The sequence below is a fragment of the Macrosteles quadrilineatus genome, unplaced genomic scaffold (assembly GCF_028750875.1).
Source record: "Macrosteles quadrilineatus isolate MER2022 unplaced genomic scaffold, UCM_ALF_1.0 Scaffold_3__2_contigs__length_128488019, whole genome shotgun sequence".
Classification (NCBI taxonomy): Eukaryota; Metazoa; Arthropoda; class Insecta; order Hemiptera; family Cicadellidae; genus Macrosteles; species Macrosteles quadrilineatus.
The window spans coordinates 36286797-36389084 of record NW_026542596.1 but is presented as its reverse complement, the minus strand read 5'-3'; the positions used below and the strand labels follow the sequence as shown (position 1 = coordinate 36389084).

Sequence of the window (102288 nt, the reverse complement as noted above, 5' to 3'; positions counted from 1 at the left end):
ATCAAAAGTGTTCAGGAGGTTACACAACTTGTTTGAAAACGAAATTTGATGGTTGAATCCAAAGTTTCCTCTTAAGAGAAAACTTAATGTCAGAAAGATTTGTTAGCGAGAAGTAAAACACTCTAGTGATTTAAAATAACATCCATACTACATATTAGTTTGATCTATTAGGATTGTAATATTATTGACAGTTCACTATCAAGTAGTTTACTAAAAGTTTTGAAGAGTCAAAGGTAATATAAATAATACTTCTATCGTTGTTGCATTATTTAATCCTAAACAAGATCTAAAGATATTCAACATTATATACAGCTAAAATAAATAAATATATCCTGTAAATTTAACATTTTTGGTACATTAATAATCACAAAATTTGTCTCCTAAACAAAGAAATTCAAGAAACTAGCTTATGTTCAATATTGTTTCTTCCTCTTGTAGTGGGGGAGTTAGCTGACTGGATTTATTAGTATTTTTAAGATTGTGGATAAGTTTATCAATACTTTCTAGCAGGACAGGTTTGTTGTCAACTTTTATTACGTGATAGTCTACTTTAATTTCCTCCTCTTCTTCTGGAAGTTTCTCTGTCGTTGTTGTTATTCTATTTGACTCTTCTTCATTGTCTTCAGGAGGAGATTCTAAATTGTGGGTCTCTTCTATTATAACAGTCTCCTAGAATAATAGAACAAAGTTAATGGACTAAGTGGAAGCATATAAAAAACATATACTCCCTTTGTAGATTTCTCATCCCTATAGAACGACTTATGCCAATCTTATTGTTGGTTCTGTCTGGTGCACTATAGAGGTCGTGTTTTGTTTACAATTAGTTTCTTGTTATTTCAGCCATTTAAAACCTCCTATAAAACAAAATAAAACGATCTAATCATAAAAAATAATTCCTCCCCTAGTTATATAACCAAACAGTAAAGCACAAATCATGAAATTAACACTATAATAGAAACAAAATGTTATCGACACTAGCAATAGCAACCAGGAGTCACCGGACATGAACTAGACACAAAAAACAAGCTTCAAAATTTATCCGATGAGAAGTCTACTTGTGTTGGTTAGTCTATGGTGGAAGTAAATTACCCAAAGACAAATGTTTACTTCAATCAAATCATCTTTATTCTTTATTCCTATATCATACTGTTTGTTATGGAGAAGTCATACAAGTTGGTCTACGTTATATTTGAATACAAAATTGGCTAAAGCTGGTCAATGTAATTATGAGATGTCTACTTCAGTACGGTATATAAAAGTAAATGATTCAAGTTAAAAATGAACTTAACAATACCTTGTTGTTTGAGGGCTCAAAGTCTTCCTCAAGTTGGGGATCCCTCCACAGCCACAAGTTGATGCGAGGTAAAGCTTTGCTGTTGCATGGCACTCTGGGATTTCTGAAAAGATACTCTGAGATAACATTTTTTTGTAAAGATGTCTTTAGGCCAGGGTTTTTGAGGATTTTGTTGTGGGTAAGGTTAATAGTTGGCTTACAAAGACACTACAAAATTGTATGTGTTTATCTGTTTATTTATGCATTTTCATCTATTTTCAAGTAAGGGTAGCTTACCTGTCAAAGTCTGGGATCTCCATGGCCTTCAGCTGGATAGTTTCTACAGTGTCGCTGTTGTCACAAACCAAACGGGACAAACGCACCTTCCTGATCTCGTCCAGTTGTTCTATAAAGACAAATAACTTTTTAGTTTGAAAGGAGTATAGTATACATTAATGAAATGATTTCAGCTGATCCTCCCCTCGTGGAAAAAATTCTCTTCAACGTTCTCTCTAAGAAGTCACATACTGTAATAGGACTACTTATCATAATGTAATATTCTAGTTTTTGTTTAGCTCTTGGAATTTTTTTACAGTACTGTAAGGTATTTTAACTCCTTTACAAAAACTTCAAAATTAGCCACTTAGCTTTCTGCAAAAATATTTAATTTCTTAGTGAGCTTAAACACATGTGCTACCATTCCTACCAACACAGCTACTCTAACCCAACTTACCCAGGGTAAAAGAGCTCGGCCATCCCCCATTCTCGTACCAAAAGCGATCACCTCGTTTGAGATCTCGGAATGTCATAGCAATCAGACAGTTGAACGTTGGTCCAACCATGCTGCCTCGCTGCGGCTTCTCTGCGACACCGGCCGACCACAGATCTACGTCATCTGGATGGCTGCAACAATAACAGAGAAATGTGTCCATACTCACAAATCATTTAGACAGTAGACAATATCTTTTACTCGCTCAGCTGTTGCTTAGTATCAATCTTGCTTGGAATAAAACCTTCAGATTTGAAGGCGTTCTTTATACAATACCGCCCCAACATTGGTTTTGGAGTCATATTTTTCCTGGTTAAGTTGAAGCTTAAAGGTACTTAAAATTTGGTAAAATAGGTTTTCGAGAGTATAATCAATTGTTTCTTATTACAATATTTTTGCAGAAGATAATAGTATCAAAATTCAAAGACATAAGCCTACCTGAACATCTCGTGGTAGTGAGTGACGGTAACGTTGGACATATGATGTATCATATCCGACCATGAGAACATGTCTGGCAGACGACAAAGACGCCGGAACCGGTTAAACCCTGGGACGCCGTGCTCTCTGGCTCGGGCCACGTTGATAGCTGCCAGGTCACGGCCCCAGCCCTGGGCTGGCTCTTGGAACAAGTGGTTTGTCACCTGTAAAGTGAAGTTGGTAGGACTAAATCTATAATCAGTGTTTAGGAGATACAGAGTTTCTCCAAAGTCAACAGTTCAAGAAAATATTCCCAAAAGTGTATAGTTTGGGACACGCTGTATTCCAACATTAGATGTTACTCGTATTTGTTCTACAAGTTAGTGCCTCAAACTACAAAGTAGGACTATCGACCTTTGTGGGCGAATGGGATGAGTCTTTGTCTTTGGGTAACAACTGTGTGGATGCAGATGACAAAGAAGTAGTTCTTGACGTTTCATAAGTTTCACAGTCTCTTCTTCCTTTAGTGCCTTAAGAATGGACTGCTCCAGAATGTCAGCAAATACTTCATTGTCATGTGCATCCATGCGGCCAACACCCAAAGACCAGGATTCATCAACTTTAGGAATTGGCCTTGAAACTTGAAAGCATATTTCAAAGAATGGTATGCCTGCATTCAAAGTCAAAGGATTATCACCTCTTCAGTGATAGAGTCGTCCATGGCCTGCGCTAGTTGATTGGTCATACCAAGGATGTATTGGTCGTACGCTCCCGGCTTGTAGAGATCCCAGGGTTGCTGCAACATGGCACTGAGGCGACGGGCTCCTGCAAGAAAACCAATACACTAAAAATTAGATTAGAATTTTTCTACACATAGCGTATTACACGGTGCAAATATTAGTAAAGGATGAGTGAGTGAATGGATATGATAAAACGCTTGATTTTCATTTTGCTTTGACCCATAAAACCACTTCCCAAAGTTTGGCTGTTTACTCATGGGACACTCTATTATAAGTTTGAAGAAAGAAACCAAAGTCTTTTTTACAGTTTTCTAATTATGTCTCGTACATGCTTTCATTTTTTCATTTTCAAACAACAGAAACAATTGCTTAAGTCAGTAAAATATACTACAATGAGATGACAAAGAACTCAAGAGATCCGTTTAGTATTTTTTCATGGGAGGGAGATTATAAGCTACCTTAACATATATTATATTTAGTCCCATATATATTTACATTTAGTTATTCTTAGTGAACATATGTTATAACATATGTTAACCTCAGTGACAGGAATGCTTATTTCTACGAGAGTTCTGAACTTAATTCCATTAATATGTCTCCCAAAGTAACTATGGTGTCCTTCAAAGGTAGCATTACTGACCGACATACTGGTGCGAGGGGCTCCACCGCTCCAGGGCACGGGGCAGCAGGGAGTGACCGAAGCGGAAGGCGGCCGTTGCAAACGCTGCAGGAACTGAGGCATCTACCTGGGGACTGTAGTCGTCCGAGTAGCCCTGAAAAGTGGTAAAGATTGTATCAATTAGCTTGGCGTGTGGTAGGGAAGACGCAAAGGCTCCAAGAACACTGAGATTGAGTAGTACCCCTAGCTTGTGAACTAATTTTTAAAATGACTGTGAGGGATGATAAAAGCGATGGTTGTGGGGGAAGGATTCTAATGCTACACATCCTGCTCGCCTCTCTAAACAAAACGATATATTACTCTAACAATGAGGAACAGGAGGATTAAGTTTATAAGAATCACAAGAATTGCAATTCTTAATTAAACTATTTAAAAGAAAAACTGTCACCCTAAATTAAATGGGGCCTTTAGTGTTAAATGTGGTTAAATCCAAATAACATGGATTTGATATAGGAAAATTAGGTTTTTTGTCTTTTAAACAAAAATTAAAAGAGATACAAAGTAAGTGTAGATTACAAAGTTGTTAAGAAATAAAAAAACCTATAAAATGATGTGCCACTTGACATATGTTGCTATTTGAAAATGTTGAACAATATTTATTTGCAAATGTTCAAAAATCATTTTTTTATTATTTTTTATTATAAAAAAAACCGTTACTTGTAGCATATCACAGTAAAGCTAATTTCATAACGAGTAAGAAAATTCAACCGGAGAAGGGCTAAGTGCATTAGTATAGGAAACACAGAGTATTAAAAACATATTGATTTTTCCAAAATAAGCTGCCGCTATTTGGAAACGGAAAAAAATAATTCATTTCTGTTTTTGCCAAAATGTTTTTATTTTAGATACCTTTAAAATTATGTATAACATGACATATATTTACTTTGAAAATTCCGAGATTCGAACTAGTGACCCTCAGTTATTGGCACACCCTGTATCGTAAACAAGTTGAAAATATTTTTTTATTTTTACGTTATTCTTTGGGGTCGATTTAGCGGGAAACAATTTTATTTCATCGCTGTACGTTAAGCCGTTCTTCCGTAATCAATTTGAGACACCTTACGTGGTACACCTGTATAAATTCCAAAGTGTACTTTTGAGAAAACTACAACTCACACCCCCATAAACCATATACTTAAAAATGATCGTCATGACAAGAATTCTGTTTTTTTTTATTATTATCTTAACTTAACCAATCAATAGTTTTATTAATACTTATGAAGCCAAACGGGGTGAAGCCCGTGGGTAACAGCTAGTACGAAATAAATCTTAGTTATTTAAAAATAATTCAACATTGATTGAAATATTCTTGATAGAATATATTTTGATAGAAATATTCTTTTAAATAAAATGGAATGCATCGGAATTTGTGGTTTGGCCCTAAAATGGTTTAGTAGTTATTTGAATAAACGAAGCCAGTTAGTTTCTATTAACAACAATTTAAGCGATATACGTGAAATAGACTATGGAGTTGTCCAGGGCAGTACGCTGGGACCATCCCTTTTTTTAATTTACATAAATAATTTAGACAAACTTCCAATCACAGGAAAGCTCTTTTTATTTGCCGACGACACTGCAGTTATATTCAAAGGTAATACTTGGGACCAAACATTCAATGTAGCGCAAACAGATATGTTCCTTATTCAAAAATGGTTCTCCCAAAATGTATTATCAATGAATGTTTTAAAAACAAAATATATGCCAATTTTCCTCAGACAAAGTAGTAAGCCTCCCACCAACCTCAGACTTGTGATGCATGTTTGTGTAGATCCAGGTGTCTCTACCTGTGGTTGTTTACATTTGGAGAGAGTAGATCATTACAAGTACTTGGGAGTGATATTGGATAGTAGGTTAAGATGGGAACCCCATATTGAATAGTTAAAGACAAAACTTAGGAAATTAATTTATGTTTTTAGAAACGTTCGCGAAATTCTTAACACCAATGAAATAAAAATGTTATACTATGCATTTGTCCAATCAGTACTTCAATATGGAATTATAGTATGGGGAGGAGCTAGTAGCAATATTTTAAAGCCTCTGTTTGTCATACAAAAACTAATTATTAAAATAGCTTTTCAATTCAACAGGCGTTTCCCTACAAATGTATTATTCAAAAACACTCAATTACTTTCGGTGCGTCAACTTTTTATCAAAACTTTACTTGTATATACCTACTCTAATCAAGATTTGATAGTGACGCCAATCACACATAACTATTCCACCAGAGGAGCTGTAAATGTAGGTATGCAGGTACCCCGAGTTTTCAAGTCTGCAAACCTTACTAATGCTTTTTATATTGCGAATTTTTTGTATAGGAATATACCATCAGAGATTAGAGATCTACAGGTATCTCTTCCAGTTTATAAACGTTCGGTAAGCAGTTGGCTGTCGGAGATTGGGCTCGATCAGTCTGAGACACTTATCGGTTCAGTATACAATACCTAACAATAATTATACACAAATACACCAAACAATATTTAGCGTACATATATCAGTAACTGCAACTCCATTCACTCGACTACCTTTTATTTAGCATTAACTGTTCCTGTAGCTGTCTCATAGCTTAGTTGTAAATAGTATTTTGATTAATTTAGTTTTAATTTTTTAAGAATATTTCTAATTTGTAATAGAGCTCGTCCCGCGCACAGGTCTTTTACGGCCTATGCGGGACTATTGTTCGTATTTTGTACATGTATATATTGTAAAAATTTTTTGGAAATAAAGCAGATTTTGATTTGATTTGATTTGTTTTTAATATCTGAAGAACTTCTAGATTCCCAAAGGATACTATCTTAAAGTATCCTTACGCATATCATACAATAAGCAATAAGCCTAGGGGAGAGTGGGGATCCTTGAGACAAGGGACACGATGAGACAAAGATAAATTTAGGGTAATTTAATGTTGCTGGTTGGAACATTTCAAACTGTTGTTTTCTTTCTCCTAAAACCCCAGTCTGCATATTGTATCTCTCTGAATGGTTGTGTCTGAGTTAGTGAGTTAAACGTATTTGTGAACATCAAAAGTAAATACTTGAGTCGTTGGTTAAGGTTAAGTTAATACTGTTAGTTTACTTATAGTTCAAATTTGTTAAGATTTGTATTGTTGAACAGGCCATGTAACAGTGTATAATTGGCTGTGTTTTTATTCGCCAATTTCTATTCGTTTTAGTAGTAATGGGCAATGGCGGCTTTGTTTACAAATGCAGAGTGGGGAAGGTTGAGACAAAAGTAGGCGGGGAAGGTTGAGACAAACAAACTTTGATGTATAGATATATGTATTTGATATTTATAGAGCAGGTTGACCTAGAAGATTTTGTGCTTGTTGAGTTTGTTCTGGACAGAAAAGATGTTTTCTATGCAGGAACAGTTCTTACAAAAACTGAAAATGGAGACTTCGTTGTTAAATTTTTAAGAAAATCTTCTAAAATGAAAAACTCATTCTTTTTCCCAAATGTTGACGACATTGGCAGTGTAGCAATCAAAGATATAGTTATGATCTTGCCGTCTCCTTCAAATGACAAAGGAAAAACCAAACCAACCATCCCCACCATCCCCAACCATCCCCACCACCTGTCTCAACATACCCCATAGGTGGGGCACATTGAGACATTACAAAAATTACAAATTATTATTTTTTTTTTTTAAGACTTAGTATAGATCTTTGAAATGCAATGGAAAAGAAAGGTATATACTTAAGCTTAATAATAATACATAATCTAGCCCTTCAAGTCATATAGGAAAAAAATAAAATTTATATAAAAAGCTTGTCTCAAGGATCCCCACTCTCCCCTACACGTTTTACTACAGTTACAGAAACGAGGACATTCAAATTGGAGATTTAATGAACCGTTACAACTTCCACCAATATGAATTACAGTCATAAAATATATCACGTCATCGCTAAGACAGCTGGTGACAACTGTGATATTGAGATATTCCACCAACGTCTGTTTATTCAGGCGCCAAGGAATCAAGGACAGCGCAAACAACGAAGTGTGCGCGCCCTGTAAAACAAACATAACCGGCCGCCATCTTGGATTTTTCATCTCTTTGAGTGCTTAGTCTAGATTAAACACAAGCTTATGAAGTTTCCTTGGATCGCTTTTCAGTCGTGCAATTGTCTTTGTTTGTGGAGAAACAATATTTGAATTGTAGAAAAGTGAGAGTCGTGTGATAAACTGTTTAGGTTGTTAAAAGTGTAATTTTTAAATTTTGGGTTAACCTGATCCAAATTAATGTCTCTTCTACATAAATGCTGGGTATTATTGAGCAACGGGTAAGGGTTTTGGTTTAAAATTCAATTAAAATCAAAATTGGTCGAATGTCATTTGAGTTAGTTTTATTGCTTTCATCTGTAACACAGATAATCCTTAGAAACTGAGTCTGAGTACCTATTCATTTTGCAGTCATATTGGTGTGCATTTTCATTATGAGCTGAATTTGTGGAGTTTTAGTTGTGTATTGCGTTTTAAACTGTTCGAATAGTACTACTAGGCATCGTCTCTTATGTTACTACATGAGGGAACGAGGATGACCCATTAAGTTCAGTCCAGAGTTTAAAATCATCAACTAAAATCTCCCAATTTTGAATATTATATGAAACTGTATCAATCACTATGTTTTTGAGATTATTTCTTAGAATAACCTCTCAGAGTTATTAAGTACTTGAGTGAACAGTTTTAAATTTAATTTCCAATGTTATTTTTTTTTACTTTCTAGATGTTCCTTTAGGATCTTCCATTATTAACCGTCATATTTGAACGAAACTTAAATGTCCTAAATTATATTTGGTTGGACCTCTTTATTTCATTCCAATTATCGCAGTTCATTTCACATGGAGACAGCAATATTTTTACATGTTGGTTAATTCTTAGTTTGATTTGATAACAGTTTGCCTCTTGGTTACGCTTTCATTATCCATCAACAAGCTGGATTTATACGTTCTACCCCTATACATAGTATTTTGAGAAAGTTTTGTTTTCGTCAACATTTTCGAGTTTGAGTTTTGAGTGGATATATGCGTTTTGGGTCCCCCCTGAACCCAAACAAGTGGTTTCGATGTGGTGTCTGTCCGTTCGTGTGTCTGTCTGTATGTATGGATGTGTACACATACAGATGAAATATTGGTATGTAGACATTAATCCATGGTATCTCCATGTGGTTTTTAATTTTTTTTTAATTTTGATTTTTTAATGGTGATTTTCTCATAAAACCCATAATCTTCTCGAAAAAGACCCGAGCCATTTTGGCAAACATTTAGTATTTTATGGACCTTTACATTCTGAGCAAAATAGTACAAATCCCATTTATGTAAAAATTACGGTTCAAAATTATTGTAACTTATCTTATTTTCCTATTAAAAACCCCATAAAATAACAAAAAGTCTGATTTTAGAAAAAAACCGGTTTTGATTAAATTAGTGTTGTCTTCATGATTCATTCTAAAAAAATAGTACAATCCCTCATTGCTGTAAAAATTACGGTTCAAAAGTTATTGCAGCTTCTCTGATTTTCCCTAAAATATTTTAGTTACTCTCATCGCTTACCCCTTGATAAAAGTTGTTGACAATCTAATGGGAGAAAGTATGTGTCAGATTTGCATTTAAATATTTTTATCAACTACAGTATATTTCTCACCTGCTGTCTAAGTGTCAGGCCGTACCTCCTAATGGTGGACTCCCCCAGCAGCAAGGGTAGGAACTCCGAGAAGGTGATGTGTTGCACCATAGCGGCAACAATATGTCTGGCCTCCTAGATATCAACATTAATAAAGTTAATACTAACCAATAATATGGTAAATATTCGTGTAATGGAATCTGCAGCGAAGACACAGGAGAAAGTGAATTGTTGGACTCAATAGTGACTGCCATGGCCTCAAGAACATCAACACCAACAATATCAATTTTACAGTAATCAACAAGGCCAACTTCAGCAGTGTCGACATGAATAATGAAACAAACTATGCTAACGCTAATACCAACGACATCAACATTTTTTAAATATACAAGTTACTAAAGATGTTGATTGATTATTAGCGTTCTTTAAATATTATTGTTTAAGTTCTACATGACCAGAGCAAAGTTACTTTAGTAAAACATGCTATTGGAACAAAATTACGATCAATCACAAACTGGACTGAAACCACTAAAACAACCAATACAAATAACAATATCCACAGTACTATCCTGATAATTAGACCAATTCGTATATACCAAGGAAAAATGTGGTTCGGATTCCACTATAAACTGTAGGTCCCTTAGTTGCCATTAGCTGTATGGGCTATTAATTAACAGTTGTGTCTAAGGAATGTCGGCCTTAGTCACTAACAAGACTACAAGACTCATCCTACACTCATCTTCATTCATACTTGGCTTAAAATACCTACTATGTATGGTCGCCATTTCATTGAACAGTATTAACCGCATTAACAGTAATACATATTATATTTATAGTAATTGTACGTAGGTAGTTTGTACCACGTTTCGTTGTGTGAGTTTTGCTAACAGTTGACCTGAAAATTATAACAATGTTTGGTTGAAAGGAAAACTGTATAAGTGCATACAAAACAAAATGAATGGCATTTGAAAAACAGAACGATGAAGAATTAGAGGTTGAATATAGCTTCCATGTAATGTGAATAAATTGACAAGACGCTACGAATCAGAAAGATTATTTTGTACTTCCAAACTTAAGACCATATTTTAAGACAGGAACTATTACGAAAACTCAATAGCGTACCGCTTTTATGCCCTTTTCGAAAATGTCATTAATTAGTTTGCGGAAAGAGCACAAGGGAAATTAAGAGGAGCAAGAGTAGCATTAACCAAGTTGGTTTTAAAGTAACCGATCATTTCTTGTCAAGCTGTTTCAAGATGGCGGACGCATTGTTAAACAGCCTTCAGGCGATCCGCAAATGAAAGACTATTAAAGTGCGACAGAGAGAGCGAACAGCAATTACCCGCCGCGGAACAGCAGTAAAAACTAATTGTGTTGGCGAAGAAAATCGGCCAAGTTTCCACTGATGAGAACAGAACATATTCTGAGAGCGCGATCGGCTGTTATTAGTAAGGAACAATAACCCTTCCCCCCCTTGGCAATTAATACGTCTCCCTGCTCTCAATAGCCGCTTCTGGGGGGGGGGGGTAATTTCTTGAATCCACATGCCTCAGGCGACGAGCCAAGGAAATATGTTCCTGATAAATGTTTGCACCTTTCCGGCTAGAGATTTAGAAAACATTCTGAGGAAATCGCAACATTTGAACATTTAAAACTAGATTTTTATTTCCAATTCCTTATTGATGAATTAAAATATCAATTTTTCATGTTTCTCCCTCACAAAGAGCCCTAGCCGATAAACAGTTGTTTTTTACAGAACCATTAGAAAAAGTAGCCTGTCGTAAGCATATTGCACTATATAATTTTATTTGGTGGTGTAAGTGAAATAGGGTGTCTCTATTGGTGGCGTAAGTAAATTATATTTAATCACCATCGAGTTTTTTAAATCCAAAACTCAAAAACCTAATTTAGGATTTTCATCATAAATCTATGTTTTTGTAGCTTAAAGTTTCTGAATTATTTAAGTTTATACATGTGACGCCCCGTATAACCAAAACCATCTAAGAGTACAAACACACTTGAAGCCCTCTGTGTGTTCCTTCGCATTACAAAGTATGTATTTGTTTTTGCACCGTGCCGCGTACTGTGTGTTTGTACCCTAAGGCCTGGCACACACGGTAGATTTTTCGATCGGCCGATAAAAAAATCGGCCAAAAATAAATCGCCCTTGATTTATGTCTTGGCACACACGTGGCGATTTTTAGTCGAGAAATGAATTTTTTCGAGTGCGTAAACTATCCTAAAATGGATTTCGTCGAATTGTGCTCTTATAATTAGATAAAAAAAAGAAGACAACTTAAATATTGGGTTCATTCGATAGTAAGTCAGAGACTTTTAAATCAACAGTTTTATAAACTAAACATTTTACGCAATGACAGTAAAAAGGTCTGTAATTACTATAGAATGTCTGTTGAAAGTTTCATTTTTTTATTATAATAGCTGGGGCCTTTTTTTAGCAAAGATAACAACACAACTCACACTAAAGTTCACAGAACAACAAGCGACTGGCCGATTTTTTTAGTCGACCGTGTGCGCGGACTGATAACAACCTGTACGTTACAGATTTCCGGGCGACAATCGCCTCGCTTACGAATCTATAAAGCAATTCTGTCCAAAATTATTTTTTAAATATTTTGTTTTATTATTATTTTTTTTATGTGTGATATAATTGAATAAAAGGGCATTTGTACGTTGATTAATAATGGTATAGACATTCAACTATAAAAATAACCGTCGTAACAATCGGCGGATATATCCGTCTTCCGTCCGCTATGCACAAAATGCTAGCGGATATATCCGCCTATAGTCCGGGGAAGGTTTTAAACCGTTTTTCGTGCTGTGACCTAAACATATTTTTCAAAGCTATGGCAGTAAAATACAGTTCGGTACTATGAGATTCGATGCTATGAGAACGTCTTACCTGGTACAAAGTCTCGTCGTCCCATTGGGGGTTGATCTTTGACAGTTGCTTGGCAATGCGGTTGTGTTCCCTCACAAACATTGTGTGTAGCACACCCAAGGCCAGCTGTTCGTTTACTCTGTTGTCACCTGAAGAGTCATAAGGGGAGGTTCCGATAAATAAATTTACTATGATTGATTTCATAGCAGTGAAAGCCAGTTGAGCGATCACGTTTCATAGTTTTTTGATAAAGCAATACATAAAAAAAATTATAGGTAGATATACCGTAATGCAAAATACATCTATTTTATCATCTTATCAGATTCGATCAGATCTATCAACATCTATAATAACAAATTGCATAAGTAAAAATGTGGACATTACATACTTATCCTTTGTATCAGTATTTTCCTGTGTTTGCTTGCTAATGTCATCTGGTGAACCCACAGTTCTTGGTGAACCCGACCTTGAACCTAAGCCAATCGACATTTTCTCAATATTGGCCAGATTTTGTGATTCTGGCAGAAATAATCCTGCATGGATCCATACGATTAGCAGATGTAATTTGTTTAAAGATTTGCCTGCTTTGAGAGAACTGCACAAGTAGTTGTCACCATACCTTATGAGGTTTGTTTTCTTAAATTTTGTACATTTAACATGATTATGAAAAGCATTGTTTTCAAGCAAGTGTTCTACATTCAACTATCTCAAAACATTGCCAAAAGTAGTTGTTCGGGCGTTTATTGTTCGTCTTCATTTTCTACAAATATCAGGGAGTTGACACTCTTATGCGAATTAGGTATTTTCTTTTAAAACGAATACGCAAAAATACTTTATCCCTCTTGGGCAATAATATACCCCAAGTCGTTGCAAACACAACAATTAATACAACAAGTGTGTTGATATCATCAAAAATATTTCAAAATAATTAATAAGAAAGCATGTTCATAATAGCCTATTTAGATCAAAATATTGATTTGATTATACCTAGTTATTTAAAACTGTAGAATAATGTAGTTATTTTAATTCCCAATAACATGAGATAAATTTTATTTGTTATAACCTTATTTAGCTACATAAATCATATCTCTGTAAAATACTGTACCCATTCAATCAGTGGTCGTTTCCAATTTGTGACAAAAATGTAAACTTAAGACTCTCTCTGTATGATCAGTGGTCATCATCCGTTTTTTCCTTTGTACTGAGTTTTGGTTGTGGCTTGATTTTAATGCTATGATTGTTTACATTTACGTCATTATTCTGTAACCATAAAGGTAACCCGTAAAATCAACGTTGAAATAAAAAAAAACTTTGAGTTACTTTTAAATTATATAGGCATTATCAAAAATTTAAATTGATTTCGTCTAAACCTTTCAAACATTTGACATAACAACCTTGGTAAGTTTGACTAAAATATGTTTAGCCGATATTGAGTTAATGTGTTAGAGAATTCGATCCCAAAGAGCTTTGCTTCGCTCCTCTCAATACATAAAAAACCCGTAAGCCACACCTATCAACTACATACTTGAATGAACTGTGTTGATTAGAAACTTCCCACATTTTTCCATAAACTCTATCCTAAGGGAACAGCTTATAATTAAAGAGATGTATTTAATAACGATTGAAGTACTGAATACAGATGATATATTTTTTAATTGTTTGTTTACTTTTTTCCTGAGTTTGGAACTTTGGATTGTTACAATAAAATTTCAATATTGCAAAATGAAAAGTGAAAATATGTTAGTCTTTTGATGTGATTGATGTGAGAGGCTATTTACTTTTATTGATCAAATATTTCAATTCTGTGTATATGGGTCTTCTAAAATTGTTATTGTTATGCAAATAATTAAAAATGTTTAGTTCCAGAATGTTGAGACCATGAATTGAACATCAGTATCCTTCAGTCAACCCTAAAAGCTTGTTAAAATGGATAATTCAAGCTTTAAAACACTACAATACGTAAAACATCTTAAACAAAGCTCACTATCTAAATTCAATTAAGTTTAATTAAATACTCAGTAATCTCTCCATTGTAACGCACACTTGAGAGGATTAAGCCATAAAGAGATTTCTTCCACCGGATAAACAGCGAGGTAAAAAGGTCCGTTTAACAAGCGATAATTTATCCTTTATTTCTGAGCCCCTTATTTCGCGAAAGTTGCTGGCCTGTTGGCTGGTATTAAGTCACGTGGTATGATAAGAGAGGGGGAGGGGAGGTTTAGCCCCGAGCTGATATCTCACTCGGTTCGGCCGTTTCTATAAACAATTATAATTTCCCCGCACCTTCTTTATCGCCTGAAACACGTTTTTATTAGGGGTTCGGACGTAATAAAATATAGATTACACGTGTGGGCTTCTGGAACCTCTAGGTCACAGAAGAGTAAAGATGTTTCTCAAATACTGTGATAAGAGTATTTTATTTGTTTACGGAGACAAAACTATTTACAGTTTTACGATATATGGCAAGCAGGATAATTTATAAATACGTGAACTACATGGCAAGGTAACAGTTACCTTAGAAGAAGTAAAAGTAGGCAGTAGGTCCACTATGTTCTATCATTTATTCTATGGCCTACCACAACTTCTTCTTTTTTTTTTTTAAAGAGGTTGACGGCCTCTTTTAACCGTGCATTTGCCCGTCCACATAGACTACAGATCTGTGCGTGGAACGTATCCAGCAAAGCAAGGGGTGAGCCGGTACAGTACAAAGGTGAACTGTACTGATAAAAGTTTGTGGCAGTGACCAGGATCCGAATCCACGACACTTCTGCCTTGGGCCCAAAGTCCGTGACGCTACCAACTGAGCCACCGACTCACCAAACCTCTAAGGTAAGCCCTTCTAAGGTAAGCTAGCTGCTATCCCTTCATTCTACAAATCAAAATCCAACCCTAGAGCGTTTCCTTGAAAAAACTAGTTAAAATAAAATATCAACTACAGGTAATCAACTAAGGAGCGCTTTTGTTAACATTCAGGAGTAAAAAAGTACTTGGAATATGACAAATTCATAAAAACCTAAAAGTTTACTCGTTACAAAATCTGTTTTATTGACAAGGTAATTTGGACTTAGGAATATACATAAACACATAAAGAATATTGGCTCTAGGAAACGCATGCTAAAGACAAATCTCTAGGCAAATGTCTTAAAGAGATTCAACAACCCACACTTACCAGCCAAGAAGCAGTAGTCGTCCGGTGTGGGGCGGATGCACCCGTCATCAGGCTGATGGGTCTTGGGAGGCAGCAGAGGCTGAAGACCAAGGTCGTCGAAGACAGGGACGGTCCTAAGGAGGCCGCCATGGAGAGACCTTAAGGAGTCGGCGACCTTGTAGCTCGAGCCGTACACGAAGTTGGCGTCTATGAAGGAGGTGAGGGAGTTGACCTGAACTCTGCTGCCTGGAAACAATTGATTTGTGAGCTAACAAAATTGTGCCTTTGGTTGAGTCGGTGACTCATTCGGTGGCAAAAAGACTTCGAAACTCGAGGCAGCGTGGGTTCGTGTGTTGGTAGTTCGAGATGCATTGCTCCAAAACATATTTTCGGAGAAGTGCCTTTCGAATCAGTGCCTAACCCTTTAATTTTTTCGGAGCGTGATTTCGCAGTGTTTTGTTATGAATCAATTCATTTCACAGTATTTTATTTTGGACCAGTACCTTTCACAGCATTTAATTTTGGAACAGTGCTTTTCACAGTATTGTATTTTAAATCAGTGTCGTTTGCAGTGTTTATATTTCGGAGCAGTATCTTTCACCGTATTCTGGAGTGGTACCATCCGGAGTATTGCGTTTTGGAGCATTGATTCACCGGTCACTTCTTTATCAAGATACCAGTATATGGAACACTACTGCAGAACTTATTTTAACCTATTCAAAAACTTGGCACGTTATGGTTGGGAATTAAAAAATGAACTCACGTTTAATTTGTACAAACATTTTTAAGGGGTTGTATTAAAAAAACAAAACAATATTTACCCAATTCTCAATAATAATACCCGAAGGCGTCACATATAATCTTGAGAAGTTCTACTCGGTCAGAGGCTCAGTCCGTCTCTGGTCAAGATGGATCATGTTTTACAGGACTCGTTAGAGTGTATTTTTATCACTAACTTACAAACTTGAAAAAGCCCCAGAAGGTTGTATTGTATCGCAATATCAGCTCCATCAAAGCGAACTAGATGTTGTAGATGTTTTTATAGCCTACAGAAATAAACAGAAACAAAATTGTCAACAAAATTATGTTTTGTTTACATTTATTTGTTATTTGTGTTTTCCTCCGTCGATGGCATTTTCATAACAGTTCAGAAACGGTCTAAATAAACGTTTGTCTGGTCAACATCTTAAGTTGGTTTTTTACAATTACAAATAGCTCTAGGTCCAAACCAACCTCGCATCAAACCATCAACCTTCAGATTTGAAGGCGAGGACTTCAACTTCTCGTCTACCAAGACTATTCAGACTTTTTTCCAATTATATTTATTATTACATTTGTAAATATTGATAGTAAACGTTACGAAACGCACAACATATAAATGAAGTAAGACCACATTATCGGTAAATACGCGTGTATAAAAACAAAGTTTAGTATTTGTATTCGGGCAAGCGATGGTCTTGACCGTTAAATTGGAGAAGCTCGCCGGACTGGAGGGGGGGGATTGTTTGTTGTGTACACTCGGAGCAAACAACAACCCTTAACCCCCCCCCCCCCCCCCGCCATCCTGTAGGGTAAACAACTCCGCTCACAACAAGACTGTTTTGTTTACTTGATGTTGTAAACAACTAAACTTCTGCCCGAGGGATCCGACAATCCCGAGGATTTGCGAAGCCCGTTTGGAATCGCAAAGTTTTTATGTTTATTCTTTCGTGTTCTCGATCAAAAATAGTGTTTTGCATACAAACATGTATCGATAAATTTATCGTCCTTCTTGTTTTATCAATTTGTTTGATTTAATAGATGTTTTTAGATGGATGGTTTATTTTGAAATCTTATATATTAAAAAAATTTGGTTTTTCTGTTCCGAGTTCGTTTGGTTCTTCTACACGACCGATTTTCATGATTAAGGTCTCAAATTTAAGGTATGCACCCTCAGATTTGCCATCAAGCATTGGCATATATGTATCTATAAACCCACACGGGTTATACGTAAACTTAATTTTCTCCCCATGTATTTCTTATGGAAGTTAAATTTTGTTTATCTTTTCCGAGTTCGTTTGGCTGTTCCACCCAACCAATTTTCATGATTGAGGTCTCTAATTGAAGGTATTAACCTACAAATTTGCCATCAAGCATTGGCATATATGTATCTATAATCCCACATGGCTTATACGTAAACGAAATTTGCTCCCCATGTATTTATTATAGGAGTTAAATATGGTTTCACTTTACTGAGTTCGTTTGGCTTATCTACCTGACCGGTTTGCATGATTTAGGTCTCAAATTTAAGTCATGCACGCAAAGATTTCACATCAAGCATCGGCATATACTTACTTACCTACTGTACTACTCGACTAAAAAAAATAATTTGATTAATTTTCGAATTCTTACATCAATTTAAGATGTATTTCACCAGTCATAATTATATAATCCTATATATTTTGGTCTAAGAGCTTTCAGTAAAATATCGGCAAATATTTGCAAGTGACTAAGTATGTATCTGTCTATTCCCTGTAAGCAACTATCAGTGAAATGACATTGTTCATCTTTTAACCTATGTGTCTTGACAGGTTTACCTTATAAATGTCATATTTTGATGCATTATTATTTATTTTATAAAAAGTAAAAATCTTTAACAGAGTTTTTACTGCATGTCTTTACGTGCGTAGCTTATCCAACGTGTCACCAAGTTCGTGTTTTATCATGTAAGTACATTTGAATTCTTTGTTTTTGTCGTGCATATAAATTTGGAATAAGTAGAAGAGTAAATGTAACTTACTTCAACTAAACATTTTGAACTTCTTCTGTTTTACAACTTGGCCTAACTTGTTAACCTTTGTGGAAAATTTGCCGCTTGAATCGAAGTACAGGTAGTAAACGTATTTCTGTTTGAAAAAGCTTTTACAAACCTAAATAACGTAATACACTACTAGTTTTAGTAGTAATTAATTAATTGGACTGGAAATACTTTTTTCGTAGTAGAGCCATAGATCTCTGAATATAGAGATCTATGGGTAGACCGCGCCTGCAACTAGGCAATACCCGCATCACAGGCGAGTAGCCAAATCACGGCAGAACGCCTTGCCTTTTTTGGTTTGCAGTAAATATACTGTCTAAATTCTATCTCACCTTTGAAATTGTGAATTTAAATTGTGTTCACTTATTTGAAAATTATTATTTGAATTATTTCACTGACAATGATCTTTGGATATTTTATTTGAGAAAATTATTACAGCTTGTGTAACAATTTATGTATACTCATTATTGGTAGAAGTAAGACGTTGGTATAGAAATTACAATACATCTAGGCGTTATATTTGTTGTATTACTTGACCTAATATTTTTTTCTCTAGGTAGTAGGTAATTAGGTCTGAATTCTGTTCACGTTTCTGGTCATGAACTAGCTCATAATAGTATTTATGATTTCTGTTGGATTTTATATACGTTTACATCCTTTAAACATCTACAAACACTGCGGGGTTTTTTTAACAACCATTGACAGATTTGAGTCAATCCATCTAAACTGGTCCAATGAAATGTGAATTTGTTGTTGGACTTTTATCAGTTATCGTTTTAATTTTTAATAAATGCAAAGTTCATAACGGTGTTTAAGAAAATTAATTCTTCCTTGCGCCGTTACCAAATGGTGACCATTTTTAAAGTACCTTCTAAAATAAGGCCATTTTTAAAGTGCCTTTTTAAATAAGGCCATTTTTAAAGTACCTTTTTAAAAAGGCCATTTTTTATTTACGGACGTTTTCGTTAATTTGAATATCTTTTGTGTAAAATAAGTTACAACAATAAAATTTAAATAATTTTAATCATGAACGTCTTCTTCACAATATTGGTAATTAGCAATGAGAACCTAAATACCGAATTAACCAATCAAACCTACTTCCAAAGTTTGGGTAAAAATATTTTGAATTGCCTCTTTTCACTTTGGAGAGTAATAAGAAATGAGTGGTATATCAAAGTTTATTCTCTTTAAATGGTTAGACGCCATGAAATACTACCATAATATGAAACAATAACATGGACAAAGGGTTCCTCCATTTATATTTAGATAATCTTTCAATTGATTCTTTTCAATTTTCAAAAAAGTTTGATTTTAATATATCTGGTGTAACTTAACTTTAAAATCAGCTTTTTTAAGACTTATCACATCTTTAAAGCACCAAAATACGGAAAAACTTCAACTTTGATATTTTACTCTGAAAATACTTATGAAACAAAACATATGTTTAGTCCGTATTATAGTGATTAAGACTTTATTGAAGCGAAAGTAAGTAAGAAACAGTTAGGTTATGTTTGCATCCCAGCCACCCCCTAACACGATTGCCACAACAAAACCAACACTCCCTAACCCCTCTGCCCCCCTGGTACGGCGTAAACAACACAGCTCCCAACCACTGCCTGTTGTATTTACCTACAACAAACAACAAAACTCCTGCTCTCCACTGCCTTCCGGATATCCGTCGCTGAAATGCTGCCGCCCCTTGCAACCATTGCCTGCTTCATTTAAACTTCTTTTGTTCATATTCACCTGGCGTAATTCTTTTGTTGGTCAAGAATAAACAAATAGCTTGCTGTGTGTGAGTGTTGATATATATAAAACATTTAATTTAAATGTTTTAAGAAGGTGAAAATTAAAAATAAAACCAAAGGCTTCAAGATAGTATTAAATAATGTTTAAGTACATAACTTTATAGTTGCACATTATTATATTTATATGCTAGGAGTCATGCAAGAGTTCAACGTAGTTCATTTTTAAAATTTGTATCATTTCTAATTTTTAGGCTTACTATTGCTTTTGTCGGATGTTTCGTCTGGTTAATACAATAGTAATCGTAACTGTTGTTGATTATACTATAATTTCCCTTTCTTTCTTCTGAAATGTGTGGACATGTATCATACAACTTGAAAGCATTTGTTTAACGTGAAATCATACTACACTACTACATGATTTTACAGTATTTAAAAGATGATTATATTTATAAATATGTATGTATATCATTATTATACATTATTATACATCAGCAGAATGGCGTTAAACAGTGATTAGTGACTGCAATGAGTGGCGTCCTCGAAACACAATTCCCAATATGCAATTAGGTTAATTAAAATTTCAGACAAAATCATACATACAGTATCATAGTTTTTAAAACATTTTAATGTTATATTTACATTAAAATAAGTTTCAGATTTCACAATCTCAATACAAGACCGTCGAAAACATATGTGAAATGAAATGAACAGTTAGTAATTCAATCGTTCATGTTATGAAGTTGAATGTAAGTTACTATTAACTACATACTACTGCCACAACAAAACATTCATTTACTATATAGAAAATTAGGTTTTATAATAATTATATATATAACAGTGTTTATGCAAAGAAAATTTATTCATCTATCTCTAAATTCAGCCTGATAATATTTTTGGAGCCAGAAATCAGAGGAGTAACTTTTGTACCATTAGTAACCATTAGTAAGAAAGACCACACAAAGGTTTAGTCATTATCATCATGTTTAGAGTTTTTGAAAAGGAAATCCAAGCAGTCTTAAATGTCAGAACCGATAAGGGTAACTTTTGGTGACCAAATTGGCGGGTAAATTTTGGCGGGTATCCTGACGCACTGGTCCCGCTGCATCAGCAATAGGGGCGGCGTTGGGGGTGGTGCGGGTGACAAATTCCTACGTCAGCTTCGACTGGCAGCTCAGATATCAGGAGGTCAGAAGAAGTCAGCGACAAACCACCCACTTACCACCCACTTTCCCTCCATTTTCCCCCTTTTCCCCACCCCCCATGGTACTGACCTCCCCCACATCCCCTCCATGGTCGATACAGCCCTAAACAAATGTTTACCGTACACAACAAACAACATAAGCCAATTAAACCCTCCGGCGCTCCTGCATTAGCATTTGTTTGTTTATCGAGTTTACTTGTTTTCTTAAACAATCCGCTGAAGGCTGTTTCCTTAGTTCAGAGGCTGTGTCAATTTAGAAAGTATTGTGTGAAACTATAGTGAAAACTTGAATTCAATTTGGTTTTTGTGATTTAAAATGCTCTTAAATTTGCTGGCTTTAGGGAATCTTTTTTATCTTGAAAATTCGAGGAAATTGCAAAACGCACTTTATATATAGTAAGAAGTTGTGGTCAATGCTGTATAGGATATATCACCGAAGATATTACTTTATTCTTAATTCATCATGATAAAGGGTCTGAAGTTAAATGAAATCCTGGCTTTGTTAGGTATACAGTGTGTAAATTAAATATTGAAACAAATCTGTATTTTTGTAAACCGAAATAGATAGTATTATTCTGTTTGTGGCAATAATTGTTAACAAAGGCACATCTAGAGGATAAGAGCTTAAAATTGATACCCAATATGCCTATACAAATAAATATTTAGGGGTTGATGTGCTGCACACGAAAATACAACAAATTTTTGTAATAATATAGATTATCACCATTGACTATTCACAAAATAGTCAATGTTATAACGTATGTGTTGAGCAGAGTAGATCAGAAGCAAAACAGTGAAACAGAAAACTCGTTGGCTGCATATGATAATATATGGATATTATTTAAAACGTCCGTCTAACCTGGTCTAACCCTTACATCAGCTGCAGTTTTCTTCCAATAAATTATGCGTGATCATGGACGAGCTATCTTAGCATAGAATAATTAGGAATATGTGATGATAAATCGAGAAAATGTCTACTATGAACGTAGCTGATCCATACTGGTAACTGGTAACGACGAAATAACGTGATTATAATGATAAGTTTTACCAGTATTAAATTGCCAGTTTAACAATTTTAGATTGGCTTTACAAGTTTTGGACTAACTGCTTCCCATAATATGTTATGTCCTTTTTTTAGCCTTTTCATATTAAGTGAATACACAGACCAAAAATAAAAAGAAACACCTTTTGACCATTTTGACCAAGGTAAATAAAACTATGAAATCTAAAAGATGGAAATGTGACGTGGAGCGTAAAACTACTAGTTTTATTTGAATTATTTTACTTTCTGTGTATGTGAAAAGAGATCATTTACTTTCATCATGTTGTAAATAAAACATGTGATTGGAATTTCTTCCGTTTGTTTTTATTTACTGTTCATATTTCGTTGTTATTTCGTCACCAGCGGGGCAACCCATAAGACACATGCAAATTTTCTTAATTTTTAAATTCATTTTTTGAGCTTATTTTTGAGCCTATTTTAATTTATAAAGGGATTCTGCACATCTACATGAAAATATCTTTCTAACAGGATATGTGGATTTTCCCCGTGATGCACACGAGCTGAGAAATGGAGTTTAAACAAACAGGCTTGCATATTAATATATAGAGACTAGTGGTCGTCCAGTGGTCGAAAACTCGACCAAAAATATGTAATGTACACGCATTGACTATTGGATACTGAAGTGGACATCCCATCTATATGGACCAGCTGTCACATTTTTTTATTTTTATTAAAAACCTGTAGTTGTGTGAGCTAGTCACAGAATGTCTGTCTAAAACTCTATTTTCTAACCTTATTTTTTGTTGCTGACAAAGAAGATGGGACATAACAGATGCTATAGCTCATAATAAGTCATTCCAAAAGTTTTACTTGGAACGAATACACGCATCGTGTATTCGACAGAAACTATTAATTTAAATCAGAGCAATCTGTTGGTGGCTCACCTCACATCAACCACAACGAATTTAATAAAAAAAAAACTGGTGACAACTTTAACATGAGGATGGAATGTCTAGTTGTAATGTACAGGCTTCTATATTTTCACCCCACGCTGTAAATAAAATATATGATAGTAATTTCTTACATTTGTTTAGATTTTCTGTTAATATTTAGTTGTTATTTAGTCACCAGCATGACAACCTACAAAGCCCATGTTAACAAAAAAAATCTAATTCATTTTTTGTACTTATTTTTTAGTCTACTGTATTTTAATTGTTAAAGGGATTCTGCACATCTACAGGAAAATATCTTTCTAAAAGTATGCGTAGATTTTCCCTGCGATGCACACGAGCTGAGAAAAAAGTTTTAAAGAAACATGCTTGCCTATTAATATACAGACTAGAGGTCGTCCAGTGGTCGAAACTCGACCAAAAATATGCAATGTACAGACTTCTCTATTTTTTACCCCACACTGTAAATAAAACATGTGATTGGAATTTCTTACTTGTTTTGATTTTCTGTTTATATTTCGTTGTTATTTCGTCACCAGCATAGCAACCCATAAAGCCAATGTTAATCTATTTAAGATTTAAAATTAATATTGTGTGCTTATTTTTGAGCCTATTCTAATTTTTAAAGGGACGTCACCGGCCTGGATGACTATACTATCTTCAACAGTTGGTTCAGTTCAGACGTTTTTTTTACAGTTTTATTTAAATATTAGTAAAAAGCATATTTATTTCGGGTTAGTTACGTACTTTATTTATGTTTTTGAGCCATTCTTTATTATTATACGCTATTTTCCCATGTAATCGACCTACGACGGCGCAAACTACATCCCAATGTGCCAGGGGAGTAGGTGGTGGGCGGAATGCAACCGAGACAACAAATTGTTTACCGCATGGCATCCCAGCTGTTTACGAGGTATCAGGGTGCCAGAGGGCGGTAGTGGCGAGCGGGCGAACACCGGGGGGTGGCGCCTGCAACTGTATCGCATTTGTTAAAACTCGCAACAAACTGAGTTAATAAACGATTAAAACCTGTTTAGGTAAACAAGTTGTTTACGTGGCGGTGGTCTGGATGTTTATGTTTTATCAGGACGCCAGAACAGCTCAGCAACCCTGGCAGTTGTTGTGTATTCTCCGGATAAACAGATCAATACAGCACACAACCATGATGATGACGATGATGGAAGAGTTGAGACAAATGTGTTTATTTACTATTTTAGGGTAGCAGTCGTGTGAGATATTGTTGTTGCGAAACAGCAACCCGTAAACAAGTTGTTTACGGAATACCGAAATATCTGTTTATTGTTTATCCGGCTGCCAGCAGGCTTTAGGCGCCGCTTGTTGTGTTTTGTTGTGGCTTTACCACCCCCCGCCACCCGACGGCGCTGGCGGGACTTTGAAAATATAAACAATGTACGACCACTAGAAATATTCAAATACAATACAAATAAAATGCAATAAGATTTTTAGAAAATAATCACCAGCGAAAGGTTTACCGAAAACATGTATTTACGTAGAATTCGCAAATAAACTAAAAACGGATTTTCGCTGAAACGTACAAAGAAAATTTACATATTACAGTTTACCAAGAAGAACGGAGACGCCATTGGGGTGTCCAACAAAGATGATGAATGGGAATAAACACAATGGAAGGTAAACAAATGTTGCGGCGGCGATCATCAGACAAACAAACAACATTGTTTACCGACCGACGCCTCTTGTTTACCCTCTTGTTCCGTCCTAAGTAAACAAGCCTGAATAAACAACACTCCAAATAAGCTTCCTTCCCGTTAATTCCTCCTCGGGACTGTGGCGATTTTCTGATTGGAATCCTCCGCTGAAAACAAACATGTTTACTTTAGTTAATGAAATAGTCTTGTTTGTTGCTAATTTTAATTGTTTTTGTTTTTGAAACGCATTAATTGAGTTATGATAAGAGTGTTTTTATCACAATGCTTAATAACTGGTTTGTTTGAGGTGGGAAGAAGCTATAAGTAGCTATAGGAACGGTGTTAGGTTTTCATTTCATAAACCTTTATTGGTCCAGGCTTTAACTATTAGTAGTTGTCTTTATTAATATAATTATATTAGCTATTAATTAAGTGTTTCAACATTGAATCAGCTTTAATTACGTATATTATTTTCTGTGCAACCGACGAAGAGTGAAAAAGAAATAATACATGTTATAGAACCATTCTATTACAACTAGGTAAATACTTTATTGACATTAAAACCAAGTCAACTCTTAAAAATTAAAACAATCTAACAACCCGTGAGTGAACATAGATCTCATGATACTGTGATTTTTAGATCACTTCTAAATTGTCAAAATTAAACTCTATAAAAAAACATTTTTACTGTAAACAAATCTTCAAGGAATCAAGGGGAAACTAATGCTTATATTGTTTAAAAATAAGGTGGTCTGAGAAACCTAGTACTTTATTGGCCATTAGGATTTCTTCAACCTTAGTTCTAAGTTCTAAAAGAAGTTGTTCCTTGGTTATGTAATTAATTGTTTATGTATGTTGTAGGAATGTAAAATTGTGCAAAGCTCCTTACACTGCTCAGCATCAAATAACAAATTGCGAACATATTAATAAAAACAAAAATGTCTTTAGTATATTTTGTAAAGGTTTCTCGACAGCTTTGTCTAAATAACTAAGACGCTTCATTATAAAGTAAAGTATAAAAAATATTTTAAAAATGAATCACCAACCTATCTAGATTGTAAAACCAAAAACTGAAATTGAATATTAAAAAATAGAAGTGTGTAGTGGAAGCCAAATTATGAAATTAAATATATTAATTGGTTGTTAGCATTACTGTATATGTATTATTACAACGCTTGACACAATATATACACAGTTATGAGAGCATATTATGTAAAGTACAGTATCCGCCAAAACTAACAGTACTTTAACTAAATCAGTTAAATGTTTTTCAGTGCTGTCAATTTTGGCGGTACTGTAATGCAACTGAGATGATTTCCTGGCTGTGTTTGCCCGTAATAGGGGTTTAAGCGTATGCCAATAGTTGTAAAATTGTTTCTATAAATATAAATGATACAGAACTAGGAGTAATGGTTGAGAAAATGGTATAGCGGTTAAGCAGTTTGTCGCCCTAATCTATTTAACTCTACTTTACGTTAGTCATTCAAATTTATTGCTTTATAATAACTTTAAGATTAAATATTGATAATCGACACTTTTGAAATGAAAACGTCAATCATTGATAAAGTTAATACGGATCGGATCTCGGCCCCGCGTTTAACTTGGAAATGTTTTTCTTAATACAACATTCAATATTTCTATGGCGTTTTAGGTACAAACGTAAACAAATAACTACATGAATACCTGTACTCCAATAACGGGTTTTTTAATGGGTTATTTATACTCCTATACCTTAACGAAGGTATAGGACATTTAATGACAATCTGTAGTAGAAGTATTCTAGATACGTTAATAATATCGTTTCGCAAACCTATATTAATGTTATTTTGCTTATCAACATATATTTTGAATAAATAAACACATTTTATTTATTAAAATCTTTGGTGCATACCATGCAAAAAATTTACGATGATTATTCCTAGCCTTAACATTTCAAAGTAAAAATAAACCGTGTAGGCTACGCTCAAACAATGAAAAATCCTAAAAATCCCCCGGGTAGAAAACTTAATCCAAACAATCTTTGAACTTTGTAAATAATGACACTCGAGAAACAATGGAACTTTGAAAATGAGGGACAAAGGCGCATAAAGTTGCGGCTTCACTTTGTACGTCTCTGGAGGACTTAATGTCTTAATTACTAAATCAGCCATCTTGTCCCGCTGGACTCGACATGTTTATTTGATAAGCTGTGGGGGTGGTGGGAGACACAACAACTTGTTTTGTTCAGACGGCCTCGAGTTGTTTATCTTATCCACGGCCACCATAAGCGAGGAGGAGGTTTTGCAGTGGGTGGAGTGGTGGATGTTTGTGTCCACAACAACCCTGTTTACTACCAGCTTCAGTAGCTGTTTACGGGCGACTAGGAGCGCAGAAGGCGTCAACAACCATGGAGTCCCCCAACCTGTTTTTTGTTTGTTGTGTTCGCCACGGCCTTGTCGGTGGCCCTGGCTGTTTACAGGCGATCAGGCGCGCAGAACTTGTCAGAACACGTTGTTTGCTCCTCTTGTTTACAATTATCCCCAGCACCGCCCAGCGTGTTTACCCGGTCCTAGGCAAACATGAGCGCACAGCGGATTTTGTTTGTTCTATGCTCATTACTAGAATCCATCTAGATGAAAAATCCGACGGTCTTGTTTACTGGGTATTGGGAGCTCATGATGCTCCAGGCGACACAACGAGTGGTAGATCGATCAGGGGATCCGGACTGCGCAAGTCCGAGTACACAACAACAACACAATACAACAGTGAGCGTCTGGTGCGCGTAGAGGGTAAACAACTTTGTTTGGACAAGACTCGCGACTTTGCCTGTGACAATATTTACACACGTACAGATGGTCATTCACACACACACACACACACAAATATACATACACAAGCTCGCGGAGCCTAGGGGCTACAAGCCCTTTGTGATACTGGTCGATATTCCTTTACAAAGTGCTTCAAGAGATGTGAATGTGGAAGTGAGGTTAAAGTATTTGATTATGCCTTTCGTTTGTGTGTTCATTTCACCCTTCAACTTCATGAGTGTGTCATAAGCAGATGCTGTCATAATATTAGTCTTAGCTTTTATGTTAATGTTCTTTTCTGAATCATGATTTTCTCGTTGAACTTTCAGGTTTGATTTTTGGGGTTAAGGCTAAATGTATTTAATATGTTTTCAAGACTTTAATATATTCTAATACATATGCTTAGTAGATATTTTTTATTGAGATTAAACACGTTTCGGATACAGAGTTATTCTGTGTTTTATTTGGTCATGTCTATGCAATAATATGTAATAAGCCAAACGAAACAGTTTCTGTAGTAAGTCTAAACATAGTACGATACTTGATAAATGCATGGCAATTTTTTTTATATTTAAAACCTATAGTATATTAGCTCAAGGATTTTATTATTATTATTAGGTACTCTTTGTACATTATTGTAAAATGGCATAATACTGATGAGATCAAATACAATTAAAAAGTTTGATAAATTTAATGTTGTAGAAATGAAATATTTAAGCACAAATAACTTTCTAATACCATTTGTTTATAGTTTGAATAAAAATTGAATCCTAAACAGATTTTTGCAAGTTTGGTAGTACAGTTTAAATATTAAATGGTTCAAATTTGTTAATATAGCATGGTAAATAACAATTTAATTAAATAAACAACTGTAAATACATATTTTATACCCACTAAAATTCAACCGAAAATTATGTGGATTTTTGTCAAATATCCCGGCGAAGACTTGAATTTTCTAATTTGACAAAGCTCTTCTCTTCACAAAATTGAAATAAAAATAACTCAACGTTTCTCACAGAAAAACAATATTAATTTGATATTAAGTATAAACAATTTCATTAGGACAAATCTTTAAGCTTAAAAATGGTAAAAGGCTGTTAACGGCGGTCTGAATGGTGGATACTGATACTATAATAATTACTACTTATTTATATATATATATAACAGGATGATTTATAAATACAGTAGTTCTCTACCTTAATCGATATTTTTAGATTATAATGGATCTTCATTAAACCTGTAATTAAAATAAACCAGTAATAAAATAAAACAACCGTTTTCACTTATCAGTAACTATTTACGGTTTTAATACGATGGCAAGAAATAAACTTACAGCACCATTAATCTGTAAAAAGCCATGATTAATGTTATTCATAAATTGTTTTATAATATAATTTTTGTACCTGGAATCTATTAGTTGATCTAATAAACAAAATTTATTGTCTTAATTATAGAAACACATAATACGATATTAAACTTAACTATGCCAATAATAACATAATATAATAATAATTACTGCAGTTCGTAACCTAAAAAATAGGCGGACAGTTTATACATAATAATAAAATGGAAAAACATCTTTAAACAGTTTATTCGTAAACCTCAAACTTATCTGCGTGTGAAGAAATACTATAACACGTGAAAAGAAATTATAGATAATTGCAAAATACCCACTATGGATAACTGCATGAATCCAAATCTACCAACACAAGAATAAAAAATGGTCCTTGATAACATTGAATTTCCACAATGCTTTTCAAAAGTCGTATTGTTTAGACACTTGTTATATTAGAAGAATCTATTATTTTTTATAGCCATTAATTTACTTTCACATTCATCTTAAACCAACCAATCAAAGCTTTGATCAATCAAAACATCTTAAATACTTTAAGTATTGTGTACAATCGAATCAATGTATAAACAGCATTTTAGTATTAGAGTTTTACCTAATTGTATTTCACTCATAATTTTATTAGTATTGAGACTAAAACAAGTACTGAATATTGTTAAGGTATTATGACAAAGTTAAAGCATAATGTATGAGCTATAAAAGCAATTATTTGAGGCTTAAAAAATTACACATTTAAATTATATTCAAAATGGTTATTATATTCACCAATAATTAGTTGATAAACTCTAAGTAGAGTTTTAGGAATTGGTGTTATGAACCAATTAATTTATTGGAATATTTTGCAAGGAATAAACGCGTATCTGTTAAACAGTTCCAGCTCCCAAATAATTATTTCACATACATATTGTTTGTACTTAATATTAAAAGGAATATTATGAACTAACTTAAACCAATTAATAATAAAAAATAATACTGTTACTAAAATTTTCAAAATATTTATTTTGTTAATACGAGTTTTAAAACAGTGAAAACGTTTATTTCAATAAATGTGTCAGCTACAAATGATTTGAAAAGTGTACCACAAGAATTGTTATAACTTATTAATAAAAATATCAAAGCACGTAAAAAAATATTTTTTTTATTAAAAACTTTTCTAAAACATTGTATAAACCAATTTCACTCAATATTTTAAAAATTATTTTTATTGCATTTAGACCTGTAATTGTACTTATATTTAATTTTAATCGACCAACTCATACCTAATTTCCAGCCAGGTGATAGTCCGCATATCGAGAGCTGATGACGTCATCGGCGTGCAGCAGCGACGGATGCTGACGAAGAACTGAGCGGCAGAGCGACGTATCAGCATAGCGCCGCCCCCAATGTGCCGCCTTCAACCTGCCCCACCCCCGGGGGCGGCGACCAGGTGACCATCGGGGGCGGGCATCAGCGTTGAGACTGGAGAAAGATGTTGGAGAATTTCCATAATTTACCATTGATTCTGTCTGATACTTTGTCATTTGATAAAAAATAATTCAGAGATTCTCATTATTCAGATTGTTATGTGATAAAGATTTTATATAAAGCGGTTATACATATAACATTATTACTGTACATAGAAATGTTTCGTAAGTCCCATAAAATTTCCTTGAAAATTGATCTTGTCTTTAGAGGTTGTATTTCTAGCATTCAACTTCTCATACCTTTAGATATGACTCATAACATTTTATTTTAAGACGGACGATGTCAGGAATATGTGTGAATTGGGTTCAAGACTCTTCTTTTGTATATAAAATAAACTGATATTTTCTCTAGTGCAAGCCTAATACAATTTTATATTACTCTTCCGGTTTGAGTATTATATGTATTCCTTTTCTTATCTGACTTGTTTTGCATGGTGGAACTGAGATAAGACACATCAATCGCAAGCCTTCAGGGCTGTAAACATGTTTACAATAATGAGTGATATATGCTAGACTTGTTTGATCTAACATAACATCATAAACTATGCTAATAGATGGATAAGCTGTCAAATATGCATTACCGTGAACACGTTAAAAGTTCGAGCATGTATTAACTTACTATCTTAGTCGAATTCACATTATATCTGACTAGCAACAGAGTCCGTTGTGGTTAAATACAACGGTCTCTAGAAAAATGACAGTTTTGAAATCGATATACCACTTTACTTATTAATATTAATGGTACAGATTAAGCATATAACTTTAGAAACACACACATAACATAAGAATTACACTTTAACCACAAATGAAAATTGTTAACAACATGCAAGCAACGAAAAATTTATGAAATAACAATACAACAATACAATATCAGCTGTTAAATTATCAACACATGTTTCATATGATTAGATTATGCAAACCGGCAAACCCATTACAGCCATAAATCTTTAAAAAAAAGTCACCTGTTCATAATTATTTGCAAAACGACATGAAATAAACTTTCCAACCACCCAATAATGAATAAAATAGGTCCAGTAAACTGCAGATTTAGTTGCACAAAGTTTAACAACAATATCTCTAATTCAGTATTTCCTCACTACTATAAATTTGGAGGTTTTATTTGCAAATAACTTTTAAATGGTGAGGAAATGGACCAAAGTGGAAGGTGATATTCTGAAAGGCAATAACATTTCCTACAAATTACTATCATGCATTTCTTGAAAATAATTAATAAAGGCAGCCTTAAGTTGGCTACAAATAGAAACTTGGAAATAGCAACTTAAAAAACAATATTTATTGTTTTCTCGGCCTTTTTGTATATTCTACCTCAAATATAAAATAAAATAAAACTTTCATAACTATTTGCAAATCTACACAAATTGGGCTTTCCAAAGACCCATTGATCAACAAATCGGTTGAGCATAAGTCTAGATCTAGTTGTACAAGTTTGACAAAAATATCTGTAATTCAATATTTTCTAACAGCTATAAATTTGGAATTGCTTGGCTTATTTGCCAATAACCTTTAAATTGTTGGAAAATCGACCAAAGTGCATGTAACATTTTGAAAGAGAATAAAATTTGCTACAAATTAATACTATGTATTTTTTGGAAATACTTAATAAAGGCAGACCAAAGTTTGCTACAAATTGAAACTTGAAAACAAAAACCTGGAACATTAAATGTATTTATGTTATTTTTACTTTTTAACCACAAATATTAGTGACTAAACTAATAAAAAACCAATTCTATGGCAAAAATAAAGCTTTCTCCCAAAAATAAAATCACACATTTATAATTATTTTCAAATCTACATAAGTTAAGAATTTCCAATGACCCATTAATGAACAAAATCGGTCCAGTAGATGTCTACATTTAGTTGTACAAAGTTTAACAAAAATATTACTAACTCAGTATTTTCTCACTACTATAAATTCGGATGTTGCTTAGCTTTTATGCAAATAACTTTTTAATAGTGAGGAAATTGAACAAAGTGGAAGGTGATATTCTGAAAGAGAGTCAAAGGTTGTATCCAAATGAAACGTTTAAAAACCCCGTTTTCAATGTATTTCCTATGGAAATCATGTTTTCTTTTAATTTTTACCATAAACCATAAAAAAACTTTCATAACTATTTGCAAATCTGTATGAATTAAGCTTCCCAACGACCCATTAATTAATTAAATCGGTCCAGTAGAACTATAGATTTAATTGCACAAAGATTAAAAAAAACTAAATTATGTATATAAGTAGTAGATGTTAGCGTAGAGATTATATTACTCCCTAATAGACAGTGCCATTAACACTTTCAAAGTAATGTATGTAGTTCTTATATTATCTAACTTCACATTACATTTGATCTAGGCAAAGACATAAGACCACTCTCAAGTAGTGTCATGAACACGCGTAAAATACAAGTAATTCATGTAGTTCTTATATTTTACGACCTCACATTGCATATGATGTTGACAACGAGATAAGATCACTCTCAAGTAGTGTCATGAACCCGCGTAAAATACAAGAAATTCATATAGTTATTATCTTTTGCGGCTTCACATTACATAATGATGTTGACAAAGAGATAGTTTTTATCTTTTACGACTTCACATTACATATGATGTTGACAAAGAGATAAGATTACACTCATGTAGTGTCATGAACACGCGTAAAATACAAGAAATTCATGTAGTTCTTATCTTTTACGACTTCACATTACATATGATGTTGACAAAGAGATAAGATCATTCTCAAGTAGTCACATGAACACACATAAAATACAATAAATTCATGTAGTTCTTATCTTTTACGACTTCACATTACATATTATGTTGACAAAGAGATAAGATCACTCTCAAGTAGTGTCATGAACACGCGTAACATACAAGAAATTCATGTAGTTCTTATCTTTTACGACTTCACATTACATATTATGTTGACAAAGAGATAAGATCACTCTCAAGTAGTGTCATGAACACGCGTAACATACAAGTAATTCATGTAGTTCTTATCTTTTACGACTTCACATTACATATGATGTTGACAAAGAGATAAGATCACTCTCAAGCAGTCATGAACACGTTCCAAGTGCGGGTCGGAATTAAGCGAAGGTTCAGCTGACTCAAGGAGATATCGGAGGGCCACCTATTGTCTGTGGCTTATAGATTCAAATTAGGGGCCGGGGCGGAATGGCTTATTGGATTGTCTCAGTGTCTTATTGAATAGCTCCATGATATTAAACAGCTTTCACAGCTTAAGTGTATGAAGGTGGAATAGAATTTATCGTTTGAGCTTGTGAGTTCTCAATTTATTTTCATGGCGTTGGTAGAGTTTGTGTGTTCTGAATGTATTTGTCCATAGTTACCTGGATAGTTGTCCGATGAAAAGTGACGTTTAGTAAATTAGTTGCATAGTTGCTAAAGTTAAATTATCAAAAGAATTTCTATGTGGCCTGATAAGAAATGCATGATTGGAAGCGAGGGAATTCCTATTAATAACCCTATTGAAGTCCTAGAAACACTGGACAATTTTCAGGCAAAGCAAACTATTTGCTAAGTTCGTGTAAAAATATTTGTTTCAAATAACAGCGAACCACAAATAAACCAATCAACAAATGAGGGGCCAGAATTGTCCACTCAACTACGCGTACATCAATCATCTTACTAGAGATAATAATTTAAATTCAAAACAACTACGGTTACCAAAAACAGTCTTTATCTTAGACTAAGTCAAAATATATGTTGTTATAAATCCATTGACACTTTTAGGATAATATAGTCTTCACAGTTAACACACTTTCACAATGGACATTGGATTAAGTGAGCTAAGGTGGATGACTACTTATGGTATTGCATGAGAAAACCAGGATTTAAAGTACCGGCACAGCGGCATTTTGATTACTATTCTAGAGTTTAAATACCTTGTTGCCAACGTAATCATTGTCAGGCCTAAGACGTGGCATTTCTCCTAGGAGGTCTTCTGAAAGTCTACAGAACACGAAACAAGACACGAACACAAACAACAATGTTTACGAAGAAATAGTTCTGTAAGGCCTAACTAATGACCACGGCGCGGCTGCGGGTTCAGAGTGTAGTTCTAAAATGAAGGCAATTTAATGTTCAGAAAACAATGAAGACTATATAATAACAATATAATACACTATATTTAATAACAAGAATACTAATAATATAAAGAATATTAATAGAAGGATGTTTGAGCCCTTACCCTTAAAACCCTAAATATTATAATTAAATTAGAGGGATTTTCTCCAAGGAAACCACTAGTCTTCCACTATAACAGCGAGATTTTCTAAAACCTCCACATCTTGTTTGACGCCTGTGCTTCGCATTCTAAAAAGCCCGCTACCACAGTGAGTTTTCAGACCGACAAAACAAAGTCGAAGAAGGGAGAAATAAAAGCGGGCGTTGATACTTGGGCGAATACAATCGATGATTTGCGACGGATAAATTAAGTTTGCCAGAGGTGTTTACATTTGGGACTTTTAAAAGAGGGTTGTTCTTTAATTTGGACGCGGAGTTGCTCTTTTTAATATTCTGCCGATTGTTACTCTGGAATGCCAAAAGTTTTCTGTCTATTTTTTATTGTTGAGTAACAGATTTTCATCACACAGTTAATCCTATATAAAGTATGGATAATTTGTTTTAGTAGTATAACTTACTGTTTACGTTTTTTTTTTTATTCTTTGTCATACAAACGTGAAACTAAACTAGATCAAATGATAAAATAATTAATCATTGTTGGATTTGTATTCAATGGTTTACTAGTATATCATACCTGTGCAATTGTCTTCATGTTATAACAACAAATTTGTGAACGTAAAAAAATAGTAGAGATCATTCACATTTTACCTTTTCTTTAACAATTTGCATGTTTGGGTGATTCAGGTAAGGAACTGTAGCATGTATATTTTTATTTTTAACGAAAACAATTCAAAATCCCAATTTTCTAGTACAAAAGCTTTTTTTCTGGCCAAATATGGTATATATTCATCGGTACAGACGAACGCAAACATAATGTGTAGAAGATAAAACTTATAGAAACAAAACTATTTGAACGGACAATAATGTTATCTTCTGGAAAACATAAAACGAATAAGTACAGTGGTACTGAACCTTGGTATTGCCTTGAAGACAAACTTAATACTCACTTCCTGCAGCGCATTTACCAAATGAAACTATTAAAAATACTATGGACTATATGAAATACTAAAATACTGATTTAAATAAATGTAGACTGTTTTTCAACATGTTGAACCTAAATCCACTTCAATGAAATTACAGCCAAAATCAATTACTTACTAAAAACCTTGCGATTCAGAAAGAATATTTAAACAACGCCCGCATCCTTGCCTTTGCCAGGGTCGCAATCAAGGGATGGACCCTGAGTGTAAGGGATGATAACAAACATGAAGGGTTGTTTACGAAGGACGGCGTTGGCTGATCCTCAAAAACCCTCATCATTAAAACTAATTTTGGAGCGGGACTAATCTTTACTTATTACGATTAGACAAAGTGAATCCAAAAAGGAGAAATCGCCCTTGCCTGTTTGTTTCTTACCTGTAGTTTCATCATGGGTTTTTAAATTTAGGATTTAACTTAAGGGCATTTTAAAATGTATTAGTCATAAGTCATAAGTCATTTATTTAGCCAAATTAACCAAATACAATCAGCGTTAGCCATGTCAAAGTGAGTGACACATGAATTTTGGTTTACCAGGAGAATGGTCAGTGTTCTAGTACAAAGCCAATCAATATACGAATCCCGTCTCTAGTATTTGTTTCATATGCACTTATTTAAATATTTGTTTTAATACAATGTATGGCTTTAATATTTTTTCCTGAAGTCCGTAGAATACACTCAGAATACGATTGTTATGTTATTTTAGCATAATGCCAGAAGATAACAGTTTGAAGTTAAAAATCGTTCAAAGCACCTGTAATAAGAAGAATCTCGAAATCACACAGAGTAGATCATAAGGTAATTTTAAATCAATATAGACTACATATAAGTAAAATGGTCTGTTATGAAGTAAGCTTAGATAGATTTAGATAAATTGATTTAGATAGATTTTGATAGATTATATAGATATATTTAGTGTACAGAAATGCGTTGAAGAAAATACTCCCGATAAAGCAATCATGCCGTCTAAAAGACTTTTTAGAAGATTTTTTCACTATGTGGTATTGAAGATTAATATTTGGACCAAAGGTTAAAACAAAAGACATTTTTATCAAAGAATGTTCATTTTTACTCACACGAGGAATACAAAAATATATCTTACTTGAATTAGTTTATGTCTACAGTGAAATAAAATATTTTCCAAGAACTGTGTATTAAATAAAAGTATATCAACGAACAAGCCTTTCATTAATAATGTCTTTAATCAGTTTATTCTCCGCGAGAATAGCATAGGAATAACGTACTGTGATTGGCAACTTGAATACCTCAGGAACCAATAAGCGAAGAAGAATATAACTACAACGTTCAACGTACAAAATGTTAAGTCTGTGAAAGCTAAATTGATCATTGAGAGGAAACTCCTTTATTTCCGCTATCGAATGAGCATGGTGGCCGAACTCCTTCCTACGGACTCAAACCTGTATACATTTTATTTATACTTTATATAAAAATATGCCTATATGTACATTTCTATAGTTTTTGTTCAGAATAGTTGATTTGTTACTGCCATAAGTCAAGACTGTTTCCCCACATAATTATTTATGGTTTTGAAACAGCTTTACCACTGTTTGCCTCCATTCATCCGAATATTGTAAGAATTGGAAAAAAGGTTTACCAACCAACAAACTGTTTGCACAGTGGCTCAAGTAATTGGTCTCTGTAGCCGCTAAGGAAACAATGGAGAAACCGAAAACTGGAGATATTAATTTGGGACTTGTTTGCTTTGGAAAATTAACCAGCCTTCCCCATAAAGTCTTTCTTGTAGTCCCTGGAAATAATAATAACCTAAACCCTTCAGTTGTATTTGTGTTGTTCAGCGTCGGCTCAGGAGTTGCAGTGTACCACTAAGGTTATAAAATGTTTGATTAGAATTTAAAGTCACTTGTTCGGCGTCCTTGCTTCAAAGATATTAAAATTTACAGAATTGATTAAAAACAGTTGAATTATAAACTGTACTTTTTTGTAAAAGCACCTTTTTGCAAGCCTGCTGTAAAAAGATGCTAGTTCATGCACATTGTGATTTTCATATAAATGAAAGGTTTCATCTGAGTTTTATAGTTTTAAAACTTGACGCTAAGGCCGACAGAGTAAATATAATAGTATATTTCGTACCTAGGGCCGAAAATGAGGTTTTGCCGGCTCGAGATTGTTTTTAAGTTCGAGACGAAGTCGAGATTGTATTTAAAATGCATTCATGTTTTAAGTAAGTAAGCGGACATTACATTACATTACATTACATTACATTACATTATTTGTCATGAGAGCCGAAGCCCCCTGACTGCATACCCGGTACCTATCCTTTAGGACATACCCGGGCCCCATGATGTAGGCCGAAGCTTACGCATCAACCTTTAGCACATCATGGGCGGATGACTTAAGGTCATCAGGCTCACCGGCTGCCGAAGCAGACCCTTCGGAAGGAGGGTTGCCCCTCAATCCTAACCAGGGATTCCGGCTGCTTGTTTAAGCGTCACTCCACCTGGGTTCCACTAGGTCAGGACCTAGAGGTCCATGGTAGAGCGCCCCGACGCATTTAGTGCAAGCAACACTCGGGACCTATCTAATCCCTGACAGGCAGAACCCGCCATCAATAGCCAGGAGGAAGGGGACCGTCAGCACGCTGACGGGGGGAACCCCAACCTCCCATTTACACCACTACCCGATCGAGGCCTTACCCATTGCTGGGAAACCAGAGATAACCAGAGCGATAGATCCCCAGATACCCCTGGCGGGCTCGGACCCAGCACCCGATCTACTTCGTTTGCCCGTCAGACCCAACATCACTGCCAGGCCATCAGGGTTTCCCAAAAGGAGGCAGGTATAGAAGTGGGACCCACCCGGATGAACCTATCCACCAGAGGTGGCGACACCCTTGACTCAATTGAGGTTCCGGGAAGAACCCCCCACACTCAAGATAACCATACCATCCGTACTCAGAGACAGGGATTGGTTTGCATAAGTGCCTACAAACCGTTGCCCTCACACTGCGGAAAGTTACGTTGCCCTTGAGTGTCCCCGTGAGCTACGGGTACTTGCCCGTTTTCACCTCCAGGAAAGGTTACTTCCAAAGTCGAGGATTTGCCCACTGAATGCTGGTCGCACACAACAAGCAGGCCGAAGCCCAAAGAACCACAGACACAGGTAGGTTAGAGATTATGATGCACTTCCATCTCTCCTAGAGCTAAACACCCCTCCATCCTGGATAAAGGAATGTCACTGGGACCCAATGCCCAGTCGTCCATGTCTGTGGCCTACTTGAAAATGCCGATACCAACACGGAGCATTTACCTCCCCTCTGGGGGCTAGGTATTTCACCTCCCAGGACGAGGCTACTTCCAAAGTCGAGGATATGCCTCACAAAATGTCAGTCGTACACAACAGGTAGGACTCAGTCACAACCACAAGCTACAGGCAGGTGAAAGATCTATGAACTTAATCAACACTAGCAGAGCTGAACACAACACCACCCTGAATGGAGGGAATGTCGCTGGGTACTCTCACTTTGGGTACAACCCAAAGAGGCTGGCTTGTCCAGTCGTCCATAGCTTGTGGTCTACCTGAAGTGCCGGTTCCAACACCGGGCAATTACCTCCCCTCTGGGAGAGCTGGGGTCCGCGTGGTCGCCCAGGCCACGAACCCACGCAAGCGTGGGCCCCCTGCGGTTCAGCTGATTAAGTAAGCGGACATTTCCATTCCATTTCCATTTCGTTTTGTCATGAGAGCCGAAGCCCCCTGACTGCATACCCGGTACCTATCCTTTAGGACATACCCGGGCCCCATGATGTAGGCCGAAGCTTACGCATCAACCTTTAGCACATCATGGGCGGATGACTTAAGGTCAACAGGCTCGCCGGCTGCCGAAGCAGACCCTTCGGAAGGAGGGTTGCCCCTCAATCCTAACCAGGGATTCCGGCTGCTTGTTTAAGCGTCACTCCACCTGGGTTCCACTAGGTCAAGACCTAGAGGTCCATGGTAGAGCGCCCCGACGCATTTAGTGCAAGCAACACTCGGGACCTATCTAATCCCTGACAGGCAGAACCCGCCATCGATAGCCAGGAGGAAGGGGACCGTCAGCACGCTGACGGGGAACCTCCCATTTACACCGCTGCCCGATCGAGGCCTTACCCATTGCTGGGAAACCAGAGATAACCAGAGCGATAGATCCCCAGATACCCCTGGCGGGCTCGGACCCAGCACCCGATCTACTTCGTTTGCCCGTCAGACCCAACATCACTGCCAGGCCATCAGGGTTTCCCAAAAGGAGGCAGGTATAGAAGTGGGACCCACCCGGATGAACCTATCAACTAGAGGTGGCGACACCCTTGACTCAATTGAGGTTCCGGGAAGAACCCCCCACACTCAAGATAACCATACCGTCCGTGCTCAGAGACAGGGATTGGTTTGCATAAGTACCTACAAACCGTTGCCCTCACACTGCGGAAAGTTACGTTGCCCTTGAGTGTCCCCGTGAGCTGCGGGTACTTGCCCGTTTTCACCTCCAGGAAAGGTTACTTCCAAAGTCGAGGATTTGCCCACTGAATGCTGGTCGCACACAACAAGCAGGCCGAAGCCCAAGTAAGCGGACAGCTGATTTTGCGGCCCCGGGCTGTAAACCTGTTCGGTCCCCAAATTACGATGACAGCTGGCATGGCCAGCAAAACGTAACTTTCAGCCACCAATTAACGTATGTAATACAGCCAAAAACATCATAGTGTGGTGAAAAAACTTAAATGAGTAATTGAACCTATTGGGCTCTCAATTAAAAAATTTATTACTAATCTAATATTTATAAATTCAATACATTCTGAGATGAAAGTATTGCAAATACCATTTAATGTACTTCAGTGTCATCAAATTCCCATGAGGGTCTGCAGTGCAGTACTTAAGGTAATTTTCATTTATTTTTTAATATTTTGAGATACCCATTAAGCACTATACTATACATGCTGTTTGAAATTAGTTTTAAAATATAGCATATTGAGTAAAATGTTAGATTGCTAAAATAAAACAAATTTGATTCAGCAGCTCGTAAAAGTCATTAAAAAGAAGCCACCATTTAAGTAATCAGAGAGTTAAAACCGGTCATTTATAAGTTTTTTGCTGGTTTGATTAGTTTTTTTAACAGTAGTTTTGATTTAAAAAATATCTATCTTCAGTTTCCTGATGAGTTAGTTTCAAAGTGGAATACTCGATATCTTTGCAGTTTCTTTTGGAGGTTTCCATGGCGACTTAAAACTGAAACAAAAATCATCCAGTACCGACCAATACCGACCCTAAAGATGACTACTGTATTTGAATTATTTAATCTAAAACATAATAATAATATCATCTCATCAAAAATATCATTTGCCAACTTCGTGCAAATCCATTCTAATTTTGTATTACGATATAATTGCTTTTCAATTGCTCACATTTTAATTGTATTATACATTTTCCACGACCTACTATATTACTAATATATAAAAATCTATATAATTAATACGCTACATGAAACATTGTCGGTTGAACTCCTCTGCCATTTCTTAACCGATTTTATCCATTGACGTCTCATTGGAAAGAGCGTGTCGCGTAGATTTGCAAACTGGACTTACATTTTTGAAAATGTCCCTTGGGCTCTGCCCCAGTGGCTTTGAAAGTTCCCATGTTATCCTTATGATGAACATTATTGTTTACATTTTGATCAGCTGTATAATTTATTGCTGTTATTTATTTTTCAATTCAATGAAACGCATTGAGTACACTTAATTTACTATTTGAGTTTGTGTACACATAACCCCCAAGACGGATCGTGTTAGTATTGTTGTATCTTAAATTTGTGTACTTATCGTTGTGTGTCGCTATGACGGATCGTGTTGGGATGATTGTAAGTTACATTTGTCAATTTATCGTTGTTTTGTGTAGCTATAATTTGTTTATTTTTTGTTTTTTTTTTCTTTTAAATGCCTCCGACTCGACGACAACGAAACGTAGACAGGAGGCGTAATCGTGATAACGACCGCAGCTACAGAACAGTGGCGCGTAATAGGCTTAACTCATCACAGTCAGCACCTGACCCAGACAATCTCAACTATTAGGTTACAAATGCACCCGAACACTACTCCAAAACGACTTTTCGTTCTCAATTGGCCCTCTACCAATGAACTGTGTTGCCTGTACAGCGAGAAATTTTGAGAAGGAGAAAAACGGCCGGAATGCTTTAGGTTTATCAATAACGAAGATAAACATGGTCTGAGTTACACACCGGTAATCTTTGAGTTGACTCTTTTAAACTCATTGTAAATATGACTGTTATTCGTTTTGAAATAACTCCTGACATTAAATGTCTAATAATACATTGAAAAGTCCATAAGGAGCTTCAGTTAAAACATCACAAAAATATAACAATTATCTTCACGGATATTTACAAACCCTAATCAAATATTTTGGCCATAAAAACTATTCCATCTCAAATTTCGAATACTGTAAATTTACTCAACTCTTCATTACTTCATCATTATTTTTAATGACCAGATTTGTAATGACTTAAACAGCTGACGCTATGCTAGAAGGGTGATTCAAGGTGTAATTGTGATTGGACATCAGTAAATGTGAATGTTGAGGATCAATTCAGACCTAAGGGCCATTCACTGCGGTCTCCTCTACTTGAAGGGTCAAAGATAGTCTCAAAGAGTAATGAGGATTAAATAGGAACTTCTCATTTACGTAGGGCTACGTTTCAATAAGTAAAACAATAATCTACTATTTGACTGTACAAAAACTGTTAAAATTTGGATTCTGCAGTTCTGCTGTTTAATTTAGAAAACAGTTGGCCTAAGTAAAATTAGTTATGCATTTTTGTAGATTTAAATGAAAGCTTGGAGAAAAGATTTATACAGGAGTGATTGGTAAATCAACATGTTATGATTATATTGTATTTTGAGTCGGGATTTACCCAGTTAAAAGCCAGGAAAATTAGGTTATGCTAGGTTAATTAGGAAACCTTTTAGAGTAAAAGCGACTCTAAAGTTTATTTTTGTTACCGATTCGTTTTAAGTTTACAAAATATTATTGCCACTTGTTGACTTTATTTATTTATGGATAATAAAGGCAATTGGGGTGTAAAAAGGTGTGCTTAAATTTTCAGAACTAGCATGAATGTGTGTAAGTGTACTTCAATTGGCATCAATGTACTCCAAAACACTTTTATAGGACAGTTTCCACTATACGAAATATTTTAAGCCAGAAAGTGCTGATACTAATCCTGATCTTGTATTCGAAAAAATAACACTATTAATATTTTGATTAAATTTTTTGAATTATTACTTAAGTTTATTACTAAATGTGGTCACCTAATAACACCATGATGGTTATGTAAACAAGCTCATCGAGGGTTGAACATTTATTTTCTTGAAAGTATGAGTACTTTTTAATTTGCAGTCGTCTATTGACAGAACTTCAGTATACAATAGTCAATGGTTGTAGACAAATACAAATAGTTCATTGTCTTCAAGTGCAGCTAGAACACAAAACTATTTTAACTCATTTTGAACTCCCTACGCCAAAAAATATCCAACAATTTTACAGACTGATGGCTTATAAACATTTCACTTCACCAGTTCAATCCGAGAACATTTCAATATCGACTCGCAAATGTGGAAACCTCACAAAAGTAAGTAAGACCCGCGTATATTTCAGATTCTCATACGTTTACCCAAGGAGAAAATACACAGTCTTATGAAAACAGCAGACGCTGAGTTTTGGGAGCGGTTCCTTGCGCAAACATTCGGCTTCAATAGTCGCGCCTTTCAACTTTTGATTTATTCTTCGGTCTTTGTCTTCCGTCGCGATTGAAGAATAAGACTTTCTAATGACTTAGTGAATAAACTCTGCAATCGGGATATTATTGTTCCATAAAAATGGTTTCAAATTTATCTCCAAATGTAAATGTACGTGTCATCCCTTGTTTTACGGTCTGAAAGTTTAACTTTGGTATTTCTTTTAACCGTTATCCATACAAATGTATTTATTCTAAAGCTATGTCGTTGATTATGGAAATGAATAAAAAGGATTCTATAATCATTGCTGTATCAAGGCTCTGCTTTAAGATTTTTTATGTGTCTAAGTTATGAAAATAATGTTATTTGTAGATTTTCCTGGAATTTCATGTTAAATGTTTATTTTTCTTCATTATATAATCTAAGATTGAATTAAATGTAATCATTGAAAGGATGACATTTTATGATATAGTATTAATTCATATTAAAGGGGGGGGTCATATTAAGGGGACAACCGTTCATCGTAACTGTATTTTCATCCCGTTGCGAAGCACGGGTACAGCAGCTAGTTTCTTATAAAATTATCAGTTTTTTAGTGTTCAAATCCCGTATAAAGGATAGTAAAATTACTGTAGTTCGGCGTGAGTGTGCGCCTGCGGATAGGCAAACTACGCAGTACACTACTGTAGCTAAATCACGTGTGACGCCGTTGTATTGTTAATTAATAAGCTTGGAGTAGAAGAACTCGTTTTTCTTATTTCAACAACATATTTTAGGCTGATGTATATTTTTTAATTGTAACTCAATACCATAATGCACTATTATAATGCAAAAATTGTGAAATCAGTTCAAACAAGTTCGGACTTGTCAACCGTGCGGACCAGCGGCCACAGTAGTAGAATATTCAATTTGTATGTTATGTCTAAATGTTTGTGTCTACTTATTTAATGTTATGATTATCTCAGTATGACTGAAATCTGATGTTCTTGACAAGGATCTGAAAAAGGCGACTTAGCCTCCGAAACGGCTGTGATCCGCCCTGAGAGTATATGAGTCACAAGACGAAGTTAAGGTAAATTAACCTCTTTTCTATATGTTAAGTGATTCAATACTACACCAAAGTGTACGGAATATAGTTTATCGTAAATTGTATCTTTGATGATACTCAATTAAAGTAGGTAATAGAAGATTTTAATATTAAGTATAAGACGAAGGTGAAGAAAATCAACTGGTTTAAAATATAATGTTTATGACAATGGATATGTGATGCAATTTTTGACAATAATATACAACAATATTACCAATTTTATTGTGCAATTTTAGTAGGCCTATTGTGCTTTTTTAGCAAGTAGGTTACAATTCAACTTTTGTCAGCTGGGGTTTTCTATCAAGTTGTGTACCTACACAATACAACTTTAAGAAAAAAAGAATAAGATTATGTATTTCAGTACGCTAGATCATTGCACCGATGTCTATAGCCTTTCGGCAGAGGAATATGAATGGAGATTACTCAACAGGACTAACAATGGTTTCCTCAATACGACAAAGACGAGGACTACAAAGGCGCAAAGCGGGGACGCGAAACAGTTAATTTTCTAAAGCAAACAAATAGCAAATTAATTTCTCCAGTTTTCTGTTTCTCTAATGTTTTCTTAGCGGCAGCCGGTCCAATTACTTGAGTCCCTGTTTAAACAGTCGGTCTTTGCATTGAACATTGTTGTAATGTTCACAGAAAGGGATACTACATTTTTACCAACAATTGCAAATTGTTAATTGTTAAAAGGGGTTCATTTTGAGCGTGGAAAATAGCCTATATTGAATACTAGAGTTGTGAGTGGAGTTTATAATGGCAACTATGCTGTAACCATGAATATAAATAAGTCGTTTAGTTATTTTCTTATAATAATTGCCGACCATCGATCATTTAGGGATTCAAGCGATTTTTCTTGCCTACGAATTTAGTGTTTCACTGACCAATGACATTCTAGTAATAGTCTTCGTGGTTAAAACTCGTGAAATCATAAAAAAAAATACATAGACTAGTTTTAATCCTGAATACTCTGGTGTTGTTGTAATTGAGTTTTGTCAATTATTAGTAAAATATGTATGAATCGAGCAATACAATGAGGTCCCTTTGGTCTGGTTAGTTTTAGCGAATTTTTAGGACCTAGTCCCAGGACCGATTTGTTTTTTAATTTTGATGTTCACAGAGTTAGCCTCTGCGGACATCGAAAAAAAAACAAATCAGTACGGTATTCACTCAAATTTTTATATGATTGTGTATTGCCATTTATTTTTATATTTTTATACGTAATTGCCATGTTATTCTTGGAGAAAAAAAAGAAACCCCTTGTGCTCTGCTTGTTTATGGATGTATGTAAATCAAATTTGGAAAGTTTATTTATTTCATATTATACAATTAATTAAGATTTGGTTAAAAAGGTGTTTGAAGTCCCCGCAGCAGTAGAACACAAGTACTTGTTAAACTAATGTTATTAAATTGGGGGGGAAATATGTCTTGTTTATGAAAATTTTATAATATTAGTAATATTTTTGTAAATTTCCAATCAGACGAATTTAAATTCGTATGCATAAACGTTTACTGCGGCGGGAGTATTTAATAAACGTTTTATGTTTTATTTTGACTCTATAATAAGGCCTTAGCAGTATTAATTTCGATTCTCGATGACGCTATACACTTATCATTACAGAACCTAACTATCCAGCTAATCTAGGAGTTTGTATTAAAACATCAAAAAGTCTTTGTCTCAGAAAATCATAAAATATTATATATATAGCATTATTTTTCTTCAGTTCACTGACATGTATGATTCCAATTCCCACAGTGATACCGGGGTGGTATGGAACTCTCTCTACAGTATCACCCCGTGGAAATAATGGTGATATAAATCAGCGAAGGTGATTCTTTGCCACGTTAGTGTTGATGCAAAGTAGACCATTCTTATTCAGTTTGGGTCCACCATAACTCCAGACTCATTTTAACGTTCTTTCAAAGCTTATTATTTATTTTGGAAGTCGTAAAGTTTTAAGCTAGAAACTATTGAAGTTGGTGGACAGTTCTGATAACAACTGTCTCAAAGATATTAAGAATCAGTATTAAAAGGTCGAGGTATTAAAAATAGTTTGAGTATTATCGGTTAGAATAACCATAGATCAAAACAACTCGAAAAGCAGCTTCACAATTTACAGTGGGAAGTCTACTTCTAGTTGTCTACTTGTACTTAGTCTATGTAATAACTCTTGAAACAGTGTGACAAATTGTTTCTTAATATCGAGACAGTTAAGAAGCAAAGTTTTCTGGTATATGAAAACATGTATTGTACATGAAATATATTCTGATGCGGCGTGTGCCTGCTTATAGGCAAACTCCGCAGTACACTGATGTAGCTAAATGACGTTCTAGCACCGTTCTATTGTTAGACAAAAAACACCTGTATTTGAAATGTCGAACAAAATGTGTTTAAGTTTTCGTATATTTTTAATTGTACCTTAATACGATAATGCACCATTATAATGCAAAGTTGTATTATAATCTTTTTAAGGCCACTAAACAAAAGGTTTGGCGCAATTTTTATCAATGTAACAAAAACAAATGGTCAAACATAATGTAAATTTCAATCCTGAAAAACAAATAATTCTCAAGAAATCTTAGCGAGTCAGTGTTATAAGTGTTACTTTACTTTGGTAAAAAAATCACCCATATCATATAAGGATTATTAATTTTACGATTTTATGAAGAAATGCGAATAAAATAAGTAAGTTCCAATGAATAAAACCAGTTAAAAACGTCAACGTAACTTAATGCTTTTCATCGAACGAAACCTCGCCCTTTTACAAAGAGGTTCCCTGTAACATAGTTTTGATACTGAGCTTTCTACAACTTAACAAAATGTTTATGAGTTGAACAATACGTTTTACAGGGTTTTTCTATCTGTATGGACTTAAATAGGAATAAAAGGGGCAAATTAATCTCAAAGTGATAATCAGCTGTCCATGTGCTGACGCTGAGGTGGCTAAAAGCTGATTGGAGCTTGTTAAATCCAACACCACATCAGAAGTAAAGACTGATTGTAGGATTAAAATATAAATAGACGAGTAGCAAAATTTAATATTGATTGTGTTGTAGGGATAAAATATTTCATCCTTATTAGCACTTTCCTTACTGGCCCTTTTCCTAAGACAAGAAGGATTAGATTTTCCTGTATATAATTGTTTTTGTTTTTTTAGACAATAAGACACCTTTTCAGGACCAAAAACAACAAAAATTACATATCAAAACACTGAACTGTTTTAAAAGTATATAGAAACTTAATAGACCTTTTTTAAATAATACTAGGGGACCATACCAGCAATTACTGTCCTACCCCTCCGTTGTAATTTGTCCTTAACCATCATTCCATATGCTGTGCACCATTCATAACTACTAGATCCTTTGTAGTCGCGGTCTTCCCCTAATACGATACATTTCAAATCTACATTAGCATCCCAACCTAAAAATAATAAGCAAGCAAATAGGCTATGTAAAACAGCTTCTAGAAACACTGTAGCAGTACTTCCATTAGAAAATGACTGGATCTTTGACGGCCTGTGGGGCAGAACAGGGGTGATTTTTGACACTTCTGATATTTTCCCACCGTCCTTGGACCTGAATCCTCAACAGCCATGCTACATCTTTCGTAGCTCGATATATTTCGTGGGGACCGATTCGCTTACGGAATTAAATATATAGACTAACAAATATTTGATTTCTGATTTTGTCTGCATGTGACATAACTTAACGACATGGCCGATTTATTAAATTTAGACTATTATCGATCAATTCGCTAGGCAATTAGATGTATTTCATATGAATGAAATGCTATAAAATACCACTTACTGAATGCTTTATTATGCCCCACCTTCACGTCCAGGGACACTAGACTCTAGCTCGGGACTGTTTTACACATTTCACTTTAGGCTAGTCCTAGAGGATCGTGGCATTAACACCTAAAATTCCATTGGTGGTTCGCGCTATTTGAACCCGGAACCTTGAGTTACGAAGTCCCGTGCTTTACCTCTAGATCGCTTCTCTGTGATTAACGGAATGCTACGTCTATATAATTCTAAAATGCTAACTTTAAAACTAACAAAACTTATGTTTATTTATTCTTAAGCCAACAATTTTGACCAACCAGGCCAGCTAGTCACAAACTCAAATCCCCTCGTTGAACGCCACACAACAATGTTAACAGAAGATTAAACATTTATAATGACATCGAAGGCGAGTACGTGAGAATAGTTTGCGACGGCGAATAAAGCGAATATTCTTTATGAAGTATTGGCTTTACGATGCAAAGCAGGTAGTTGTTATTCAGGAGTGGTGAAGCTACACGCACTTAACTGCATTTCGGGGCTGTAGAGGGAATATTGTTGATTTACTGGAGTCAAATACTCGCAAAGATAATAAAGGTGAAATGTGAATGGGGACCAGTAGATGAGCAGTCATGAAAGGTAAAATGGAAATTAGTAGTAGTTCTTAAGTGTAAAATTGGAAGTATATAAGAAGTATATGGAAGTATACCTTGGAAGTATATTAAGAAGTTGGTTGGAAGTATATACTGAATGCAATTTTGTATATTCATCCATGTTAACATGAATATGAATATTTTAAATCACATTTTCGTCCTACTGTAGTGAAAAAATGCATTTTTTACTGTTTCGCTCAAGCTGTCGAATAATTTTCATTGGAATCATTTCCAATAAGCATGTGTGTTTTATGATGCGTTTTATATATTTACGCATCATAATATAATTTACTGCACATATTCATAATATACCTATATACTAAATACTTTAATTGTTTCCTCTGTAACATTCCTTTGTCAACCATTCTACTTAGGCGACTTTTACGACGTATTTATGATTTGAAAGCTAATGATCCAGTATGTGGACAAATAGTAACTAAAATGGTAAAACCATTTAGGGATTCGCCTCCCTAGTGATCCAGTGATCCTGACCATAATTTTTATATCATCGGTTTTAAATGACAGTTGTAATTTAACTATAGCTGATCCTTCAGATAAATGTTTAACCCCAATCGAAGAGTAAACACGAGATGGAATTAACCTGCATTAGGTGGGTAAATTACATTTAATAGTATATATAGGCATAAACAATAATCAAATTTGATCTATAAGTATAAAAGAGGATGTTTGTATATATATTTGTTTGTTTGTTTGGCAAACTCAGACACCGCTGAACCGATTGCCACGAAACTTGGTACATACGTGTAGAATGTCATGGAATAGGTTTATACACAATCAATTTCGTGATCCGTCCAATCGGCTCCGCCCCAGTGGCTCTGGAGTTTCCCATGTTAACCTTAGGAGAAATGGAATTAATGAATCTTAACAGCGGTTTCAATTAAACAAGTTGGTTCTGTTCTATGATGTTCAATAGCATTAAAGTTACAAGGATTACCAACAGGGTGCAGCACTATTATTTCTTTTACATTTATGACAACAGCTAATTTGCAACCAAAAGGTGAGTGAGCGTAGCGAACGAACTTCAACCTGGAGGCGAGTTAGCGTAGCGAACGAGCTAACCTGAAGGCAAGTGAGCATAGCGAACGAGCTAACCTGAAGGCAAGTGAGCGCAGCGAACGAGCTCCAACCTAAAGGTGAGTGAGCGTAGCGAACGAGCTCCAACCTAAAGGTGAGTGAGCTTAGCGAACGAACTTCAACCGGATGTGATTGAGCCATGCGAACGAGATCATCTTGAAAATTAAGAAGTTAAACGGGGCAAAGCCCGCGGGATTATAAATAGTCAAAGGCAAGACAACGTCTGCCGGATTCAGCTAGTTTAGTATAAATTAGTATCTGTCAACTAATAACTATCTTACACAAACATTATCTTTGACATGTAAAAGTGTATTGCATTATTCGTTTTGCGCTGAAAAAAAATTTGAACTCAAATAAAATGTGCAATTAGCGCATGGGTATTCTCTTGTTATTTAGGATTGGATGATCCTCTTAACTTTATGTCATACACCAGCAAATATTTACCACAAGTATTCACAAAATAGGCTCCACACCTGTTTAACATTGTTGAACAGTTTCAACCACCACCACACCCACAATCAAGTGTACCCCTCTAACAAGACGACAGAACCATTCGCTGATCTTGTAATGTTACGACAATGGACCCGTTTAATCTCAGGGCGTGTGTCTGAATTAAACAGTAGTCTGTGTTCAAACAAGCCAGGGACCTCAGATTCCTTACCCTATTGTCTGCAGTTCAATTAACTGGACCATGAGATTATCACTTGAGATCGCACAAGTCTCTTATGTGCATTCACCTTTTAAACTGACCAAACGTTACAGGATTATGTTTCGAAGCGTATAGATCTAGTTGCTACATTTACTGCATTTTAGGATTAATCCTATATATTAATAGGCAAGCATGTTTCTTGAAAACCTTTTTTCTCATTTTTTGTGCATCGCAGGGAAAATCTACGCATACTGTTAGAAATATATTTTCCTATAGACGTGCAGAATCCCTTTATAAACTAAAAAAAAACTTTAAAATAAACACCAAAAATGAATTTAAAACTAAAAAATAATTAAAATGGGTTCCCATGCTGGTGACGAAATAACAACGACATATAAACAGAAAATCAAAACATATGAATAAAATTCCTGGTTTCCGAATAACTTGGTTACCGAAACTACCCAATATGCCAAACCGCCTAAAAACTCTAAGCCCCTCTAGTTTTATCAGATACAGATCTACAACTATACTAGGAAACCAACACTAGATTAGCAAAAATTATCACTTGTTATAAATCTAAAAATCTAATCAGAGGGACAAAGAAGGGTAAGTTTGCGCCGGGAGGGTGGCGGCACTGTCAGTCCGAGCTGATGAGGGGATAATGAGCACAATCCACCTATTGATTTGTCACTTGCAAATCTTCTGTTTTGCGTTTGACAAATTGATCAAATTACTTGTCGGCCAAATTTTTAATCCAACTTTACTCGTGCTTTTAGCTTAGATAAGTGTTGAACTGATTTAACAAGGATTATATGCTGTAGCAAAGATCCGTTTTACTTATTAATTCAAGCTAGGCTATATATGATCGGTTAATTATCATCATCTAAAAGAATTTTCGTGATAAAAATCAAACAAATGATTACATGGATTACGGGACCGTTGGGACAGAAAAGCTGCTCTGTACTGCTTGACCAACCTGCTCCCTAATTTATAGTTGTTTTTTTTTATATATATAGTATATGTAGAATAGAAATATAAAATAAATAGTAAATAAGTAGAAATCAAATTTTTTTGTGTTATAAACACCCCAATGTTAATTTGGTGATTTCTGTTAGTGGAGTACCTTTAGTATTTTGCCATAAAACTAAACCAATAAATACATGTAACAACCATTATTAGCTAAATAATCTACTTTTACCGCCTCTAAACTTGATTCTTAAGCTCTAGCTAACCAATGAAACTTTGCGTCGTTACTTATCTTAGTATTTACCTATTTTGTAATGTAATAACAGTTTTTTTAGTGTGTAAATTTTTCTTTAAACGTTATGTCCACTGACGTAATTTCATTTGAATATGGTAAATGTAGTATATTTTATAGCAATCATTATCGAAATGAAATTGTTATAGCACTTGAAGAAGCTACGCGATAGAACGCGGGGGTTCAAGGCGTGTGTAATACAATACTATACAGAGAACTATTATTATTTATTCCGTCAGAATAGAGAGATATAGAATGTGTTTCAAGGTGGCATGGAGATGTTGGATAGTTTGAAAGGGAATCTGTTTATATTTTGATTACTTGAATAATAAATTCCTTTTTTATGCTTTTTTATCTTGTCAAATGTAATTTCATTAGAAAATCAACTTTGTCATACCCTTAAGTATACGGCATTTTAGTGTAAGATATTTTGTAATGTAAATGCCATTAGAGATTTTTCTGTAATAATATTAAACATTTGAAAGCCGAAAATGTTAACTTGAGTAAGGATAATATTTTTTATCTACGACAGTTTTTTTTTTAACTAACCTTTTCAATTCAGTTCATAAAATTGAAAAGATTAATTTAACACTTTGTTTACATTCTTTACAGTATCGTTTTGTTACTTTACAGTACAAGTTTGGACCAATGAGCTTCAAGTATTGAGGGAAAGTAAGTAAAATTGTAATAATTCGAACGTCAATTAATCAGCTGTTGGGGACAATTTAATTGATTCTACAATGAGTGAGTGGTTGGGACAATGAGTCGTTGCATCACAATCAGTGGCAATGAGAGGTTATAAATTATAAACGAAAACAACCTCTCTTTGACGTTCTGAGTAGTGATTGTTATTCATTAAAAATTGTCGTAGGTAAAGAAGTGTTCGCAACTTGTACGTAGCCTACTATAAAGAAAATTGTTCCACAAACAAAAAATGTTCCCTTTAACAACAACACTAAAATAAATAAATACGCGCTATAAAAATAAATCTACATAATTTATATACTATTTTCTTCATCCGAAGTTTATTCTTTATGTTATTAATGCTATTAAAGTGCCAAGAATACTTCTATTGCGGAACATTACTCCAAACTGCCCCCTATAAATACATTTTCCAAGACATTCGTTATAGCAATGGCGCTCTACGCGAGTTTTTAACAGGGTAGAAATAACGCGGGGATAAATCACACGGTTCCCGCCATTCTAGAGGTGATGCGAAGTATAACATTATCATATAACCGAGGTGCATGGTTCATATAACTGTCTCTGTGAGGTAGTATGTCACTTTTAACAATATTAGGAGGTACGTGGTTTTATGGACCACTTTTGGTGGTAAATTTTGCACTTTTTTGATACTTAGCGCCAAAAAGGCAGGTATCTAGGTGAATTCAATATGGCTGAAATATAGAGCTATGGAGTAAATCACTGATTGTTTTGTCATAACATGCATTATTCAAGTTTATAATAAGTTATAATAATAAGTTTATAGTAAGTTAGTAGCTATACGGACTAAAATTACAAGGTAGATCCCCATGTCAAATTTATCGCCAGTTCTTTAATAAAAACTGTCGTAATTTATGTGAGCCACTGACCGATTGGGCTGATTTAAATAACTGACTTTTGTCGAATACATGAACATTTTACCAAGTCAACATGATTATTTTACCAAGTCAAACTAATGGAACAACTTAAGGTGAGCCATAACAACTGTCATCATACACTCATCTCCATTCGTACTTGGCTTAAAATACCTACTTTGTATGGTCGCCATTTCATAGAACAGTATTAACAGTAGTATGACCCGTCAACTATGTCAGCAACCATAAATAAGGTAGAGACAACAGCGTTTTCTGTGGCTGACTCACTGAATTATCTTATTTTCTGATAAAACATTTGTGACAGCTGGTCCATATATATGGATGTCTACTTTAGTATCCAGCTGTATGCATTATGTAGTTCAATATTGTAATGTACCGGCTTCATCAAGTCAGTCCCGTGTGCAAGAGCAACGTTTAAAGGAGGGGAACCTAATAGAAACGTTAAAAAATAAAAATATTTACGTTAACAATAACCTACGACCGTTTTAGTTTAGTTCTTAGAATTAAAAAGTTTCTCATAACAGCATTGTTTACTTCATAACAGCATAGTTTTTTCAAAACGACACGAGTAACGGACCAATGAGGTTCAAGGATTAAGAGAGAAGAGGTAATATTGTAATGATTCTAACTTCACCTTATCAGCTGTTCAGGCCAATTTAATTGAGTGGTGTAATTAGTGTTTGGTACAATGTTTCGTTGCATCACTGTCAGTGGCAATGAGACGTTATGAACTAAAACCTAACCTTTTTTAGAAGTTATGAGTAGTGATTTTTAGTAATTAAAACACTGTCGTAGGCAAAGTAGTGTACACAAATCACGTAAATAGTGTTCTTATGAAAACGTATTGAAAACTCTTATCAAAATTTGTTAGCTTTCATTGGTTTATAATGTTTTAAAAATTTACATAGACAATTTTACTGCACTATAGAATTATACTGTGAAATATCCTCGTATGGTCAATCATAACAAAACTTAAGTTGGTACTCTGTAAATGATCCTTACTTTGTTATTTTTTCTCTTGTAGAATGTGATTATAATTTCAATTGAATCCATCTGGCTAGTTAAATTTGTTCTTAACATTAAAGGAAGTTGTGATGGTAAATGTTTCTGATAGGCCAATCGAAGGGTTCGGGCTCTGCTCCAAAACCGCCGTTTGATTCTGTTTGTACAAGACACCCTTACAGCACTGCTCAGCTCGTACAGAATAATCAAACATTGAGGTGGAATTTGGTATTTCTAATTCAATTTCTTGATAGAATCACATTTATAAGTTGTTTTTCACAGTTGATTTCACAAGATATTTTATTCAATGACAAATCATATAGCAAGAGGGGTGGAAACTGAACATTGCATATCAAAACATGAGGAGTTGATAAACTCCTCGTACAAAAATTGTGCTATGGACTTAATTTCCATACAGTTACACAAACAAACTGTTGTAAACTGTACAAATACAACAATGGTGTATGAACTTTGTAATAAACCCCATCAAGTACATTTTTTTCTATTAAAGAATTTAACTTTATTCAAACTAGTTTCAAATGCACGAAATGTTTTACAGGAGATAAAACACAGACAAAGAAGTCAAAGAAAGAACAGCCAAGTTTAAAATTCAAGACGATCAATTCGCTAAGGATATAAAAGGCTTGGGGGTAAAACTTAACAGCTATAAATATTCGATTACCAGTATCGGCACTCAGTATGGAAATCAGGGCTTTTTATCGTAGTCTGCAATCATCTGCAGAACTGTTACTCTGGGAAATTCTTTCAGAAAGTTGTTACTCAGTTATATTTCAAACTTATCTTTATATTTGCATTTGTCTGAATTTCAGTGTGTGATTTGGGGTACAGAAATCTTACAGAACTTGCAGGATTTACTTGCCATTGTTGTTGAGCAGTTTTATTATTTATTGAGGATGTTACTTTCTGAAAATGTGTTTGCCTTACACCAACTTTAACAGGTATTACAGAGTCATAAGTCTGATTTGGTCATAAGGTCCTAGAAAAATGTTTACATATAGAATGTGCTTAACATTCTATATGTAAACATTTTTCTAGGACCTTAGAAAGGTTGTGCATTGTTTCATAATGATTGTTTTGAGGGCTTAAGCCAGCCGGATTAGGATGGTTACTGTTTCCATTAGGCTCCGTTGGTTATTCCTAATTTAATATACTCAACAAACACTTAAAACCTTTTCATACAGGGTGATTGATATAAGTGTGCCAGCCGTTTTATTCGAAAACTATAAGAGATATCAAAAAAAGTCAAGTGGTAAGTGCCTTGGATTTTTTATTTAAAAAATTGTAGTCAAGTAAAAAAAATTATTTTAGCCGCCATTTTTCAAATATGGCCGCCAACTTTGATTTTTCTTATGGAACACCCTGTATGTTATGATGTATTCTGGTAGAAAATGTAATTTTAAGACGATTTTATTCTTGTGATCTATACTTATAAAAGGCAAAGCCCTCACTGACACACTCACTCACTCATCACTAATTCTCCCACTTCTCATTTACCTAAGAGGCTGATATTTGGTTCACCGATTCTTTGGGCATTAAATAGGAAAACTAAGTAGTTTTTATTCTGGTCGGGCTTTTGGGCTCCGCCCCAGTGGCTCTGTAGTTCCCCATGTTAACCTTATGATTTTTCATATTTAAAAGGAATTAATGAATCTTAACAGCTGTTTCAATTAAACAAGTTGGTTCTGTTCTATGATGTTCAATAGCATTAAAATTACAAGGATTACCAACAGGGTGCAGCAATATTATTTTTTTTAATTTATGACAACAGCTAATTTGCAACCAAAAGGTGAGTGAGCGTAGCGAACGAACTTAAACCTGGAGGCGAGTTAGCGTAGCGAACGAGCTGACCTGAAGGCAAGTGAGCGCAGCGAACGAGCTCCAACCTAAAGGTGAGTGAGCGTAGCGAACGAACTTCAACCAGCACGTGATTGAACCATGCGAACGAGCTCACTTATGAAGTTAAACGGGGCAAAGCCCGCGGGTACAGCTAGTTTTTTTCATAAACCTAACCGTTTCAAAGATAATAATGGTTAAAGTTTTGAAATTTCTGCATGAGAAAGAGTTTCGATAAAGGCCTAAGCAAGCATACCAGCTGTTTTATTCGAAAACCATTCAAAATTTCACAACTTAAACCATTATTATCTTTGAAACGGTTAGGTTTATGAAAAAAATTACAAGAATAAAATCGTCTTAAAATTACATTTTCTACCAGAATAAGAAAAATCAAAGTTGGCGACCATATTGGAAAAATGGCGGCTAAAATATTTTTTTCGACTTTACAACGATTTTTTAAATAAAAAGTCCAACGCACTTACCATTTAACTTTGTTTGATATCTCTTATGGTTTTCGAATAAAACGGCTGGCACACTTATATCAATCACCCTGTATTTATCTAATATAGCTGTATAATCCATGACTGCTGGATTTAAAACTAAAATTTGGTTGCTAATATAGAGTTAATAGAAACTATTCATACCATTCAAATCGGGATCTAAGGATAAATTAGTGAACTTTACCTTCCCCCCTGATAAAGCTTGGCACACGGAGAGTTATAATTTCACTTAGTATAAATTTACTACTCAAAGTATCACGATTGGTTGACTAAGGTTTAAATATTCTGTTAAGTCTGTAATTTTATTGGTAAGTATTTATTTCAATGACATTTTATTATTATTGTCCAACTAACTTGATCATGTTCAACCCATGTTTAATCGTCGTTGTTATTTATTTTGTATCTATTGGTGGAACGTAACTCAAGTTGACACAACCATCAAATGTATTAAATTTTGTACTATAATTTGTAAGACAGTTTTTGAGCGAACCAAAATGCAAAAACGGTTATTTGCCACTATGTACGATTTAAAACATAGAACTAATATATCACATGACATAATGGGTCAAATATTAAATTCAAATAATGTTTCTCTTTGTGTTTAGATATTTTTATTCAACTTTAAAGCAATATGTCGAGTGAGGTGCAGTATGTGGATTTGAACTTTATATTGGTATTCAAGGATCCCGAGCGGAGTCTAAGGAGAGATCCCAGATATCACACCTAAGCCGTGTTTATTGAGACTGTGAGCGTTCGACTGCAAACTTGACTTGGGAGTCGTTTATCCATTTATTGGGAGTTGTATGGGGATATTAATAAACACATTTATCAAGTATCTTAAGTTGAATTTCACTCCTAACGTACCTGTATTTCAACCTAAAACTGTTTAAGTTTTTTTCAGTAAGTATACTAACGCCAGGTTTAGTATACTAAATTGTCAGGTTTTGAAGTTTTTGTCTCTTATATGTTGTTCCTTAATTGTTGTCGTATTTTAAACCTTTTAAAAAGTTCAGAATCTGCAAAGTTACCAATGCATTGTAAAGATTTTATTGAAAGCAATACTGAACAACAGAATTTGATACCAATGTACATATGTAGATTTTTGAATCTCAATATTGTAATGTAAATTTTGTCGTGTTTGCACATACTGTATTTAAACAAAAGTTATGACGCCGTAAAATTACTAATGCTTTATTGAAAATAAAAACCATAAAACCTAAACCAATGTAAGTTTTCTTTCTCATTCTTTGCATGTGTACAGACTACATTTGTGGTCTGATTTTGATGGCATTTGTTATGTGGGTACTAAACCATGCTATCATCTTGGAATATTTAATATTTTTGCAAAACTTTGATTTTTAATAGCGATTTTTCATAAAACCAATAAAGATTTTAAAATTGGGATTTTTATAAAAACTGAACAAAGGAATAGGATTAAAATTTAGTATTTTATGGCCCTTTTAACTCTAAACAAAACCGGACAACATCCAATGCTGTAAAAATTACGGTTCAAAAGTTAGTGAAATCTTTTTGGTTTTACCAATATAATTACATAGTCAATCCCACTGTTTACCCATGAGAATGTTGTTGACAAGCTAATGGAAGAAAGCAAGAGTCAGTTTACTGATAAGCCTACCGTTTATTTTTCGCAATCTTTCAGCAATATTATAATAGAGTTGTATTATTCTTACACTTCAATCATAAGATAAATCATAAACAATACTAATAATTTCTAGCTAGAGATAATTATTAAAGTTTAAAATATTCAATATCAATATAATATATAAAAAAAATCACCTTGCAATTGTTAATAAGAATTTCGAGCTACCCGATCAACATCATGCATAACAATTGTAAGTATTTTAAAACTAACAGAAGCAAGTGAGAGGCCAAATATACAGACACGTCAAATGGTCTTCATCGTCGTGTTAAACGTGGATTTTTATTCCACAGGCACAAAACTGCCATCTAGTGTCTACAACCGCCTTGAATAATAATAGTCCACTTATACCTGGGCGAGTATGCAGTTATCTTTGTTATATTGTCTTTGAGACATGAATTGCAAGCAAAATGACCAACTCAAGAAATGATATGAAGGTGTACAAATAACTCTGTGAATTTTTTACAGGGGTTATTAAGCAAATATATATTGCCAATTGATTGAAATGGGGACCATCTAAGTGCGTATTTTAACACAAATATTAGTGAAGGGTGAGGGTAAAATAATTGACTATTGGATACTGAAGTAAGCATCACATCTATTATGGACCAGCTGTCATCAATTTGTTTTATTAAAAAAGAACATACAGTAATTGAGTGGATCAGTCTTAAATTAGTGGATGAAATTAGGTTAATTATAAAAATTGCCATATTCAACACTTTTTCCCGTCAAATGTTACTTCAAAAGGCTTTAAAACAAAAGTTTTTTTTGCAGTTTTTACTTTCCCCCAAGATGAGGCTCAAGATGAGGCTGGTGAGAATAATAACAGCAATGTTAACAGACAAGCTCAATACAAGCACCATTGATGAGCTAAGGCTCTTCATTAATAAAACAAACACTCAGTTTGAAGCGAATTTGTGTGTGTCATGGTCTGAGAAGTATTATATTGTAAGGTTATCTTGTTCTTCTACCATACGATCATTTTCTTAATCGTTAGTTCACTAAATATTTATAAATACGTAGTTTAGCGACTGGTAAGTGATGTTTCTGATACATATAGTATGCGTGTGAAACTTATTATTGCTTATCCTCCCTTCATATAACTAAGATTTTAATGACTTCACTCTATCCAACGCAGTTAGCTGAATTTACATAAAACCTCAAGATTAACCGTCGATTTCGACGGGGTTCCTCTAGATCTATTTAAGTAAAAAATCACGTTACTGTATACATTCCCCTTTCATTCAGCCAACAAAAAAGTTATAAGCCACTTGTAACAATTTATCATGCTGCCTATCAAACAACTTTGTGCTACTTTTATACCATAAACTAGAGCTCGCCCCGTGGTCGAAAACTCGACCAAAAGTATGTACTGTGCAAACTTCTCTATTTTCACCCCACGCTGTAAATAAAACATGTGATTGGAATTTCTTCCATTTGTTTTGATTTTCTGTTTATATGTTGTTGTTATTTCGTCACCAACATGGCAACCTATAAGGCCCATGTTTTTTTTTTTTTTTAATTAATTTGTTGTGCTTATTTTTTAACCTATTTTAATTTATAAAAGGATTCTGCATATCTACAGTCAAATATCGTTCTAACCGTATGTGTAGATTTTCCCTGCGAAGCACATCAGCTGAGAAAAAAAGGTTGCAATAAACATGCTTGTCTATTAATATATAGAGTTAGTCACATGTTAAATCTCCACAAGAAAAGTTGAATTTCCATTTTTGACCCAATTAACATAAATATTTTCAAAATAAAAATTAAACCTGCACATATACGACCGATAACCTTTGTTTTGGTACAACCTGCATGTAATTCGGGCCAGTAGTATGGTCAGGCTAGCTGTCATAAGTTTAGCAAAAGTTTTTTAATACATAAGATTGTGTTCATAGTTATATTTATGTATCTCTAATCAGGCTTGTATCTCTTGTTACTATAGAAAGAATGTTGTAATAAATTAAACATTCGTGATTTTTTTGTTTCAAATAAATGAACTGCAATGTTTATTTTATGGCTGATATAGAAATGTTTACGAATAATGGAAAGCACACCTCAAAAGACAATGCTTGAACAACTAAAAAATAAGTGTTATTCCATGTAAACATATATTTTGATGTCGATGGCTGTCTGATGAGGTACATTTGAGCTATTTTTCATTACACACTGTCCTGAGGCTATACAAATTGACTTTTAAATAGTTTTTCACCCTTATTGCACATCACATAAAAAATCTAAACAGATTGTCTGCGGTGGAATAAATCGTACATTCAAGCAGCTTCCAAGAAAATGAACATACAACATTTGCCGCCGTTTTACAAAGGGGTGTCTAGGGTATTGTTGCAAGAGTCTCATTGAAGCAGTCCAATTAACAGCTTAAGTATTCATTACGAGAGGGAAGGGTTAGTGAAGCTTCGCGATGGATGTCTTGCCGTGACTTTTGATATTCGCAAACCTGTAGGCCTATATTAGAAGCTTCGAGAGGATTTAATTTATCATTGAGAAAATTTGGTTTTTATATATCATGTTGGAGAACTTGATCCCCTTAGGTGTATAGGATGTTTACTTTAATTTTATGCCCTACCTTCACAAACTAGGATGTTAGGTTCTAACCCCGAACTGTTACCACCTTACTTCCGCGGAATCATCACAATTTGGATAAAATCCATTGGTGATCGGCAGGATTTGAACCTGGCACCTCGGGCTAGGAAGCCCCGTGCTCTACCACTATAGACACCACCACTGCCACAGCTCGCTCCCTTTAGAGTAATTAATTACCCCAGGGAAAAAAGTATTGCACTGTAAATACATTTCTGTCGCTCAGGAAAATATAGTGTTTGACTTCGAATTTAAGAAATTGTCCCTACCCAAGTTAAGTTTGAAGTATTTTTGGAGCAACGAAACAATATTAAGCAATTAATTTTACTGCTTGAGTTTTATTCGTTTATTTTTTATGTTAACTATTTCAACGCTCGTATAGAGTAAATATTTAATTATTAAGGTAGTCTAATAACTGCAGTATGAGTATTTCAACTCAAATATTATGATACTTTAGTACTTTCATAAGAAGGTATTTATGAAATGACGACCATACGAATGAAGGATAAGTAAGTTTATGATGGGATCGAGTGCCGGAAGGGGACGTTGTTACAAATATGTAGGTCAGATATTTTTAACTAGGAATATTTATTAAAAGATTACAAATCAAGGACAGCTAGGCATTGCCAAAGACATTGATATTATTCATCTAAGCAAAATAATGTGTTAAATAGTTTAAATAAATGATTTTGGTGTTTCTAGCCTTCTAGAATTGCCTTATGCTGGTTATAGACAATAATTTAGAATATCCTCATTTGTCAATGCTAACCAGTTATTGCCGAATTAAAAAGTAACCTGGCATTTTAGTAACATTCGTCAATGTTTTAATCCTAAAACTTACTAATACAAATTTACAGAATATTAAGAAACTTTCATACGCGTTTTTTATTAATTACTGTATGTTGTGCTATTTTAGGGCAAAGTTCTAACCAAACCAATCCAAACACAGTAGTCTCGAAGAAGTTCAATGCTAGCATAATAATCCAATACTCCTGATTGAATTGTTTCATGTCGCGTAGACTGCAGTCAGATAAGATTGTGCCCGCGCCTGATCCGACTTATTACCATTCTTAATTACAGGATAAAACCTTCGCGACGGCGGGGAAATGAAAAAATTCAGTCGAGTGTGGAAAAAGAAACTTAATATTCCAGTCGATAAACTTCGACTTGGAGGGCTGCTAAAGAGGGGAGGTTATAAATAAGTCATTACGGGTGAAAAGGCGAACTATGGAAATTGAAAGGACAGAAAGATAGCTTTGATTGGAGGTAGAAAAAGTAAGTAATAAGTATTTCGCAGATAACACGAATTATAGGCGTAAGTTGCTGTATATAATATTATAGCTCCAGTATTAGTATTTTATAATCCTGTGGTTTTATTAAATACTTACTATAGTGTATGGTTTAAAAGGAATTCAATTCTTTGGATGAAAGTACATTAGATAATATGAATAGTTGGCCTGGATTTCTTCAATAATTATTTTCTATCTGGACTTAAATAATACCAAACTAAGAAGTAGAATAATACTTATGATGTTAGATCACATTAAGATCGTAAATGATAATGATTTTTGGCTGTGAGATATGTCAGTATGTGACTTATACTTAAGAGTATAAGTTTCTAAAACCAAATATTAATAAACTAGCGTAAATTTGTAAAATATGAATTATGTCAATGATTTATGCCAGTGGGGTATGTCAGCATGGGACTTATGCTATATAGTATAACTTTCTTTTAAACTCATCAACAGTATGAAAATTATTCGTAAAACTAATGTATTTTACTAATGCTACCGTCGTTTTTCTATTGTTATGAAACACAGCAGACCCATCTTTCACTTCTATTCGTTTTACAAATTTGTTGCAAATTCCACTCGAAAGAAATACTTTGACGTGAGCTCGTTGACCTTGTGAAAAATATGAATAATCCTGATATAATGTTAAATTTTCCTGTCAACGTTGCACTAAAATGTGTTTCTATTCTTATGCGTACTAATTTAAATCTATTGAACAACTGACCATAAGGCATACATTGAAAATATATTTAAATATGTACGTAAACTATAAGTGAACAGTTTAACATGACAACACAAGTACTAAACGCTCTCATTTCAGTAGAATGGGCGGCGATTGAGAGTGGTTCGCGCTAAGAAAACATGAAGCGATGAGAAACAGAGGGAGAAATTAATTTGTACTCTTTGTGGCTTGGGTTGTTTTAGAAATAAAGAACCCCTTAGCTATTTAGTTTTCGAACAACGGCTTTGTAGCTTTCAAAAGTGTTCAAAAACATGTCTGTGGTAGACCATTATACTTCAGTATTTAGTACATTGATATTGATTGTTACGATTTCATTAGAGTTATTTATTACAGTTTATGAAATCACCATTACCAGGCAGATGTTACATGTGAGTACAATGACCATCATACACAATAGGGATACTAGAGTCTATCCTGTTATTTTCTTGTTGCTTAGAGTTTATCGCATTGTTATTTATTATGCTGGTTATTTATAAAAATTAATTATTTGGAGCTACTTTCTTATGTCTTTTTCTTGCTACTCTTGTTGCTTACTATAATTTTTCACTACTAATGTACCCAACTAGTTAGTTTTCATACAAACATCCTATGTTTTTTCCTGTAAAAATCGCGTATCTATTTACTAAATCTCTAAAACATTTGTATTTCCTACCTTCACATCCTAGGACGCTAGTTCTAGTGCGGAACTCTTTTACACATTACTTCAGACTATTTCTAGAGGATCGCAAAATTATCAGATGGATAAAATACACAGATGATTGGCGGGATATGAACCGGGACCTCAGGAACCGAAGCCCCGAGCTCTATCACTAGACCAGCTCGCTCCAAACCACAAAATCTCTAATATTAAAAGGTTTAATTTGTATCAAACCACAATTTGACTTACCAAGACGACAGCCAGGCCGCACCCCCGCCACGGACCTCAGCATGTTGAGACACCTCTGGTGGTAATGGCTGTAGAAGGGGTCGTGGGGAGGAACCTCCAGAGGCATACAGTTGGGGTCGACGTGGCCCCCGTGGCAGCAGTCAGGGTCCCGCCGGGTCACCGGGTCTGGAGAATGAGAGGGTCAGAAGAGGGTGGAGAAATATGCAGTAATGTTGGTAACAGTGTGTTAACAAACTCACTGAGCTAGAGATACAACTGGAGGAAGCACTGAATGAGAGAATTGCGAGACGTTGGCCACCATCCTAATATACCAAATTACACTGTAATTCTTAGTGCATTAGAACTAGGGAATTCTTTGTCCTTTGACACTAGGCTCTAGGTAGAAATAGAGTTTCCCATTACTTCAGACTAGACCTAGGGTTGCGGCATTATCACTTAGATAAAGATTATTGGTAATTTGGCGGGATTTGAACCTGCGACCTCAGGAACCAAAGTCCCACGCACTACCACTAGACCGGCTTGTTCCCCAGAACCAAGGGAATTAGGGATTGAATGATTGTGAGAATGCCATGAGCCGATGAGCTGGTTGATTCCTTTATTTGGTACCAAAATAACAAAATTTTACAGCGTCTCGATTTGCTAACAAAATTATCAATCCAGTACTACCTTCAGTTGCATTTTTTGCTCAGTGAATCTACTAGTTCTATGTAGTACAGTTTTAAAGTAACAAAGCGTGTATTCTATTAACGCAAAAAGCTACAACAACATGGCCTTCAACAACATTATGACATTCAGTTAATTATTGTTACTAGTAAAAAAATAATTGATGTTTCAACCCACATATGCATTATTAGCTTTAAGGTAGTGCAATTTAAAGTGAGATGTCTTGTGTAGCTTTGTTACAGACTAACACATCTGTTACTAAAGGTATGACCATTCATTTTATCCATATATCCAAGGATTTTAGATAGTTTTGCCTAAAACGAAAATAATTTTTTAATCTTTCCAAGTTTTCCCTTTTGGACATACGCATAAGTATTTTTTTTTATTTTTTATTTGAAAAAAGATACCGTTGCATTGGATTTCCAACTTACTTCGTAACATTAGGTTCAAAATACTCGTTCCAGTAACAAAGAATTCCTGTAAAGAGTATTTTAGTCGTGTATTACTCTATGTATATATGAGAAATACAACGTGTGAAAGATAAAATTCATTGGATTTACATTCAAGATTTTTTAAATCTAGCTTTTGAAAGACCCACATGAATTCCTATGAATAAATCACTTTAGAGCACTTTCTCCTATAACTCGTCCAGAAAGCGTAATCTAGGAAACAGTCATAAATATCCACAACAATTTAAACTAAACAGTAATTTTACAGGATTATGCAACTAAAACTAAAGAACTAAATAAGAGCCATCAGTATCACCACAACAATGTGACAAAAAGATCACCTGTTCTAAATCAGCTGATTCGGCAAGACGTATCAAATGATTACCCAGCCATTTGTTGAGATATTGCTGCGACCGGGAGGTTTCTCTAACCACACATATATTGCGGGATAAGCTCCACATTTCTCAGGTTTAATGGACCGTATCCTCCCTTCACGTTTGATACAGCGAATGTTTAATTGAATAAATTTGTCTTCGTCTTCTGCTTATGTCCTGGACATGGATGTGAGGTGATCGTTAGCCCTCGGTTAAGTCCGAGCTGTGGGTCCTGGGTTCAAATCATCCCTCTAATCACCAATGTGTCCAGACCTAGCCTGAATTGATATGCTACACTATTTCAAGGTAGAACCTAGAGGGAAAAGTCTAAGTTGCAATCTAGCAACCTAGTAATGAGGTAAACGAATAATATCGTTTGATTCGCAGAATTTGTTAACCTATCAAAAGTATATTTTGGATTTAAACACATATCTTCTTACTAATTACTTACTCATTATTTGTAATAATTAGTACCCTTTGGTCTGGATTGAACCAAAGAAAACCTTACGATTTTGATTTTGATGCTTCATAGACCAAAGCCAAATGAAAATACCCTGATAGTGATTCACCAGTGTATTTCTACCATATGACATCAAAACGTATAGTTCATATTAGATCGTCAACCGAAAAATCACACAACTTTTAGCATGAATTATAATTTTTATTCATATATAAAATTAAAATTTTCACCCATACCTAAGTCCAAGTTTACAGAGAACTGTAATTATTTTTACCCATAGTGTAAAATAAACAGATAAATCCATTATAGGCTATAACGAAATATCTTTATCAGTTCTAAATTTTAAACACAACTATAATATACTACAAATAAACATTTAGTTTTTACCACAATCGACAAATAAAAGCGTCCATAATTATCCTCACGTGTTGATAAAACCGTTTAAACCTTTAGCAAGAAACCCCAGATCCAGTCCCTAAGCCTTGTCTTTCGCAGGCAAGAATATATGGCGGTCGATTTGTAAGTGTGTATCAAGATAAGGTTAGGGCGGCAGATTGGCTGAAGGTTGGGTTTTTGGAGGGAAGGTTTTGGCGGGAAGGGTGCAGGGGCGACCACTGCCCAGTCAGCGGATCACCACTTGGCTTAATTGAGTTCTTTTACTCCCTCGAACGTCGCCATTAACTGTGAATGTGGACGTCGTCAGCTGTCTTCGCCGCTGACATTTGGCGGGAGATTTGCGTGTGATTCTTTTACATACATATATGGTGAAACTGCATATGGTCAGTGCAAAAGTAAGTGAAAAAGTTTATCTAAAAAAATAAAAGTTGGATTATGATTTAGTATATTACTTCTTTAGTAGCACTTCTCACGTGTTTGGCGCTAATAAGTCCGATTGGGTATGGACAGAGTGACTGATTGAATTTCCACTGTAGTAGATTATCGTTTTATAAATGTTTAAGTATTGTGTGTAAATATATCGATAAATGTTGGTAGGATTTAGCAATAAACTAATTTTTTCTAATCGGATACACTTTCTAAAAATCAGTTTTGACGACAAAAATATTTAATTGGATTTTGGAAATAGTTTTAACAAAATTAGAACAATCAGAGCATAAAATGCTATTAAATCTATACTAGTTTCGTGTAAAAATATTTACCGTTGGTATTTTGGGTATATCATTTTTTATTGATTTTAACAATAACTTCTCAAATTGCATAGTTTGTTTAGGAATTTACATATTTAAAAGTCATGTTTCATCTATCATTTCAGCCTCTGGATTGCTTATACATCAAATAAATAGTAAATTCTTACCTTAGCAATCCTTAGTAATAAGGATTGCTAAGGTAAGAATTTAATATTTATTTGTTATGTTTTAGATACATGGGATTAAACTTATCAAATCCCAAGGCCTCTAGTATCAAACTCGTACAACACAGTAATTATATGCAAATAACAATCAATATTACCGTTATTTAATTTACATAAGATTTACTTTACTCATGTATGAACCCCCTTCACCTGTAAAGCTGCTTATCAATATCAGCTTTCTGACTTTTTACGGAAAGGTAAAAAACTGATACGTGGGGTGAGAACATGAAAGATTACGTCATTTGGCTGGTTTAAGAGACAATAAATGTGCGCGACCGGCGGCTTAGCCCGCCCTACAGACGGGCCGAAGGTAATAATTTGAAACGTCTTCTCGACCAGCTGATTTATTTGCAGGGATGCCACCCTAATATTGAACAAAGCCATGTTGAATCGATAGTGCCAACCTGGCAGATAGAAGGTGACAGGATTCGATTAAGCGAAATGGATGCGAACCAAGCTGATCCAATGGATTTCCGGATTTGGTTTCATATCCAGAATAGCCTTTCTTATTGGAATGTCTAATTTGTTTTACGATACGTTTTGTCACCAGGTTCGCGAGGGATCTGAATGTTATTTTTGGGGAAATTGTGAACAAGCCTAGTGCTAGTTAGTGTGAAGGTGCACTACAATTAAAGGTGTAGTGTAAAGGTTATGTGGAGAAGGTATTGTTTTCGTTTGCCATTTCCGAGTTTGAGCTTTGGGTGGATGTATCCGTTTTAAATATCCGTGCTTCCTCGGCACCCCAAAAAGTGGTTTTTAAAGTGATATCTGCGTGTGGGTGTGTTCAAATTACAGACCACAACTATAGTAGATTTTTATTAAATTTCGTATGTAGTTATCGTACCTCCAGCGTAATTATTTATTATTTTTTAACTTCAGCTTAAAACCCCCTATAACAAACGAAAAAATTGAATTTTCTGAAAAATGGTCGGGACAAATTTCATTAAAATTTAGGCTATTATGTTTTCATTTTAAATCTTAACAAATTTGTACAATTCCCCATTGCTGTACATTTGAGGTTCAAAATAACATGGGGTTCTCCCATAAAATAACAGAAAAGTTAGATTTTAGGAAAAACTTCCAGACCGATTTTGATCAAAAATTCGATTTGTTATGGCCCCTATGATTATAAAAATCAAGATCGAGCGACCCCCATCGATTTAAAAATTATGATTTAAATGCTTTTGCAACTTATGTGTTCCCAAAAAATATCAACGTTATACTCCCGCCGCTTACCCATGATAAAGGGTTGACAAGTGTGGATGGGAGAGAGTGTGTTAGCTTGTTGAAACCATTTTATTTTTTTTATACGATGAACTCCTAAAACACTATTAATCAACAATCAAAAGCCGCCAGAATTCCCACTCTAGCGTCAACTTTTCGATCACGCTTCGAGCGTAAATATTTAAAACGTGTTCATTCGATAAACTCACATTAAGATGCATAAATCAGAAAGTTAAAGTTGTTCCCCTCTTGACTCCGGGCTCCGGACGAAAATGTCTAACCGAATGCCAAGGTGACATAAATTTTAAAGTTTGCAGCACAAGGTAGACTTGAATCCCCAAAACAGTCGTTTCAATTCAGCGCGTCTCTTATTTACATTTGAATCCTGATCATGTAAATCCGCGATCGTTAAGGTGATAAGGAGACTGATTTTTACAGCTTTTCTGCAACTTCAGAAACTGTTTGATCCTCCTGAAAGTTTTGTTTGGCGTGACGGGATTTTTATAATTCCCGAAATAATAAACAATTCTAGTCTAGAAATTGTTTTCTGTCGTGCAATCAGCTGTTTAGAAAGAGAAGGAGGAACACGATTAATGGAAATAGAACATATGAGTAAACGGGGAGTAGTGAGAAAAAACTCTACAATAATGAATCTTAACTTCACAATATTGTTCGTTTGTCTGTTGGTACGAGTAGACATTATATTCTCATAATACAATTGTTGTCATTTTAATAAGAAAACAACATAGGTTGAATTGAGCCATTGAGTTATTACTGATTTATGTCAAATACGAAGACCTTAATCAATCAAAACTCAAAGGAAACTTACTGCACTATAGCATATTTTTCGTCACATTAGATAGAGAGAAAAGAATTTATTTATAAAAATAAAAACTATTGCCTTAAAAAATAAGGTTGCCAATGACACAGAAAAACATACACTTAAAATATTGAATTATTATAACAGCTATAAGACTAATTAATTTTAATGTTTGCCATATAAATGATATCTCACTATAGCAAATAAACCTCTAATGTTTCATGTACAATTTTCAAAAATTACCTGTCCAAATCATATTGTTTCCAAAAGTTCACAAAACATGTTGATATCGCATTTTTATCTTATTTTTATTTTATCACAAATTTATCACAGTTACAAAATAATGGAGAAATAGAGTTGTAGACGTAGAACAGTGTAAAAGGCCTATTCAACTATGTTCTTTTTTAATGAAAAATGTATACAGCCGGTTGGTGCTTTTATACGTTATACCCCACAAGTCGGTAACTGTTTGATTGTCCAAAGCTTTATCCGGATGTTCTTGGTTATTAAGAATAAATTAACCTAGTTATAGTTAAAGGAAACATAATGATCTTATATGAGGGGTGTCAACTGAAGCATATAAGAAATGCGTAGATGAACATATGATCTTAGTCCGTAACAAACCTACACATATCACTGACTCCATTTCGCACTTGCCCTGTATTCAAATTCAGCTTGAAGTACACATTGTATACAACTGTCTTAGTAAAGTAATTATACATTTTAACTTTAAGTTTTTGAATCTTTTTGCATTGTGAATTCGTCTAACATTGCTCAGCCAAATACTTCACCTTTAGTCTCCGCGGTAAGTGTGAGATCATGGTCCACCAGCTGACCCCAGGCGACGAACATGAAGGACACTCCGTGCTCGTGACGTTGGGAGACATCCTTGTGTACTCTGGCGGACACATGGCGAGGAGGCGGCAGTGGGAAGTCGTCGGAGCCGACCCTTGGAGAACTGATGCCTGGGGGCAGACAGAGGAGGGAATAACTCTGTAGTATAAGAAAATCGCTCAATGTTAATTGGATGTAACCTTTGAATATTGATAGAATATTGAATATTGAAAATTGATAGGTTCGAAGATAGGGAATTCGAAGTGGGAATACATACATACATGTTATCAAAATGCACGACGTTAAATTACACCACTGACATACCGCGCTGAAACGAATGATTTCTGTCGAATGTGTGGACATTTTTTCCGAGGTAAACTGATGGGACGGCTTATTGTAATCTATAGCATCTTTTGTCGTGTGAACTAACGCAGTAGTAAATAAATAGTAGTGGGTCATTTCTTAACCAGCTATCACAGTGACAAACACTAAGGAAGACTAAGAGTTCTAGTTTTAACACACTGTGTGAGTGGCCAATTATTTTCTATATTCAAATATTCGTGGTTTTACCAAAAAATGCTACTATGCTAGCTCCAATGAAAACCATCAGTAAATTCACCTTAGTACAGTATTCCTTATATCCCTTACAAATTCCCCCCAAATAACAACTTGTATCAAAAACGGATTCTGGATTTTCCAAATATTATTATTAAATACATTTTATTACAAAGTAAACATATTCCTGATTTGGGTAATCTTCATCAAAGCCCGCTGTTTCAAATTTTGTCATACCTGAAAAGCCTACATACCTCATAGCTAATAAATACTTCGAAACTCAAAGAATAACTTGTGAACGAAAGGCATCATCAGACGCCAAAGGTGTTTTGGGGTCTTTATTTCACGACTTAAATGGGCCCTTTGGGGCTGTATGTCATATTATAACAACCCCACTCTGCATAATATGATTGCTTTTAAATTGGCACCGGCAATGGCCGTTTACCGCTTTCCTAGGTTTTTATGAATGAGACAATTTTCACGAAATATCGTAGGTGCTATTTTATTTAATAAGTGGTTTAACAATTATTTTGATGTTGATAATAATTAGCAAACGATTGTTTGTAATTGCCATTTATACAGTTGTGTTGGTTTTTTAAGATATTTGAAATGTTTTCTTAAGTAGTAAAATTAGTATTATTTTTTTGTTGTCAAATATACTGAATTGATCTGGATTTATTGAATTGTTTAATCTTGTTTTGTGAATAGTTCACTAGCGTGTTAGGTAAGAGTTTTACCATATGTTATTATCAAAATGTTACTATAAGAATATATCTACTAATAATTAAGTCAGCATTAAAATCGCAATCGAACATGCATAGTTGGTATGAAAATGTATATTTCCAAACTTTAAAAACTTCTTTTAGTTTTACTTGATTTCCAAATATCTTATTTTCTATAATTTGTATGTGAAGTACACTTAAATGACATGATCCCAACATTTAATGCTTGGAGTAGTAAAAAACTATATAAAAACAACATAGAAAATATATTTTTCCTAGTTACCTGACAAAGTGGGCTTTCTTGTACTGATTATAGCATGCAAAGTAGCTATAAAAAATATAATTGCTGCATTTACTTACTTTTGCCACACTCATTTTTGCTGCACTCCAGTATTCCAACCAAACTACAAAAACAGTATGCTTTTATTAGGCACTTAATACGTGGACGCTTGAAAATAAGTTGATAACACCAAAGATACTGCGACTATGATCAGCTATCGCAGTGTTTCCCATTTCGTTCAGCGCTTGGATTTAACCTGACCTAAAACGTGTTGTTTAGTGTTTGAAAGACTAATTATTTCTATGCTTTATAATAACTGTAGGAAAAATATAATATGAAAAATATACACGAGTGCAAATTACCTTTGCTGCACTCGAGAAACTTTCCACACTCACCTTTTACTCGTACGTAAACATTTCTCTCATGTGCAGCAAAGTGTCACTTCGTACACTAGTTACACGAATAACTGTTTTTTTTTTGTTTTTTTTGCCAAATGTTTACACAAAAATATGTTTTACACTAGTAACGAGAGAGGTTATGTACACATATTTTATTTAAACCTTCATTTTAATTTGAACTATCCCACAATATTTATAACAAACTACCAAAGCAAATTCATCACTTCGACTACCTATAAAGATTAATACCCAAGGATATTTGACTCCAGATTTCTCGTCCGCATTCATTCTGCAAACGTTTATCTTCAAACAAATGTGCTAATGAAAAAATCCCCTTTTATTCATTACTGCAGGAACAAAATGTTCCCCTGATTTTTCTCTCTTAATGAATTACGCTTGATTAATGCCTTCAGCAAGTTTAAAAATGTTCCGTGATTCTACCCCATCGGTCAACAGAAGGAAGGGTAGACCTTGTGTCAAAAATGTACTGGCTTTGCAAATCCTTAAAGGGGAGTCACTGAGTCTGAGGAGATTTGTTCGTATCCGGATTTTAAGCATTGTAAATTTGCAACAATGTTTTCACTAACGATGTATGTGTTGTATTGAACTTTAAATCCTAGTTCAACTTTTGTAAATTTTATTTTAAAATGTATGGATATCTTAACAATTCAAATGACTGATCAAATATTTTAGCAGTTTTTTTTTTATTTCCTATGTATGACTATGACTTTAGGGTAAAAGAGAGTTAGTTGAATAGGTTGATGTAATTGTTACAAATGTTGTCAGTGCTTGTTAAAAAAGATGTCATGACAAGTTTGAAAATCTGTGTGATTTTAGCTGAAAAGTTGAAAAATGACGGGTTACTGTTTACAAATGAACAAGATTCAATCATTAAGAATAAAATTATCCTGACGGGATTCTTAACACATATTTCTGCTTGGACTCCTATAACCAAAGTTGAAAGGAGTATGAAAAGTAGCCTTATATAATCCCATAAGATACAGTTAACAGTAGGCATGATTTTCTATATGAGACCGTATAAGACACATATGCCATAACTGTGTTTAATTACATAAATTTGAAACTAAGTCTAAAATTAATTTCCAAGCAAATTACATTTTTACCTAAGCAATTCTCTACCTTATGTATACGGAATGGTATTAACATTTTAAAACATTTGGGGGTTTAATAATTAATAATTAATCGATTTATTTGATTGGATTGAAGTAAATAAGAAGCGGTCTGCATTTGTAGTCAAATAATCGTACAAACATCTCAAGACGAGGTATAATTAGACAAGTAGAGACTTGAGGGGAGGGAATTGGCGGGAGGGTGTGGCAGATTTGGCGGCAATATTGTCAAGGGGTTAAACAGCACCCAGGGGCCCGATACCCGACGTCACGTTTTAGCACCGTTAGGTTGGCAACGGTTCCTGCTGATTATACACCTTGTTTTTAGACAATTAACTGGCATCACTGCTTCAAATTGAAGATATGCTATAAATGACTAAGCATTTAATTTACATTTTTCTTTCAATGCAATACAAAACGGATTCAAATGATGTTCAAGCGTCATCTATTATGGAAGGAGAGTTATATTTTATAAAAATACATACACAGAGTATGTTTATATTATTTACCTTTATCACATTTTAGTTGGTTTCAAATAGCTATTTTGAAAGAACCATTTATTGTACTAAGTAAAAGGTAACCACCAAATTAACTTAATCATTGAAAACAAACTTCGCTTTCGTAGAAAATACACAAATATTAACGCTGTATTGTACATATTATGTTATAGCATACACTTCAAACTTCATTCATGATATATTCTTTTAGTTCATATACATTACTTTTATATATTTTTTATATACATAGCGTACTGATATCCCTGCAAAACATATTTTCTATGTTGTTTGATAAAGTTTTTTTTTTGTTACTCCAAACAGTTAATGTTGGAAGAATTGTTCATCCCTCTTCTATGCACAGTTCAAATAGCAAAGTGTTTTTGAGTCGTGTACGAATGTAACCCAAACGCTTTTAGTCCAAACCCTTTACATTTTGTGGATCGTATGGTGGGAATTGAACACGTGCCCCAAAACTGGCTAACAAAACACACAAGACCAAGGTTTCACACAACTTCAGCCTTTCACAAACGAGGTAGTGAGCTAGCAATTTTAAACTGCAAAAAGTGGTGAAATGATCTTTGTGTCTTTGCAAATGTAGCGATTCTTATGTGAGTTTCTCCATTCTCCACCCCTCCAACCAGGAGACTGCTCGTCTAAGATGTGTTCTGTGACAGCTGTTGGTGTCGTTAAACTGAGCTCATGTCTGTCTTAAGCTAAACGACTGATTCTCTGATTAATTGCGTCAATAAAGTAACGAATTTAAATTTCATTTTGGATCCCATTATGTCAGAGGTATGCGTGTATTAAAATCATCCAACAATCTAAAAAACACCATAGTCCAGATCATAAATAAATAAGTGGGAATATTTATTGCTTGGTTATCCCAAGCCTAGTTACCTTGAAATACACTCAAAATTGTGTCTCATAAAGAAAAATGGTAGAGCATATTAATTTATCCCTTAGAAAGATTAATCATAGTGTTGAATGAAGTTTAAAAGATAAATTAATATTTTAACAGAATGTTGAGAAATAAAAAGCTATGTAGTTAACCAGTTGTATTTTCAGAATATTAAACCTGAATCGGATGATAATTTATTGTTTTTAAATAATGTTGTAAAAATAGGCTAAATGATAAAACAGAGATATTTTTAATTGATTTTCAATTTTAAATCTTATTTTCCAGATCCTCGGAATAATGTAATATGTAGCAAATTAGAGGGAGTACTAAAAAACGTTGAAGTAGTGATGTTGATGAGTATGGTAAAGATGTAAACAAAACACGTTAAAGAACGAAGTCAGTTTATGTCAACATAAGGACTCAAACGAAATTATCAGTCCCCATACTGTAAATTGTGACTTAACCCTCTTGATTAAACCAAACGTAACAGCCCTAATTTGAGGCTTGTCTTGGCACACTACAAGTTATACGACGTCGATGTCTGTGTCGATGAGGGAGAATATATTTGCTTAATTAACTTAAATATTGATTCAGTTAAGCCTACTTAACACTATTAATTGCTGTAAATTTGTTAAATAATAATGTGTGATCAAGTTAACCAATTTATTATTGTCAAATGGTGGTTTCTAAAACAATTTATTCACATTTATGTTTTTAATTCATTTACAATTGTTAATTTTAAGGGGAAATGCGTAAATAAATCCATTTGTTTCCATCCGCTCAAAGGTCCGTTCTGTTGTAAACTAAATCAAGCCGCTGAAACCACCTTAGTGAATAGTTTGATCAACCAAGAGTATGAATGTTTTTTATTATGTTGATTTTCCTTTTACAGCGTTGCTGTTATATTGTAACTCCTGTTTTTCATGTAAAAAACTAACTTCACCATAGATTAATTTTCCCAAACTAGATAAATAAGAAGACTATCTATTCAAAGTTTGTTTAGTCCTGTTGTTTTGTAAATAAATTTAACGTAAAAAAAGTTGTACCAAACCTTTCATTATTTGATACTTAACACTTTGATTGCAGGAATCTTCTTGAGATTACAAAGAAGATTTCAAAATAAATCAAGTTCGAAAAATATTGCCACGGCCCATTTGACAGGACATTAGGGCGATGATGAGCGCCCCTCTCATTTGTCTGACGTTTTGATTCTCTTCCTACTTTTATAATTTTTTCTCCGCTCTGTCACTTTGTCAGTGGGTTTATCAATGACTAATATTGTACCTGAGTGGATATAAATGCCTGGTTAAAGTATAACGATGATTCAGTTACTAAAAGAGGTACGTCACAGAAAACTCTTAGACTATCAATGTTTAGAAAAATTACTAAAGTAATCTCATTTTTAAAAGAAATTCTACCCTGTACAAAGTATGCCCAGATGCTCAAGGGCGCTAACTGCCCTTAGTTGATGTTTAATGCCCATTACACGGCTGTTCGTTGTATTATAACCGCAACCCCGCGTAATGGTATTGCCTTTAAGTGGCGGGTTTATAACTGCTAAAACTCCTTGAACTTTTGTTAATGAGAGCATTACCTCTGTTGCGAATAATAAGATATAAGATGCTCCTTTGTTGCGAAAAATTTCGGAACACGACTAGTCAGTGAGCATTTTAATGTCAGTTAATATTATGATTAAGGGTAGTTGGGCCAAGATAGTTAAACGTCGGTCCTCTATAATTTTAATTTTTTATTTTAGATTTATAATATAATGTTTCATACTATTATGGGTTTTAAGCTTACTTTCCCTATACGGCTTTCTTATGAACCATTTCAGTAAATAAAATATATTAACATCTAGATAGCCATAGACCGCTGCAATTCATGTAATTGTATCCAAAATATTCGTATACTGTACATGATCCCACAATGAAAGAATTAAATATTTCCTCCTCGCAAGTCAATTGCCAGCAGTTTGTTCACTAGTACTGATTGTTACTGATTAATATCATCAGAATTTAGTTCTGCCAATTCTAATATGAGCCGTACACTTTGTACTAATTCAAGAGATTATCAATAGATAAAACCATGGGAGAGAAATACATTAACTAATCAAAGATTAACCGTAATAAATCTGTTGGGTATACAATAAAAATCTAATAAATTTACAAGGTTTGACATGGATATTCAATATCTCTTTCTATTTTTCTCTGAGGTGATAAATCTGAAATATTATACTGAGAGACAAACGAATACTTCATTTTCTACTAAAATTCACCAAAGAACATAGTAAATAGTTTGTAAGTAGTCTGTCAAGTGTCAAAATATCAATTTGTATCAAGACATCTACCCCTCCCCTATTTTCCCATAACAGTAACAGTTCCAGTTTTTAAGGGTGTAGCGTACCCTCCAGGGGGTGCCTACAACATTCAGTTTTCAGCCAATATAGGTAATGTATGTTAACATTGGTCTAGCACGTGAGGATAATTCTTATGAATCTTACACAGTTTTTGACATTTTTACCAGAATTGAAATCAAAAATATAAACTGTCGTCTGTAAAACTGTCTTAACGACTGGTTTACAATTTATCTCAGTCCTGCTCATGATTTTGTGACTCAGGAATTTATGTAAATTGACTCTGCCAATAAAAAAATGTTTAATATACGTTTTACAAGCAAAGTGACCTAACTAATGATTGGGCTTATTATGACAGTTGCCTTTGGATACTAAAGTAAATGACGCTAAATGACGCTGAGGAATACAGTAACTGGCTTAGAGCTAAATTTACTACATTAACATTTCTAGAATGTAAGAACGAGTGGTAATTTTGGCATATATGCACCTGTTGGAGGCACCATTTAGCTAATACATAAAAAGTTCTAAATCTACTAACTTAAATGCGGTAATCGAAAGTCTACTTTAATGCTCCATATTTACAGTCGCACGCTGAAGCAAGCCAAGTTTTAGGCAGGATTAAATTTAGGTTTAATTAAATCAAAATTGTAATTCAAGATAACCCCTCGAAAGTAAATATTTATTATATCTCGTTAAGCGTACCAAATTAAAAAAATGTAAGTGTTATGACTTAACCAAAATGCACATTAATTTTTCCTGTAATGATGATCCCGGAATTTTCGAAAAGTTAGGAAATCTTCAAAAATCCCCTCTATTATGCAAAGACGAATTAAATCATTGTCAAATATCTTAATGTTCATTTACAAAACACAAATTAGAATTATTTTACTAGGCCTATAACACAGAGTGACAAAGATTTTGTAACTTTTAAATCCTAAAGTCGAGACCCGGTCTTGACGGTCTTCATAAATATTTTGTAACTTTCAACCCTCGGTTTTACAATCAGCTATTGTTCCGTGTTATTAAAACGCGTTTTCTCCCGCAAATTCTTCTTTTAAAAGTTGAACGGCGTCAGTCGGTGAGCCTGAATGTGTTATGAGCGCTGCATTGTGTTTAGAAACAACCGCTGCGCAAATTAGTTATTACAGATTTACACACTTTTGTATTTTTAAAGCATTATCTTAAAGTCAAGGAGGGTGATTTGGGGCTTTTGAACTAAAAATTGTGTTAATATCAACTACAGGGTGATAGCTGAAAATAGTACTTGTGAATGATCTAAATTAGTAAATTACTAAAACGTAAATAATTGTGAGATCGGATGCCTCCTCCCACTCGCTTCACATGATATTGTAGTACTATTTTTTTTCTGCCACATAAACAAGCTATCATGACAACATTTAATGATTTGAATTTTCCGATTAAAAGGTGTTTAAATGTTGAATGATAATCAAACATCAAAATCATACTCTAAACACTCTGTATGAAAAGGTGGTTGTATTCTAATAACCAGAGATAAACGGCTAAATAAAAGATCAGCTGTTTACATTGTTGCATTTTTGTCATTTAACACATTGTTTGGATCAGAATGTAAAATGTACATTAAAGCATTTCTAAGACTTGTACTGTAGGTAAGGTGCGTTAAACAAAAACTTGTACCACAAAATTAAGAATAACAAAGATAATATGATAAATAGGTGAAATAAACAAAAAAATGGATTATGGATTAGTATGATCCTACTGAAATGCGCCGTTGAGATTCAATCCATCATTTATACAGATTGTGTCAATTGAAGTGGTGAGTGGGATGCGCTTGCGTACAACTCTCCCCCTATACCGTCGCATTTGTTATTTCATACAGTTTTCTTAACAGTTAGGCCTATATTTATTTAGACTGATTTAATATCACAAGTGGTTTGTAAAATAGGAACTTTCAAGGTTTTTAGGAGCCTCTACATCATCCCTCCCCACACGCCATCCTAATTGAGACGATCTATACTATAGTGTCTTCTAAAGCAGGAAACCCACTGGTCCGACACCTTCCGACAAGTCTCCGACACCTTCCAACAAGTCTCCAACAACTTCCGACAAAATTATTTTGCATGACTTTAAATGGACCCACTAGTCCGACATGACACCTTCCGATCCGACACGTTCCGACAAAGTTTCTCTCTGGGGCATTGTTGTCGGATGTCGGATCTGACATTTCTCCACTCTGCGTATAACAGACCTAGATTAGTCACTGTCTAGCTTTGTGTGTGGCATGAGTATTGACGAACGTTTGATCGAAACTGTTTTGGGAACATCCCTTTCGTTATACAGTACGTTATAAAAGCTGCCTGAACATATTCTGATGCTTCCAATGATGTAAGTTCTATGGATTTGAGTGGTGATTGGTTCTTAAATGGTGGACCAACTATTATAAAAAAGATTATACGAACAAAGAAACATCGGATGGACAAATAAAGACCTCTATTACTGCTCTAGCAGCCAAAAATTTTTAGAAAAAGCTTAAAATATCTAATTTCTCGTAGGTTACTGACGGAGCCCATCACACCAATGGGTTATTGCCTTAAAAAGTACGGAAGGCATCGGAATGTGTCGGAGACTTGTTGGAAGGTGTCGTGTAGGATAGTGTCGTACTAGTGGAGAACTAGGTAATACAACAACGCGACTGGGGAAATGTGGCAACGCCGCAGTCCCGGTCTACAAAGCCGGCGCTACACATAGAGCGTATGAGTACTGCGAATGTTTACTAGTTTGTTGTTACGGTCGTTATTATATATTATAGTGGAGCGGATTGCGGCCACATTGTTTGGTGCCTTTTATTTGAGAAAGCTATGACTGTATAACCTATGGTGACTCTATTCTGTAACTCTGACACTCACCATCCCCATACTCCGGAGGTACAAGACGGCGGAACGGTGTGCGGGCGGCACCCCAGGTCGGGTTCTCTAGGTTGTTGCAGAGAGCGTCGTGACGTCTGTATCTCTGGGGGCGGCAGGCCTGGGGGCGGCGTAGGTACCGGGGGCAGTAGTCCCAGATGTCGGTGTAGCTAGTGTCTATCCTAGGCAACGCCGCTTCCACCTCGATGCCGTTAAGATTAAACCTGCAACATGGTACATGACTAGGGGTGGCACGGAGGCGGCGGGGGCGGTGCGAGAGGCGGGACTTGCAGCGTCACTTTATTATACCTCTCTTCTCGAGTGAAACAATATTCCTTGTCATAACATTGCGATAAGGACAGTTTAATTCGTGTTAAACTAGTTATGGCCATCAAACCAGCATATAAGTATTCTTGGTAATATGAGTTAAACTTTGAATATATATTTAATTTCTTAGTGATTTTTTTTAGCAAAGTAATATTATTAATAATGAGAAGTGTAATATAAAAGAATTTGACCAATTAAATTATACAACAATTGGATAAACCCTGAAAAAAACATACATTGCTGCAAACCAACGGCAACAGCTATAAATTTAGGCAAGCGTTTGTAAGAATAGACGTTTGTAAGAATAGTATGGTTTTGTAGATAATAATTATGATGTCCTATCCCCTTAAGCCTCTTTAGTCCCCGTAGGGACTTACCAGAGTATATTTTTATTTAACTAATGTGTTTTTCTTTTATATTTAACAGACCGCTTGTTAAAGAACAAACTTATATTCATCTATGAAGTTTTTGAACTCTCTTGAGTCTAATATAATAAAACGTAAACCCTTCAAAAAATATTTTTCACCAGTAAATGTCCTATTTTTAATAAATTTTCAATATACAACCGTACATCTTAATAGACACCTTTAAACTCTCAATATCTTCTGACATAAAACACCCGTTAGGTGTAAAGGTCCACTGGCACCGTATGCACCAGATCACCGCGCCATTTACCATTTGTCCGTCACATATTGAATTGGCAAATGTTTTTAATAAAACAGTTTCCCTCGCGTCAGCACCTCGTCCCCTTGAAAAACGAATGAAAAATGTGAGGTTTGGGACGTAATGGGCATCGTCAGCTACGATAACAGGGTCCGGCGACTTGCCGGCCTTTACGGCACAAATCGAGATAAAACGCCGACAGATTGTTACTTTCGTAATCTTGTTTGTGAACGAATTCTCTTATAGACATTTTATTTGGATGTAGAGGTTAGAAATAATTGCTACTGTTTACTGTAGATGTGTTTTAGTTTAGTTTGGGGATTAAATTATCGCCAGTAACGCGGTTAATATAGGCAAACAATTTTTATGAACCTAATAAAAATACAAAGATGAATGTTCACGAAAATGACATTAAGTGTTCTCTCTAATAAGCTCTTATCCAACTTATCATATTGAAATGCACTACGAAAAATTACTGTAGGCTAGTTGAGAAAAATGTGTCAGTTCTATAAAAAGGTTTTTGAAATTTACCAAACTAATTTATGACTGAGATCATAACCTTTTTGAAACAACACAAGCCAAGTTTCATTAAGATATACATCTCTCTGATATATATATTTTAACGTAAGTTAAATTTGTTTATCAATGAAATCTATTAGCTATGAAACTGTTAACTTGTATATGATTTTGCTCATTTCTTTTCTCTGACATCTCTAAGATTCTCAGATATGAACAAACTACAGGACGTGTGATTTGAGAGACTATCTGATTCCAATTATTGTTTCTTATTAAATTCTAAAATAAAATAACGACGAAGTTTTTCTGCTACCATCTTTAAATATTGATACTCTACCAAGAACTAAAGATCCCAAGCCCATTTTAAAAATATAATTGTAAAAAAAATTATTTAAAAATTTTAAATTAAACCAAATACCGCTAAGTGTAATACCTTTGGCTATTTTGACATTCCGTCCCCATGTTAAAGTTATCACCAGGTTTTTAATCAAATTTGTGAGCCACCTACAGATTGCTCTGATATAAGTTACTGATTTCTGCCGATAACACGATGGTTTTTACTAAGTCAACGTGATGGAAAGTCTTATTATGAGCTATAGCAACTGTTGACCCAGTAACTATGTCAGTAACAAAAATAAGGTACAAAATAGAGTTTTAGACACTAGAGCAATCTGTGACTGGCTCACACAACTATATTAGTTTTAGTAAAAAATTGGCGACAGCTGATCCATATAGATGGGATGTCTTATTCTGTATCCAATAGTCAATGGTAATACTCTCATTCGCCGATTTCTTTAGAATAGACCAAATTTATAACCAAACCAAAGAGAAAATAAGTTATAAAAGTATCACTTTATAATGCACACTATAATGGTATAATCGTTTTTGGTCGTACACAACGTTTGTTCGTACGTTATAATTGTACACTTGATCATTTATTACAAGTTGTGATGCCCGTGCTTCACGAAGAAGATGAGAATACAGAAGAGAATAATATGGGTCTTTGAATGGACTGTGTACAAAATATTACAAACATACCATGGATTATTATAGAGGCAAATCTGAATCATACTCATTGATTATTTCAATGAAAATCACTTATGTACTTGCAACAAACTGTGGCAGATTCAAAACTAGTAACTTAATTACGTAATCTATGATTAGAATCTAAAGTTAAAAAAAGTAGAAAAAAGTAAACAAACAACTATAAAAACAAATGTAAATGATGACCCATCTTCAATATGATTAAATACAACCCTTTAATTGATGTTTACTTGGGAAGAGGGTTGTCTAAAGTTTTTACAAACTAAATTTTTGGGGAAGTTTCTCTTTAAGACATTTTATTCAAGAATGTGGTTGAAAGGTGTGCGGCCTTATGGTTCGTGATTCTTATAGCTTTGCACATAGACAAATACAATTTTACAGTCCTACCAAGTAGACCGTCATTGGCCATTGATTTTGTGCAATTTATATATTTTATGTGTTAAGATGAAATGTCAAAATGTAAAAACCAAGCGAATCAGCTTCAATAGCCTGAACGACTGTTCATTTTGTTTTTCTGTAAACAATTATGACTAATGTAAAAACATAACAAGAACAAAAGTACTTTGTGACAAGATTCTACTTCGAGATTTTCAACAGAGAACTTCCCCCTAAGGTGCAGATGCTGATTACAGTCGATACTCAAATCTCATTAAAACCAAGAAATGCAAATCCGCGACCGGACGCACAGTTCGTGAGAAGCAGCTTAACACTGGTTTTTAAATCAAATTATTTTCGGGTCGCTATGAATGTTAATAGTCTTATTGCAGACAGTATTACATTTTAAGATTACGCCTGTATGAACATTCCGAATGCGAATGCAGACATCGTGTTTTAAAGCGGAAATGGCTACGAAATATTTTTAGTTTTCTAATTAGTTTACTTTGCTTTGTAAGTTGTAATTTGACTTTGGATGACAATTTTTAGGCGAAACTTAACAAAAATCTACACTTAAAAAACCTTTTTCCTGAAAATGCCTATATTAAATAAACTGTCATCGGAAACTATTTACAGTGCCAACAAACCGGTGTTCATAAATAGATAACGATAAATGTTATGTTTATCGTTATGTAACTGAGTTTATTGTTATGTTTAACACAACGACAACTCCGTCAAAGTTAGGTATAGGACTGGGTAAATATCTGAATTTTCCAAGATAGTTTTGCAATAAGTGAAATTGGTAAATATTATCTTTAACCAGTAAATCCTCATTTTCACAGTTTTCCTTTAACATATTTTACTTACACTTCTATTTCATTTGGTTTGTGTTTTCCCATGCCATTAGTCAAATTCTAGGTGTTTCTTTCTTGTAAGAGAACGATCCAAAACCTGGTCTGGTTTCAATCTAATGTCAAACTTTTGTCAGATCGCATAAACAACTAAATACACCAATTAAATTACTTCTAGGATCAGAACTAATACCACTCAAGATTCAAGAATCGACAAAAATGTCCAGATATGAATCACAATAACTTGTTTGGCTAATTAGAAAATGTATTATGCTATACAAATACTCTTATATTCTAGACTTGTAATTTGTTAGTTTACTTGGCCGATATGTGTTATATGCCTCTGTATACCTGGGACTAGTCTGGGTATTAAACCATTGGTCAGTCCAGAAACAGGTTCCATCATACAGACTATAGTTTACATGACCGACCTGCTAGCCAGTATGTGTTATGGTCTCTATGATGGAATCTATCTCCTGACCCTCTGTATACCTGGACTAGTCTCGGTATTAAATCATTGACCAGTCCCCAGGTAGATGAAGGGCCAGGAGACAGGTTCCACCATGCAAAGTAAAATTTACTTGAACAAAATTCTAGTCCAAAATCTGTTATAGTCTGTATGACAGAACATGTCTCCTGACCCGTTGTCTACCTGTGACTGGTCCGGACCTTAACCCATTACCCGATCCCCAGCTAGACGGTTGGGCAGGAGACAGATTCCATCTTATAGTTTACTTGACCAACCTGCTAGCCAGTATCTGTTATAGTCTGTATGGAGGAATCTTTCTCCTGATAATCTCTCTACCTGGGACTTAAACAATTTTTTATGCCCCACCACCTCATCTTTGGACGCTAGCTCTAGCCCAGCGCTAGTTTTATCACATAGATAAAATCTATTGTTGATAGAGGGATTTGAACCCGGGACCTCGGGCACCGAAGCCCCGCGCTCTACTATAAGACCAGCCCGCTATCCCCCTTAAACCATTGGCCAGTCCAGAGACAGGTTCCATCATACAGACTATAGTTTACATGACCGACCTGCTAGCCAGTATCCTGGTAGTCTCCTGCAGGGCTGTCCCAAGCTGTCCCAGGGCCGGGTCTGATATAGGTTCCCTGGCTGGGGCGGCGAGACATACCGTTGCCCGCGCCTTGGCGAAGGCGTTGTTGATGTCGGCGTATCTCAAACATAGAGCTCGGCCCCTAGACACCACAACCAGCATTAAATACAGAAGTGAAAAGGGAAAAAATATAATCCATTACCATAGTTAATGATTACAATATGTAGCGAAATCTGTGACTGGCTCACACAACTATGTTCTTCTAGTCAAATATTTGTGACAGCTGATCCGTATAGATGGGGTGTCTACTTCAATATCCAATAGTAAATTGTATTATTTATTAACACGAATAGTAGCACAGAATAGTGTAGAAACCACTCTTCAAAGTGGAGAATTATCCCATTGTATATTATAGTTTTAGTATAGATTAAATGGTTATACTGGCTTTATAATGAATATAACGTAGTTCTGCCACCCATATAGTGTGCTAAGGTCATTATGCTGTTATGACTTATGCACGGACTTTAAAACATGACTTAGGCTTACCTACAAGGACACTTTATTGTAAAAGTATAGCAACTTGTATGCCATATACATAGCTACCTATGAATGAATGAAGTATAATTCATTTAAACAGTAGGAAACTCCGAAAGTGGTTCAATCAACTATGTGCTATTTGAATTTTAAATTACCCACACTTATCTTTAAAGGGTTTTGACTTCTGTAAATACACGCAGTAGAACTATCTTGTAACAATTACAATGGGGGACATTATTTCAACCGAATTTAATCAAACATTTCCACCGTTGGCTGCCATATTTCCCGAGAAAGTGCTGAGAACATTTTTCCCTTGTATTAGTAGCTCTTTGATTTATCAGCGCCTTTGTTTTATTAATCACCGTCGGACAGTTGGAATTCATTTTGCTAATTAAACCAGTAGCAGTTTTATGAGTGCAAAGTAATTTTTCGATCGGAAGAGGGGTGGAGGTGGAAAGCATTCTTCAATTATGAAAAACGAACAAAGCCCAAAGTTATCTTTAGTTTTGGAACGGTCAGAGTGAGGCAGAGAGTCAGTCAAGTATCACTAATCGGCTTAGGTTGCCCGGGTCCGACTCCTATTGTTGGGGCGTCCGCACTGGCATCCAAGGAAACAAGTGGCACTGACTCATAATAAATATGTCCAGTATATAACAACTTTTGATGATTTTCAAAAACAAATATCACTACGTTCTTTATCATGAAATTTTGTGACATTTGATATCAAATTTCGAACAAATCGGTTTAATTTTGCCTTTACAAGTAAATACTACAAGTGTAGATTTATTTTAATAACTGAAAACCACAAATATTATTACGTTCTCTGCAATGAGATGATGTGAATTTTGATATAAAATTACAAACGAATCGGTTTACTTTTACAAGTAACAACTACTGATTGATATTGACAAATCTGAAGGGTTAATGTTTATTGTGAAATTATTGTTATAGGTTAAAAATAAAAACAAAATATGTCAGTATTAACACCAGATTTTATTTTAATAAATACGTTAGTTTTACACGTATATACTTTTTACTATAAAAACAATAAACCTATATGTACATATTGACCATAAAAATTACATGAATATTAGCACCAGATTTAAGTTAAATAAATATGTTACCTTTCACATGTATTTAAAACAATACAGTATTAACTAGTATGTATTTACAACAATATTAAGCAGCAAAGCAACCATTAACGCTATAACATTAGACGAGTTCTGGTATGTATCCCGAAATATTATCACAGTCAAACATTAAAACTACATTTAAAAATACTAAAAAACCAAATCAAGACAAATACTATACAAAAAACGAAACAATGATTGATATTTAAAAAAAAATAAAAAAAAAGCCAACCAAGACAAATACTATACAAATGGCGATACTTTGATTGCTAATAAACTATGACTATTAAAAAGCTTATATATAATAATTATTACAATTAATTACAAATAGGAGGAAAATAATTTACAGTATCGTTATATCTAACTGTTAGATAATGTAATTTTGAAGCTAAAATTTTTATAGGCCAACATATTATTTTGTATAAAAAAATATATGTACACATAAAACATTAAAATTACATAAATATAAAACCATATTTAAATTGTAACTATTTTACTCTTCCATGCATTTAAAACAATGCAGTATTAAACAGAATTTACTACAGTAGTAAGAAGTAAAGTAATTATTAACTCATTAAATTTTAACTTTTAACGAATTTTGAACTGTATCAACGCTGTTGTTACAGTGTTGAAGACTTTTTAAGAAAACAATGATCTTAAGTTTTTAGATTTCATCCATAAGAAATGTTGTTTTTATTTGTAAGAGAAATTTTGTCTACACTATTACGCAGTTTGTAACGACTGTCAAAATAAAGATGTTTGAGTTTGAGTATCACGAATCATACCACAGTCAAATATTAAAACTACATAAACAAACCTTAAAACCCCGAATCAAGAAAAATACTATATAAACAATATTGAAAAGCGAATAAAGAGAATACTTAAACAAAATATATACAATGATTGCTTAAACTGTAATAAAAAACCATTTCTACTGTCGTTATTTCTGTTTTTCTATCAACATAATTTTGGTGAGAAATTGTTATACATATTACTTTGAATTACCAAAACAATAAAACTATATACAAAATGTCAAAAGCGTCCATACCAGTTGAATTTAAGGGTGTAGAGGAAGTGCCAAATCGTCCCACGAACCGTCGAAGTCATCTTCTTCATCGGTCTCGGTGTTGTAAGACGTTTCATCTTCTGAATCAGCATCATTCCCTGCGTCTAAAACGATTATTCTATCTTGAAGCTCATCAGAGATTAAGTCCATTTTCCACATCATTTCTTCGACGTTTTCGACATGAGCGACGAACTTTTTCCAGTCTTCAGAAGAAACTCTGTCGAGGGCGTTGCTTAGGAGAGTTTCGACAGATTTCAGTGTGTAGTCTGTATTGTTCCTTGCAACTTCACTTTTTACTTTTGCCCATGCTAGTTCAATAGGGTTTAAGTCACAGTGGTACGGGGGGAGACGCAAAACGCAATGGCCACACTCTTCCGCTAATTTGTCAATTTTATACTGTTTCGCCGCCTGTCGAATGTGTCCTGGGATTCGCAAAAGAAGTTCTGCCTTTACGTCTTGGTGGTTAAAACTGACGCCATTTTCTTGTAACCAGTCCTGGATTTCTTTTTTTCTCCAACTCATATTGGGAAGTTTTTTCACTGTCTCACTGTGGTAGGAAGCATTGTCCATTACAATTACACTATCAGCGGGTAGTAGGTGTAAAATGCCCGTAAACCAACTTTCAAATGCTGCAGCATTCATTTCGTCGTGGTGCGTAGCGTTTTGCATGTTTGCTGTTTTTTTTTGCTCTGTAAACCCAGCGAGCGTCTTTGTTACTTGTGGGGTCCGTGGGGTCTTTTAAAAACCCGTTCTCATTTCCTATGTGAACCACTATATACCGTCCACCTTTTCCTGGTATGTCCTTAAGTCCTGTTGTCTCTCCATCCAAAAACGCTTGCTTTGCTGATTTAATGTAAGTTGGTGTCCAAGCTTTTTTTACAGTATGACCAGCATTACACCAAGTTTCATCCAAGTAGAATATATTTTTCTTTTGCTCTCTATACTCTTTTATTTTGATTAGATATTGTCTTCTCCATTGCACTATGTCCTCTCTTTCAATAAGGATTGATTTCCGCTGCCTTTTTACGAACTTAAAACCTAGATCGTTCATAAGTTTTCTCGTTGTACGAGCACTTACATTTGGGAGATCAGCATCGGCGTTTATCATTTCAGCTATTTTGTCTGATGTTGGTGGAATATTCTCCCTATACAACGAGTGCACTATTCTTCTTATTCCGTTCTTTTCAAAGTCGGTTAATTTTTCCATCCTCGTTCGTTTTCCTACTTGATGTGGTCTCTTCTTCCCGGGGGTTACAGGAGGTCCTTCATCAAACTCCTTTCGTAGCCGTTCTACAGTTGATCTACCACACCCTGTCAAGACTCCAACTCTTTCAGCAACATTTCTCTTTGACATATCTGGATTTTCTCTCCGCAAAACTGCATAAACATTTAATATGATTCGTCGCTCTCCACTTGTATACGCACGTTGAGTTTTCGGCGTGATGTATTTCTCGGGTGACTGCGGTCTCGGGTCTTCCTCTTCCATCGTCTACGTAAGCTAAACACTCAAACGTTTAACACTAACACACCAACTCACACGAACTATAACGTTATATTAGCCGAACTTCTCTAAGAGACGAACTAACACTGACTGAAGATCATAGCGATTTTTCGGTGACAATCTTTGAGTGGTTACTCACGAGGCAAAGGTCATCATGAGTCACTGGAAGGACGACTGACAACAAATACGTGACAGCCAGATTTGTCAGACTGAAGCAGTAAACTTCTGACACATCTTTTAAATATCCAAAGTTATGATAATAGACACGATCATGACTACACTTCCTAACATTTTCAAAGGCAGAATGCAAGGCAGTGAATGCCTGGTTCGTATAAAACCCTTCATATTAAGTTTTTGATATTGCCTAGTCTATCACAAATTAATATTGAAAGTAACTTTTGAACCTGATTTGAATCTCTGCTGTCACCGGGTTCAAAAATAAGTTGTCAAAGATGTGTTTGTAGCACAACCAACCAGTAAATATAATTTTTATTATTAACGGTTAGGTTTTCTTAATAACAATTCAATTACCGGTATTTGTTGCTTGAAAAGGCAAAATTAAACCGATTTGTTCGAAATTTGATATCAAATGTCACAAAATTTCATGATAAAGAACGTAGTGATATTTGTTTTTGTAAATCATCAAAAGTTGTCCAAGCTACATATTTATACTGGACATATTTATTATGAGTCAGTGCCACTTGTTTCCTTGGATGCCAGTGCGGACGCCCCAACAATAGGAGTCGGACCCGGGCAACCTAAGCCGATTAGTGATACTTGACTGACTCTCTGCCTCACTCTGACCGTTCCAAAACTTATAGTTATGTGTCAACTTTGAAATTAAATTGGTTTATTCCTTGCAAAATCTGGTTTTCTATAACTTAGTACCCGTTTAACAGTATTTGCATTTAGAATATTTATAAATATTTTAAAACCACAGTTAAGTAACAGGTCGGTATCATCGAGTAAATATATATTTAAATCTTAATATACAACAAAAGAATTGACTGATTTACTAAACATTGAATAATTTCTTCAAAATGTTAAAATTTGCCAAAACCAACCATTTAACCACTTTTTTAATATTATACATGTAAATTAGCAGGAATTTATTGATTTAACACCATAAACAGAAATGCTGTTTGAGTTAATAATGATGAAATTTTACAAATTTAAACCATTCAAACACTATGTTATAACGTATAATTGTTTTTATTTCCTTTAACAGTCATTAATTGGGAACTGATAAGTTAAAGTGCTTGCCTAAATGCCCGGTTTGGTCCTGAGAAAAGTCAGTAGCTTTTTGATAGTCCTTGATCGTTTTAACCTGACTAAAGAAACAGCTGATCTTAGTCAGGGCCAAAGCTACACAGGTCATCTCACTTAATTCTACACTCATCTTGAATTTTTCAGCACAAAATGCGCTAGGTAAAAATGTTGTCAGAAAAGTACTGTAATGATAATGATAATGAATGTGAAACATCGTTTAAACGCCAAATTACAACATTAAGTTGAACAAAAGTAAGAATGAAATCTTGCTAATGCAAGATAAATAAACATCCTCAAGGAACTTCCATTTTGTTCACAGGTACAACCACTTATTAAACACAGATGAAATCTCCAAACAGCAAATCTTATGTTAGACAATAACACAGTAGCCAAAATTAAAACAAATCACTCAGTTCCGACAGCGGTTCTTCCTGATAAGATCCGAGGAAGCTGGGAGGCCATATTTTGGCCCTAACAGAGGCCAAGGGGCACAAGGGTATCTCATAGGGTGTAAGCTCCAGTTGCAATGCATGCAGGGAAAGTGCCTCGCTTCCTGTGCTTATCACATTGTTGCATATCCGGTCTACAACAATGGACTGACACAATCTACGCATGCGCAACTTGAAGATCACGTAAGTATATCCTCAAGACCGTATTCAGAGTAAATCTCATCCTTATAGCATAGTATACATGAGAATTACATACATATTTTCTCTTGATTCAATTTTCTGTCCCATTCTGTCTCATATACGTAGACAAGTTCGTAACCTTATCAAGTAGTATTTTCAGTAGTATAAATCTGGGATTTTTAACAGAGGGCCATGCTTATACGTAGACCATCGCAGCTGAAACAGCTTATTGTGCACTCTCATTCACAGGTCCTCATTCTCCGTCAAATCCCCGGTTCTTAGTGAACCATGAGATCCCTTTGACTTGAATGTTTTCATTACACTTCAAAGAATAAATTCAAAACATTGAAGACTTGCAAAACATGTCAAGAAATCGAATTGAAAAAAAATCCTATAAGAGTAGTATCGTAGCTGTCTTAGTATTAAACGTATGGTAAAAATTGTTCATTGGTTTTGCGTAATAGAAATACAATTGTTTGTCCTAGGACGCTAGGCTTTAGTACGTTTTCTGTGGCTTTAGCCTGAGATAGTTATACACATTACTTTAGTAGTTTTCCCATATGTTTTACTTATGGGTTGTGATATAATAACTTAAAATCAGATGAAATCCATTGGTTATTTGGTAGTTAAACCCGATGATCTTATAGGGTCCAAAATCCTACACTAGAACAAAAATTGGAACTTCATCTTTTATATCGTTACATATATTTCAAAATTGTCCAAACCATACATCCGTGAGCCAAAATACAGCCAGATTCGTAAATCAAGAACCTACTCCGGTTTCTTCCAGTTCACCGCCTCATTGTTGACATAGCACCGAACTCACTCCTTTCAATGTTTGCAACTTTCAGATCATTAATTCATTCGCTGCGAATTGTTCCGTCGGAACTTGACTCAGAACTTGCCAAGTTGCCGTCTTGCATAGTTCAGTAAGCCCGGGGCGAGTGTCTTTCCGCCGTCGTGTTTACATCGTATTTCAATCTAATTACCAAACTTTGAGGCTTATAGCTTTGGTAATTAGATCGGTATTGAATTTAAATTTAGAATTTTAAAATCGCAAGTCAATAACTAAAAGTATGAGAAAATTGAGTTGTGATGTTTTTGGCTTTTGAAATACATTTATTATGTTACGATTTATGGTCAAGGAGGGAATATGCACGATTATGAATTTAACTAAATACTGTCACATTATTTTTTTCTATAAATGTTAGAACGGTATCTTAAAAGAAATACACCACATAAGGACGCTTTCCTACATATGTTCTATCGTTATAGTTGTAAATGTAGTAAAACTGTTTTAACTAATGTTTTCCCAAATAGTTCCATGGACGTCCATAGTATAATTATGGTGATCCTAAAGTGTATTATGCTGTGATTAAGGTGTGACTGGATACAACATTTTATAAATTAGCAATGTGATTTATTTTTAATTGAGTTGACAAGTTCACATGGCTTCAATAGAACAGAATGTCATATAAGACAAAATACTCTATGCTAAGTTGAATTCTCAGTACTTACTTTATGCGGCCCATGGCTTAGTTTCTGACGACACATTTGGAATTCTGGCTTACCATTTAGCCCCGACAGAAGAGTATTTAATAATGTAAAAGGTACACTATCCTAACTCTAACATTAGATACTACTCTATACTTACTCTTCGGGTTTCAATTTTGACCACACATTCGGAAGTCTGAGCCCCAATAAACCTAATTTAATACTGTATAAAATATTATATTCTATGCTAACTCTAACATCAGATACTTACTCTATGCGGCCCGTGGCTTCAAGCGTGACGGCACACTCAGAATTCTGGCTGACCACTCGGTCCCAACAGAACAACAGGCTCAACACACCCAAACACCACCTAAACAGTAACAACATTGATAATGTTATATAATTAGGGATATTTCAGAAATACGAGTATGCTCATTTCATCAGTTAAGTCTATGGGCGAATTAGCATGTTCCATTTCAGTCGTTGACGATGATTAATGAAACTTTTCTCTAGTAAAACATTTTTACCATAGTCAGCTGTTTACCGTAAATCAATATCCCTAATCTTATGGATGTATCTAAATACTGTATATGGAAAATTCTTGTCTTCTCTTGGACATAACACTTCTGTAATTCTATTCTCAACGGAAACAATGAGTTTTATTGACGCAAGCTAAATTACAGTACCGTAAGACACTTTTTAAGCTCAAACGTTTGTATCAATGTTATCTTTACTCCATTGCCAATCTATTCTATATATAATTCAGTTTTAAAAATCTTTGTACAACTAAATCTAGAGTTCTACTGGACCGATTTTATTAATTAATGGGTCGTTGGAAAGCTGAAGTCGTGTAGATTTGCAAATAATTATGAAAGTTTTTTTTTGTTATGATTTACGGTTAAAATTTTTAAAAAAACATGTTTTCCATAAGAAATACATTGAAAAAGGTGTTTGCACACTTTTTATTTAAGTGCGACTTTTGGCTGCCTTTTTTGGTATTTCCAAGAAGTAAATGGTATCAATTTGTAGGAAATTTTATGCTCTTTCAGAATATTACCTTTCACTTCGGTCGATTTCCTCCCCATTTAAAAGTTATTTGCAAAAAAGCTAAGCAGCCTCCGAATTTATAGTAATGAGAAAATATTGAGTTTGGGATATTTTTGTTAAACTTTGTACAACTAAATCTAGACTTCTACTGGACCGAATTTGTTAATTAATGGGTCATTCGAAAGCCATGTAGATTTGCAAACTTGTTAAACTTTGTACAATTAAATCTACAGTTCTACTGAACCGATTTTATTAATTAATAGGCCATTGGAAAGCCTAATTTGTGTGGATTTGCAAATAATTATAAAAGTTTGATTTTTTTTAGATTTACTAGGTGAAACCATATGAAACCCGTCAAGTTCAACAGTTACTGTTGAGGTTGCAAGCAAGATCGTTTGACTATAAATCGATGTTAAATAACTCTATTTTTTGAACAATTTGTGTTGTTCGTGATTTAGCTGTGTGCTTTAGGTACGTCCGATCTTAATAATCAATAAATCAAATGGAAGCTGGTATTTCACTGAAGGTTCTTAGGTCAAAACAATTAGAATAACGTAATTAGAATGAAGTACCATATCCAAGATATAATCAAATTTATATTTTCTGATTGAGCGATACAGTATCTTGAACTTATCTGTTTAAAACCATCAATATCTCAAGTGAAAGCCTTTGAATTATTTTAAGACCAAGACATATAAAATAACTTAAATAAAAATAGAATAACGTATCATTGATTGCAGATAAGTACTAAAACGATTGTAATTATTGTTGATTCGTGGTTCAGCAGTGTGCTTTGGGAAGTCCGATGTTAATAATCAATAGCTCAAATGAAAGCTGGTATTTCACTAAAGGTTTTTAGACCAAAACATATAGGTTAATGTAATTAGAACTGCTGGAATACATCTTTAATTGAAGTAAAAAAAAAATAAATTCTTTCGTCGAGTAATATATTAGATAAATTAATGATGATGCTTGATGACAAATATGTGCTTGCATAGCTTTATTTTAAAACCAAAATTATAAAAATCGGGCAGGTAGAAGAGCCAAACGAACTAAAAAAAATAAATAAAGAAATGTACAGGGAGGCAGTTTGTGTATAACTCGAAATATACGTCAAAATGAATGCCGATGCTTGATGGCAAATCTGCGGTACGTCCATAACTTTTAGTTTAAGGCCAAAATTATGAAAATCGGTCGGGTAGAAGAGCTAACCTGACTCGGAAAAGAAAAACCAATATTTTTTATAGATGGCAATAATTGGTTTACCAGTATGCATATTCTAATCATACGAAACATGTGTTAATAATTCAACAGCTCATTGTTATATTGTTATCTAATTGATTTTTCTTTGATTAATGTTGTTGTTAACAATTTGCATTTGTGTTTAAAGTGTGTTCCTTATGTTAAGTGTATGATTCTAATGTGATGTGCGTAATCTGTACCATTAATATCAGTGAGTAAAGTGGTGTATGGATTTCATAACCATTATTTTACTAGAGACCGTTGTATTTAACCACAACGGGCACTGTTGATAGTCAGCTAATAATACCAAACCTTGCAAACAATGCAACCTAAACAATGCATATAAGCTGATCGGTAAAAGTTAAGAAACCAGGAATACCAACATAAAATAAGTTAGTTTTGTCGAAAGTGTCTCATGATATACCATGTACAAGTATACTTGTAATTATTTGGGTTGCGTTTAAGAAAAACACTCTGTATTTTGTAAAAATTATAAAAAACGAACGAAAACTTAAAAAAAAAACTAACATCTCTCCATTTATGCGGTCCTACACTATACATGAAAGAAATCTTTTTTGACTCAACAAACACATACTTGAAGGCAAAGTAAGAAACAAAAAATTCACCCAAGTTATTTCAAATGTAACTAGAGTATTCAAGGATCAAAATCTCACGTCACCTCAAAATATCATATAGCAAAGTACACTGGGGTTTACAGCGTACTACATTTGTAATAAACTATTCTCTTATCAACGTACGTAATGTCCACAGTTTCTTGTGAGCGATCCTTGAGCAATACATCTTGTGGTTGCAGTGATAAGCCTATTGTTCCCAATGGCGGGACGCGGGAAGGTTCCCTGTTATTGTTAAATGGTTTAATGAACCACCGTAGTCTCTGTCAGGATCAAGGTCACTGATGTCTCGCCATGAATCAGAACCTTATAGCATTGAATGTTTACCATTGAGGGGAGCGAGCTGGTAGAGCGCGGGACTTCGGTCCCTGAGGTCCCCGGTCCAAATCTCGCCAAATCACCAAGGGATTTTATCAAAGTGATAATGCCGCAACGCATACTGTAGGTCTAGCCTGAAGTAATGTGAAAAAAATCTGGGCTCGTGCCTACATCCTAGTGAAAAAAAATGAATTTTAGGATACTGAAGTTGACATCTCATCTGTATGGGCCAGCTTTAGCAAGACTTTATTCAAGAAGATAGTTGGTTGAGTTACTTGCAGAATGCGATATTGTAATATTTCTAAGGTCGCCTTTACCTTTTGGTACGAGCATTGACTTTGTGATTCCGAAGCACGAATACTGGAACAGAACCAGTATTGACCATAAACATAAACAAATGACGTTGCTGGCCCAAAAATAAACATTATTTAACATTGCTTAAATGGAATTACTGAAATCATATAAATGGTATTAGTATAGGGTAGGAATCGGGCCAGTGACGTAATTTGTTTATGTTTATGGTCCATTATTCGTGTACCGATGTAGACATCCAATCCATCTATAAGGAACATCTGTTGTTTGTTACTGTATACTGTCTGTTCTGTACTATATTTGAACAGTTCTGTGAGTGTGCTAGTGTCTAAAATTCTATTATCTGCCTTATTTTTGTTACTGAGATAGTTATTTGTCAAAAGGCCAATGAAAACATACAGCTAGACAACAATACCTAGCATTACAAATATATATTTGGTAATAAACTTTAGGGCTAACATCGGAAAAATAAATATTTACGAGTAGACCCGTGCGAAACTGTGCATTTTATTAGGTTTCAACACTTTTTCCATGGCTAAAACGAATCCATAGTATTGTCCTGTTGTCTTTAAAAGATTATGTTTTAAGACAGTTATTAGGTGAAAAACTACTGCAATAAATTAAACTCGAATACAATAAATTAAATGTTTTGATATAATTTGTAGATCTACACCATAAATAATTGTTTACCTACCTCAATTAGGTTGTAATCATAAAAGAGTAGTCTATTTAAAATACATTTCCATAAACTGTTTTGTCACTTATTTACATTCTGACTGTAGTTAAACATTCATCTGAAGGATCAGCTGTTAGTTACAACTCACGTTTCAAACCGTCAGGAAGAAAGTTGATAGGCATCACTGAATCATACCATTGAATTAATAGTCAAAGATCATACTTAGAAATAAATCAAACTTGAGGGTCCTAAATGAAATTACCCTTTTTATTTACCATTCGTCCCTCCACTAGATCACTAGACTTAAAACGACACCTAAAATCTAAAAATAAGTATGACGGGGATCTTACAAGGAAACTCTCTTTGTATAGAGTACATAGATAGTTTGATGGATTGGCTGAAGAATTGAACCAAAGGTTTTGAAGTCAAAAAGCGTCTCACACGTAGGCATTGTATAAGAAAGTATTTCAAGAAATAAAGAATATTCTTGAAAGTCACGAAATAGTTGTTTGTGTAATTAGTGTGCGAATTGGCACTTTGCTGCACATGAGAGAGAAGTTTACGAGCCGCATTCGAGTGTGGAAAGTTTCTCGAGTGCAGCAAAGACAGTTTGCGCTCGTGTTACACATTATATTTTTTCTACAGTTACTATAAAGCATAGAAATAATTAGTCTTTCAAACAATATAAAACACGTTTTTAGGTTAGGTTAAATCAAAGCGTTGAAAGAAATTAAAAACACAATGAAAACTATTACGATTGTTTAAGTTATGTTATGTTTTTTTTTAATTTAATAAATTATTTGTGGTATTGTGCTAATAGAATGGTTTTAAGTTTTAAGTGCATAATTCATCAACTTATTGACTTTATTTTTCCAAAGTTTTTATAAAAAGTATTGTATTTGTTTTCTCTCAAAGAAATTTCTGGGAACGGATTAGCGTGTTATTAATTTTAGTGTATTGATCAAGTCAATGACTTGGATGGAAGGAACTATTAAAATATAATAGATATGTTTGGAGTATGTCTATAACGTGAAAACTACTTGTCCAATTAATTGAGCTGATCTTTTCCATTAGTAGAGCCAATATAACCACAGGCTTAAAGGACATAGTCATCTTTTATTTTAATACTCTACTAGGGCTCCACCCTGACAGCCTATTAAAACCAATGTTGTTTTTCAAAGTAACCATGAAATGCCTTTTTCTCCTTAGTCTATGTTAATACTCATGAAGTCAAACGGGACGAAGCCCACGGGTAACAGCTAGTACTAAAATAAATTTTAAAACCCGAACTGTATCTGGACGTTACACTTTCCCTGGCCCGTACCCTGACGTCCCTGACTACTTGATGATACCCTTATATCAGATGGGGGACACGTTCACTTAGATGACCCTAGGTCGGGCCCACATCACGAGGAGAAAGCTGTCAAATTATACATTTAACACTGATCACTTTCATTCTACCGTTTATTTAATTCACAAGGAAAACCTGCAGAATGTCTAAATGGTAATATTGGAAGTGTTTTTATTACACACCTTGGCCAAAAAATAATCGATAAAATCTACAGCTTAATAAACGAGTTACCAAAGATCGTAAAAGTTAACTATGACTAATTTTAAAGCTTGCATAATTAAGTTTTGTTTAGGACTCTTCAACAGTAATCAGCTGTTCCATTGTTGTTAGCGCGTTTGAATTTTCAAAACAAACAGTTGCAATTTGGAAGTGCAGTTTAAAGAACACAGTGAATTTGATGGTTTATAGAGACGAAATTTGTAGTGTTTTTTTTTTTTTTTTTTTTGTCTGGGGTTTGTGAAAGATCAAGTTTATCCATCCCACGCCAATCTTAAACAAAGATGATAAGCGGTAATTTTAAGCCTTTGGGAAAAAAGCTAATGACATTCGCCACAATGTGTGGTCAGAGCTGGAACACCGACTTGAATTTCTTCGATCAAATAACGGAGAACATGGAGAGGTTAGGTGGTAAAACCATGTAGAAAAAACTTAGGAAGTCAAGTAAGATAATGGATATTTACCGTTTTATCTTTAATGAAAAGTGATTATGCCAGTTTAATTTTTATCCATTCTTTTTGGAATACACGGTATATTCGTTTTGATTTTTGTGTTGGGAATTTGTTGGCGTATCGTACTTATTATGCAATAAGGTCAGGTTCAATTTGAGACTAAACACTTATGCTCCTCCTGAAACCGTGTTGAGTGTTCATACGTAGACCTACCCTTATTTATTAGCTTTTAATATGTGACTAAAGAATCAGCTCAGCTTGGTCAGTACCAAGGCCAAATCATCTCACTCCATTACTTTCTTACCCGCATTCATATTCAGAATGCACTAAGTACGTCATAGCACGGATATTAGAACAGAAATTGTATGGATTATAAACATAAAACATTACGTCACTGGCCCGAATATCATACCATTGACTATTGATACAACTAGACATTCCATCACCATGTTAAAATTATTGCCAGTTTTTAAATCAAAATTGTCTTAGTTGGTGTGAGTGTACGACAGATTGTGTTTATGTATATTAATGATATCTGTCGAATACTTTTACTTTTTTATGAAGTCAAACTAACTAATGGAATGACTAATTGTGAACTATAGCAACTGTTATGACCCATCAACTCGGACATCAACAAAAGGTAATGTAGAAAATAGAATTTTAGGCACTAGCGCATTCTGTGACTGGCTCACACAACTATGTCCTATGTTGTATGAAGAAATTGCGACAGTTGGTCCATAACAACGTTTTTAAACACTCCCGTTATAATTATACAAACATGTTTACTAGCGGTAAGGTAAATAAACGTCCCAGTGCAGTGATTAAAGACAGTGAAGAAATTCATGAACTCGCTACTCAAAGACTCAGAAACTGAAATTAATGCGTGTCAAAGTAATGTTGAACCCCAGCTGTTACAGTGTATGCTACTTTACTGATATCATGACACATCATGTTACACTAATAAACATGTTCCATCCGCAGCCAGGCGATCAGCTGATGCGATCAAGAAGGCAGAGACTTGCTGAGGCGGAAGTGAGGGAGGAATGATTGTTGTTGAGTAACACCTGAAGGTCGCGGCCACGGACCGGAAATGCGCTTGCGGTTGTGTGATTGTTAGGATCCGGAGTTGAGTGAAGAATGTGATGTACAGTAACTTTTTGTCACGTGTGTGTGAAAGATGCAGGCCATGCTTTTAATGTATTTTTTACGGCTAGTCCAAATGTTTAAATGCTAAAAAGCTACCTACATCACAAAACTTAGGTACTGCATTTTTTTAAATTCGAATTTACCTTACAGATATTCCGAACAGATATATAAACTGTGATCATATTACCAGCAATCAAAGCGTTTGTTGCCCAGTAACATAAGTTTAAATAGCTAATTTAAATATGCAAAGGTGCTGAAACAGGTTATTTGTGTACTGTAACCAGTGGGCAAAGTTGCACTAATACACATGAGATCAATATTTACGCACAAGCCATAGGCGAGCGTGGAAAGTTTCTCGAGTGCAGCAAAGTCAGTTTGCACTCGCGTTACACATTATATTTTTCATACAATACTATAAAGCATATGAATAATTAGTATTTCATACACTGTACAAGACGTTTTTAGGTTAGGTTAAATACAAACATTGAACGGAATGGGAAACGCTGCACCAGCTAATTGTAGTCGTAATATCTTTAAGTGTTGCCAACTTATTTTCCTACGCGTATTACGTGCCTCATAAAAGCACGCTGTTTTGTGTTCTTTGATTGGAAAACTGGAGTGAGGCAAAAGTAAAAATAGGGAAATTCGCTAAAAATGCGACAAAAGTAAAACGAGTGCGGCAAAAGTAAGTAAATGCAGCAATTAGCAACTTTCTGTGCTGTAATCAGTGCAAGGAAGTCCACCTCAGGTGACTGTAGGAATATCATTTTTACTTGTATAAAATATTGGTTTTAACTTTACGAATAATAGGGTACATTCATTTGGCTGTAAGTCCCAAAGTTGTATGTTTTTCTGATGGTAAACCAAATCGTATAAAGCTCTTAAAACTGCACTATTAAAGCTATATAAAATGTGGAAAATCTATAATTTAGCATTTTACAAATGGTGACATGACTTTGTGAGGGTGTATCGAAAATGGTAAATCATTGATTTTGTTAAAGGTATTTTCTAAATTGGATTCATGTCTCTAGTAAACGTCTGTGAAAGTATTCAAGACCACAAAACGTGATATTCTAAAGTAACGTGGTATACGTGGTTGAACATTTGTTATGATATGTTTAGTGTTATATATGTTTTGTCATGTTTAGTGTTTAGTGAACCAAATCAATAGCATTCGATGCATATGTGGCTAATCCTTTCCCATCAAGCAGCAATTTACAAATTCCCCATATCGTGTTATTTGGTCGTAATAATACGAGTATTAAAGTACCTATAAATAAAGAGAAGACATCGACGGAGGAGTCAATCAATACCATAAATAAGCATAAAGATGTTTTCACCTGATCTAAAATTTTTATAAATTAGAAAGTATTTTAATCTAGACGTGTATGGGCGTAAATGGAGACTACTAATGAAGGTTTAATTTAACGAAGGTCCCCCTCTCTTATCTCTTAAGCCTACTATAGGACTTAAGTACATCAATACATTTTCTGAACAAGGAAGGTTACAACTGACTTATATGCTTTATACAACTTCACATAGCTACATTATTTAAATTTTATTCTTAACAGCTTGTCCTTCACCAGAATCATAATATTTATCATCACGATGATGTTTAACTATTGGTTTTATTTCATATGTATGTAGCTAACTATTACATTAAAAAAAATATTTTTTTAATACATTCTAACCTTTTAAATTTTGACGAACTTTTTAGATTTTTACTTTGCAACTGTATTATCATTGGTCAATGGGAGTGCAAGTAAGTTTCTAACAATGTTGTAAAATTTAAAGTGTTTATGTGTTAAATATTGGTGAGGTTTGGAGCACACTAATATTGACTGAATTTGCGCTTCGGGGGTAGATTTTACTATTGTAGATACAAGATACCGTATGGTTTACAATTAAGTAGTAAACAAAAAAAACTCTACATAAAACTGTACGAAATTAACCAAAAATTTTGTCTTAAACTGATCCATTAGATTGATATTCCTATCAGTAAATACATATATTTGGCGTTATCTATTTTGTTATGTGAATTTCATATAGTATACCATTAAGTAGCCGGCCGGTGCCGTGGTTGGTACTTACATGGCGGCAGATGTTCCACTGACTCCTGCGCCCGAACCTAACCTCAACCTTGCTGACACTTTCGTTCTCGTTCTCACTTTCCTCTTTGCAGGCTCTGTCATTAAAACAGCTGACTGGCCCACTGATCCTGATCACGTGTGTAACAGCTGATTTCTCATCCGATAAGAAAGTGTTGTTTTGATTTGTTAGGCAGTTTGAGGTTACGACTTTAAACTGGTGTTTTTAACCCGATAGGGTTTAGAGTTTAGAGCTTGCTAATATGTGCTAACGTGGCTAACTTTGCCAATACATTATAGTTCTGTACTATCTACACCTTATTAGA

The 102288-nt window shown here is 34.6% G+C and overlaps 1 protein-coding gene across 1 annotated transcript; it reads right to left on the bottom strand.

Annotated features, from left to right (window-relative positions):
* Positions 1-362: 362 nt before the first annotated feature.
* On the bottom strand, positions 363-102002 carry LOC128989965 (lactoperoxidase-like). The gene is made up of 16 exons (XM_054412140.1): positions 101967-102002; positions 92755-92853; positions 84838-84999; positions 80027-80247; positions 70266-70439; positions 64116-64280; positions 15562-15786; positions 12414-12541; positions 9515-9628; positions 3840-3972; positions 3157-3284; positions 2481-2683; positions 2007-2176; positions 1571-1679; positions 1295-1397; positions 363-669 (listed from the first exon to the last, which is right to left on the bottom strand). Coding segments are annotated over exons 1-16 (2403 nt in total). The 5' UTR covers positions 101969-102002; the 3' UTR covers positions 363-402.
* Between the last annotated feature and the right edge of the window lie 286 nt (positions 102003-102288).

What these genes read in the sequence shown, in the direction of transcription:
- LOC128989965 (XM_054412140.1), bottom strand. An exon ending in ACCAGGATACTGGCTAGCAG is followed by an intron (nt 80,248 to 84,837) that starts GTCGGTCATGTA and finishes ACCATGTTGCAG; the next exon opens with GTTTAATCTTAACGGCATCG. An exon ending in GAGATCCCAGACTTTGACAG is followed by an intron (nt 1,398 to 1,570) that starts GTAAGCTACCCT and finishes GTATCTTTTCAG; the next exon opens with AAATCCCAGAGTGCCATGCA.